Raw genomic sequence first — 112,522 nt, 5'->3', positions numbered from 1 at the left:
TAGGAATATGACATGTATTTAACAAAAATTAAAACTCCGAAATTGAGTGAGTAGGATAGGGTTAATTATAGGAGTAGCATGTCAATGAGCACTTATCATATTTGGTTCATATACCCTGTGGGTATTTTATATTTTAAACAATCAAAGTAAAGCGCACCTTAAAACCCTGCTTGAACGTGCGGTTCTGGTGCTGGAAAAATTTAATATAGCTTTTAGATCTATTTCCAACCGTAGTTATGAAATTTGAAGCTTAAAAAAATGTGATACATTGAGTATTTTACAAACTCTAGAAAATCTTTATAGTCGCTAGTACGAAATATGGATATACTCCTTTTTCTTTGCATCTATACATTTCAAGGTTGATATGGATACACTCTTTTTTCTTTGCATCTTTGGATTTTTCGGGTGCATTATACTTCTAAGTAGTGATTTAAAAAACAAATAGGTGACCCGAATCGGGCATCTATAAAACCTATCTGGATCGGTGAATCGGTGATCCGAATCCGAAATCGACTGAATCGGTCAAATTAAGCTTTAAAAAAAAATCGAAAAAATTATTAAAATTCATTATAAATGTTGTTTTTTAGAAATACAATAAGAAATGAGTGTATGCCATTAAGAATTTTCATTTTTTTGTATGAATATGCGAATATTGATATGTTCTTTCCTTGTATGAACTATTGTTTACCATTTAATTTATATCATGCAAAAGGATAAGCAAAGAATTATCATGGATTAAGTATATCATCATACATGGATTACAATACAATAACTTTATATTTTTTTACAATAAAATTTTATTTTTTGACAAGAAAAAGAAATTTTGTTGTAATACCTTTCTTCTTTTCTTTTTTGTAAAACAAAAATATTTATTTGTTTGTAAAAGAACTATAGCAACCTAGGCAAGATTTGACCTTGCAACATCAATCAAACTAAAACAACATGCTAACCATTACGTCAAACATTGTGATACAAAGAAGCCATTTAATAATTATATCATATTTTTTTATTATCTATTATCTTAGCACAATTGTCTCACGTCAAACCCACAGAACAAATTTGGTAAGGATAAATAGTCTTCTGCACCAATACGAGTTGCACGTGAAACGTATATAGCAGTGTTGGTTTGTGATGGAGGAGCAAGAGTCATTGGCTAGTGGCAAATCATTACATCTTTTGGCCATAGAACTGGCGGCAATATATATCATTTGGCCACAAAACCGGCGGCACGCCATTACTGTACAGAATTACGTCATTAATTACTGTTTAGACTCCCTTCAAGTCTTAAAAAAAAAAAAGGACATTGTCTAGAATGCAACATTTATCATTTTTCTCTTTTCTAATAACCCTATCATATAGAGTCTTAAAAAAAAAAAAAAAAAAGGACATTGTCTAGAATGCAACATTTATCATTTTTCTCTTTTCTAATAACCCTATCATATAAATAGAATTTGATTGGTCTATTTTAACTTGTGAGGTTCACGTGAGGAGGGAGAGACATGAGGGTTCAAGGGACGCTGTTAGAGAGAGGAAAACGTTCATGTTTGAATAAATGAAATAAAGAGGAAAATGTTCATGTTTGAATAAATGAAATAAAGAAAGAGGGAGCTTTTTTAAATGAAAGGGCCATGGATTATAGACTTAAGGTATCGAAAAAAATCTGTTTTAGGTACTTCTTGGTTGTCAACTTCAATTATTTTTTGTTTCTACTCTTGTTATTACTAAATTTGCATATCATATATTGTCTTAATTTGGCTAAATTTAAAATCTTTATTATCTAGAGTACCCCTTCAAAGTTCTACTTTGTGTTGGATGCCATCTTTCATAAATTAAAGCTGTCATTCTCAAATAGTATACACCACATTATCTCATCTTGTAGATGCCTAGTTAACTCGTCCATAGCTAAAATAAAGAGATTCGGGCTGAATGCTGATGATGCAGACTTACTACGATTGAGAATTCACTTGTTTCTCCATTAGTTGTCCTCACATTAGTTAGTGCTCCCTTATATACGTCTCTCACTATGTCAATATATCATTTAAAGGTTCATTCTTTTCCAATACCCACCAAATTAATTCTCTAGGGAACTTATCATATGCTCTTTGTAAAACAATAAAGACTATATGAAGGTCCTTTCTCTTCTCTCTAGACTTCTCAATCAATTGCTTAAGTAGAAAAATAGCCTCATGTGATTGAAAAAAAATCATCATCATCACGTGACCTTATACCAACTATATGTGGTAAGGCTATATGAATCCTATTCTTCTAATACAGTTTACCAATGGCGATACATTCGATAAGACCATAAGTTATATATATTTTTTTACTACTTTCATTTATGTCCTTTTGGACTTTCTCATTGTCCTTTTAACATCTTCTACTTGAACCAAATCACATCTCGTAATTAGTACTGTATTAGGTGATTAAACAAATAAAAAATAAAAATTGTAATTTGAATAATGGAAAAGGCGCAAAAGGGGTTAACCGTTGTTTTCTTCTAACTTGGAAGGATTCCATGGAAGGGGTTTATTTGGAATGATTATTTCTGAGAAGGGAATATGTATCTTTTTCCCTTTTTCTATTTATTTTTTTTAACACCTGTATAACATTCTTAGGTCATATCCATTAACATACAAGGAACCCAAATTTCGTCTTTCATTCCATCGTGAAATTCAAAATTTATGGCATCAGTGAGGTTATGGATCTTAACAGAGCAGAATAACGAACCAAAATTCATGTAGCCGACCCCAATTAATTGAAAAAAAACTATGATGATGATGATATTTATTACTTACCAATAGTCCTTGCAAGAGCAAGAACCATCTTCAAAATGGTGGAATCGACTTCGATCCCTTACAATAATTTTCCTGCCAAATAACTTTGACATCATTTTTGTTGCTGAATGGCAATCCCCACACACTCTAAGGTTCTTAACAACACGTATAGGCACACCAGGCTCAAGACTGATCATCCCAAAAGCCATTGCTAACTTCTCACTGTGATATAGCAATGAATTCTCTCTCTCCTCCTCCTCTAAGTCAAACAACACCCTTGAGGCATCAGGTGCATAACCAGCAAGAGCAAGCCTCTTACCCACCTCCTCCAATATTGCATGGATCTGTCTCATTTGTGGGTGCTCCTTCTCTCCAGTCACAAACGCATGAACATGGCCCTTCACCTCTATCACACTGCACCCTGGGGCCTTCTGAAGCCCTTTCTCTCTCATCATCTCTCTCACCCTCTTTGCATCGTCCCACTGATTTGCATTTGCATATATGTTCGATAAGAGTACATATCGACCGCTATGATGGGGCTCGAGCTTGATCAATGTCTTGCCTACCTGTTCCCCTAGCTCAAGGTTCCCATGTATACAACACCCATTTAATAAAGCGCCCCATATTGCAGGAGTGGGCTCAATAGGCATGCTTTCTATAAGCTTGTAGGCCTCTTTGAGCCGACCGGCTCGCCCCAATAGATCAACCATGCAACCATAGTGTTCTACTCCACGCTTGATCGAGTACACGGAAGACATGCGATCGAACTGCTTGAAGCCCTCATCTAATAGCCCCGCATGGCTACATGCACATAGTACACCGACAAACGTGACCTCGTCGGGTCTCTTTCTTTCTCTCTCCATCTCTAAAAACACCCCAATTGATGTTTCTCCATGGCCATTCACTGCAAGACCCATGATCATTGCATTCCAGGCCAATGTATCTTTGCTCGGAATCGTGCAAAACAGCCGAAAAGCTATTTCAACCCCCCCACACTTGGAGTACATGTCCACTAATGATGTTCCGAGAATGGTGTCAAGGTGTATATGGTGTTTATACACATAAGCATGGAATTGCTTGCCTTGAGCTAAAGCACCGAGTTCTGAGCATGAAGAGAGCAAGCTTGCAAGGGTGACTTCATCAGCCCTAAAACCATCATCTCTCATGGCTCGGAAGGCTTCGAGGGCCTCCTTTGATTCACCACAATGAACATGGCCCGAAATCAATGTACCCCATGATACCAAATCCCTCTCATGCATTTCATCAAACACTCGTCGAGCCTTCGCTAACTCCCCCGATTTCACATAGGCAGCCATTATAGCATTGCTAGAGACCAAGTTTGGCTTGAGCATTTCATCGAAAAATTTTCGGGCACGGTCAAGACTGCCACAATTCGCATACATTGTGATCATGGAGCTGGTTATGAACGAATCAATCTCAAGACCAAATTTCACAACACTTCCATGAATGGCTTCACCCGTTTTAAGAGAACAAATGCGACCACAAGATTTCACGACGAAAGGGAAAGTGAGATGGTCTGGTGAAACTCCTGCTTTCAGCATGTGGGTGTAGAGAGAGAAAGCTTGTTGGGGAAATGGCCCTTTAGAGGAGGCTCTTATGAGGGTATTGTATATGAATTGCTTTTGTGTTGGGCCGAATGGGTGGAGGAGGGAGAGAGCGTAGTCGATATCGAGGGGATTCGACAATGAGAAGGAGGCGAGCGGAGTGGGGAGAAGAGGAAGTGTGTCCGGAGAGAGACCGGCTGTGAGGATTTGAGCGTGGATTTGCTTGAGGTGTTTGATGGTGGTGCATGATTTTAAGAGAGAAAAAGTGTTGATTGTTGTGAGCTTCTTGCTTAATGGATGGCTGCCCACCATTTGAAAACACCATGTTCTTTCAACGGCTTCGAGAACTATTCACAGTTGCGACCACGCTCTCTCTTTCGATTCCCGCTTTCTCTAAATTTGGCCGGCTAACATATTTAGACATGGTTTCAACCTTATAAGTCATTGGAATAATACGATTAGAATAAGATGATTTTATTGTAATTAGTTTTATTTATTTATTTATTTTTATAAAAATCTTTCAAATATCTCTCTATATATGAATATCTTTTTATATATAATTTTAAATAAGCAATAAATTTATAATATCAAAATCAAAATCTTTATAGTATAAGTTAAAAAATGGGGAGAAGTTTGATTAGTAAACTAGAAATTTTAGTAATTGCAGTAGAAAATTTTGAATTATTGGAGGAGACTAAAGAGATATCTTATTTCAATTGAGCTTTTACTAATATCTTATGAGGATTATGTTGTGTGAAATTTTTAATTATGATTGTGTTGTATAATTTCTCATCGGTTGCCAATTATTATTTTTATTATTTTTGTTTTTATACGAGATGGTGTGTTACAACCCAAATTGGGGATAGAGGGATGTAGAAATTTCTTTATTATGTCATCAAGTTCTATAACTATTCAAATCAATTTAGATTTTCCTTTACTTTCATTTACCAATTATTAAATTTTTTTGTTTTTATATGAGAGTCAGATGAAGTCTACAACTCAAATTGGGGATAGAGGGATGTAGAAATTTTTTTTATTATGATTATAGTAGAAAATTTTCCTCCTACACCTATTCAAATCAATTTAAATTCTCCTTTTGATATCCCTTACTTTCACTTTTTACTTTAATAATTATACAATACAACATATAATTGAGAGAGGGAAATGTTTGTTTTAAGCTAAGATAGGGCAGAGAGATGTACGCCAAAGATTTTTAAAGATTCCCCGTCAAGCTAGTAATAGATTTTTCACCCCGACCGCGCATAATGGATTTCGTGATTTTTTTGAAAATCTCAGGTAATTTCTTTCTATTTCCTTATTATTAATGTATAACCAAACAATGTAAATGTCTTTCGTAATGGATTTCATGATTTTTTTGAAAATCTCAGATAATTTCTTTCCATTTCCTTATTATTAAAGTATAACCAAACAGTGTAAATGTCATATTTCTTTGTAATCTATTGTCACGTAATAAATTTACATGTACCCAAACTACCCCTAAATATCATGAACTTGGATATTCAGGACCTAATCTAACTCCGACATAGCACCATAGTAAACTAGCCAAACTATTAGTGCCAAACGTGGCAAAGAAAGAAGATTTCTTTTTTTTTTGAGGGAGTGGGGTAAGGGGGGACGGGTCGACCTTTGGTACAAGGAGGTCACAATTACTTATAACCATCTAATGTGAAATAGAAATTGGATAGCTTGGGTATGTCCAAAAGTTCGAAAAAATTCGTTTTGAACTTTGAGCTTGGTAAATGGAATAAATGCAACAACCAATGTCACATCCTATCGGTCAAAAGATTAATTGTGACCATTTTGTATCAAAGGTAAATAGTTTCATTGCATTTTTTTTTTTTTCATATATTAATTGTGAAAATAAAGGATGGAGGTTGTTATTGTTGGGTTTATGTGGCCTTTAAAGGCTTTATGAGTGTGTAATGAAAAACATTTATTATAATGGAACATAAACTCAGTGGGAGTGTGCTCCCTCGAGGATCATACTAAGCAAATGATGTTTGCTGATACCAGACTGTGTTTGACGATCTAGGCCAGTCGGTTGGAACACCCAAGGTACCTGGGCATAGAGAACAAACCGAAAAGGGTTTTGGGTTAGCCCTTCATGAGGTCGGAGCTTATGTCTGGATGAGTAAGCAGAGGGACTGTATGACCCTTGTATATGATAGTACGCCTACAGAGACGGGGGCCAAAACTTCATCGATGTTCTATCATACGGTATGCATATCGATAGATCATTTGGGAAAGCCAGATATCCACCCTTTTAGGGTGAAACGTATGTATGTACGAGAGATATCCCTATGCACTATAGAGTTGTGGTCGCATCAGGTCGTGGCGACCATGACTCGTCTCTAGAGGAGGACCTGTAATCTACAGACTGGGATTGCAACCCTTTGACTCATCGGCTAGACTTTGGTGACCTGTTAATGAGCCCTTGCTTGGACTATAGGTCATGAGAAACATTGGGTCGGTTCGATAAAGCAAGTGTGGTTTGCAGTCCACAGTTGAAGGTGGAGTGCCCCATGATCGCTGATGGAATTCCTGAACCATATGGATCCATTTCCCATCATATTAATTTAATTATGTTCATTTTATTATTGAAATTATTTTAGATTTATTATTTGAATTTTTATGAATCTTTTAATATTTTATTTATGATTTTTGGACTTATAAAAATACAATTATTGATTTTATAAAGTTATAAAAATTCAAATAGATGTTGTAAATTGTTTTATTTAATTTTAAAATGCTTATAAAAATACAAGAGGGCCCATAGTGCACATGTGCTCACCATGTGGGCATTGGGTCGGGCCCCATGTGCCACATATGGGTGGCACGCCCGACCCTGGGATGCCGGCTCTTGTTGCTTTGTGTTGACGTTATTTGACTTTGGTAACTTTGTTTTATAGCATGTAGTCAAATCTTGGAAGGGAAATATTGACTATATCTTATTTTGTTTATTGAAAGTATATCTTGACTTATCATATTTTTATGGAATATATGAGATGGAATATGCTACTCTATGAAATGAATAAAATTTTAATAGATTTAATTTATTTAATCTATATTAGTGGGAAAATAGTTTAAGAAAAGGGGGATAATGGTCCATGCACATTCCATAATGTTGATGACCCATTTATAGATTGGATGGCTCAGATCTCTTACCCTACAAGTCATCTTGATCAACGATCCATATTCAATCTTAAGAAAGAGGCAAACTATGAGAAACCCTAAAGAAACCTTAGACCTAAATTTTACTATAATAGGGGTGTTGTCCCATTATCTCAACACACATCTCTCTCCCATAAACTCTTTTGCTCTCCTCCTTAGGGGCCATGCCCCTCTCACTCCTCTCTTACTTTCTCTCTCTACCCTCTTATCTTTCTAACCCTCTCTCCTAAAGACCCTAAGGGGTACTCCCCAACCCTAGAGATTCTCCTTCTCTTTCATGACCTAATATAACCTAAGGGTTGAAAAAATGACGGTTTTGGCCTAATTATTCTAGAGTTATGGTTTTGTAAAGAAATAAGGGTGGATTACCTAGTTTGGTCGAAATTGGCTTTCTCGGTTTGATGTTGAACCTAGACTACTGATCCCGTGCTATCGGCATCGGATGTTGGTGACTCGGTATAGGGTGTAATAAGTCTGGTTGAGGTAATCTCCGGCATCTTCTTTTATTTCATACAAATTTATCTTTATTATCAAGCATAGTGTTTAGTTTATAATTGACATCAACTGATCGAGTTTTATTTTATTGTTAAGTTGCCTTTATTTTGAAATATTTATTGATTGTAATAAGACCATCTGTAAGTGATTTTGTTTGCCAAAGCAAAATGGGTAATTATTAAAAATAATAATAATAATAATTTATATTCACCGCCAAAAGGTCACATAGGTCTTTCTTTCAGTTATGAAGAAGCACAACCCCTCGAACCACCCGTGCCCCACCCTCAATTCCCTTTACCATGTATTTCATGAAAGTTTTTTTTTGCGCCATCAAAATATTATAATTTTTTATTTTTAGTTCAAAACTTTATCAAGCAGCCCCCATATCTCTACAATTCAAATTTCAATCTAATGAAATCCTTGAAGGGTTCAACATTTTAGGCTTTGTGGTAATTCATACTACTTACTAAGTATTGTAACACACTTTGATCTATTGGATTTCACATTTAATGGCTAAAAGCGATTGTGACATCTTTGAACCAAATATAAATGGTCCGATTAATATAAAAAAATTACTAAAAGTGATAATCTATTTTTATATCTAATTATAATTCGAATAAAATAGATATATAAATGCATGAAAATCTTGAAAATAGGCGGTTCATAAAATGTGTTGGCAGATTTACCATTTTTTAACATAAAATCTCTATTTTCTCCATATCCATACATATCGACATCGAAATGATCAAATAGATATTTATTCAACATTAAAACAACCTTTTAGAGGGATTTTTTAGCTGTACCTCATACAAAAATCTCTCTATCCCTGTCTCTTTGTAAGAAAACTCAGCGAAGTTCACTAAGACAAAGCACATAGGAACAAGTGGAGTTTTGTTGGTTCCTATCATTTAATATATTTTTTTGAAGACTTAGACGAGAGTAGTGTTCTAAAACCTAACTTAGTGAGGCAAGGAGATGGTCGGATCTGTGTCAGATCACTAGATTGGCAATCTAGATCCGGTAAGAACGATGATATAAATGTATTAAAAAAAGTTAATAAAATAAAATAAATAGTTTTACATAGTGGGATTTAAGGGGAACTAAGGCTATATACCATTTCAGACCGGACCGGTTCCCATCCAAATTAATGATTTGAATAAAACATCGCCTGATTTTTGAATACTACATAAGACTATAAAGAAACCTAAACCATCAATCATAACAGGACTCGACACCATGCCAAATCCCTATTTCCTAATTTTTTTCCCTGTCTCTGAAAAACCCAAAAAAAAGGTACCCCTGAAAACAAAGAGGGTACCCCTCCTCCAAACCATTTTCATGGTCTCCTCAAGAGTGGTGCCCTATAGATCACGTGCATCCCTACAAAAACATGATTATAAATCTCTCTCTCTCTCTCTCTCTAAACCATTAAGGCAAGGACAACCTTCTGTCAGGTCCAAAAGAAGAGTCCAAAAAGAGATGCCCCTACATACAAGGGAAGATTCCCGTTAGTCCTTTTGTAAAGTGATTGCCCGTGCCCCACATGAAAATAAAACGTAAGGGACACTGTCCCTTTCTCTCTCTCTCTCTCTTGAAAACATAAGAAGGTGCAGACACTGTCCCTTTCTCTCTCTCTCTCTCTTGAAAACATAAGAAGGTGCAGAGAGTACAGTACCCTGATGGAACAGAAAAACGCAGTACGCACATGGCATATCCTAATTTCCGTCGTGCCCCTACAAGTATTCATCATGACCGTCCTTTCTCTGAATGGACAGTGCATGAGCTGCTTGTCTGCCTCCCATTCTACACACTTTACGTACGCAATATTTCCCGAAATAGAAAAAGACTGTGCATCCTACTCACGTCGTCTTAACGCAATAACACAACCGATGCGGTTTGTATAGAGCCAAGCGTCTAAACAATCAAATTAAGCACTTCACATTAGAAATGTTGTTTCATTGCTGGAAATCTTTGTGATACAGCCTTCAAGTATGGTTTATCTCTGACTACAAAATTTTAAGCAACAAAAATAGTGTAGATGGAGCATGAAAACTTAAAAATTTTGAAAATTGACTGTACAAGATGCACCATTTTCAAAAAACGTTATAAGATGCACCATTTTCAAAATTTAAAATTCATTTTTGTCTCATTTCCATTAGTCTTGATATGATCAATTTGAGGATATTTTAGCATTGAAACAACATCTTGTAGTGAACTTTTTGAAATGGGCTATAATTTGATTGTTTAGAGCCTTGACTGAATATAATTTTTTTCCATTACATATGGGTGCGGTTTCTGTAAAGAGTGCAAAAATGTGATTTGAAAATCTTTGTGAAAGCCTTGAAATATCTGTGAACATGAAGAGGCAAGCCGGAATTCTATTAATATGGTGGAACCCGTTTCTTCCCATTTTTAGGACAATAAAAGAAAATTTCGTGATAAAATTTTTCTTGAAAAGGATCATTAATTTTCAGTATTTAAATGAGTCCCATATGTATTTGCCTTTTTAATATTTTAAGCTTACTAATGCCTAACTTTTTATATCTTTTATTTTTTCAAAATATGGGAACTTCAAACCCGTTCATTTACCAACAAAAAAAAAAGAAAAAAGAAAAACAGTCCATTTGAAACTTTTAAGTTGTGATCCTTTTTCTCACTAAAACTAGTGGTATTCTAGTAAAATAAAAACTCACGAAAAAAATAATATCAGCATAAAATATAAACATAGGGGAGTTTCAAATTCTGCAAAGTATTTTGGAAATTAATAAAATTTTCCCAAAATAAATATACATGTTTATCTGAAAATCAAAATAATCAGTATTAACCAACCATGGAAATTGAAAATTTTTTGGGTAATTAATAATGGAAATTGAATTAGTAACAGAAAAATCTATTCAGAGAAAATTAATTAATTCATTGAAGTTGTGATTTGATCCAATCTTTTAAATAAATGTGTGTTCTTTTAAGAAAACTTAAATTAAACCTTAAAAATTGAATTAGTCATCGAGAAAAACCCATCACCTTGAGTTTCTTTCCTGCCATTTGTAAGGACACTTTAGTACTAACTATCCGGAAAAACAGAAAAAATAAACTCCAAAATTTGCAAAATTATTGTGAAAAAGTTTTTGGACAAAATTTCCAAATAATTTCTTTTTGATTATACAGATTCCAGGCAAGAGATGAAATTAAGAAAAGAAGAAACTACGAAAAGAAAAATCCAAGAGAAATATAAAAAAAAATAAAATAAAATGTTAATACACTTCAAGGCTTGAAATTAATAATATACTACAAAGAGGCATCCAAAGAACAATTTCAAGAATCAATAAATGGGAAAAATACACTATACAATGTTGTATAGTGTATAGTATATGTAGGTCCTTACGTAATCAAATATGGAAAAAATACACACAAAATGGAAAAATGTTTATATTTCTTATATGAAAAAAGAGGATGGCGATTGCCGCGTATTGAGAGAGAGAAATGCGACGGATACCGCGTATTTTAGAGAGAGAAAGTGGTGTTTCACTGTTCTCTCTCTGAGATACTCCTCCAAAAACCAGTGTGCATCTTCTCCCACATGGCGTCCATCTCCTCCACCTGCTTTTCCGGTGACTTTTCCGGCCAATTTCCTGCGATTTCCGGCGAATTTTCCGGCCTAGTTGGGGCTGGTCTCACAGGGTGAACCTGCAACTCCGATCGATTAGGTATAAGCACGTCCTTCCTGCGCTTTTTCTCTCGCTTCTTTCTCCTCAAAGCTCTCTTGCAAAGACCGGCCGGTAACTTGACCATGGCTAAAACCAAGAGATTGACGAGGCCGCAAGGACAACAACAGCAAACAGCAGCGCACGAGGCCATGGTGCCGCCCGCTGTCTCTGCAAATCTCGAAGCCGAAGAGGTCTCTTTCCCCAACAACGGCTGACGCCGGCCTGAATCTGGCCGTGAAACCAGAGGTGGAGCCATTGATGGACGGAAATCAGGGTGTTAGGTTTCCCTGTCGCCGGAGAATGAGTCTCCAGCTAGGAATCCATGGCCGAAACCCCTGATTAGGGTTAGGGCAGGATCGACCGGGAAAGGAACATTTCCGATGAAGGAGATGGTCGGAGTTTTGGCGACAACGGCGAGGGCTGAGAGGGTTTTGGAGAGAGAGAAATAGAGGAATGCGGACGTGTTTGGCGAGAGTTTTGGCGGCCAATCTAAGATGTACGTTGACCGTTTCTCTTTCTCTCTCTAAAGAAGTCTTTCTCTCTCTAGGTCATGTGCGGCTTGAATTTATGTGAACAGGTGGAATTTGAAGGGCAGAGGGCAGTAACGGTGACCCGTAATTTGTTGGTTTCTCTCTCTATTTGGATGAGAGCTTTCTGTCTCTCTCTAGATGCACGCCGTGTTCGGTACTTTGCTCACGTTTTCAAATTTTATATTCGAGTTTTGTTAGGCTGCTCTTGGGCGTATGGAGTACATATATACATATATTGAATGTACTCAATGTATTTTTTTTTTTATTGAGATACTTTTTGATTTGTAATTCAAATTGTTTCAAATAAAAGTATTTTTGATAGAATAAATATTTTTAGGATAAATTATGTACTAACACTATCGGGTCTTATGAATTCCTTGAAATTACGAGAACTATTTCCTCTCAAGGCAAGTTTTTTTCTAAGTTGTCCCTTGTCCAAAATACAAAATATTGTTTAAACTTAAGTGAATTTGTTGTGTGATGTTTGAAATACCAAATAACTATTTGATTTTTTAAAAACCTACTAGCCTTATTTATTGCTCTCATTCTCTTTTTTTCTTTGGCTGTCAAGTTTATTTTTTCTCACATCCTCTCTCTCTCTCTCTCTCTCTCTAATTCTCCGATTTCCAAAAACCTCTAAGAAACCAAATTTGGGAGAGTAATGAACAGGGCTTTCATTAGAAAAGGCTTTTATTGGATAAGTGAGAAGGGCAAGCTTTCTATGTTTCCCCTTAAGCATAGAAGTTCTATCCTCCCCCTTATCCAACCGTTCATTCTGAATGGAGGGTCCCAATCACATTGTTACATCTCTATACTAATTTATTTTTAATTTTTTTTCGATACACTATTTTGACACCAAATTTTGGACGTCCATTCATCTATTAAACTCGAACTAGCGAAGAATATAAACAAATATTTTAATAAAATATAATCACCAAATTACCCTGAAAGTTTCAAGGGATATTTTGGTCATTATATTTTATCCAAAAATTATTTTTAATATTTTTTATAGGTGCGCCCCAATGAAAAGATGATACGTACCAGATTTCATATTCATAGAATTTGTATGAAAAAAACTAAAAATAAAATACTTTGAGACATTGGATTTAAGATCAAATGGTGAGTGGCTCTCTTGATCAAAATTGGATAGCTGGATGGTAGGGGGAGGATAGAACTTCTATGCTGTAGGGGAAGCATATAAACCTTTTCCTAGAGGGAAACTGATGCCCCATTTCATTAATTGGGTTGGTGGTGTTTAAATTGGAATTATTTTAAGAGAAAATATCTCCATACTTCTTATTTTTAAGTTTCTTTTCACAATAGACTCAAGGTTTTAAAAGATATCTTAAGCCATAAAATATGTAGATTTTATTTATTCTAACCCCCTAAGCTAATTTAAACATGTTTTTTTAGACCAAACAAATCTAAAAAGACATGTCTTTTCTAAAAGCCATCCTCCCAAACTTCTGAAGAAAGATAAGAGATTCATGGAGGTGATAGGTTATTGGGAGGAGAGAGAGGTATTTGGAGAAACAGGAAAAAGAGAGAGAAAGATATAGAAAGAGAGAAGTTTGGGGTATATAAGTAAAGAGAGTGAGAGAAACGTAAGAAGAGAGAGAAAGAGAAAAGTTTAGGGTATATAAGTGAAGAGAGAGAAAGATTGAGTTTAAAAATAGCATGCATTTCTTACATTTATTTAGGCTAAAAGATAGGTTTAAAATGACTTTAGGTTAGAAGATATTTTTTAAAATATTGAGTTTATCAAGAAATAAAACTTAAAAATAGAAGATATAGTGATATTTTTTTTTATTTTAATGGTTGAATGCAATCTTTCAAAGACCTCTCAGATCTCCACATTCATACCTCTCATGGTCTTTGCTCGTGCTGTTGGCTATGGCTTGATCTAATTGATACCCCTCAATACGGGTTTCTCAACCTCAATGAATCCTATGTGGTGACGTTTTTGTTCTGCAAAATATGAACTCTCTATTTTCTTATATTTTAAGAGTTTTTCTTCTTCTCTATGTGAAAACTGAGCTTGAATCATGGCTACCACTTTAATGGAGGCAACTCAGAATTTGCATAAGGTATTTGAAACTTTAGAGAATGAGAAAAGCCTCATCGCGAGTTGCACTGATTTATGGAGGAAGGTGGCCAATCATTTCTCCTCTCTGAAACATGACCTGAACCTGAAATCCCAAACCTTAGACTCGAAGCTTCAAACCCTAGACACCACAACCAAAGAAACTTTAGGTTCATTGGATAGAAGAGAAAGCTCCATTCCGACATTGAATCAACTTCCCTTAATTGAATCGAGAAGCTTAAAGAACATGCTTTCTCTAAGAATCTGGCGGTGTTAGAGAGAGACAATGAAGGGGGAGGAGAAAGAGAGAGTTGTGCGGTATTTCAAACACTGGATAGCAAACTCACCCTACGAAAATAAAAACCTCATGTTCGGTGTTTGCATTGTCGGACAGGAGGCAACGGAGGGAAAAAAATTGTCGTGGAAGAGGGGGTGGTGGGTGCATTTGGTAATCGATCACCTCAATAATATCCGTACGTAGTTTGCTCATATTTTTATAAGAAACCAGTGGCTTTCTATTAGTGGTTAGAAAATAATTAATACCCCACATAGATGATGTCACGTATCGATGATGTCAGTTTTTAGTATAGCTTTATGAAAAATTGTTTTATACGGGTTGGATTGCATGACTACATATGCAGTCCAAAAAGTGTAAAGCATCCATGTTAAAGATAGATGTAAGTAGGTGTTCCATTTAAAAACAATGGAAACTAACGGTCCAAATGTTTTCTTACTAAAATTATTATTTCTAGTTTTTAAAATTTACTTATTTTTCATATTCATGATTTCCATGTTAGAGATTAAAAGTCCTTAAAAATTAATTGCAAAATTCCATCTCAAAAGTAGATTTATTAATAGGTTTGCATTTCTATATATGTGGGCTTGGCCACATAGAAACTGGATTCTAGTTTTATTTCTATTAAAAAACTTTACTTTATCTTTCATTAATTACTTAAAATACCCCTAGACAAAAGTTACTCCATTATATGATAAGGGTAGCAAGTGTCTCTGTAGTATATTGAGTATATACTTCGTAAGAGTAGTGTAATAATCCGTAAAAAAAAAATAAAAAAAGAAAAATAATAGTAATATCAATCAATAATAATAATAATATCAATAATAATAATAATATCAATAATAATAATAATAATAATAATAATAATAATAATAATATATTAAATATATATATCCAGAAATAATTTTGAGTAAAAGTTCTTTGTGATAATAATACACTATAGAGACCATTCTTTTAGCCTTTCTTAAAAAACTTCAAAAGCCAAAATATTATTAAATATGCGAACAAACAATTTCTACTTGGGTGGACCTTAGATCCACCATCTTTTCCTTTCTTAACTTTTCAAAAGGATAAGTTTAACCTTTTAGGTGCCTTAATATGTGCCCCGTGCCATTTCTCTATTGACACCTCTTTTGATGCGGCGTTATAAAAAAAAAAGTTCTCCCTTATATCCCTTATATACGTATGAGTTCTGAGGGTAACAAGAAAGCACGCTTTGATGTTTCTCTTAGAGTAGTCTTTCTCCGACCATCCTTTTTTAACAGCCTAGTAGTGAGGTCTTCCTTCGCTTATATAATTTTTACTTCTGCCATGTAGTCGGCAATTTCAAGGGGCTTGACCATCCGAGAAGGGTTAGTTCTGCCAAAGAAAATAAAAAGGCGAGAGCAATAATCGTACAAAGTAAAGCTTAAGGACTCTAAACCTTGAATCTCTTAGTCCATTTTGAAGGTCCAGACCTATATATGGTTCCGATGAATCAAATCTGATGAGCAACTGTAAGTCACATCATCTTCTTGAAAAATAGTCTGTTTTAATAAATAGTGATATTTCCGTCCAGGATCTTTATTTTATAAGTTTTATGTGCAAATGACTGCCTTATTATTTGAAAACTGATATTTTTGCATTTGATTATAGTATAGTCTGTGAAACGTTTATTTGCGAATTGACATCCCATAAATTGTGATAATTCCGTATTCTTGGATTTCTATAAGAGTTTTTCTATGCATACTAGATTGGAAATTATGCTAGAATGTCTTTATGAACTGCTACCTTTCTGAATTTGAGCCCAAAATATTTGACTGATTATTTTTGAAATGTTATTGAAAGTCACTGTTATTAATGGTTTTAGTGAAATTCATATTAATAATTTCAGTGATATGTTGAGTACATGATATTGCTGCTTTTGAATGTTTAAATAGATTTAGAAACACTTTAAGTATGCAAGTGGACTCATCCGGTTCGCCGGTGAGGTATAAGTGGACCTATCTCTGGTACGCCGGTAGGGATTAAGTGGACTCATCCAGTACGCCGGTGAGGTATAAGTGGACCTGTAGGGATTAAATGGACCTATCTGGGATGCCGATAGGGATTAAGTAGACCCATCAGGACGTTGATGGGGTATATAGGTGACCTACTTGGGACGTCAGTAGGGTACTTCGTGAAATCCTTTGAATTATGCACTGCCGTTAAAATGTTGTATGCAGTTCAATTATTCGGATTATACTTAATTATGCATTTTTTAAAGTGAAACTGTTGATGCATTTATGTAAATAGATCTCCTTTTTGAAAATATTGATATCTTTCAACCATGATTATTTTTAGGATTATGATGATCACTTACTGAGTAGCCAAACTCATCAAACCCTTACCAAAAATGTTAGGTACCTTAGGACAAAAATGCCCTCAACAGTTATGTAAAGTATAAATAAATTTTATTTTTTTTAACGTTAAGTATGTTTCTGAACTTCATGCGGTGAATCGACTTTGCTTCATTGTTTTTTTAGAACAACTTGAGGCCGGTTTGTCACTCTAAGTGCCATATAGACCTTGATTTACTATCCTTTGTTCCATGCGAAGTCACTTTGGTACTTAGAGTGCGACTTTGATTCATTTGTTTTAGGGTGCGGTTTTATAGAGCCAAAGCTCTAAACATTCAAAGTAAAGCGCACCTTCAAATAGTGTTAAGGTTTCAATACTGAAAATCTTTGTGACAATCTCAAAATATATTTTCATTTCTAATTATAAAATTTAAAGCTTCAAAAATAGTGTAGATCAAGCAGATCTATAAAAACTCGAAAATTTTGAAAATTGACGGTCCAAAAATACATTATAGGATGCACTATTTTTAAAACTTGAAATCCATTTTTTTTCTTATGTTCATGAATCTTTAGGTCGAGATGATCAATTTGAGGATATTTAAGCATCAAAACAACCTCTTTTAATGAATTTTTTGAGGTGCCCCCTAATTTGATTGTTTAGAGCCTCACACTTATATAAATTTTTTCCTTTCTTTTAACCTTACATTAGTTTGGTACTCGAGTAAGGATTAATGGGTGAGGTTTGTATAAGGTGCCCTCTATTTACTGTAGAAGTATGACGCATCTTTAGAACTCGTTTGCAAATGTAATTCTAATGTCGAAAACTCTATGATGGCTTTAAATTTTTTTTTTTATCCGTAGTTATGAAATTTAAAATTTCAAATAGTACAGATCAAGTTGATCTATAAAACATTTGAAAATATTAAAAATTGACGGTCCTAATAACTTGTTATGAGATGCACTATTTGTAGGATTTGAACCGCTTGCTTTTCTTTATATCCAAACATCTCGAGATTAAGATGACAACTTTGAAGGTTCTCCAATTTTAGAACACTCTCTTCTAGAGGATATTTTAGGATATATTAACTTTTTCGAAAAGAAATTGAACCAAAGTTGATTTATTACTACATTCATTTTTTTAACTTTCTATCGTGTTCACGATCACTCGCATTTTTGTCCGAAAGTCCTCTAAAGTTTCACTTAGGGCAAATTTGAACATTTTTTCTACCGATTGGTAGTTAATTAGTGGAAAAAAAACTCCCACACCTAATCACATAAAAAAAAAATTTATTTAAAAATAATTTCATAAAAATATTCTCACGTGTCCTTAGGTATAGATGCAAAAAAAAACATTGGGGTTTTTATGCATGACACTCAACCTAAGTGGCACGAGCCCAATGATGAAATTGTCCCCACTTGTTCTGAGATTAATATCCAAGACACATGAATTTTCATTAAAATATTTTGCCTTGCCCTGGTTATAGAATCCAGAATAAGTAGGGGATTTTTGTAGTTTGGCACACTATTGCTCTAGGCCAGATCGCTAAATACAAATGCTAGTTTAGGATTCAAACCCATGTTAAAAGCATTTTAGGTTTTCACTTATAAAATGCTTGAGAAGTTACTCAAATAAAATAATTTTTTTCAAAGCAACCATTTTGTTGACAAATTCGTTTATTCGATCATCTCAATTATTTGTTGAAGTGGTTTGGCCGTATTAATGCTTCGGAAAACCCTTAAAAATGCCATGAGGCGAAAGTGTGTGATTTTTGCATGAAAAATTGACCATACCTGACATAGTATGTCCGGTGGGGTCGATTTATCCATACCATCCGAAAAAATCGGATGGGGCCGAGCTTATGAGCGAAACATTGTACATTTTTCCCATAAGCAGTGTATAGTGGCTTCTTAATGCTTATCTTTGTTTAAATAACAAGAAATTCTTTGCTAATATAGTTGGGATAAAACTTGGATGGTGGTAATGATTCTTATATGCTAATGTCTACCCCATAAACAATGCTAAAACCCAATTTCCTAAGTGGTGCTAGCCACTAGGAACTGTTTGAATGTGAGTTTGCAGCATAGTGTACAACCCCATAATAATTTTTTTATTTTTTTGGATAATTTAGTGCGGAAGAACTGTTTGAATGTGAATTTGCAGCATAGCATACAACCCCATAATATGTTTTTTTTTTTTTTGGATAATTCAACGGGGAAGATAGGCACCTACCCATTTTTTCGGCTAACTTAGAGAATTTGCTTTTTTTTTTTTTTTTTTTAAGGTGTTAATAGATGGCGTCAACAGAATTGAAAATCACAACGTGTTAACTCGATATGCAGGGGTGCTACCACCGCGACGACCCAGTCCCTTAACAAGTAGTTGTTGTGAAGAAAGACAAGAAATCTGTGGGCTTTGCATAAAGAAATGTAAAAATTTCCCTAAATATTGACTTTGCATAAAGAAATACAACTGGTATCAAGAAAATAAAAACAAATATAACGATGTACCTATCGTGCACGCAAGTACTATCTTTATTTTTGGTTCATGGGGGCTTCTGTTTGGATTTTAAACCCACAAAATTAGCGATGTTTTATTACATCTTATATTAATAAATGTCTTTATAAAAACAGAATCTCTAAAAGTTGGTGATAAAGCATCATGTTTTCATGAAAATATGATCCTCAAATAGATAATGATATAGGTGTTGGAGTGTAATGTATGTCTAGTACTTTAGCCTAAAAAACCAATATAACAAGATAAATTCATATAATTATTATTGCCAATATAATAGCTAAGTTTATATATATATATAATTCATATTTTTTTATATATATATATATGTGGTTAGCAATGATAGGGCCCATGAACTAGTATCCCCGCTTCTCATCCATCATGTATCTCTATAATATCCTCGTCTCAAAGTGTCTAAGCAAAGGATACATCTTTGTAAGTGTCTGGTCAATATGATTCTAATAGAATTTTCTATTGTCTATATTTTTAAAAAAATTTATTATCATCATAATCATCAAGTTTTTTTTTAATTATTTTAGATCGACTACATGAATCTTGATCTATCATTCTACTATTTAAAAATTCAATAAACTTATTTATCATAAAAAAAGATTGGATTAGGAGGTAGATTAACCTGAAGGGTCAGTACCTGAAAGTCTGTATATATGGTCACACTCCTTGATTGACACAGGTCCCTAAAGCTTAAACTATGTTGAATAAAATATAAAATAGATACAATTACATATTGTGTTACTTTCATTCATGTATAAATATGCTCACTTCCAGTAAATCTTAAACGTTATAGTTCTCTTACTTTGGTCATTTTTACTTGGCAATTTCTGCTGGCTGCCGAAGATATTGACCCTATCTTATTTATAAGATGAACAGGAGTGTCTGTAGTTCTTGTGCAAAACAACACAACAAGGACACATCATTGTGTCTGATACTCCAGAGTTTAGAAACCTCAATGCTTTTTTCTGCACAGTTCTTCTGGACATTTCACTTTTAATGGTGTTTAATGTCATAAAAGTCCCCAATCCCCCTCCTTTAGTGACACACAATTATATTATATCTGAAAAAGCCAATTTTGAAGTTGGTCTTTTTAACACTCATATTTGTGTCAGACACTGGTATCTGTGCCAGTTAATAGAGCCTATGAAAGATAACACTGCAAAAATAATAAATGTTATGACCTTATAACTAAGCTTGAGTCAGAGGCTAACTGCAAACTATACCAAACCTCCTCTCCCATAATCTTTCTATATTTCACCTTAACACAAAGTAATAAAATCATTTGCAATAGAGGTATGAGAGTTTAACATCAAAGAAATGAAAAGACCAAAACAAAAACCCTTATATCCCTTATTACTTTGGTAAATATAATCAGAATAGTTTACATGATGACGGAAAAATTTTTCTCACAAAACTTGGTGAATCACCAATAATCACCAATAATCCATACAAGAACACACTCCATCTTTAAAATGGTGGAACCTATTCCTGTCTCTCACTACAATTTCTCTCTTATAAACCCTAGAGATCATTTTAGTAACACTATGACAATCCCCACAAACCCTAAGGTTCTTCACAATTCTAATAACTTCATCAGAACCCAAGTGCAAGAACCCAAAAGCAATGGCCAACTTCTCACTGTGCACTGATAATGCATGCTCCTTCTCCTCTTCACCTATATCAAACAATACTTGCTTAGTATCAGGCTCATAACCACCTTCAGTCCTTAGTCTTTTAGTAATCTCATTTAACATGGCATAGATAGCTTCACTCTCATGGTGCATTCTATCTGAGGCTAAGAATTGGTGAACAATCCCCTTAATCTCTATCATGCTCCAACCTGGTGATTTTGCGACTCCTCTCGCCTTCATCATATTTCTCACTCTTTTCGCATCCTCCCAGCGATTCGCAGCTGCATAAATATTCGATAAAAGTACATATCGACCGCTGTGGTGAGGTTCGAGCTCGATTAGTCGGCGACCAACCCATTCACCAAGCTCTACATCGCCATGAATTCGGCATCCTCCTAAAAGTGCACCCCATGCACTCGCATTAGGCTCCATGGGCATGCTGCTTATGAGCTCGATTGCCTCATCGAGCAAGCCGGCTCGACCCAAGAGGTCAATGACACACCCATAGTGCTCGACCTTGGGCTCGATGCCGTAGTCATCGCACATGGATTTGAGGATACGGCATCCATCATCCACCCACCCAGCATGGCTACATGCACTTAACATGCCCACAAATGTGAGATCATCAGGCTTAAATCCCATGTCGTGCATCTGTACAAAGAGGTGCATGGCCTTCTCAGCATAGCCATTCATGGCGAAACCAGCTATCATGGTGTTCCATGCCAAGACATCCTTCTCTTTGAGAATTTCGAAAACCTTAACCGCGCTGCCAAGGTTTCCACATTTCACATACATGTCTAACAGAGCAGTTCCCAATATGGCATTGAGCCGTACTTTTTCGCGATCAATATAATTGTGAACCCACTTGCCCTGATCGAGTGCACCCAAATGAGCACAAGCAGATAATACACTCACTACTGTCGCTTCAGTCGGCCGAATGTCATGTGAAAGCATTTGTTTGAAGAGATTCAGCGCTTCGTTGGATCGGCTGCTTTGTGCATAACACGCGAGCATAGAGTTCCATGAAATCACATCTCTCTTTGGCATTTGATCAAAGAACTTTCGAGCATTTTCAACATCACCGCACTTTGTGTAACCAGCTATCATGGCATTCCAAGAGACTGTATTCTTTTTTGGATTTTTATCGAACAGAATTAGTGCCTCTTCAATTAGGCCAAAATTCGCATAACCATTCATCATGGTGTTCCATGAAACCACATCTTTCTGTTGCATTCTATCGAATATGGAACGAGCACTCTGTAAATCTCTTGATTTCACGTACCCATCGATCATTGCGTTCCATGAGACCACCTTGAAAGCTAAGATTTTTCAAGTGAGTTATTTGTGATGAGAGAGAGAGAGAGAGAGAGAGAGAGAGAGAAAGAGAGAGATACAGTCTGTAAATGCAATCACTTAGGCACAGAAAGGCAATCTGTAAATGAAGTCAAAAGACTGTAAAATCCTAAAAAATTTCCCATACCTCTTCTTCAGAAGCCTCGGCAAAGAGCTTGATCGCTGCGTCGATTTTGCCTCCACTTGCATACATATGAATAAGAGAGCTGAGAACATAGGCATCCAACTCAAGCCCAAGTTTGATTACATGGTTATGGAGTAGAAGCCCTGTTTCCACGGCTGCAGCTTCAGTGCAAGCTTTGATCACAAACGGGAAGGTGAAATTGTTCGGTTGGGTGTTTTTGCAGAGTAATTGGGAGTAAAATACAATGGCTTCTTTTGGGTTTGAGCTCATTGATAAGCCCCTGATCATGGAGTTCCATGTAAATATACTGGGTTCTTGAATTTGAGCAAAGATTAGCTTTGCATGATCAATTGAAGCATAGGGTGATACAGCACAGAAGGCAATGAGGCGACTTCCTGTGAAGTTAGAGCGAGAAAGTCCTTGTATTATGATGTGGGCGTGGATTTGCTTGAGTTGGTTCATGTGGGTGCATGAGTCTAGTAGTGAGAGAATTGGAGGGAGCTTTCTTGCTATGAGAGGACCAGTAGTCATGGAGAGTTGAATTGAGTTTGGTGTAGAGAGAGAGGGGAAGTTCAAATGGAAATGGGCTTGGGTGTAGAGAGAGAGAGAGAGAGAGAGAGAGGGAAGGTTCGAATGGCAATGGCTTTGGAGTAGATCGAGAGAGGAGAGGTTCAAATGGAAATGGAGGGAAGAGGTTCAAATGGAAACGTTTTTGAAGTGAAGGTCTTGTCATGAAGACGGGGCCACATTCAAAAAAAAAGAAAGAGGGAATCTCTCTCTCTCTTTCTAAAATGGGGATATCACTCTCTCTCTCTCTCTAAAATGGGGATATCACTCTCTCTCTCTCTCTCTCTCTGTTAGAATTGATGAAATGACTTCGTTTGAGGCTTTGAGCTCTCTCTTAGACGAAGGTGGTTGCTTGATTGAGAGGATATTTACTCTCACACACAGTGGATCAGATTTGAGCTCTCTCTCTCTCTCTCCACGCACGCCATCCCGCAAAATGGCTTCTTCTCTCTCTACCATGCTTGCTCATCTCCATCACCCAAGCCTTGTCCAAGCCTTAGGCTCCTTCACCACCATGCTCGAGCTCCGGCAACTCCATGCCCATATCACCACAGCGGGCTTATCCTTCGACCCCTTCACGATTAGTAGGCTATTGGCCCTCTTTGCGATCTCCAATCATGGCGACATCGATCATGCCCAAGCCATTTTCGCCCATTTCAAAAACCCTACTCCATTTATGTATAACACCATCATTAGAGGCTTTTCTCAGAGCTCTGAACCAGTAAAAGCTATTCAAACCTTCAACCAAATGCTCAGTAGTGGCATTTATCCTGATAATTTCACCTACCCATTTGTGATCAGGTCTTGTGCAAACCTATCTCACCTTCAATTGGGGTTTGAGCTTCATGCCCATATTGTAAAAACAGGGCTTGATTCTGATATATTTGTGCAAAATAATCTTATAAATATGTATTGCTGTTGTGACAGAACTGATGTAGCACGCCGAGTGTTTGATGAGATCACTACCTTAGATGTTGTGTCGTGGACGACCATGATTACTGGTTATGGAAATTCCGGCGAAATTGACGCTGCGAAATTCCTTTTGGATCAAATGCCATTGAGAAACACAGTCACATACAATGCCATGATCACTGGATATTCGAGATCAGGTCATTTCGACGAAGCTAGAAAAGTGTTTGATGAGATGCCTAATAGGAATGTAGAATCATGGAGCACCATGATCTCTGGTTATGTTCATGGTGGTCTCTTCCGAGAAGCTCTCGAGCTGTTCAGAAAGATGTTGGATCATGGATTTGCTCCGTCTGAGAGTGCTACTGTTAGTGCACTATCGGCTTGTGTTCAGATGAGAGCATTGGACAGTGGCAAATGGGTGCATGCATGCATAAAAGAGCATAAGCTAAAGCTCAATGTCATCATTGGAACTGCACTAGTAGACATGTATGGCAAATGTGGTAGCATTGAAAATGCACTTTCAGTCTTTGAAGTAATGCCCATGAGAAATGTGATATCATGGAATTCTATGATCACTAGTCTAGCCCTGCATGGCCATGGCATGCACGCGTTGAGCCTCTTTGAGAGGATGGGGGCCATGGGTGTGAAGCCTAATGCCATAACCTTTGTTGGGGTTTTGAGTGCTTGTAGCCATTCGGGCTTAGTCAAAAAGGGTTGGTTTCACTTCAATTCGATTTCGAAGGTCTATGGTATCATGCCCACTGTGGAGCACTATGGGTGCATGGTCGACCTGCTTGGTCGGGCCGGTTTATTGAAAGAAGCCCTTAGATTCATAGATTGCATGCCTATCAAACCACACCCAGGTCTGTGGGGCGCCTTAGTTGGTGCCTGTAAAATTCATGGTGATTTCAAGTTAGGAGAAGAGGTGGGTAAGCGCTTAATCGAGCTAGAACCTCACCATAGTGGGAGATACGTGATCTTATCGAACATATATGCATCAGCTCGGAAATGGGATGATGTTACGAGCTTGAGGAACTTGATGAGAGAGAGAGGAGTGCTCAAAACACCAGGGTGGAGCTCGGTTGAAGCCAATGGTGAGGTGCACCATTTTCTTGTTGGTGATCGAAATCACCCTCAAGCCAAAGAGATACACATGGCTTTGGAAGAGATTGTGCGGAAGATAAGGGTGGCAGGATATCAGCCAGAGACCAAAGAAGTTCTTTTTGATCTCGAAGGGGAGGAAAGCGAAAATGTTTTGAATTATCATAGTGAGAAGATTGCTATTGCTTTTGGGTTCATTAGCCTGCCTCCTCATGATCCTATACATGTGGTAAAGAACCTTAGAATTTGTGGGGACTGCCACTCTGCTACAAAGTTCATATCAAAGGTTTTCGATCGTGAAATTATAGTGAGAGATCGGTGCCGTTTTCACCATTTCACGAATGGTACATGCTCTTGCTCCGATTATTGGTAACCGCTCATCATCATCATCCAAGCTTTATCTCAATTATTTAGGGTCTGCCGTATGAATTATGTTCCTCCATTCTTCTCAAGATGTGACAAAATTTTACGTTGGTTGTCTATTTAACGCAATCTATATCCTTTTCCTAGGCTTGAGACAGGTTAGGGAAAAGGTTAAGATCCTCACCCTTATTAGACCAATTATTGGTAACCATTGATTAAAAAGTCAATGCCTCGTGTTCGGACTCATGTGAGCTACTTGGAAGTGTGAGGCCCAGATGAAAAAAGTTTATTCTCATGTGTATCTCATTGACTCAGCCAAGTCGGTTGCTGACTCGGGTTCAAGAACCCAATGAATCTAAGCCCAAGTGTGGGCTAATCATTGCTGGCAATCGCTTAGTGGTGCATTGAATCTTTTAATTGGGGCAAAATGGCAGCTTAGTTGGGCCATATGTTGATCAAGAGGCAAGACCCTATCTATCTAAATCAAAGCATGAGAAAAGGATCATTCCTTTGAGAAAGCAGTAGGGCTGGTTTAATCAGTATAAACTCTACAGAGGGTATATTAGGTTGTGATACTATTACACTAAATCCTGTTACATCAATGTAAAAATAAAAAAGAAAAGAAAAGGTGAATAGCAAAAGGCAAGAATTGTTTGACAGTTTAGAGAAACCTTATGAGCGCTTAACTCTACAAATGAAACTCTTTGGCACTGGAAATGGAAGAAATTAGTACTTCATTCTTGAGAATGTTTGGCATATTCTTACAGAAGACTTTACACAATCACTTGGGAAAAAAATTTACTCGGAAGGTTTTTCCATATGAAATTTTTAGATTCACTTTAAAGTGATGATATGTGCATTTTTAGAAAGTGAAAACCAGATTATAAGTTCCTCTACACTTAAATCTGACTGTCCATAAATTGGAAATTTGATGGTCGATGTTCAATCTTGAGACATTATTTTCAGGCACATGTCTATGGATCCCAAAATTGGGGTCCTCGGAAAATATTCGTAGATAGGATTTTGCCCAACTGAGTGAACGAACGATATGCTCCTGCGAGCATACAACATTTTGGCTTGATTTCCTTTGATTGGGTGTATTAGTTTCATGAAAGAGTTGGGTGGAGATCAGCCCTGTCCAATGGCTGGTAAGACCATTCATACCATATTACATCACATCATTTGAGAACTAGGATGGTTGGGAACAAAAGTACCCTTTATAACTTCTCAGGGAAAAGTTTATGTAGAGCTGAGGCTTTAAACAATCAAATACGAGCCTACCTCAAAATGTTCACTAGAAGAGGTTGTTTTGATGCCCAAATATCCTCAAATTGATCATCTCGACATCAAGATGCATGGACACAAGAGAAAAATGGATCTCAACTTTTGGAAATAGTGTATTTTGTAACACATTTTTGGACCATCAATTTTCAAGATTTTCAAGATTTTCAAGTTCTCATAGATCTATCGATCTACACTATTTTTGAAGTTTTAAATTGTATAACTAACGATGAAAATATATTTTAAGGCTATCACAGAGATTTCTAATATTCAAACCACATTTCTCGAAATTATTTGAGCGTAGGCTCTAATTTAATGGTTCAGATCCTAGGCTCTATATAAACCGCAACTTTTATCTTATATTTCCAAAATTCATGCATTTAATTTGATTTTAAATTTAAATATCCTGAAAATTTTTATGAATTAAAATAATGAGAATTTGAGATTTTAGGGATCCCCCATCCAAATAGAAAATCCCAACTCTAATAAGGTGTTGATCTATGAAAATAAAATTGTAGCATGATCTATGTGATCACAGTGAAATTGACCAATGGGCTCAATAGTTGGATGGTGATATACAGAAAGTAACCATGTACCTTTGGCACAAGGAGGTCGCATTCACTTTTGTTTGTCATATTTCAAATTAAATAACTTTGTGACACAGCAAAGCTATCAGATTTCACATCAGATGGTTGTAAGTAATTATGATCACCGTGTATCAAAGGTAAATGCTCTCATTGTCTACAATCTCAATGGTAAAACTAATACTCCTTAAACTGAAAGTTCAAAAAGTATCTCTCAAACTCTATGATACAATTGAAGCCAGCTAATTTGACATCTAATGGCTAGGCATAATTGTGACGTGATTTTAGCAAAAATAATTGTTCACGCATTATACGATCCTTATTATGACCGTATAAATCATGTTATTAGAGTTGTTATATTGGTTAGGTCTACTCGGAGCGGTCCAGCCTTGAACCCATCAAATTTGACAAGGAACAAGCCGTCGGGGCACATGCCCAAATCGGCTCAACCCCTGCTAGTTCGGGTGCGGGTCGTTCCCGACCCGGCCCATTTGCCACCCTAATTATTATACAAATGGTGCCTTGCCTACGTCCATTGGCATTTTCAATGTCCTGAGGTCACTTCTTTCTGTTTTTTATAGATGTGTTGATGCTATGGGTATATCCAATTAGCATCACCAAGTGAGATCACGTGTTGTTCTATATCCCTTCATACTCGTGACCAAACAAGTGTTCGTAAAATCGAATCGGAACAGTTAAACGTACATAAGCTCGAAAGCGGTTTAACTAGTCTAATCGGTAAATCAACAAATTCAACCGTTCTAATGGGACAAGTCCCGCATAGTAAAAAAAAGTGTTTAAAAAAAAAAAAGAAGTAAAAAACAAAACTACTAAAATATAAAAAAATATATAAAAAATGATTTAAAACAAAACACATTCAAATGAAGTTCAAAATCAATAAAAAAAAATAGATTTTAACGAATCGATTTGTACCTAGGGGTATTTTTAAAATTTTATGGAAAGATAGAAAAATATGAAAGTAAGTATTAATAATCAAAACAATGTATTACAAACCAATTCCTTATTTTTGAGAATTTATATACATTTTTATGATTTTTTTAAAATACCGATCGATCACCAAAACCGCCCTAAACCGAAACTGGCTAGTGGCCGATTCCAATCTAACCGAGCGGTTAGCAGTTAGATTGCCCAATTTTTCCAACATTGATCCAAACTGTGTATGGATTATATATATATATATATATATATATATATATATATATATATATATATATATATATATAGTGTAAATAAACTATATGGGAGAGAATAAATAAATTATATTATGGTACCGTACCATTTATATTTGGTATAAGGAAATCACAATTACTTATAACCATTCGATATGAAATCTCATAGTTTGAGTGTCTCATAAAGTTTGAAATTTTTTTTTTTAATCTTTGTGTTTGTTCAATGGAATAAATTGAGCCACTGAGTTTCACATCCAATAGTCAAATTAATTATGACCACTTTGTATCAACGGTAAGTGATCTAATTGTACACGTTTTCCACTATTTTATAAGAAAGAGATTCTAAATAAATTATTTGAGAGAGGGAGTTAATAAACTATACTATGCTAAACATCATAGGAGAGAGAGACTAAATAAGTTATATGAGAGAGAGTCTAAATAAATTATGCGTGAGAGAGAGAGAGAGTAAATAAATTGTAACATGCTCCTGTGGTTGGAAACATCGAGACATGTAAATATTGAATAATTTAAGTTCAATTATTTTCTATTTTAATTCCCATTTGTTATCTTTATTCCTATGTTGTTATGATCCCTTGCTATTTTATATGTCACAACTATATCGTTCAAGATTATGTAATAGAATAAAAATGTGGGTTGGATACAATGTACATAGTATGAACTCTAGGAGCTATAAGGCCCCAAGGCATAATCAAATATCAATAGATGTCACATGAATAATAGTTTGTGTGTTTGTGTCCGAGAGAGAGAGAGTTATTGGGCTGCTAAGTCTCACCAATTTTAAGTTCAATCTAAATAAGTCGATATTTGGGGTTAATGGTTGTTAATAATTGTACCAACTTTGTATCAAGGATAAATAGTCTCAGTATATACAATATATTTTTCATTTCCTTGTATGAGCACATAATCTTTTCACTATTTAAAAATCGAAAAAAAAAAACAAAAATACCAAAGTATTTTTGACAAATAACTTTATGGAGTAAAGTGACCCGGTATCGAAAAGACTGTTGGAGATATAGTGAAGAGGCATCTCAACCTGATAGGGGTGGTAATGGGCCGGGGTAGCCCGGCCCGGCATGGTTAGCCTGGCCCTAAAACATGGGGGCCTGAGGCTACAAAATGTGGCACAAGTGCCGGGCCTATACATATAAGAGAAACATTTATATGTATATGCACAAATGTAATTTATAATTGTGTAAAAACCTATAGTTTAATCAAGATCAAATGACTAAGAGTAAATCCAAAATAATGTCACATATTGATATCAAATGTCATTTTAACATCAAACAAAATATATAAACTAACTCACATATTTATAAGAGGAAAGGGGCATGAACTTATGGAAAAATTGTCTCGTGCCTGCTGGACCGCATGACTACATATGCGGTCCAAAAAGTGTAAAGCATCCATCTTAAATATGGATGCAAGTTGGTGTTCTATCTAAAAACAATATAAACTAGCGGTCCAAATGTTTTCTTACTAAAATTATTATTTCTAGTTTTTAAAATTTACTTCCTTTTCGTATTCATGATCTCCATGTTAGATATTACATGTCCTTAAAAATCAAATCCAAAAATCCATCTCAAAAATAGATTTATTAATAGGCCCGTATTTCTACATATGCGGGCTTCGCTGCAAAGAAACTGGGTCCTAAACCATGTTAGGTATTGACTTGGACACCTTGGCCAGGTTTTTTCATGTGCCCATGCTCCAAAGGATGGTAGCCCGATGGTGGAGCATGGTACCCCAATAGTCCCGTATCTCTCTCTCATCTTCTTCTAAGATAGAAAAACAAAAAGAGAAAAACCAAAAAAAATATCACTCGAGCAAATAGGGATAAGAACCTATAAGCCATTCCATTTATGCTACAGTATGCATTAGTTGGCTAAACGCATGTTGAATTTCACTTAATGCATATGATTTAAAATAAATAATTTTCATAACTCAATTGACTTTGTTACTGTCTAAATCCACTGTTCATCAAATGGACAGCCTTCTTTTCTTGAAAATGGTGGGCTCACTATTTTATTATTGTGCAATTCTTTTTATCTTCTTATGAGAGGAGCATGTGTGTAAAATTTGGGGTGAAACAATTGATCTGGCTCCACAACTAATAGTGCATTACACACCCAAGAGCTCATGTAGTCTTTTTCTAAACAATTGTCTATAACTCAATGTCTTTGCTCGATATAGTGATTCCAAGGATTGGTCAGATCCAGCAAAACCTTTCTGGATGGGCGAATTACCGATTCGGATCAGCAATATGGCCAAGTGAATCGGCCAATAAAAAATAAAAAGTTGAAAATAAAAAATAAAACTAATAAAAAAGTGGAACGGGTCACCTAGGTCCCTTACGGCCAGTTCTTTTTGGAACCATATGTTTCCTGATATATTTAAAAAATTGAGCCAATCCCACGATTTCCAATCCAGATAGATCAATTCTGATCCGGATCAATGTTTTTAAAAACATTGTTTTAAACTTTCTATTTTTCGACTCTTTTAAAATATGATACTTTTAAGTTTCAAACTTTATTTTATTTATATTCTTGAGCTTGGTGATCGAGATTATCACAATGAAAAATTTGTTCTAAATTCCATCTGGATATTCAGAAGGGGACACGTATAGATTCGTCAAGAGTTCAAAAGTATTTCCTTTAAGCAACAAAATATATCAAGTTAAGTTTTGAAAACTTGGATCGGTGAGGCGGATCATTCACCCAAATATTTGTGTCAGATCATTGGATTAGTGATTCGAATTGAGTTTGGGTCGGTCCACATGAGTGATCCAAAAAATATTAAAAATTTAATAAAATAAAATAAAAATTAAAATAGGTGTTTGTAGGATGGGGATTTAAAGAAGATTAAAAAAAAAATGTTAGGAAAGCTTAATAAATAAATAAATAACGGTTTTAGGGGGGAATCGGCCCATGACACATAATCATCCTGGATCTTGTTTGGCCCAGATTAATATCCATATTGGATATCGCCGAGTTTTAAAATACTGTATCAAGTGAAAGAATGCATTGATGAAATAAAAAATGCATTTTCCACCATGTTTATAACCTTGCCATTTGCTTTGTTTCATTGACATTTTTTTCCCTAATATATGCATGGAATTTTATACGCCATATATTGTGATTACGATGGATGGTGACTCCTGTTTACAGTCCACAATGCTATGAAAAAGCAAATAATAATCAAAATTAAAGCGTTGATTTTCTTATCATCTTAGATTTTTTATTATTAAAATATTTTTTTATTTGACCTAAGATCGGCTGGCCGAAAAGGACATTTTCCATAAAAATAAAAGCATCTTTCCTTTAAATTTTCAACATTTTATGAAAATAAAAGCCTCTTTCCATTAAATTTGCTTTTTCGCCGGAATTTATGTATTTGGTCCTCCATTAGCTGGCGACAGCAAAACGTCAGAGATTTCGCCACATAATCCAACTTTGTCACGAGAGTTCGGGCTCCAAACCAAATTTCGTCTAAATCCCCGCTACAAATTTTGACAAGTATTTAAAAATGCCCAAATCACCTTTGGAAAATGAAGGAATAGTATACAATGAGAACATGTGTTTTGGTAGAAAGGGCTTATAATTACTTACAATCCCAGGATAGCTGGGTGTGTCACAAAGTTCGAAAGAAATTTTTTTGAATTTTGAGTTAGATTAATGAAATTAATGCAACCTCATAATTTCCAATGATGAAAGTTATTTGTGATCACCTCGTACTAAATATAAAAATCTCATTGTATACTTTTCAAAAAAATGAATAAGCAGTCAGGACACAGTACCTTATGCTATGACCGCCAACAATGCTTTAGTCAGTCTTGTCTAGAGGAAATATATGTATTCTATCAAAAATAATTACGATATAAGCTTTTTTATTGTGATTGGTCTTTTACCTGCATTTATTGAGAAGCTAACATGGTGGCTGATTACTTGTCAAAAAAGCTACAACTTTTTTAGATGCTTTTGTTTGGCAATCTAGAACGCCTAATTTTTTTTCTCTTGCATTACTTCATAATGTGACACAACTTCCCTATTCTAGGGTTATACAATCATGAGCTATATTTTCCTGTTATTATTAATCAAAATCGATTAGGGGCCTTCTCCCCAACTAACTTACCAAAATAATAATAATTAAAATAAATTTTTTACCAATCTAGGTTGTTCAAATCTGCTAATTTTGATCAATCGGTCTAATTAAAAAAAATTGGGCCTTTTTTTGGTCATATTTATATATTTTTAACTCATTCTTATTTTTCTCTATTTTTTGAAAATTTGGTCCAATGATGTTGAGAAGTTGACAGTAATTTTTAACTCAACCAATCCCCTCATCAATCTAGTGTCAGTCCAAAGAATAGTTCATTCAATTTGTTGAAAAAATAATTATTGCCGATCTTTATATGGAAACTTTAGTAAGCTATTAGGAGGAGTTAATATTTTCGCACAACTTAAATGGCGTATACCAATTTATGTGAATGCTCCACGTTTTTTTGGGGATTGTCTACAATTTGACATCTAATGAGTGGGAATAGTTGTGACCTCCATGTACAAAAGATAAATAGTTTCTTACAATTTATTATTTATTACCATATTTTGTTTCGGGCATGATTTTCATGGAGATATGCATCTACTCTTCATGATTCATTTTTAAATGAATTTTAGACCTAATTTTTAAGGTATGTATAATCTCTAATATAGAGAACATGAATGTGTGGTGCAAAAATAAATTTTAAAACAAAAAATGATAAAAATAAAAATTATACCATTGATTTTGGCTTTATTGGAGAGGCTACAACCGACGTCTATCTTCAAGATGGAAATGTAAAGCCGGGGATGCTCGTGCAGTTAGGTATCCCTTGATGCATAAACCACTTTTTCATTTTTCCTTTTATTTCGGGTTTGGAATTCAAAACAATTATGAATGTTTGCATCATTCTACCGGACCCCAGTGGCTCGTCCTAAATGGCGATGAGAGGTCTTTGGTCTGCTTAAGTCGCCTTTTTTCAGTGCTTAAATAGTCAAAGAACCACGTGTATATAAGTGCTTTATTGGTAAATTGGTTGAATCAGAATCGGGCTTTGATCTCTCGAGTCTGTTGTGACTTAATTAGGGTGATTCTCGAGTCGTATTGAGTTATGTTTAACGAAGAAATAAAGAGCTGAAATTGCCTTTTTCTCGTTGGTTAGAATATCAAAATACCACACTTGTGTAAGTACTTAATTGTTAAATTTGTTGATTTGATTTAGTGCTTAAAAAATCAGGATCGGGCTTTAATCTGTCAACTAGATTGTGACTCGCTTTGGGCGATTCCAAGTCGTATTGAGCTATGTTTAACAAAGAAGTACAAAGAAAAGCTAAATTTTGGAGAATCAAGATGCTTTTTAAACTTGAATCTCTTACGCAATTCCAAATTAGATTGGTGATTCCTAAACAATTGCTTTAGTTTAGGAAAAAGTTTATATAAAGTTGCAACCTTAAAATGTAGAATTAAGATGCCTTTAATTGATCATCTCAACATTGATGTTTTGAAGTTGGAAAACCTTTAATTGATCATCTCAACATTGATGTATTTCGATATCGAGATGTATGATTATGAAAGAAAAGAAAGATTTTGAGTCTAAAAAATAGTGCATCTTCCAACACATTATATAGACCGTCCATTTTCAATATTTTAATGTGTTTATAGATCTACTTGATTTGAACCATTTTTCGAGTCTAAAATTTTATAACTAGAGGTAAAAATGGATTCTCCAACTATCATAATAATTTTTTGCATCAAAATTACATCTTACAATAAAAATTAGTGGTGTACTTTACTTTGATTATTTAATGTTGCAACCTTACGCAAACCACACCTTTTTATTTTATTAATGCACTATATTTTACATTTACATTTGGATGCAGTTTTTATAAGGCCCATGCTTTAGAAAAAACAAAGTAAAGCCTCAATTCAACTCCTCATCTGGAAAGCATTTTGGGCATAAAAAATTTCCATGATCGCTCTTAAATCAATTCCCAACACCCTTCAAATCCTCATCTGGAAAGTATTTTGGGCATCGAAAGTTCCCATGGTCGCTCTAAAATCAATTCTCAATACCAACTATGAAATTTGAAGCTCAAAAAATAGTGCTGAACTTGCAGATATGTGAAACTCATTTTTACTGTGAATGGACAGTCTAGATACGATGTCATAATGTATACTATTTTTATGTCTATAAATCCTAATTTTTTCACAACCCTAATAATCAAGGTCGAGATGATTGATTTTTGGGAAATTATTAGAAATACATATTAATTTTCGCCTAATTGAAAAAAAAAAAACCCATCACCTTTTATAAACCTCTTCTACATCTTTTTTCTCAATTTTGACATTTTTTTTACCAAAATAGCCTTTATGGTAATTGTATTACCATAATGACTACCGCATTACAGTACTTTAAGTACTGTAATGATCAGGCTTAGCGTTACGGTACTTTAAGTACCGTAATAACCAGGCTAAGAATTACAGTACTTTAAGTACCATAATGACCAAGTTAAGTATTGCGATACTTTAAAGACCGTAATGCTCAGATGTACCAAATGAAGGAGAAAGAGACTCAGTGAGCATTACAGCCTTTAAAATACCGTAATGTTTAACCAAATGAAAGAGAAAGAGATTCAGTGAGCATTACAGTCTTTAAAGTACCGTAATGTTTAGCCTAATCATTATGGTGTGTAAAGCACTGTAATGCGGTAGTCATTATGGTGTGTAAAGTACTGTAATACGGTAGTCATTACGGTACGTAAAGTACAGTAATGCAGCAGGCATTACGATCATACGACTACCGTAAAAGCTATGTTGGTAAAAAAATGTCAAAATTGAAAAAAAATGGTATGGACGAAGTTTTTTAAAGTTGAGATTTTTTTTTTCAATTAGACGAAAATTAAGATATATTTTTGATAATTTTCCTTGATTTTTTTATGTCTATAATGAATTTTGAGATAAAGCTTTACTTATTTTAACTAGCTACAGCCATTTTCCTTTAAATTTTATAGAAAAGTATTTCATGCGGTTAGGCCGCAGTTCTACAATTTGCAATCTCAAAGTATAAAACATTCATTGTAAAAGACAGATGCAAATAGGTTGCCTATCTAAAAACAATTGAAAGTACCGGTTCAAATGTTTTGTTCATAAAATATATATTTTTTATTTCTTAAAATTTATTTATTTTTAATACTCATGACCTGGATGTTAGATAGTACATGTCTTTAAATATTGGGTCAAAACTCCATCCCAAAAATAGTATTTTTAAGAGTCGAGTACATGTACTTATTTAATGGACTATAGATTTCGTTTTCGAACGGTGGTATTTTCGTACGGCAGTTTTCCATTTCAAGAAGGAAGAAATCTAAGCCGTGTCTCACGCTGTGAGTATCGTGATGTCACTTTACATTTGGCAAATGTGCATTGGCCAACGTGTACTGCTTGGTGGCACAATTTGACTGGCCCTACGTGAGCGCGGGAGATTTAAAGATTGGTTTGACAAAAATATGTCTATTAATCGCCGATATTTACCACCCAACTCCATTACTAAAGCAGTTAAAAAATAATTCAATATATCGGATTTTTCGGCCGAAACTTTATTGCAATTTAAAGGCAAAATGAGGCACCCAAATTCTTTTTTAAAAAAAAAAAAAAAAAATTAAATGGAGACACCCAACCTTTTTTTTTCTTTTTTTTTTTGGGTAAGTGGAACTCGACTGAGCCCACTCGAACTCATGTCAGCTTGAAAAGAGCTCAGTAATGGCGCATCTTGCGGATGCAAATTTTATTGATAAACTTAAAGTTTATCAATGAAATTGTAATGGAATCCCTTATTAATAATTTACAAATATTGTTACTAAATTAATAACAAATGCTGTCGGAATATACTTCCCTATTTTTATATTTTAATGATGATTTATTATTTTACTAATTATATGCTATATTTCTCTAATTTTTTATTTTTATATTATTTGAAATGCTTCAATCTATTTCCATCCATAACTATATTTTTCTTTTAATTGTATAGACTTTAATTTTTCTATAGTTTTTTTTAGTTTATCTATTTGAATTATTTATGACACAAATCTGAGGCCTTTTTGAGCTTGTACATGACTGGACTGAGTGCGGTCGAGTTATTCATCCTAAGCAACATATTGAGGACATGTTTGGCTCGAATGAAAAATATTTTCACATGAAAATTTTTTTTATGAATTTTTTTTTTTATATGTAAAAATACTTTCACATCAATTAAGTATCAATTGGTCCCAAAAAAAATACTTGGTCAAATTAGTGTAAAAATATTTTCACACTTAAACATATAACAGAATTATTTCCCAAAAAATATTTACGATTTCATTAATTTTCATAGTTGAAATTTCTTATTTTTTGTGATATTTTTAGATGAAAGGATGGCTTTCTCGTGATATGAGAATTGAAGGTTTTTTCTTCTATTACAGGTTCCGACTTTTTTCGGTTTTTTTTCTTCCGGGTTTTAAACCTTGTCAATGGTTGCAGGTTGATGAACGACGCGTGGCAGTTTACATTTATGTCATCTAAAAATCCAGCATCAAATGCCGGTGTATCTCTCTCTCTCTCTCTCTCTAAATCAATCTATATTTCTTTTTCTCTCTAAGTCACTTACTTCGCGCTCTCTAAATCAACATCTTTATCCCTCTAAGCTTGCCTAATGCAAGCTCTCTCTCTTAATCAAAACCTCTAATTCCACTTTCTTTCACTTACACACTCTTTTTTGAGTTTTCTCTTAATCAAACTTTCTCTCTGTAGCTCCACTTCAAGTTTCTCCCCTTCTTTCATGAATTTTTTCTGTCTCTAATCAATACCTGTCTCTCATCAAGCCCCATTTCTTGTTTCTCACTCCTCTTAAGTGTATTCTCTCTCTAAACCCCAGCTCTACTCTCTCTCTCTCCAGTTGTTACCCAAAATCAACTTCTCTCTAAAAAAGTATGGCCAAAATCTCTCACTCTCTCTCTCTAGAATAGGACACGTGCCGGTGTAAGAAATGTAACCTTTAGGGGTAGCATCAAAGGCCGGTGGTCTCTTTCTCTCTCATCTCTCTAAGCTTTGACTTGCAACGGGAGCTTATCATATGATGCTTATAAATGAGGTAGCCCCCACGGAAACAGACCCTGTTCTCTTTCTACCTCTGCTCATTTCCCTCTTCCGTTTCGAATTAAGGAAGTGGTCGATTTTAGAGAGAGAATAGAGAGGATTTTAGAGAGAGAAAGAAAGCATGGGTCGTGCTCCTTGCTGTGAAAAAGACGGTCTAAAGAAAGGGCCATGGACACCAGAAGAGGACCAGAAGCTCATACAGTACATAGAGAAGCATGGCCATGGGAGCTGGAGAACTCTTCCAAAAAATGCAGGTGAATTGAAACTTAAATGCTTTTTAAATTTCCAAAAGGGAAAATAATAGAAAAAGAAGGGAAACCCATTTGTTTATTTGAGGTTTTGGGTTCTAAGGAGTGAGAAACAACAGATTTTAGAGTGGAAAACAAACGATTTTAGAGTGAGAAACAAATGATTATAGAGTAATGTCCTTGTTAACTAACCCTTTGTTGAGTTGTTATAATCGTTTTTGTTTGTTCTTCTTTTGATAATAATATCAACAATAGAAGACATGAATTATCCTAATATCAAAATAGAATAAATGGTTATAGTACATCTTACAAGGTTTATTAAGCCAAGAAAAAGATATGAATTGAAGTGAAACTATTTCTCTCTCTCTAGATATGAATTGAAGTAAAATTATCTCTCTCTCTCTCTCTGCCTCATTTTTTTATTTTTTTTATTTTTATATTTTTTTTGCAATCGTTACTACGAAAGTTCACATATAACCAGTCCTTGAGAATAACTTACCAGAACAAACTCAAAGAAAAAAAAAGAAGTTTATATACACAACCCGGGTTCAATACAAGGCAGCATATGCTTTTTCTATACACAGGTGCAGTGAGTATGCTTCAAGAAATTACATCGTCACAAAATGAATATTTATCAAAGGGTGTGGTTCCAATAATGGAGGGGGATGTCAACGATGCGTATTGTATATCTTACAATTGTGTGTAATTGTGATTTATTTATTTTTATAATTGTAATACTCGTGATTGAAACTGTCACTAGGACGTGACTTTTGAAATTTAAAGTTATTAGCATTTTTCACTTTGTTATGCAGTATAGGTAGATTGGTGTGAAAATAAAAGTGTACGAACTTTTTGGTGCATGTGGCTGAGTGATTTGTTGCTTTGTTTTGGTTTTTCCTCTTTAAGTGTTATTTAAGAAGATTTATGAAACCATTAAGAGAAGAACTATTTAATATTGGGTGGGGTTTCTATAAGGTGTTTACCTCTATACAAGTAAGCTCTAATTAAAAAATTCAAATTTAAAAAAACGGATCAGATCAAGAATATTTATAAACACTAAAAAAAAGTTAAAAATAAAAAGTCCAAGTAACTTAATATAAGATGTATTATTTTTAGAATTTGAAATTCTTTTTTTTTCTTCACATACATACATCTCGAGGTCGAAACAATCAATTGAAAGGTTTCGCAACTTTAGAACCCTCTTTTTTAATTGAATTTTTGAAGTGCATCTTAATTCTACAACACAAGGATGGAACCTTATATAATTTTTTTCCTTTAACATTCTACTCATGTTAATTGTCCTATAGAAAGCTCTCATAATCGTTTTTGCAATAGCAATAGAAGAAAATGCAGAAAGCTCACAAAGGACACATATCATATACATAATAGGTTAATAATGCGATAGAAATTAGTGTTTAAGAATACTATCACGGGATGTTTAGAGCGAGGTGTTTAGAGTGAGATACTGAAATTCAAATAGATAGTTTTCGTAAAAATGCTTTGGTCATGAAGGAGTGAAATTGGGAATTGCCCCTCCATCAATATGAGATCTCTTGTGATGTGTGCTTATATGTAACTTCAGAGACTGTTTGAAAGCATGACAAAAAGAGTTAAACAGGGAATTTGTATAGTTTGCTTGATGAAAGATGGATGGTCTCTTTGTGGACAATCCCAATTTAAAATATTTTACATTCATTTTTGCCAAAGATTCATAAACCTGGAGCACTTGAGAATTCTATTCCCACCTCACATTCATGATTTTGGAGCTCCCAAAATAGAGCTGCTCTGACGATCTTTAAGTAAACAAAATGCTTGCTCTAGAAACAATATAAAAGAGACCATTTTCATGACAAAATTCATTTTTTTCAAGAACGATAATTGTAGTGGTTTAGATGATAGACCTACAAAATTTTGGATCCAAAATCCATCTCCGGGATGGACCAAGAAGTTAGGGTGCCTAAAAACGAAGGTATAGATTATTCAAGGTACTTGGAAAATTTACTAGTCAAAAAAGAAAGAAAGAAAGGGGAGAGAAAATGATCTATAAATGGGATTCTTTTCTAATTAATGAGTTGACAAAAGTTTCTTTGCTAATGCTTTAAACAGGACTGGCCAGGTGCGGGAAGAGTTGCAGGCTGCGATGGACAAATTATCTCCGACCAGATATCAAAAGGGGGAAATTCACTCCTCAAGAAGACCACACCATTATTCACTTCCATAGCATCCTTGGGAACAAGTACCCCCTCTCTCTCTCTCTCTCTATAAGGCAACAAATAAGCCACTCTTTTTGAAATATCCCCCCCCTCTCTCTTTCTCTCCAACAAACAAACTCGAGATCCATTTCCGTAACCAAAAACCTGATGGATTTTCCCATGCAACTTAATGGTATTTTTAAGTAGCTGAAAGGGATGATCAAGAAGCCCATGTCTTTTCTTTTCCTTCCCTCTATTTATGAATGGTATACTAGATACCACTGTATTCCCTTTTCCATACAAAACAATTTCTTTTTTTCTCGAGGGAGAGAGATCGTTATAATTCCAACTCAGGCTTTTTTAAACCCTGTTTTCTTGTTATGTCAAAACTGGTTTACACATCAGAGGGAGAGAGTTGTCTTTCAAGCTGAGGTTTTACTTTTACCTGTCTCTATAACGCAGATGGTCAGCTATTGCTACACATCTGCCCGGAAGAACCGACAACGAGATCAAGAACTACTGGAACACCCACCTCCGAAAGCGCCTCCTCCGTGATGGCATCGACCCTATAACCCATCTTCCAAGATTCGACATCGGCACCCTCCTCTCTCTCCTCCACTCCAACTCTTTCTCTCTCTGTAACCCAAAACCAAATCTCCATTTCACGTCTCTCAACCCACAATTCCCTACTGCAACCAACAATGACATTCATATCAACAACCATTCTCTCACACCTCCACCCAGCTCCGACTTCAATTCTCAAACTACCCCTGATCCACAATACACTCTAGACTGCTCCCAAACAATGCTACACCCTTCTTCAATGCTTTTGCCAGATACCCATTTTTCGGCGACTATAAACGTGCCAGAAAATCCTTTTCCGGAAATGAATAATGGAAATGGGCGTGCTATCGCAGAAGAAGACAGCCATTATTGGAGCAATCTACTGAAGTTTGCAACTGAAATTTCATCCAATTTGAATTCACAGCCATAATAAACTGAGGAAGATAATGTGGGATTTGTCGTACTAGAGAAGGGTCAAACTATGGAACTATATATGTGAAAAGTTTGGTACTTGTTTTTTAAAGAAAAAGGGCAAAAGAGAAGTTCTTAACCACAGCTTGTGAAAATGATTGAAGCTTTCCCATATTTTCTCAAAAGTGAGAATACACCCCACCTAAAAGGTCTCACTGGTTTGACTACTCAAATGAGTTGGGGCAATGATTCTTAAATCTAACATGATAGCAATTTAGTTCCAAGCAGTGTCTTAAAAGTCAGACCGTCGGGGGTATTCCGGCTTCTAGTTGAAGGACTCCAGATCTGCCAAATCAGGTGATCTGGATTGGCTAAACTGATCCAGCAGAAAATTAATATAAAAAAAAATAAAATTGTATAGAGCTATATTCCCTGTTTCAGGTTGATAATTTTAATTTTAAACCATCAAACAACCATTAAAAAAATGGGAATAATGTAAAATTAGAGCGAACCGGACAGACTGGAAGGGAATCAATCCGAGTACCCTTGAATACCACATTGAATCTGAAACAGTAATTTTAAAAATCCTGGTGCAAGTTGTAAAGAGAGAGACACGGCCTCCCAAGTCTATTGCAAGTGTAGAGAGAGAGACAGAGAGAGAGAGATGACTCAATAATACACGGGCTTTTACACGTTTTGTGCACGAAACTAGATGCAACACAAGCGCACAACCACATAATTTGAAAAATGAATAAGGTGGAAGATAGATTTTGTATACAAATAGATCATCACCTCTGTGCACAAAGGTCACAAAGACCCCAAGCCATTGGATGTGAAATCAGATGGTTGGGGAGTGTCATTTGCCTGCACAATGTCTCGTGAAAATCATTGCGGACTTTAAGCACGTTCAATACTATACTTTGAGACATCCAATTTCATATCTAATACAATGATTGTGATCTTTTTGTACCAATGACAAATGGTCTTCATTATACTTTCCCAAAGGAAAAAGGATTTGGAAAAGATTAAGCAAAATAAATAAATGCTTGCTGATTGATGTGGCCTCAAATGAACCACCACAAGTGCTAAGTTTCATAACGTTCAGTCAATTTTAATATCAAGACAAAAGCATAGAAAAATGCACATTTTTCTGCAAATTTAAGTAGTGGGTTCAAAGAGACTCAAACCTGATGATTCGCACATGCATACACATCAACATACGCTATTTAGAAATCTTTCTTGGTATGCTAATGCTTGTTTAGGACGCACCAGCTTCTTCCTTCATCTGCTCATATAATAACCACATTTTGCTGCAAGAAATAAGAAGAAAATAAAAGGTGAAAAGCGATCCAAATCCATTATTACATGCGGAAAAAAAAAACAACCACAACAATAAGAAAGACACAAAATCATATACTCAAGAAGAAAACCAGAGACCAGCATAAAGCAAAAGACAAACCCAGGTATAATTATGAAATCTGGTGTTTCTTTTGAGTAGACCCTGGTTATCTATAGTTCCATTATTCACTCATAAAAAGAACAAGGTAATCATATACATGAAGAAATGCTAAGAACAGTAAACTAATCAAAGCAAACCCCAATCCTACAGTCCTGCATCACAATAAGAAACCCAAAAATCTAGAGAATTCTAACAACTTAGAGATTCACTATTTTCAAACAAAAGCAACTTAAGCCTGAGACCAATAACAACTTTGAAAATATTTAAAAGTCCATGTTAGGATCGTGGAGTTAGGAAAAAATGAAGCCACAGTAAGCCTCCTCTCCATTCATCTGTCGGAGATTCAGATTTCAGAGTAAAACACATTCAGCAACTTCTTTTATAATTTGACATTATTATTGTTATAATCATTCCAAATTCTCTTGCTTATTTTTGTTGTTTATGATTACAATGTAATGGTCTAGGAAGGGTAATGACCTTAAAACTTTTCCTTAACATGTCCTGCGTCCGGGAAAAGGGGCTGGGTTGTGTTCGGCAGGCAACCAACATAAAATTTTGCCAAAACTTATCATGAATCTTTAACCTACAACATCTGCTCATGCTAGGGCATTCACCGCAATCCCCAGAAGTGACGCACTATACCAGAACCCTGGTACATTGAGAAATGAGCAAGGGTTAGCTAGAGCGTTAGGCCCTTAGAGCAGAATAGCAAACTAAGATTTGTGTAGCCGACCCCAATTAATTGGAAAAAAGCTAAGATGATGATGATGATGATTACAATGTAAATGGTTGATTCCTTAATGGCATTCTTATATTTGAAGCCCCTCATATTTTTTGCTGATTAGGCACCATTTAGAGTCGATTTTGTCATTGAATCTCCTTATCAAGTCTTATTCATGGAACAATTCAACCAACAAATAAATTATTTTGACTGAATAAATTATTTTGACTGCCGTTATATAATGCAATCATAAATGAACTTTTCTTTTTGTTTTTTCCTTTTTACATATTCTCGGCATTATATACACTATATTTCATTCCTAGCTCACGAGATCATAAATGTTTGGTTGCTGCTAAATTCCTACTTGTTTTTTTGCAGAATAATTTGAAAATTTTGTGGGATCTTTTTGTCCAATCATCCAAATATTGTGGAAATTTACTAACAGTAATACATGTACAATAAGTTGAGTTTTTTTTTTTTTTATTTTTAAATTTTGTTACCTAAACAATTAATTGATCATTTGAAAGTCGCATATTTGTTGAGGACCTTATGGGTACATGACCCGGATCTCCTTTTCATCATTCGATCGATCGTTGAAAGACTGATGAATACTAACATCAACCTGTGCATTGTCACAGAAGTTATGTTATGATTCAGAATCACTCATTAACAGCCCTCAAGAATCTGCAGAACAACAAACATTTGCAGAAAACATAGATTTCCAAGCACTCCCTCTACAATTTTTTTGAACGCCTCCATATTTAAGTGTATGAAATAACAGACCCATGGATACTGAGAAAAGAAATCAAATCCACCATCCATGGTGAATTTGTGAAAGCAAGAAGAATACCATGCAAAAAAAAAAAAACGCATCTATTTGCAAATCATTAATTATCTTCAAACATTTCCAGTCCGTGTGCCTTATCAAAACCATAAATACTTCTATTCTAAACCCACAAATAATTTAGATGAAAGTCTCAGAGTACATGACATTTAGAATATCCCTATCCCTATTTACAATTTTGTCTTTATGTGTGTGTACGTGCACGTGAACACATGTCAATTAGTTAACAATTGAAAAAAATCTGCACTACAATTATTTAAGGCCCAAAATTATGCAACTATACATTCTATATCACAGTTAACCTGGCAACTGACCTCACATCATTCCAGACAGTCAATGGCCGTTACATCAAACACCACCTTGCAGTTCTGAAGCCAGGCTTCTCGAGAAAAGCACGATACATGACCACCGGCTCCCAGTTTAAACCCAGTGTATTGTCGAGAACATTACGAACTATCTCAGGGTCAGCTTTGGTCCAGTGCATTTGAAAGTGCTCAAGTTCTCCATCATGAACATCTCTAGCAGTTGGACAATATACATAATTGTCATCAAATTCTTCTCTATCAGCTGCTTTTCGAAGCATTTTCTAACTAACAGCCAATTGGCCACTTTCAATGAAACAAGAGCACCGAACAGTAGTATCTGACACATAAGGATCTATAATTGTTAGCCAAAATGGCAGTAGCCACATCCTCAAATGTACACCTTAAATCCAAAGGCAAGAACCACATCCCTGCATCTTTTTGCGAGGGCAAGAGACCCTGCCTCTACTATCAGATTCACATTCGAGTGCAAGATTTTCTTCATTCAAAGAATAAGATTTCAGGTCAGTAGATTTTGTTTTCATCCTTCTGGCATTCTGAGGCTCCTCACCATGCAAATAAGACCTCTCTTTCGACACATATTCAAAACTGTCCTCTTCACCACCTTGAAGCCTGAGGCCTTCACAAAGATCTCAGCAGCATTTTAGAGGGATGTCATATGAACGGTTTCAGCAGCTGCAATGGAGGTCCACACTCCACAATAGATGTGTTACAGTTATCACTGGACCAAAACCCAGAGATATCGATCGCAGTCAACAATACTTTAAAGGAAAGAGATCAAAAAATTGCATAACATTCCAATAATTACTGAGGCATGAAAAGCCTCCCAGTATAAGTGCTCATCATTGTGACATACTGCCTGTTGTATTTGTACTTCAGATGGAGGAACACCTCCACACAGAGAAACTATTAGGGCGTGAAACAGCAATAATCATAATTTCAGATTGAAAGATTACAAAGAATTCAGTAAATGTCTGACGCCAAATACTTTAAGGAACAATCTGGTTTGGACTTTGCATGCCAATCTGTAGATTTTTTACTAATTTTTAAGACCAATTGAATGGGATCTGTTAGACCGTCAGTCAGGTCAGTTTGAACAGGCACCCTAGCCAGTTTGTGAACTCTCAATCTTTATAATCAGGTCCATACCTTGGATGGCAGCCTCTGTTTCCTTCTCCAATTCCTGTTCTTGGTGAATTAGCTTCAGCAAAGGAAGGATCTTGCGTACCAAATATTGAAGTTGCCGAATCTTCTCCTCTTTGGTTATCTCCTTCAGATAGCTCCGAATGGAAACACGAGGGTGGGAATGATTATAAAAAATCTACCCTCACCAGTAAACATTCCTAAGTAACCCATGAGGTAAATAAACTATGAAACAATGGCAAATTAAGCAACAAATGATTGGACATCAAAAAGTGCAAACGTAATTGCATATCATTAAACCAGCAACTCTAGAAAGATCTCAAAAAAATTTATTTAAGCAGCAAATGGTTATGTGACACTAAGACCTGTTGGCTCTTAATCAAATGCAGGCAAGCCTTGCAATTGCAATACCCACAACAGACAGGACAAGCCTCTTCTATGCTCTCCCCTGACAACTGCAGATGCCTATGTCCGGCGAATCGAGAACAATAAAAACAACGGATAACCATCAAATAAACCCCTCAAATACCAACACTAGTTCAACCCTACAATAATAGCTTAATGCACGCAAAAAAGTAACAGCTCTAGAGTTTCATGAGAATAACGTTTGCATTTTAAAACTTCTTGGAAAATATCCAGAGTTCAAAATAAGAATGAAGAAAGAAGCAAAATACCAGAACCTAAATCTTGTAATTTTCCACATAGTAGCTTACTCCATGATTGAATCTGCATAACCCAAGAAAAGCCATTTCTGAAATTTCTTGATCATTCATGCTCTGATGTTTCCTGTTTTCTCTTTTATAACATCATCATCACCAATTGTAATAAAACCACACAGCAAGTTTAACATGGAAAAACACAGCAAGTTTTTCAACTTTTTGCATGAAGAAATTTACCCCAAGAAAATAAAAATACAAACAAAACAAAACATTTTTTAGCGGGAATTGAACCCAGCTTTTCACCTATGGCATAATGCAACCACTATCTAAGAAACCATGTGTTACTAAAGTCAATATGAATCTTAAATATCCATTTGGCAAGTCAAGTCGACTCATGCAAGGTTTTCCAACTCAAAACAAGTCTTTTGTTAACTGCGACAAATAACAACACAGTTGATTCTTAAAAATGTATCCTTCAAATATTTATTTAGTACAATCTGACAATATGAATTGATTTCGAATGCATTTATAATTATGATTCAGTGCCCATTTGGCATATATAAGAGAAAAGCTTGGTTTGTATAAGTTTCAAACTTTGGACTACTTAATGATACCAGTAGGCTTTGCAGTATCACATCATAACATTGACATCCAATGTTACAATAAAATCAACTCAACTCAAAATGAGCACCGAGCTTTCCAGTAGAATTGGCCAAGAAGGTTAACAATGGCATAAAGTACAAAATACATGTATAGAGAGACAAAAGAGTAAAATAAAAAACCAATGGCCTTTAATAGAGCAGAATGACGGACCAGAATTCATGTAGCCGACCCCAATCAATTAGGAAAATACTATGATGATGATGATGATGAGTGAGACAGAAGAGTAAAAACCAATCAAATATTTAGTTCAATAATCAGTGTAAATTTTGCATATTAAACAAAGAACGGACAAATTTAGAATAAAAAAAGATAAGACAGAACATAGATAGAAGATACCAACATACCATCTTGTTAAGCAAGAATGCAGTAGCGTTTTCTGCCGCATTCCATGCACCTGACCATGTGCCGTTATCATTCCTTTGACATAGGTGGCACATGTTGCTTTGGGCATTTGGTTTCCTCTAAAATAAATAAACAAAGCATTACAAACACTGGGAGATGATGGGAATAATGAAGAGAGATTTCCAACTTTGAGAAAACTATAATTTTCCAAATTTAACTCTGGGAAACAGTATAATGACTTTGAGAAATCTTCTACTTGTCAAAAAAAAATAAAGAGGAATCCGGCCAACCCAAAAGAAACTTTGAGAAATTTATAATTCACCAAAATTAGCAATTTACCTGTGAGATTTTTACAGTGCAGTGTTCGTTGTTCTGTGACTATGTCTTGTGCCTAGAGTAAGAGAGAACAGTGAATTCCATCTTTGGTTCTATGTACAGGACCCAGCCTCATTTTGGGCCCTCAATGGTTTGATCTTTTACTTGTTGATTCAGTTGCACTTTCTTCCTATATTTTCCCTCATTTATCAATTGAATTCCCCCCACCCTTCCTTCCCCTGCTCTCACCCTTTTCTTCTATTAAACCCACATTCTCTCCCTTTTTTTCTCTATCATTTGTTTTGTTAACTCCCGACCTCCGCTGTTGTGCTCAAGTCCTTCGACTGTGAATCCATCATACAACTACCACGACGCCCCAATAACACGAGATCAAGCATCTTTCTCCTTGCAATACAAACTGGGTTTGGCTCAATTAAACAACCTCTCTCATAAGCTTCTCTCAAGAAAACTGTATGCACCTTTCCCTTTGTCGAAATATAAAATAAACCAGGGTGATCAAGAAACAAATCCCTTATATTCAAATCGATCCGAAACCATTTCCTGAAATGACTTATCTTCTCCACCTCCACCATTTTCTCCACAGTCAAGCTCAGGAACTCGTGAATAATTGCAACTGCTCGTTTCTCCAGTCCTGCGATTGCAGCCTTTGGTTTCCCCTTATTCCATCTCTTGTTAACTCTGATTTCACTGATGTCTTCATATGGTCCCCAATAAGGAAGCTTTTGCCATTCTCTAACCCTAGCCCTAAATTCTTTGCTCAGTTTCATACCAGGTGGGAACCCATGCTTGAAACCAAACCTAATCTCTGATTCATCCATGGATTTCTCTCTATAGTTAGCGACCCTCCATTTATCTACAGCTGGTTCAGGAGTATAATTCAGGTCCAGATCGATGAGTTTCAGAATATGAGTGTTAGGTTCATGGGCATCAATCAGAGAGAAAATTATAGGGTTCTTCGCTATAATCGAATGCTCAAAATTATCAGGCAGACCCAATTCTCTCCAGACCTTGAAAATGGCTCGCAGAGGCAATGATTTGGTGTCTGACATCAACAGAAGGCGCCTTAATCGGTTGATCACGAGAGTTTCAGAGGCTTCAATGGCTTCACTCTCTTGTCGAATTATGGCCATGGCAGTGTCTGTTAATTTGCAGAAAGGTTCCTTTAAGGTTTGGTTATAGAAGATGGTGAATATATGGGGAAATTTCCTTAGAAATGAAGGAGCTCCTCTATTTAGATGAAGCTTTTGGCTCAATTTTGAGAGGAACGATAGAGATAGGTGGAGATCGGGATTTGCAAGGATCAGGTCCTGAATCTTTATGACCTTGAGGTAGTGTTTGTAATCATGCATGAATTTTTCAAAGGAGTGGTCTCTGTGTCTAGTTTCTACATATTGGACTGAAGTGATTTTGGTTCTGGTTTGTGTGAGGTTCAACAGAGCTTTAGAGGCAGAGAATGGTGGGTTTCTAAGTTGAGTTCTAGAGAGAGACGATACTGGGCTTCCTAGATGATTTCCGGAGAAAGATAATGGCAGGGTCCAGAGCAGATTTCTAGAGAGAGAAAGTGGCGGGTTTCTGAGCAGGGTCTTACAGAGAGAAAAATGAAGGTATCCCTGTAGAGTTGCAGTGAGAGACATTAAAGGATTTGGAAGCTGAATTCCAGAGAGAGATAGTGGACCGTTTGATAGCATACTTTTAGAGAGAGAAAATGGCGGGTTTCGCAGTGTGTGATTGTGAAACGCCATTTTCGGGCTGTGATGTTTTAGTGAGAGAAAGGGATTAGGGTTTTGAAGAGGACGGCGGGGCGGGAACACGGAGGCGGGTATGATGGTTCCCACGTTTCCTTCCCTATTTCATTAGATTCTCTTGCTCTTGTCAGTGCCGTTTTTCTCTCTCAATGCCAAAAGATTTTTATACTCCTGCGGGAGTATACTGTCCATTCATTTCTTTCAGGTAAAAGCCCCTATTGCAGTAATTTAAGGAGGAGTTGGGAAGATTAAAGATAGGACCCAGTTTTTATGTACATATGTACATATGCGGGCCTCTTAATAAATCTATTTTAGAAATGGATTTTAAGATTTAATTTTTAAAGATAATGTAATTTTTAATATAGTCATAATGAATATGAATAAATAAATAAATTTTTAAAATTAGAAATAATAATTCTAATAAGAAAACATTTGAACCGTTCGTTTCTATTGTTTTTAGATGGAACATCTACTTGCATCCATTTTTAAGATGGATGCTTTACTCTTTTTGGACCGCATATATAGAGATGCAATACAGCTCGCTTGAAACAATTTTTCTTAAAAATAAGACACTAGGCATCATATAATAGGGTGGGTTCCCAACCGGATGTATTAATTCAATTACTCTTACCTACATGGCTACATAAGCAATCCAACATCACATATAGATAGGGGTGGTAACGGGTTGGGCCCAATTAGACACAAGAACCAGAATAATATATGGATCCAGGTTTTGAGCCTAGACTTGACTTTTCAAGTTAAAAAATTGACCTACACCCAAACCCAAGGTCAGGTCTTCTCATCAGGTCTTGGCTACCCCTAATCCTATGTGGGCACAAACTCTTTTTTTCCCTGTGGGGGAAGAACGCATAAGGTGTCAGCCTCATACTCTTTAAATAAGATGTAGTTAAATATACAAAAGGTTAAAATAAGCCATGAGCTTTGTAAAAATAAGGGAATCTTCAACTCAAAACTTGTTGTATCTTTAAATTGATCATCTCGACTTTTATCATTGTAAAGAAAAATTAGGATTTCAAGCCTTAAAAATAATATATTTTACAGCATATTATCATGACAATTTATTTTTAAGTTATCGTGGATCAGCAAGATCTAACTATTTTTTGAGCTACGAGTTTTATAATTATTGGTAGAAATAGATTTTAGAGTCATCATTGGAATTTTTTATTTTCAAAGTATTTTGTGGACAAGATTTAAAGAATAAGTTTTATCTTTTTTTTTTTAAAAGGCTTAGGCCTTATAAAAAAAATGCATCTTTTAAGTATACTATTAACATAAGACGTACTCATAAATCCATTGAAAAAAGTTGCATTGATACTGGAGAACTATCAAATTTTTCGTCTCAATCTCGAGATGTATGGAAGTTATGGAAAATGGTTTAAAAAATAAAAAATGGTAGATATTTGTAACACATTATATATACCGTCTATTTTCGAACTTTTTAGGTATTTTATACATGTGTTTTTTTAGGTCTTTTTAAATCCCCACTATGAACTTTTGTTTTTATCTATTTTTAAATATTTTTCTATATTTTGCCAGTTTGAATCGATTTATAATAATTAGAATCGTCGATTTAACTAATCGATATGAATTTGTGGAGTAAATGATCCAACTCACCGATCCGAATTTAAAAACATTGGTAAATAATTAAAAAACTAGCAATTTAGAGTAAACATTAGGAGTTTTCATTATTTGAAAAAGGAAGGCTTAACGAAGTGTTTCTAAAATTAGAGGGAAAAGCATTTCAAACCTAGGACTTATCAATTGGCTAATGGAATTTAAAAACCTAGGTTATATCCCATCCAAACAGTATACTCGTCCTAAAAGCTGGTTTAAAATATCCGACATTAAAAGTTTTGATTTTATTTGGTTGAAGTCCCTAGCGAAGACTTAGTTTTCTAAAAACAAGGGTAATTTAAACAATCAAATTAGAGAATACCTTCAAATAATATCGAAAAATTGGTTTTAGTATTGGAAATCTCGGTAGTAACTTCAAAAAATAATGTAGATCGATATATTTATGAAAACTTGAAAAATGAGGGTCAAAAAATAAATTATAAAATATATTATTTTTAAAATTTGAAATCTATCTACTTCTCATGTCCATGCATCTTAATAGCGTGATGATCAATTTGAGAATATTTGAGCATCAAAATTACCTCTTATGGTGAGATTTTTGAAATAGGTTATAATTTCATTGTTTAGAGCCTTCGCTCTATATAAACTTTTCCCAAATTTTTGTAGGGGTATTGCCGTGTATTCCCAAAAAAATGTTGGCATGTCGCTAAAATTTTTGAGGGGAGGCCTAGTTTGGATATTTTAGAAAATATAAGAGAACTGTATAAACTGCTCTCATGGTCTATTTATCGAGTATTGGGGAAAGCCTCTTGGGTTTGAGTAATGGCGGGAAGGAGTGTAGAGAGAGAGAGAGCGTGGTACTATTTCTATCAGGTGTAGAGAGAGAAACTGATTTGTGAGATTTTTCTCTTGCATATTTTCATTCCACTGCAGAAGGCTCAATGGTCTGGGAGCTTTCGTCTATGGGTTCCTCTCAAGGTACAATCTCTCTCTCTCTTCTCCCCTCGTCCGCCTCTTGGTTTAATATTTGGATTTTTTCTTTCTTTCATGTTAAATCTCTCTCTCTGTCTGTCTCTTTCTCTCTGGGATTCATTTGTTGCTCTCAGCGTGTCATATGTAATCTCTCTCTATCTCTCTCCCTAATCCAGGTTCATTTGTTGTTTTTTTTGTGCCATTTGTAAATTCTTCCTCTCTCTATATTTGGGGTTCATGGTTTTTATGCTATTTTTTTTACCGTGTGACTCTCTCTGTTAGAACCTGGTATTGATGTAGTGAAAAACAGGTATTCATTCATGAAATGGAAAGGGGAACAGCTATATTTTTTATCTTTTAGAGTTAATTAGTGGATATGTAGAATTTATAACACCGAGTTTAATCTGGGACTGGCCATTTTGTACCAGAAACAGTATTTTTTTCTCCGACTGTATTTTGGTTTTTTGGGAATATTAATGTATATGTTGGGATTCAATATTGTGGTGGCCCCTCTTGCCCTAATCCCTAAACCAAGAGGTTGAAGCTCAATTTTTCTATTCATAAGAAAAAACCCAATTTCTCTATTTTTTTTTCCTTTCTTTGTTGTTTGAAATAAGAAGAAGAGTGATAATTCTGCTATTTTTAAGTTCCTACTTGCAATTTAACTTTTGATAGAGCCATCATCATCATCATTTGAGCCTTTCCCAAACTATTTCGGATTGGCTACACGAATTGTAGTCCGCCATTCTGTCACTATCAAGGGCTGTGAGGCCATAAGTCTTCATATTTTTTCTCACTACTTCCAACCATGTCCTTTGGACCGACCCCTTGCCCTTTTTTAGCCTTGTACTTGAACTAACTCGCACCTCCTAATAATTGTCATATTGGGTCTGCATTGCCCATGTGAAGGCTACTCTCTTTCATCTTATCGCTTATTGGTGCCACGTCTAAGTTCTTTCGAATGTATTCATTTCGAATTCTATCATTTATTATCTTGCCAATCATCCATCTCAACATTGGAAAAAAAAAGAAAGAACAAAAAGCTTATCGGTGGGATGTGGATTTCATTACTGAGAATTGGTTAGTTTCCAACCTTTTGTAGTGGTAGATAATTGCGTGATACAAGTTATTTGGCTTTCCTGATTTTGCTTTTCTCAGATTGCTTTGAGTAAAACTTGTGTGTGTGCCTATGTTCGGAAGGTTCACTATCCGGTGATTTTGATTGGTTTCCACTCTCAAATGAGTAGGTGTTGGAAGAACAATTTGTAGAGTGTAAAAGAGATGAGTGATTGATTTACTTGTTCACATTTGGTCTTCAAATCATTGTGTAACTTAAGGGTTCATTTTTTTTTTGAGCAAAGAGCTTTTTAGCCATTATTTTATAATCACTGGTCCAACTCAGAACTAATCTGAGTGATACGAATAGGGAGGCTGTTGATTCTGGGCCGAGAAACCCAGAACAGCTTGATTCCTCCCTGTTTTTCTTAATGAATTTATTTTTCTCATGTTGAACTTCCTGGTCTGTTTCGTACTCGTCCAAGTCGAACTGGGGGAACTCGGGATTAGGAGCTGAGGGAGTCCCTACCCGAGTCTGGCTTTTGATCCCTGGTTTTAGCAATTATTTGTGTGGGAGGGGATTGTGTGATTTCTGTTGAAGTATTATGATGCATCGCATGTGACTTGCAACCAGGTGCTTGATTAGTCCATAAACAAAACTTGCAAACTAAGAAGCTTGCACCATTCTATTCCTCATAGTTCGAACTAGACAACTTATAGCTTGTGGTTAGCTTTGATGGATTGCATATTAGTTAGTAAATAAAAAGCTGAAACCAATTGCATTTTTTGTTATAGTTCGTGACTGATAACTTTAACTTCTTCATTAAGTTAGGTCTTGTGCTATGTATGGATGTGATATTACGTTTTTGAAAGCAGTCCTGAGAAACAGGTGTATCATTTGCATACCATCTTTAGGTGTAGGAATCTAGGAGAATATACTATATGTGGTTTGCTCTTTATGGATGAAGTTGAGTCTGTTTTCCGTCCTCTCTCATAGAAGGTTGTCTTTATTTTGACTAACATGCTTGTTCATAAGCCGTAACTTATGTCATAATTATGTATTTTTTGTATGTGATTCATGTCACTCTTGTACTAAAATTGCTTTAGGTGTTTGTTTTGGGCTGGTTAACCATTTTTTTGTGATATTCTGTTGGAACTGCTGTGTTAAAAGCAGAAAGTGAAACACTGTCACGGTGTACAGTGTCTTGTATGACTCCCATTGAAAATTCTATATGCAGATACTTTCTTATTGTCTAATATCTTCAGGAAACTTTTGCAGGAATGCCAAAACACTATATATGCTCCAAAGGGATATACAAAGTGGGTCGAAAAGGTAAATTTGTTTGTGATAGTGTTCGGCCTTTGTGAGTATTTCTGTTCAGGTTGAGGAAAATATCTTAGTCTTTTGGGTGTGATTTATTTACCCCTTAGAGTTATATATCATATCAATTATAGTTTGCACATTTCAATAAATCTCGGTAAGTATGTGGTGTTCATCTACTATTGTACAATGGGGTTCCAAACAGAACCTACCATCTTCTGAACCATCCAATGTCAATAACAGACAGTTGAAAGGATGGTAGGATACTGTTTGGAACTCAACTGCTAGGATGGTATGCTTTTCTTTATATGCATGTAACGATGTATATATAATCCTGTGTTCCTGGTCGTTCTCAACCACTAAAGTTATTTACTTCACTGAATTTTATTTGTTCTGTACTTTGTAGGCTGTGATATAATTATTCAAACAGACAGAACCATTTCACGTGTTCATGCTGAAATTATAGTTGATTTAATGAGTTCATGGGATCCTTCACAGAGCAAGTCCAGTAATCTTCCTTCCAATGTTAGTCTTCTAGACCTCTCAAAGTTCGGCACCTTTATAAACAAGAATACCGAGTCAAAGCCAGTTTTCTCATTTCCAAATAAGGTGACAACTTTGAGAAATGGGGACCTCATTACATTTGGGACTGGTGATGCATCATTCAGGTTAATTCTGTTTCCATTTTAGTTAAATCTAATGTTATATTCTGGAAATAATTTCTCAGAGGTTAAGAATGCTCCTTTTTTTTTTTTCCTTCTGAGTGGAGGTGCACTTTTAACTGGAGTTAATTGTATAAGAATATCAGGTCTTTATCTGAGTTCCATTCTTATTTTCCTTGTTTTATTTTTTGGCAGGTTTTCTTACATACCACTCTTAATTTATATTCACTTTGAGGAGTCATTTAAAGACAATAACGCCATTGAAGACATGATCTCTATGATTGGTTTGTCTTCCCAATGACATTCTTATTTGCTCCGTTTAGCCCAGAATCATTTAGTTCACTCTCTTGTCTATATATCAGATATTTGCAGTTATATTCTGTAAGTTTCTGTACATATGTAGGGATATGTAAATAATTCTTCTATATGATCTATTTAATTTTCTCATTTGTCAACCTATAGCATGTTTGACCTTTCTGGCAATTATGCCTTTTGGTTTTACAATTATAATTTGCTCTACTGAAATGTTTATTAGGTTTCTTTTTCTCTTTCCAGATTAATAATATTTTTATGTGAGTTTATTACTCTGCTACTCTTCTTTGTTTCAGAGGTGTTAATTTTCATCTAACAATAGTTGTGATTTGTTTTGACCAAGCTTTATATCTCACAAATTGTTGTGTGGAAAATTTATCAGGTGCATCAGCTACTCGGACATGGACAGGGGGATGCACACATGCACTTGTTAATGAACATTCCTTGGTGACTGTCAACCTTCTTGATGCTGTTGTGGCAAAGCAACCTGTCATTCTCAGCAGTTGGGTTCAGGTATAATTTTAAGATCTTTATTCTTAATTACTTGTATTTGTCAATTTTGCACCTCTAACAGGATAATATTTCCTAAGACACCCAGCCCAAATAAGTATGTTTGGAAAATCTCAACATTTTTCCTCATATACCCTTTTTAGGTTGGCTTTAATGCTGAGTCCATGTATCATTCATGGGGGTAACAATGCATATAGTAACTGGTGCAATTGTAAGATTTATTTGAGACTGTTAATACATAAGTTGTGAATCATTGTTAGGATAGTTAAAAGGATATTTTCAATTAGCAGCATTGATTTTTCAATTACAGAAGCAAATAACACATGGGTACTAGATGACACATGTTCATTAAAGGTGATCTTCATCAAGGTTCAACAGATGTTGAGATCAATCAATGCTCTAGAGCTCCTTGCTGGAATCTTTACTACTCGTCCTTCTTGTTTTTCTATTACTATGATAAACTCCTTGAGAATTACCTCTTGGAGATTCTTGTGGGTTGCTCAAACATTTATATTGTTCTTAATTTTCTCCTAATATCATGCTTCTAGTAATAAGTAGAAATGTTAAAAAGGCATTTTTTGAGAATTGGACTTGATGGCTCTTGCATCTGAGGCAGGAGGCTGCAAGATCAGTATCACAGGTGCTACTCTGGGAACTATTTTTCTTATTCCAACATTCTGTCATAATGTGGTATCATCTTCCTGGGCAACGTGATTCATAGTACTTACGCATTTCCAAAATTTTCAAAAACGTATCTACCACCTTTCTAGTCTAATAAGGGTTAGGACCTTATACTTCCCTTAACATGTCCTAGGGCCGGGTAAAGGAAGTGAATTGCATTAAGTAGACGGTCAATGTAAAACTTTGCCACATCTGATCATGAATCTTGAACTTGATGGCCCTTGATAAAGAAGAATGGAGGAATCGGATTCATATAGCCAAGCCCAAATCATTGGGATATGGCGTAGATGACGATGATGATGATGATGATCTCCCACCTTTCAGGTTTCCCTTTAGTTCTAGTGTTTTATTCATGGTAAGTATATTATAATAACCCAACGTAGTACTACACTATGGTGATCATCATCCAACGAACAACATGGATGGTGATGGATAGGGTGTGAGGCCCACCATTGGGATCATTTCCTTATATGGTGGATGCCTCATCACCATTGTCATATATGCGGTGTATTTTGTAATGTCTTTTAGAAGATTACATGTGTTGTATGTTTATTCTGATCAGTGTGTGGCAAGCACCAAATGATGCTCATAAGTAGTTGTCTGTGGGGACTCGAAATCATTCCTCTTATATTTCCCTTGAATTAAGTACATGGTTCTTTTGAATTGTGGTAATTTGGCCACGAGCTGCTTTATTGTTCAGATAGTTAATTGCTCTTTCATTTTTGGATTGTTAACTTCTTTTGATTTTCAAGGACTTATATCTGTTCATCAACTTTTTGATTCAGGCTGTTGCAGAGAAAAAGGTTTCAAATGAAATTCCTAGCTGCTCTACGTAAGTTTATTCATATTTTCTTTCACAAATACCGTTAATTTTGTTGTTTTATGTAGACTCTGTATCACTGTACTTCAGTACTTTCGTCCAAATCCACATGAAGCTGACATATTGGTTTTACTTATTTTCATAGTTGCATTCCAACTTTGACGTTAGGAGAAGGAGAACATTCGTCATCAGTTAAAGTTGTGGAACCAACAGTTCGGGAAAGCTGTTTAGCGGGATATACTTTTGTATTACGGTCTTCACATATGGTGATTTGCTTCTTGATGCCAATGGTTTTTTTGTTGAAGTCAAGCTCTCACTCTAACTTAAATCATTTCGGTGCAGTATACATATGGGGAAAGATTGAGGCTGTTGCTAGAAGTGGTTGGTGCAAAGGTTCTCTCCCTTGATTCATTTCATTTTAGTAATCAGGTAACTCTTCCATCGAGATTTTTCATTTGCTAATTTTGCTTACAGGTCAATATAATTAATTCATTTCATTTTAGTTATCAGTAACTCCTCCAACGAGGTTTTTCATTTGCTAATTTTGTTTACAGGTTAACTATATTGACACTCACTAGCAACTCATATCCAACATCTTTTGTTTTGTAATTGTTGGACAATATAATAAGAAGAAATGTTCCCAAGACATGGGAAATGGGTTGGGGCATCGGTGGTTAGGGGGACAGGTGCCGCAACATAATGTCCTAGGCATCATTCCCACCATTAACATTTTTTTAAAAATATATACAAAAAAAAGACATCAGTGACCTGGGTTCTTAAAGTTTGTTTCTCAATCATTGCGATTCTTGACATTTCGACATCTGGTGCATAGAATTCTGTTGGTTCATAGAACTGATGTAACGAAGAAGGAGAAAGAAAATAAAACAAACCAGAAAGATAACAAATAAAAACAGGATGAGAGTATATACTCTCTCTAGGTCTATGAGGGAGTCCACCCCAAAAGTTGAGAGTTTTGAGCCTCTCTGGTTTTCCACAATACCTAAAAATAAATTATTCTCTCTTCTATATTATTGTCGAACACCTGTATATTTGTATGAAAAAAATATATTTCAAAAGCCTAACTTGCTCCATAAGAAACCCTAATCACAATTAAAGTCCATCCCTTCATCTTTTAAATTTTAATATCCAAATATCCCATAAATTCTCTACAATAAAAAAGACATAAACACCCCTAAGAAAGGAAAATTAAAAGGAAAACCCTAATTCCTTGACTATGTTTCTCCCAAGTTTGGGAGAAGCTGGACCTCGAGCTTATTGAATATACCGCATGCTTGATAGACCTCACAAATAGTTGGTGGTGTAATCCAACCATTTGCCCGGTACTTTTTTAACTTTGTTCTAACTGTAAATTTTTACCCTTTTCCTGTGGCACTTTATGTTCTTGAACTTAATCCATAAAATTGTTATATACCAACGAAGCCATGTAATCTTGGGAGGTTGATTGCAACACTAAAATCTCTTGTGCTCTCCACCACTTGTATTAGTGCCATATATCTAGTTCAAATTCCAGAGTGTACTGTTGTGTTTGATTAAATTGTTGGATTCAAGGTTGATTTTTATCTTCCTCTTCATATTTTTGTTCTATTTGTTGCATGAATATGCTGGTTGTTCTTGCACCAATTAATATTCGATCCATGCGCTCCAAATATGGACCAGCAGATGATTTTAGTGGTGTGTCATATGGATCTCAAGACTTTAATACCTCTTCATATAGGCAGGAGTGAGAAACAAAATAAGATAAAGGCTCTGATGATAGCCAACCCCAAATAGTTGGGAAAAGGCTATGATGATGATGATGATGGAGAAAGAAAATAAAATAAATTAAAAAAATAAAAGATGGCGAGAGATATCTAGATCTACAAGGGAGTCCACCCGAATGGCTGAGAGATTTGACCCTTTCTCTAAGTTTGCAAAGAATTCCACCCAAAAAGATCTTTTCACATGATCTAAAAAATAAATTCTTCTCTCTATCTTTTCATTTTTCAATACTTAACATATTTGTAGAAAAAGGATAAACCCCTAACTTACTCTCTAAGGAAGCTTGATCACCATTAAATCTTAGCCCTTCATCTTCTCAAAATTAAATACCAACTCTACCCCTCAATTCTCGACAACATAATAAAATCCTAAAATATCAATCTTTACAAAACTTAAATACTAGATTAACCCTATTGTTCCCTAAGAAAAATACCCCAACCAATAAAAGTAGACCTTAACTACATAATTACCCAAAAAAAAAAAAAACTTAACCACATCATTTTCTCGAGGTTGGGAGAAGCTTGTCCTTCAGATTAAAGAATTCGAAAGTTTTCTTTCATTATCTTCTCTTCTTTGTTACAACTGGAAATCTTCATCCTTTCCATGCAAACTTTCGATTGAACTTAGTCCAACAAAGTTGTGATATGCCAATGAAGCCATGTACTTTTGGGAGGTATTGCGATACCAAAATATCACGCATCTACCACTTGTATTTCATGCCTTACAACCAGTTCAACTTTTGGGGTTTGTGGTGATGTTCGACCAACACTTGAATTAAGGGTCAAATTTTTATCTTCCTTCTCTTCATATTTTGTTTCCATATGTTGTATTGATATGCTGAGTAGTTTTTATACCACTTGTTGTATTAGTTTGCCAAGTATTTCTTCTAGGTCCTTTTGGACTCTCCCAAATATTTGATCCATGCTCCAAAAATGGATATGTAGATGTTTTTTATGGCGCCGTGTTGCACGGATATCAAGGGTCTAATACTGCTAGCTTTAAGAAAGAGAAAGAACAATGAAATAAATTAAAAAAATAGAGATTAAAAAGGTGACATGATATACCATCTTTTTGGATCTGCAGGGGAGTCCACCCTAAAAAGTTAAGAAAATTTGACCCTTGCTTTGGGTGTATAAAGGATCCACCTTAAAAGGTCCTTTCATAAGGACCTTAAGAGACCAAATAACAAGTTCTTCTTCTCTTCTATATCCTTGTCCAACACTTCATATTTGTAGAAAAATGCCCTAAATGCTAACTTGCTCCATAAGAAACCCTAACCCATATAAATTCCTAGTCCTTCACCATTTTAGTACTAAATTTTCATTTCTACCCCTTAAATTCTCTATAACAAAAAAGGTGTAAATACCCCTAAGAAAGAAAAGGAAAACCCTAATTCCTTGACTGCATGAAGCCCCAGCCATTTTGATTAAAAAACATGTGCAGCTCAAGTAAATTCTTAATGCTCAAAGTTTCAACAACTCTTAAGAGGAAATGGTTTGAATAAAATGAATCAGATATTATAACCACTTGCAATGAGTAGCATGTGTACTAATGGTCCTTATGACCCTTTGGCTTTCATACATTACTTTCAGTAATAACTAGAAGCATTCATTTTAACAAGTGACTAAACTCATTATTCTTTTCTACATTTCCAGATATTGGAGGACGGTGCAAGCAAGCTCATAGCACATGTGATCCCTTCAGGATCAGAAAATGATATTCACACTCTGCGCTCTCTCAATTCAATATCCAGAGTCAATGAGGTTAAGCTGGTTGCTTGTGTTTTATCTGGACATCTGGACCCATCTATTCTGGAGTTGCCTTCTTGTGAGTTTTCCTTATGGAATGCTGGCAATACACTGTAAACTCATGTAACTCTATATTAGCTCATCGGTGCCTGCTATGAACTGGTTACTCCAGAACCTTGCAGCCCCCATTAGCACTAGGCTTGTTTATATACATTTCCCCTTTTTCAAGCTAAGATACACCTGGTATTCTGTGCATCATTGACATCTTTTGCAGGATTTGGGTTTTTATAGTGTGCATCTCTACCATAAGCCATAATATACTTGTTCTCTGGCTTCTGTTCTCTTTTTTTTCTTTTTCTTAGAAATGACCAGCAGTATCATTGAAGAAAATTCTTGTTCTCTGGTTTCATTTCTTTCCTGCAAATTCTTGCATGAAACAAGGACTTCAATTAGATTACTTTCCATTCCTGTAAATATGCAGTACGTGTTTCATCTTCTCACTCTACTGATGAGACCATTGTGGCCGACTCTGATGTGGACACTGACACTGCCACTTCTGATCGTGTTGCTGCTTTGGTCCAGTCTAAAAAATCCACGAGCGACGAGGAGAGAGGGAGCTCTAATGATGGCCTTGCCAAAGTCACAGCAGAGGAGAGGACACTGCCTAGTGAAATAGGGGAAGATGGGGGTATTATTGTGAAGAGTGTGAAGGATGAATCCGATGCCCCTTCCCTTCATAATTCAGACATAATATACACTCAGGATTTGATTGTGAGAAATGGCCTTGTGACTTCAAACAGGAATAAATCTAGCTCGGAGGCCATCAATTTTAAACGATTTAGGAAGGTAATTTTTCACTGCTGACTCCTCCAAGTGGATTGATTTGATGAGCTAACGTAATTGAGATTCCTCTTGAACAATTTCTGCTAAAATTTTGGGAAAGATGTTGACAATTATTTTTATTTATTATTATTATTGTTTTAGAGAAAGAGAGAAAAAACTGACCATTAGTTGTCACCATGTGTATTTGACTATCTATTCTGTTTCCAGATAAAAATAATGCTTAACTGACTCCATTTTTTTACATCATTTATATTAAACCTGGACTTGGTATATAATAAATCTTGATTTCTCTTGGGGCAAGGTTACCTTAGATATTAATTCAGCCACTCTGATATACTTAATCTACATCATCCATCATCAGGAATGTATACATTGGATGCTCCCATGTCTTATCATATACCATATATTGATTTCTGATTTTTTTGGCTCATTGACTAATTTATGTTTGTGATTTTGGTCCCATTGATTGTATCTTTAGAGAGAGGTTCCATCTGGGAATAGCTTCCGAGATTTAATCCCATTTTCGAAGTATCCATATAAGTAAGAATTCGGGCCTTCGTTTCTAACATTCATTTAATTGTTGAACTTGAAGATCCTGAAAGTTAAATAGTACTGAACTCCACTTTGTGCTCAGAGAATCAGATTATGGGAGTGAGGTGGCAGACTTCCGTAGAGAAGAAAAGAAAAGGAAAGAAATGGAAGCTGTTGCAGATGATCTGTTCAATTCTGAGAAGGTCTCTTTCTCTCTCTCTCTCTCTCTCTCTCTCTGACACACACACATATGCACATGCACATGCGCACATTCACAGAAGCCATAGCATCTGAAGATTTTTGGTGGATGGAAAAGCGGTCTCTTTCTCACTCTCTCTCTTTCTCTGTCTCTCCTGTTATTTCTACCTTACTACCACAATGATCATTCACTTTTGGAATTTGCGCACCTCATAGCAATCTCTAATTTCTTCAATTGTATGAAATGTTGCTTGTTGGTTGTCCACGAAAAACTGATGAATATTTAAGTGAATTTGGAAAATAGTTTTCATGTGTTTTTGTGAAAAATGATGTTTTTCATCTTAATTTGGTGCAATTATAATTTTATAAAACAAAAGTGAGACATTTGAATCATTTAGAGGAGAAAACTATATTGGAATACGGAGCATTACTCCAGTTTGTGAAATCAATTGCTGTGGTGTATTATTCTGTACTTTGTTATTCCAAGTGCAAATAATTTGTGATTTCCAGGTCAAGAGGCAACGGGGAACCACGGCTTCATCATTATTTGGTTCGAGATCTCAATATTCATCTCTTGGGAAGTATCTGTAGCACTTTTTTACTCAAACATCGATGCCCTCCATCTCTCACATAATATGATTGGCATCTCTCTTTGCCGATGTTTTGCTTTTTGTATATTGACTGTGCTTTCTCCCTTCTATATATGGCTTAATGCTTTAGTGGGGCTGACTTGGGTTAATTTATTGCCTATGGTTGGTGATTTTTTAACTGCATTGTGATGTAAATATAGTGTTTTAGTTTGATTGGTGTGGATGTATCAGTGTCTTATCATAAAAGAGAATCAGAAGATACCATGGTTGGTGAGGTAACTTATACTTCGATCAATTCCATCAGAATTTTCTGACTTTTTATCTTTCCAAATTTTTTTTTTTCTGAATTTTATTGAGGAAAACTGAAAGTTTGGAAATCTTTAGGGATTTTTCCTTAAAACCTTCTCTCTTGGTTACCAGAGGTTTTTTCTTTGGTTAGATCTGTAAACAACATATTCATAAATGTCAACTGAAATCTGCCGGCCATGGATATTCTATGTGGTTCTAAACCCCTTTCTCCAATGCCACCACAAAGCGTTGCATTTATTAATGAGATTGTCTACAAAGGTATCATTTATTGTTGTATATGGAGGTAACTATTATTCCCACATCAAATTGGATGACTTTGGTGAGTCAGTAAGTTTGAGAAATTTTTTTTGTGGAACTGTCTATTCAATAACACTTTTGCAAACACTTATTTTGAAATTTGAAGGACAAGAATGATTGTGACCTGCAGAAGATAAATGCACTCTTTGTAGATAATTTCTTTATTAATATTTAGCACAACATACAATCCATGCTTTTTTCAAGAAGAATCGTATTCAACTGTGTTCAAACCACAAACCAGAGACCCTATTTTGCAAAAATAAATAAAATGAAAGTCTGATAAAAAGAGACAAGAAATTAAAAAAGAGAGGCAGTCGATTGAATTTCTCAAAGGAATTGAAGGTACCTACTAGCCACTATCCTACCACTTTTTTGGTGAGAACTCAACAATTTTTCGGAGTCCGGTTCCTTCTTGCAAGATTCAATGGCACTTACATCGCCAAACAGCTTCTTGGGTTGCATGTACCTTGCCTCAACCTCTCTCCTAAGTGGTCTATTTCCACTTACAGTGAAAACCAGTCTGCGATCTCTTGAAGGTGCTTTGATTTCAGCTCTTTCACTTTCTAATTCCCAATCCAAGTTCGTCTTTTTCTTCTTTTCAATGTTCTCTCTTTCATCGTCTATTTGCGTAGCTTCTTCCTTATTAGAGAGAGAGGGTTTCCTCTCTCTCAACACTGTAACTTGATGGAGCCTGATCTCTGCCAATTTGCATCTTAGGCGTTGGATCCCCCCTCGATTTCTGCTATTTCTTCAACAATATCCTGTGTGCTCCCTACTGATTCAATGTCAGATTCGTCATCTCTTTTGTGGTTTTTTGTTTCGAAAGATGAGAAAAGGTATTGCAGTGGTTTATGAGAGCTTGGAGATGCTTTAATGGTGGGTTGTAGAGAAGAGGGAGTGACATTGAGAAATGCTGAATTGTTCCATTTCTGATACCTAGAAGAAGCCATATGAGAGAGAGACTCCTACCTCTCTCTATTCTCTCTCTACTAGTATTGAGAGAGAGAGAGAGAGAGAGAGTCCCCCCTCCCCCAACTAGTATTCTGGAGCGGCCAAACTTTGAAATATTGATCGTTGTAAAAGTAAAAGATACGCTGGAAGCATAAGGGTGACTTTTTTGTTTCTTTTCACCATGAAAAGATAAGGGCTTCTGGAGTGTACTCCTGCGGGAGCACATATACACTAATCCCATGCGCAAAATACCTAACCAAGGAGATCTCCTATCTGAAATTTGGAAATCAACTGAGCAATCCATGGGATTTTTTTTGAAACAATGAGGATAAGATCTCGAGTTCTAAAGATACATAGATCTGACCATCCAAAATTTTGGATGACCCTTTTTTTGATAAAATGCTATGTTCATGTGTTCATAGATAGTGTTTTTTTTTTTTTTTGAGGCTTGGTCTTTAGATTAGGTGTTAAATTATTTTGGATGACCTTTTTCGATAAAATGTTATGTTCATGTGTTCATATATGGTGGTTTTTTTTATTTTTTATTTTTTGAGCCTTGGCCTTTAGGTTAGGTGTTAAATTTGAATCATAAAATCCCGGGAAAACTAGCACATAGGGTTTCAAAAGGGTTTGATTGTACGGCATGCTTCCTCAGAGCATATACTCTCTTGATAATAAAAGATCCATACCATAAAAATAGGGATGGTAGATTATGAGACTATTTATTTTTGATACAACAAGGTCACAATCATTTTTAACTCTCGGATGTGATATTTAATGGATTGAAATGGGTAATGACATTCGAGAAGTTTTGTTTTGGACAATACACTTAGTCAATGTCACATTCCCAACCACCTGATTTTACATCTATCGATCCATAGTGACTTTTTTTATACAAAAAGTAAATGGACTCATTGGATACATTTCCTAATATGGACTTGCTTCTTACTATGACCTCATGAATCACTAAACGAATTCGTAGCCATTGGAGTTTACCAAGAAGCGTTTGATGGAAATGTTTTTTAGATAATTAGAATATTTATAGTTAAAATTTTATATCTAATAGTAATTAATGGTTGTGATTTTTTATACTAAAAATAAATGGCCTTATATCATATACTTTTAAAAAAATTTATATAAAAAAGCCCAAACATGAATTCTCATTGATTATGTATGCTCTCTTGGCTGCTGCCGATGCCGCCGCCACCACCACCACCACTACCACCATCACCATCACCATCACCACCATCATCATTAGCCTTATCGGACCGACACAAATCCTGTTATGTCATTACACACTATCAAAGGCCATACCTCAATCACTTCACGCTTGTTGAAAATCTCAAACTGGGCATTACAATAGTACTGCACTCAAGTTTGTACTTAAGTACTTAAGTAGTAGATAAATATGCTCTTGTGCTTGAGGTTTCCAAAGCAAATAAGGTAACAATTGGCATTTTTCTTTTTTAGCCTACCCCTACAAAGAGAGAAATATATATATATATATATTTATATTTTGTCTCCGCACACAATTTATGGATCCAGGGATCTATAGCAGAATTGTTTTTGTCATAATGGAGGTGTCCATTGCCATGAATGCTAAAGAGTGAGCCTGCAATACTGGGCCATTGACTTTTAATCTGGACCTACCCAAAAAAGAGCAAAAATCTTTGTGTTGCCGCGCTTATATAATTTAAGTATTAGGATACCTATTACATTCAATTGGATTTTTATTAAATGGTTGGAGCAGCCTGGGCAGTTCCAGATCCAGATCGTCGAATTGGATAGATAATTCTTTGGAACCGAACTAGTTTCGGTATGGTATGGGTCTCGGTCTAGTTCTCCCTACAACCCCCAAGCTTATATTGTTTTTTTTTTTATTATTATTATTATTATTTTTAAAGCTCTGATGTTATTTTGGGTCCTCCTCAAGTCCTCACCCCATAAACTCCAAGTTTATTTATTTATTAATATTTTTTGAAATACCGATTCAGACCGATCTAGATCGATTTGGATTATCGATCGATCTACTTCACTGATCGGGTTTTGAAATACTAGGTACTCCTGCAACAATGTCACATTGGTATTTATTATTTTCGTCAGGCGTAGCCTAATTCCTTTGGGAGCACATTATAAATATATTCATTCCCTTGAGTAAAATACCATCAAAAACTATTTTTAGAATTCCAAAATTTTGAAGATGTGACCTCCACAACCAAGCGACTAAACTGAACATACAAAAATAAATGAGCTGAACGTCGTAACCTCGCAATCAAGAATTGAAGTTTTATTATGATAGCGTGGATCATACATGACAGAGAGAGAGAGAGAAAAGAGAGAGAGAGAGAGAGATGTCGTTTCTAGGAGTACTTTGTGGATGAGATTGAGGGGACGCTATTCTACGTAAGTATGAAAACATGGTAGTCCCTTGACATCTCACATCTAGTAGTCCCACATTGAAATAAAACTGGTAGTTAATTTTTTTTTCCTTTAAAAAATATCATTTTTAAGTTTTATTTAGTTTTTCATAATAATGCTCCCCATATTAGAGATCAAACATTCCTAAAAAAGAGCTCAAAATCGATATGAAAAATAGATTATTAAGTTATATAATTTTATTTTCCATTGCATTAAGCTAAAAAAGAGCTCAAAATCGATATGAAAAATAGATTATTAAGTTATATAATTTTATTTTCCATTGCATTAAGCAACTAAGGTGATGTGGTAGCCTGTGATGGTGCGGAATAGTTATAAAAAAGCAATTATTGTTCTTCTATTTAAAATCAGATAACAGGGGCCTCAGGTTATGGATCTAAGACCCAGCTAAGATATAGGAGCATAGGACCCACATGGAAAATTTCCTTTGAAAAAAAAACCCTACTAGCTTGGGACTTAAGCAGATCATGAAACCTCCATTTTTTATTTTGTTTATTTGCAAAAGCAAAGAAATGGGATATTACTAAAAATCCCATCAAATGATTTTGGGAACTAATTGAACAAAGAACAAGACAAAAAGAAACTACAAAAGCAATTTATCTTCTGTCCCTCTTATTATCTACACAAGAAGCCCGATCCTCCATCCAACCCCACAAAAACCTAGGGGCCCAAGTACCACCCCCCCTCTCTCTCTATACATATATATCTCTCTCTCCTTACACTTCCTCATCTCTTGGATGGTGCTTCAGCATTCCAAAGCTTCTCCCGTTGACAGGCATGTGCCCGGCTCACAGACTTTGGGCCCATGGGTTCCACCCATACTGCAAAGCCCATCTCCATCTGGGCTATTCTCACAGCTCCTATTTACTTTTCTGGCAGCTCTTCCTCGCTTCGGGCCTCCACCACAAACCCCATATCATTAGTAACTTAGGTCACATACCTTAAAGCCAAATGCAGAATAGCATTAGCCAAAGCTGAGAACCCAATATCTACATCGATTTCAAAGTAGTTATCGCCCTGTAAATATCGACAACACAAGGCCTTTGGTTCCCAACCGCCGCTTTTATGATCCAAGGGACCTTGACAATGCGGTTTACGATTTTAAACCGAGAGTTCTAGACTGCCTCGTCACCATGCATGAATTTATAGAGCAATGAGTCAGGATGTAAGGGATCATCTAATGCAAAGTAGAATACTGCAATGTGGTGCTTACGCCCTGGGATCCGCAGATTCATGAATATTTAGATATTAAAAACCATGGTCTCGAGGAATATAATGCGTTTGAAACACTGACCCCTCATTAAGCATAAAATGCAAATAGGAGGACTATCATTTGGATTCCACAACACACACAGATCAGCTCATCTGAAGGCCGAAGGGCAAAGAGTGTGGGTCATTGGGCTTTTAGCATCCCATATGACTATGGTGGTGCATGGAGTGGTTTGAGCTTTAAAAATATTATATATTTAATGCACGTAATAAATGGATATAATATAATTATCATTTTTGTAGTACGTATGAGATGCTTGAGGCTAAGATGATTCACACTCTATAATAAGCCTATTTTCAAGGCACATCAATTACCCATCGAATAAAGTTATTATAATGTTGGGACACCCTCCGATTTTCATGACCTCGAGATATGTGGATATGAACAAAAGGGATTTCATGTTACAATTTTTTTTGTATCTTGTAATACATGGAAAAGGAGATGAAATATTTGGAGAACACTTGATAAAATTTCTCGTGCCTCTATTTCTAGTTTCTGATCGGTGAAGACCTTAATCAGATTGTGCCTCTCTATTCATTTGGCATCGAAACTAAGGTAAAATATTGCAGCCGTGCTCCCCTCTGATGTCGAATCCTTGGTGAGCTGGATCTGAAACCCGCCTCTGAAAATGGCATATGAAAACAGCCGATCTGCACCATCTGCAACACTGAAACCCACCTCTAAAAATGACCGTTCTGCATCATTTGTAACACAACCACCGAGTCATGTTTCGACTCTCTGAGATGTCTCTCTGTTGAGTCGTGTTTCGACTCTCTGATTTGTTTTGGATCTTACTGTTCTCAACTCTGAATCTAAGATCCAACTGTGCTTATTGATCTGCTGATGATTTCTATTGGCTCTTCCAAGTGCCTCCTATTTGATGCTCGAATTTCTCAATCCTGGTTGATGATCAAGTTTTCCATTACTTGATCACATTTAATGGTTGAGTTTTTTGTTACTCAATCCTATTGGATGATGGAGTTTTTTGTTACTCCATCCTATGCGATGATCGAGTTTTTTCGTTAATCGATGCTGTTTGTTCCCGAGGCCTGATGATTTGATGTTATGCGTGGCTGCTTTGTTCGAGGAGTCGGTTTCTGAGGATCGCTAATTTGCAGTTGCTCAAACTTCTTTTGCTCCTGCTTTAGTACTAAAGCTTGCCTTTAGTTGTCCAAACTTAAGATGCGTTAAGAGAAAGCAACTTGCGTTTCAGGTCAATAGACGGCCTCAAGAACAAAAAATTTCCAGATCTTCATCAGAGAAGAAAAAACAGTCAAGACAACTGAGAAAAATAGAATGATACTTGTTTTGCCTCCCTGTCTAAATAAAAGCAAACGGCCATAATTGAAAACCACCCCTCTTTGTTTTGCCTTTGGATCTTGATTTTCAGATCCGTCTGAAATCTCACACAGCCGCTCTGATCTGATATGCTCATTGACCCTCTGAACCTCGACCTAAAAATAAGAAAAAAAAAAACCCCTCTAAAATGATCTTTCCTGATGATCGAATTTTTCATTAGTGGATCTTGTCTGATGATTGAGTTCTCTGTTACTCGACCCAGAATGTTTTAAATGCCTATTTGTCTGTTGTTGATCGAGTTTTTTGTTACTCGATCCCGGATGTTTCTGAGGCCATCTATTTTTGAGGAGGCCGTCTGTTCTTGAGGCTTGCCGCTTTTTGTGTTTGTTGTTCAAGAAATCTAAGAATGTTGATCCCCCACTGCTTTTTGTACTTGTTGTTCAAGCAATTTGAGCATAGAAACTACTACTTCTATCGGTCACGCCATGCACTTGAAGATCCAACTTGTTCGTTTTTATAACTTAGTATTGTTCAAACTCCAGCTGCGATGTGTTAAAGCATCTTGAGTTTGAGGGGAAGTGCTAATGTATGGTCAAAACATCTTGAATTTGAGGGAGAGTGTTAGCGTATGGGTATCTATTGTGTTAGTATGGATATATATCAATATAGATGCATATCATATGTCGACCGTGTTTTGTTATTAGCCGTATATTTATATGGGGTCTTGTATATTTTTTATTATAATCAATATATAGACAGTTCTTTGCATTAGTTTGAGATTCTAACAAGTGTAAGCGTAGTATAAGTGTTTATAATTTTTTTTTTCCTTCATCATCATCATCATTATCATAGCGTTTTTTTAATTAATTGGGGTTGGCTATACGAATCCTAGTCCACCATACCTTCAGTGAGGCCATAAGTTCCCATATCTTTTCGGATTACTTCCAACTGCGTCATTTTGACTTACCTCTTGCCCTTTTTAGTCCTTCCAATTTCTTTTTATTCTTTTTTGTTTTTGACAATATCCAATTGATTTTTATTCTTATCATCTATTATTTGTCTATATAAAACAAGTTTTTTTATTTGTACATTAATGGACACAGAGAATCTCTTCAGAGAAACCTAGGACTCCAACATGGAATAAAAGCTAGAGAACACCTTCCCCCTATTTCGTTTTGTTCAAGTATGATCGAGTTTACTGTTTTGCTATTGCTTGATCTTGTTTGTTCTTATATAAGAGTGGCCCATTTTATCCTTTTAGTCGTCTCGACTGTTTTTTTGTCTCTGGTGAAGATCTGAAGTTTTTTTGTTTATTTACTGAAGTTTATTGATCTTCTGTTACTTGAGCATGCCTTTGTTCATGCCTTCTGTTATGATGACTGGGTGATCTGTTGCTGCTCGAGCCTACCCTGCTCTTACCTTATGCTTCTGAGGCTTGCTTATCTGCCGTTGCTTGAGCCTACATATTCTTGCCTTCTGTTCCAGAGGCTTACTGACCAGTCTTGGATCTCACCGTTCCAAGCTCTGATTCTATTGAGCATTTCAAAATCAAAGCCACATAGATTTGTTGGTTTTCATTTCCAAGTCTCGACCAGAACTTTCGTCACGCGATTTTTGATCAAACAATCTAAACATGGCAACCACTTCACCCATTGATCCGTGTTGTGCACCTGAAGATCCAAGTACTCATTTGCATAACTTATTGTACAAACTCCACCTGCTCTCTCTTAAAGCATATTAAGTTTGAGGGCAGTGTTAAGGAAAGTATATAAGCTCTATAGGGTTAGTATAGAAGGTGTAAATTATACTCAATATGTATGGGAAGGGTAGAAGCGGTATCTTGTAATTTATAATAAATGTTGGTATAATATAGACGTCTATAATTTTATGATAAATGTTGATATAGTATAGACGTCCATAATTTCTTTTGATTCTTATCATCTCATATTTAAAGTTTGCATATTCACATTTTAACTGACACATAGAGTCTCTTTAGATTAACCTGAGACTGTAAAGAGAGAGAGAAACATAGATCAAAGAAAGTAGTGACATGAACTACTCAACAAACCTCCTCTAGACAAGGACATTGGTCTCCTAGTCCTTGTAAGACTTATTCAGACCTCCTCTAGACAAGGACATATCAATCCTAATCCTTGTAAGGCTTATTCCAATATATATAACCGTTTAGGCATTTCGATGTGCTAAAGAGAAACCATGGAGTAGCTTGTTAGTCAACTATCCAGGTACTAGAAGAAGAACCGTATTGAGACAAAACAATGGAGTCGTCTAACATTTACCCTTTGCTTTAAGGTGTTTTTGTGCTCCCATGGGATCATACTATCTATTTACTCCCTTAAATACTCCAGTTAAGTGCATTTTTAGGGACTCATATTTTGAGGATGTATTCCCTTCAAAAGACAAACCTCATAAAGAAAAAAGATTCAAGTCACATTGTACCTGACTAAAGATTTTAAGCGTGTGAGATCTAATTGTTAAGAATACAAAATCTAATTTTTATTATTTTTTTAGAAGTAATTAATCTGTAGATTATCGAGTGAATTTTAAAATTTATGATAGAAAAATATTCCTAAGTATCTCGTGTACCTGAGATATCAAACCCCTTGGGAGCATAATATACACTCTTTGAGGGCCTTGAGAGTTTAGCTTTTGTAGCTCTACCCCATCATTGTATTGTCATTTTTTTTCACGTTAGGACTAACTTTTATATATATATATATATATATAATTAGTTTAATAAGTGAGAATTCTTTATCCATGATAGAAATGAAACTTAAAATGTTATATTCTGCTGCAGTGCCATCCTATCAGCTAAACATGCATAACCCATTACTTAGCACACATAACCAAGTTGTACGTAGCATATCAATAAATAACCAATATTTGACTATTTCGATTAAAAATAGGATCTTTGCCCAGTGGTCCAACCTAATATTGTCCTATTGCTTAATCCAAAATCCCATAAACGCCCACATTCTATATTCCCAAAAAATACACAGTTATAGAGAGAGTGACAACTCCCAATAAAAGATCTAAACGACTCTAAGCTCCCGCGACTGCAAATTGTGCGTTCGCTCTCTTGTCCAAAAACAGTGTCTAGGAGTGTATTAGTACCTTAAATTTAGGAAATGCAGCCTCCTCAACCTACTAACCTACCTAAAAAAGGAAAAAAAAAAAAGCACATGCATTTGATATGTTCTAGTGTCCTAATATGTCCTAATATTGAATAAAGATGTAAAACATTTGGCCTAGCTAATCTAAATATCAAAGAACTGAAAATGCTAATATCTTCTGAAAATACCAGTATTCGCAAAATTAAACCAGAACGGTTAACCATATATGGGCCTGGAAGCGGTTTAACAGGCCTAACGGTAAACCGGTCGATTCAACCGCACTAACCGGGCAAGTCTCGAGCGGTCAAAAAAGTGTTGAAAATAAATAAATATAAAAAATCTACTAAACTATGAAAAACATATAAAGAATGATTAAAATAAAGCACATTCAAATGAAGTTGAAAATTAATGAAAAAAATGGATTTAACCCATTGTATATTTCCAAGGGCTATTTTTAAAATTTTCTAAAAAAAATGATAAAAATATAAAAACGAGTATTAATGACCAAAATAATTGTTAATTTTTACCATAACGTAAGGAATATTTAAAAATACATTACAAATCAATTTCCTTATTTTTGAGAATTTGTATACATTTCTTTGAATTTTTTTTAAAATATACCGGTTGATCACCCTAAACCCCCAAAATCGGAACCGACCGCTGGCTCGTTCCGATCTAACCGGGCAGTTAGCAGTTAGATCTGGCAATTTTATGAACAATAGAAAATACTCATATTGGAAATTCTAAAATGGATAAAAAATTTCATACAAAAAAAAAAAATCTTTCATGGTGGGTTTTTTGCTCTAGCGAACATGTGTACAGTATGCTCCAGCATGAACAAAATACACGCTGTTAAAAGAAGACAAGACAACCCATATCCACGTCCCTGTTAAATCCCCAAAACCCTAATCCCATCATGGCCATGCAAGATAATAACCTTGCCCACAAACAAACCGGCCTAAATAACTAAATTAAGCACCCTAAGAACTCAAATCTTGCCTGTCAAACCCGCCCTTTGAATGGTTGCATAGATCCACATAATTTATGGTTCCCCCATAATTTTAGAGCCCACTGAAAAAGCTTCCTCTCATCTATCCATCCAAGTTAAGAGAAAATGGTAAGACAGGTAATGAATTTGTTAGAGACAAGGACTATAAAAGAGAATATAAGTTGAAGCAATTTTGAGGATTCAAGGCTTACCTCATTTTTGGATTGAGGCTTTTGGGATCGGAGGCCGAAGACATTGGCAAGATGGCAGAAGGAGGATTTGTGTCGCAGGGTGGGGCGAAGAGTTATGGAGGGAACATGACCGTGTTCGTGCTCATCACCTGCGTGGTGGCCGCCACTGGCGGTCTCATCTTTGGCTATGATATCGGTATTTCTGGTGAGTTCATCTCCATGATCGATGTCTGTGAGCAAAGGACTCGTTAGGTTCTCCAACAATGTACATTCTTTAGAGTTTCTATGTCTGCTTCTCCTTCGCGTTCGGCATTCTTTGAGCTCTGAGAAAATGTCCACCTTTAAGCTTTGGGAATGTATGCGAACCCAAATAGTTTGGATATTTACTTTTCTACAGAAAAATACAATCGCTTCTAGCTATCAAATATGTAATCAAAAGTTAGAAATGTGTCATTTCTTTATACGAAATCTAAAAAATAATTTATTAGGCTTCGAGCACAATGATGCCACATCCCGAGCCACCCAGTTTTACATACGCCATCTAAGAGTGAATATAACCAAAGTTCCATTAACTCTATTAACCTTGTGTACTTTAAAATGATAGATTTTGTTTAAATTCTTACATCATCTTTAATCAGCGTATTAAACATAACTCTATCATTCTTCACCTCATCACCTTGTAAACATAATCATTTATTATGGCGTTCATAATGGCTGTTTGGTTCGCGTGAAAATGTTTTCTAGAAAACATTTTTATGTGACAAAATTCTCCCGTGCGATCAAGTGTGATAATATTTTCGTACCAATAATACATATTTTTACACCAATTGGCAACTAATTGATGTAAATGTTTTCATGTGAAAATATTTTCACGCAAACCAAATGTTCTATGAATGAATCCAATTTTTCAAGGATGGACCTCAGTACCTCAATATTTCAAAGAATCATGCTTTTTTCACTAAATGATGATGATAATTCCAATGAAAGATAAATATTTTTTTTCAAAAAATAAAAAATATTTTGTTTGATAGAAACATAAAATATCTCTTTCACAAAGCAGGAACACATATTTTTCCAAAAAGATAAATATATTTCTTTTGCAATCCTCTACAATGAATTGCAGGTCCTAAGCTAGGATGGTATTCGCAGGTGGGGTCACATCCATGGATGTGTTCTTGAAGGATTTCTTCCCTTCTGTTTACACAAACATGAAGGAAACCCATGAGAACCAGTACTGCAAATTCGATAGCCAGCTGCTTACCACCTTCACCTCCTCCCTCTATATTGCGGGGCTTATCGCCTCCTTCTTTGCCTCTACAATGACAAGGCTCTTCGGTCGAAGGCCGTCCATGTTGTTTGGTGGTGCCGTCTTCTTGGCTGGCTCTGCCATCAACGGAGCAGCCACGAATGTCGCTATGCTCATCATCGGTCGTATTCTTCTTGGTATTGGAATTGGATTTGCCAACCAGGTAAAATAAACAAATCGAATTTCTCTCATTATTATTATTATTGTTAATTTTACTAGATGGGAGATTAGAGGACATGAAATGAGCCTGGAACCTTTAGTAGTTCAGTTGGTCCAAGAAAATGGCTAAATGAGCCAAAGCAAGTATGTTATGTATATGACAAACGAGAATTTTAGTGTTATCTAGCACAAAAAAAAAAAAAAATTTTAAAATCCATACTCTAAACTTTATATTCTTCTTCTTTTCTTCTTCTTTCTTTGTTTTTTTAAATTTTGTTTTCTTGTCCATTTTTATCCGTGATGAGCTTCTAAACAAAAACTTAGCTGTTTTTTACTTCCCCATCCCAAAATGAAGTCCCATTTGTGATGAGATTTTGAAGTCCTTTTCCTTAGGTTTTTATTTCTTAAGTTTGAATTCCAACATCAGAATAATTGTGATAATTAATGGTTTCTGTAGTATCTTCAAATTAACCTTTTAATTATGCAATATTTTCCTCCTCCATTGCAGTCTGTCCCTCTGTACCTCTCTGAGATGGCTCCAGCCAAGCTCCGAGGAGGCCTCAATATGGGATTCCAGCTTGCCATCACCATCGGTATCCTTGCTGCCAATCTCGTCAACTACGGCACTGCCCAGATCAAGGGCAGCTATGGATGGCGTATCTCCCTTGCCCTTGCTGCCGTCCCTGCAATCATCATGACTGTCGGTGCCATTTTCCTTCCAGACACCCCCAACTCCCTGATCGAGCGTAACCAGCCCGAGAAGGCCAAGAACATGCTCAGGAAAATCAGAGGCACTGATAGCATTGAGGAGGAGTACAAGAACTTGGTTGAGGCTAGTGAGGCTTCGAAGAAAGTTACTCACCCATGGAAGAACATATTGCAGAAGAAATACAGGCCCCAATTGGTGATGTCCATTGCCATCCCCTTCTTCCAGCAATTGACTGGCATCAATGTCATCATGTTTTATGCGCCTGTGCTCTTCAAGACCATAGGATTTGCAGATGATGCGTCGCTCATGTCTGCTGTCATAAGTGGTTTCGTCAATACGATTGCCACCGTTGTGTCTATTGTGACAGTCGATAGGTATGGCAGGAGGATCCTGTTTCTAGAGGGCGGTGTCCAGATGTTCATCAGTCAGGTCAGTATCCCCAAAACCCAAGCGGTTTAAGGAGGATGTTAAGTATTTCGAATTGTTGTGAAAATCAAATTAATGGAGATATCAATTAGTAAAAATATGTTGGTTTTTGCATGGCAGATGATCATTGGTGTGATGATCGGCAAGGTCTTCGGGGTCTCCGGCACCGGGAGCCTCACCAAGGGCCAGGCCGACGTTGTGGTCTTCCTCATCTGCACCTACGTTGCCGCCTTCGCCTGGTCATGGGGACCACTCGGGTGGCTCGTGCCCTCTGAGATCTTCCCCCTCGAGATCCGCTCTGCCGGCCAGAGTATCAACGTCTCCGTTAACCTTCTCTTCACCTTCGTGATTGCCCAGGTCTTCCTCACGCTCCTCTGCCACCTCAAATTCGGCCTCTTCTTCTTCTTCGCAGGCTGGGTTCTCATCATGACCATCTTCATCTACATCTTCCTTCCTGAAACCAAGAATGTGCCCATTGAAGAGATGCACTTAGTATGGAAGAAGCACTGGTTCTGGGGCAAGAACCTCCCTAATGAGGCTGACCCATCTCTCCAGCTCTCTGAGCCCAAGATTACAGCCTAAAACAAGAACAAGATAGCAAGAAAAACTACCATGGACTTCCTTTTTCTCCACCCATGCCATCATCCTTTTCCTTTTCTGGTTTATGTGTTGGACTTTCGAGTTCCAACCCATTTATTCACATTTGGGATTTGAGGGTCTTAATCCTCCGTCTCTCTCTCTTTGTGGCTATATCTGTAATTTCTTCTTTCTTTTTTTTTTTGGTTGTTCAAAAAAAATGAACTGATTTAGGTTTATTTGATGAGAACAAAAAGGTTATGGCTCCTCTCAATAAGTTGGTTTTTGTGAAAGACAACGGGAGGCAAGGCCAATGAATTCGTGATACCATTATATGCCTGAGTTTGGTGTGGTGCCTCGCTTAATTATCTACCAACTCCATGTGTTTATGGGTTTTTCTTTGTGTTTTGTTTGTTAAGGTTTTCGTTTGGGGACCACTTATCTTTTTGTGCAGGGTGTTTATAATTATTCACACTCATTAAATGTCAAAGTAGATGGCTTGGGGTAACTCACGAAGTCCAAGAGTATTTTTTATTTAGAATTATGTATTTATTCAATGATACTTTTACAACCACCCATTTTAAAATTTAAAGGAAAAAAATGATTGTAACCTCCAAGTACAAAAACAAATGATCTATATGTAGACAATGCCTTCTATTTTTGGTGGCTCAAGGTTTCGAAAGGAATATTCAAGAACCCTTGCCCAAAATAGAGTTGAGTAGAAATCTCTCTCCCTCTCTCGCTCTCTCTCAGATACATGTTGTTCACCCTAGAAACCTGTATCGAGCAAAGGCCTTAGCAAGGCCTAGCCTGAGGTATTAGCTAGATGACCTCAATTAGACTTGGCTCGGTTAAGGCCAAGCTTGCTATAATCCTAGTGTGGCCTAGGGTCTTGGCTAGATGGCTCTACCCAACCCTTGCCAGTTCAAGCCAGCTTTGCTATAAACCATGGCCTAAGCTCAACCTAGGGCTGAGGTGACCTTGCCCTTGGCCCACATTTTGGCGTACCTCAGCTCTTAGTCTAGGATACATATATGGTTCAATACAATATAAACTATAGTAATTGGGCTTGGGTTTGAGTGACGAGCAACTAACGTTTAGCAGCATTATATCTCTAGTTCGATTCTTACTGTTGAACTACCCAAAATAATAAAAACACATTCTAAATTTTATATATGGATTTTTTAGGGAATAATTGTCAACATTCTAAATTTTATATATGGATTTTTTAGGGAATAATTGTCAACTTATTTATTGATGGTTATTGCCAATTTATGTTTGCGATTAATTAAAAATTAATTAAAGAATTAATTAGGTGGATCTTAAGGTAGCAAAGAAAAATGACGGGTGGTATAAATTTTAGGGAAAATCACGCATATCGTCGTTATAGTTTCCATTATTACCAAAATACCAAATAGTTTATGTTATTACTAGAATATCTGTTTTTTTCATTTCATAACAAATTTTTTTTTAAAAGAACTTTTTTTACCCTTTTTTGGTTTTTGAACAACCGAAATGGCTAGATTTTAAGTTGTTCAAAAACAAAAAATAAGCTAATTTCAGTTCTTGAACAACAAAAAATAGAGGGGCTCGTTTAAGCTTATGGAATATGCAGTCCTACTTTCGGTTATTGAACAACCGAAAATATGGCATTTTTCGAAAATAAGAATGCAAATTCCATGCTTCTGTCCTATTCTCGGTTGTTGAACAACGGAAAATAGGATATTTTTGGATGTTAAACAACAAAAAATATAACATTTTCGGATGTTGAGCATGCTTATGGAATACCAGTTATGTTTTCGGTTTTTGGTTTTCGGTTGTTGAACAACCAAAAGCAATACATTTTCGGATGTTCAAGAATCGAATATAGGACTGCATATTCCAGCAAGCTTCTGAAATACGCAGTCCTATTTTCAATTGTTCAACAACCGAACACTAGGCATTTTCGGTCGTTCGACAACCGAAAATAAGAATGCAAATTTCAAGCTTCTGCCTATTTTTGGTTTTTCAAAAACCGAAAAAGGGGAAAAAAGTATTTTGTTTTTAAAATTTTTTTGTTATGAAGTGAAAAAAAACACACATTCCAGTAATAAAGGAAAATATTTGGTATTTTGATAATAACAAAAATTATAACGAATATATACATAATTTTACCTAAATTTTATAGAGGAACTACTCCATAAGGAATTACCTATTATACACATGGAATAACTATGTACCAGTATAGTTTATTTTATTTTTCCATGCATAATATGAACCTCAATTTTGTTATGTACTTATGTCCATTCTTCTTACAGGATTGATCTACCTACCAAACTGGTGAGGGGTTTAGTCCAGTCAAACTCGATCCAACCACTATTATACTCAAGTCAAACTCGATCCAACCACTATTATACTCAATTTGACTGGACTTTAGAAGAAATAAAATAAAAAAATAAATTACTACAAAAAAACGTTTTCTATACTTCCCCTACTATATATAAGAAACTCGGTCCAACCACTAATAAAATAAGTTGGACTCGATTTTAGAAGAAATAAAAGAAAAAATAAATAAATTAATATAAAGGAAAGTTTTCTATACTTTCCCTACCATATAAAAGTGTTTAGATGGCTATACCATTCGTGGATGGTCGAGCTGATTCCATCTCCTACTAGCTAGCCCCCTTGCAATCGATATATAATTTCCCTCATCCAGTTGTCCGATCTGAATGGACGTCTAAGATGGACTCAATTACAATGTCATGCCTTTACACTGCTTTTATTTTTAATTTGTTTTCTACAAAATAATTGGACACCAAAATTTAGGCGTTCACTCCTCTCTTAAACTCGCATCTATAAAAAAGTTATATATATATATATATATATATATATATATATATATATATATATATATATATATATATATATATATATATATATATATATATATATATATATATATATAATAAAATAACCAAAATTCCCAAAATGTTTTATGGATATTTTGATATTTTATTTTTTGAAGATGTGTTTTAATATTTTTTTTAGGTGTGCCCTGATGGCACTTACCAAATTTCATATTCATATGATTTGTATAAATTTTTTGAATAAATACTATGTGAAATCAGTTCTTAGACTAAACAGACAGTGGCTTACTTGATCTAAATTGGGCAGTTAGATAGGGGAATGAATCAGAAATACGATAGTATACATATCTCTGTAGTATATTCAATACTTGGTACTATAATGTATGTATCACGAGAAGGATTCAGATCTAAACAACCTCTTCTAGCGAAATTTTTGAGGTAGGCTCGAATTTGATTGTTTTGAGCCTCGACTCTATATAAACTTTTCCCTTTATTTTTTGTATAGAAATGACGTAATTATTTACGGCCATCTAAACCTACTGATGTAAAATTTGATAGCTTGGGTGTGTCACAAAGTTCGAGAAAAATTTGTTTTGAAATTTAAGCTTGGTAAATGAAATAAATACAACCACCCAATTTCACATCCAATGGTCGGGATTAATTGGGACCACCATGTATCGAAGGTAAAAGCTCTCATTATATACGATCCCCTTTATGTATTTTTGTTGGGGAAAAGTTTATATAAGGTTGCAACCTTAAAATGCATAATCATAGATGCACATCAAAAATCTATCGGAAATGTTGTTTTAATGTTGAACGAGCCCTCTAATCAATCATCTCTATATCGAGATCTATGAATATGAAAAAAAAAAAGTTTTTGAATATTGGAAATAGTGCATCTTGGAGCATATTATCTAGACCGTCCATTTTCAAGATTTTCATATATTTATAGATCTACTTGATTTAACCATTTTTGGAATTTAAATTATTTTAATTAGGTATGAAAATAGATTTTACGATAATACTAATAACTTTTTACAAGAAAATTACATGTTATGATAAAATTTTTGGGTGTGCCTTAAATGGATTGTTTAAGGCTGCAACTCGTATGAGCTGCTCCTCAAACCTGTAGGCAGGAAAAAAAAATGATATGGAAATGGCGGAGTTGTAAGTAATTAGCTATCCAAACAATATGCTGTTATTTATTTGAGGCTGGCAGTTAAACAATACATGAAGGGTGTTGTTTGGCTGAGGCCCTAAATACGTTTGTAAAAGGCTGAGGCCCTAAATACTCAAAGTAAGGCCCACTTTCAAACAGTGTGGAAAGATGTTTAGGCCGTGGAAATATTTGTGACGGCCTGAAATTTTAATTTCTTCCATAATTATAAAATTTAAAGATTCTTCTCCAATCATAAAATTCAAAGCTTAAAAAATAGTGTAGATCGAGCATATCTATGAATACTTAAAATTTTTGAAAATTGACAGCCTAGAAAATGAATTACAAGATGCAGTATTTTCAATATTTCAAATCTATTTTTTCTTATTTTCATACATCTTGTGGTCGGATGATCGATTTTGAGGATTTGATGCACTATTTCCAATATTTAAAATCCATTTTTTCTTATTTTCATACATCTTAAGGTCGAGATGATTGATTTGAGGATTTTTTGAGCATCAAAAGAACCTCTTCTAGTGAATTTTGGAGGTGCCCCATAATTTGAATGTTTAGGGCCTCGCCCTTATATAAACTTTTTCTTTTTCCGTATATAAGTTCTAAGAAGTGCAATCAAAACAAGCTTTGGTCCATATAAATTGCTATAAAGTGCAAGCAAAACATTAATCCATTCAAGTTGTGCAACCAAACCAACTTAATATTTTTAATTGAAGAACGTAATCCTAAGTGCAGCCAAAACAAACTTTATAATTGAAGCATGCAATTGGATAAAATAATGAAAGCTCCATGTCTAAATGCAAGTAAAAATGGATCAGTTACAGTGTTCAAACCTTAAAAACAAAAATAAAGATAAAAACCATCGGTCCTAAACCTGGAGGACAACAAAGAAAAATAGAACAGGGGGATCTAGAGAGAGAGTGCGTTCATGTCCTCCCTCAGCTCAACTCATCTCAATGTCCTTCTCATCCTCATCCCTGATCACCTTCCCCCAAAACTTGTGATCCTTCCAAACTTGTTCCATCTCCTCAATTGGAATATTCTTGGTCTCAGGTAAAAAGTAGTAAATGAATGCAGTCATGAGACCCACGAAGGCGGCGAAGAAGAAGAAGAGACCAAACTTCATGTGACAGAGCATGGACAAGAAAACTTGAGCAATGATGAAGGTGAAGAGCAGGTTCACAGAGACATTGATGCTCTGACCAGCAGACCTGATCTCAAGCGGGAAGATTTCAGAGGGGACCAGCCAGCCCAATGGTCCCCAGGACCACGCAAAGGCGGAGACGTAGATGCAAATGAAGAAGACCACCAAATCCGCATAGGTTTTAGAGAAGGTTCCCTGGCCTGTGAGCCCGAAATTAACTGCAATGAGAGCAGCAACGACAATCTGAAAATGCAAAGTAGAGTTTAGTTAGTGGGAGTTGTATGAAAAAAGAAACAGAGCAGGGGCGTTGAAAGGAGTAGAAGAAAAGGAGAAAAGAGAATAGATATAGATAGATAAGAGATACTTGAAAAAGGATAATAGATAGAGAAGAGAAGAAAGAAGAGAATGAAGCATTCTATATAAGGGAATGAAAAAAAAAAACATATATTTACATCGAGAGAAAGGGAGATATTATTGTATTTTTTAAAATTTTTGAAAATTTTACTCTATAATCATGGGAGTTGGTTCGGGCCCAAGCCCCAGTCTATTGGCCGAGCCAGGGGCCTGCCCAATTTTTGAGCATCTTTGGTTTAGTCAAGATGACATGAACATGAAAAGGAGCATCAGGAATACGAGCATTAGGAAAGGGTCTGGGGTCGTGGTGGTAGGCAACCCTAGCGATCTTCCCACTGACACCACTCATATAACACCTTAAAAAAAAAACTTGACTCTGAAAAACGAGTAACGTCCCGTCATTCCTATTGAGATACTGAAAAAAAGAAAGAAAAAAATTTTAAAAAAAATAAAAGAAAAAAAAAGCATAAATAGGATCGGGGGAATTTTTTTAAAATTTTTTTCAAAAATTGTTGAACATTAAAAGAGAGTATAGATCGGTCACTGTATTTTTCTCTCACCTGCGAACCGAACATCTGCACCCCTCCCTCAAGGAACAAGAATCGACGGCCAACCTTGTCGACAGTCCACACTGAGACGAGGGTGGCGACCATGTTTACCAGACCTGAGATCACGGACGACATCAACGAAGCATCGCTGCCAAATCCGATGGTCCTGAAGAGTACTGGTGCATAGAACATGATCACATTGATCCCAGTCAACTGTTGAAAGGCTGGTATCATAATGGCCATGATCAACTGCGGCCTGTACCTCCTCTTCAAGATGTTCTTCCAGGGATGTTTCACCTTCTGTGAAGCTTCGCTGGCCTCGATGAGGTCGTTAAACTCTTCCCCCACATCAGCAGTACCTCTGATCTTCTGTAACATGGCCCTGGCTATGTCGTTTTTCCCACGCTCGATGAGGGAGTTTGGCGTGTCGGGGAGGAAAATGGATCCGACGGTCATGATGATGGCGGGGACCGCAGCGAGGCCAAGGGACACTCTCCATCCTATGTCGCCCTTCATCTTGTTTGTGCCGTAATTTATGAGGTTGGCCATGAGGATGCCCACGGTAATAGCGAGCTGGAACATAATGTTCAGGGCGCCACGGAGCCTGGGCGGCGCCATCTCTGACAAGTAGAGAGGGACCGACTGCAATGGAAGAGAAGAGAAGAGTGAGCGCTCTGTCTCTCATGTTAATGGGATTCCTTAGCAGAGTTTATGGAATAACTTAGTCAGTCCAACAAAGTGAGATGTAAAATCAGATGTTGTTTATGAAACTAATGAATGACTAAAAGAATATCTCTCATATGAATTAAGGAAAAGTCTACAATTACATGGTACAAGGCGGTTACAATTAATTTTTATCCGGGTGTGAAATTAGGTGGTTGTATTTATTCTATTGACCAAGCTCAAACTTCAAAAGAAATTTTTTCGAATTTTGTAACACACCAAACTATCATATTTCAAATCGGATTAGTGTAAGTAATTATGACCTTATTGTATCAAAAGTAAATAGTCTCATAGTATACAATCCTCGCTATCATATTTCACATCGGATGATTGTAAGTAATTGTAACCTTATTATATCAAAAGTAAATGGTCTCATTGTATACAATCCCATATCTAATACTTTGAGAACATTAAATCTCTCTCTAGTTAATCTCATGAGGAAGGAATGAGTACAAGTATTATACCTGATTAGCAAAACCTACTCCGATACCAAGAAGAATCCTGCCTATTATAAGCATGGCCACATTTTGGGCAAAACCGTTGAGAATGGCACCCAGCAGAAATGTAAGTCCACCCGCTACCATAGTTGGCTTACGCCCAAACTTGCGAGTGAGATAAGAGGCGACAAAAGAGGCCAAAAGACCAGCAATGTAGAGCGACGAGGTGAATGTCACAAGGAGCTGGCTATCAAAGGTGCAATACTGATTTCCATTGTTTTTATTCTCTTTCATCTTCGTCAAAACTGAGGGAAAGAATTTTTTCAGAAAGGTATCCATTGAAGTGACTCCCCCTACAAAACACAGGCAACACAAAGAGATGAGTTTGATTGAAGCAAATAGTTAAAAACAAAAAAATAATAAAAATAAAAGTAAACTACAAACAACATAAAGATTGATATCTAGAAAAGTCAAGTCCCACACACATATAATATTTTTCAAGATATCTGTGTCAAATTTAATGATGATCAACTTTTATAGAGGTCTGTGCCAAATTTAATGATGATCCTTTGAAGTAGTGGAAAATTAAAAATAACTCTGATTATTACTCTTATTTTTGAGGTTATCCATAATTTTCCCTTATTAAAGAAAAGATAACTCTCCCGTATCTCTCATTAAAACAATAACTCTCACACATACTCAATAAAACAATAACACAATAACTCTCACACATACTCAATAAAACAATAACACAATAACTCTCACACATACTCAATAAAACAATAACTCTCACGTATCTCTCAATAAGACAATAACTCTCACACATAAGTATACTGTATTCCCCTCTCTCTCCACATTCTCATTCATGAATGAATAACGGATCCCTTTTTTTTTTCGGGCATAATATCTCTCTCTACAAACGCACGCGTGAAACAAGAATATTAACATTCTAATTTCAGATCAACCCAAAAACCACAAAATCCATGGCATTAAATAGTGAATTCATGTATAGACAGAAACAAAAAAGAGAAGAGAAATAGGCAAAGAGATAGAACAATGGAAAAAAAAGAAGAAAGAGATATAGGATAAAACCATGAAAGAGGAAAAGAAAAAGAAACGAAGAAAGAAGAATACATAGAGAGAGAAAAATCAAAGAAAAAATAAGCCCCTAGAGAGAGAGAAACAAAGAAAGAGAAATAGGTAGAGAGATAAAACCATGAAAAACACATATAGAGAAAAAAAAGGAAGATGAAGGCGTGGAGAGATAGAACTATGAAACAAAAAAATAAACTCATAGAGAGAGAAACAAAGAAACAGAAATAGGCAGAGAGATAAAACGATGAAAAAATAAAAAAGAAACTTGTAGAAAGTGAAACAAAGAAAGAGGGATATGTAGAGAGAGAAGAGAAACAAAGAAAGAGGGATATGTAGAGACAGAAAACCATGAAAGAACAAAAGGAATTTTTAGAGAGAGAAAGGTAGAACAGTAGAGAGAGAAACTATCAAAGAAATAAGAAACTGACCTGAAATTCCAATATCATAACCAAATATGAGCCCTCCTGAGGCCGCAACTATACAGGTCATAAGCACAAAAGCTGTTGTTTTCCCCGGATAGTTTTTGATCTGCCCATTATTTGCAACAATACCTCCAGCCATGGCTCTCTTCTTTCTCTCTCTCTCTCTCTCTCTTTAGCTCTTCCTCAATCTTTCTTCTTTCTCTCTCTCTCTCTAACCAGAAACTCTCCTCTCTCTCTCTCTAGCTCTTCCTCAATCTTTCTCTCGGCATTCAGCAAAAACAAACATCGATCTACTCTTTGAAGAAGACACCTCTTTATATAGTTACTTCTCATGTTTCCCAACCCAATAAACTTCTTGCTCAAATCACAAGATAAAGATTTCCCAACACGATAAAACTCTTCGTGCTCAAATCACAAGATAAAGATATAGGTTACAGCGCGTTCAATACGATTAACACCAAGGAAATAGCTAAAATAAGGACTAGATAAATGGATAACAAAACGTATCTATACGGTTTAAAAGGATAATTCAAGTTTAGATTTAAATATGGGAAAGTATATAATGCGAACATTTATCTTAGGCGTTGGATGTCATAATTAATCTTGACTATTAGACACGAAATAGAGAAATAGAATAATATATGAATATTAAGGAAGTTAAAAATAAAAAATAAAAATTTGAAAATAGAGATTTAGATAAAAAGTTATAAATTATCCCAAGCTAACTTTAAAATTTTAGCAAAAGGGGATCTGATTTGTCTATAAGGAAAAATGATAATTTAAAGATAAGAGAATAGATATTTTTGGATAAAAGAACATAAATTCACCCCAAGTCAACATGAAAAGAAAATCTAATTTCCTTATCAGGAAAAAACGCTAATTTGAATTTCTATTCTTGTAGTATGAATGAGTTCAAACTTAAATAGAAATTATGGATAAATTCAAACTAATTTGAATTTCTATTCTAATAGAAATTTAACTAAAAGGAAAAAGCCTAATTTAAATTTTTTAATATACATCATGACTGTCGGTGCCATTTTCCTTCCAGACACCCCCAACTCCCTGATCGAGAGCGTAACCAGCCCGAGAAGGCCAAGAACATGCTCAGGAAAATCAGAGGCCCTGATAGCATTGAGGAGGAGTACAAGAACTTGGTTGAGGCTAGTGAGGCTTCGAAGAAAGTTACGCACCCATGGAAGAACATATTGCAGAAGAAATACAGGCCCCAATTGGTGATGTCCATTGCCATCCCCTTCTTCCAGCAATTGACTGGCATCAATGTCATCATGTTTTATGCGCCTGTGCTCCTCAAGACCATAGGATTTGCCAGATGATGTGTCGCTCATGTCTGCTGTCATCAGTGGTTTCGTCAATACGATCGCCACTGTTGTGTCTATTGTGACAGTCGATAGGTATGGCAGGAGGATCCTGTTTCTCGAGGGCGGTGTCCAGATGTTCATCAGTCAGGTCAGTATCCCCCAAACCCAAGCGGTTTGAGGAGGATGTTAAGTATTTCGAATTGTTGTGAAAATCAAATTAATGGAGACATCAATCAGTAAAAATGTGTTGGTTTTTGCATGGCCGATCGTCATCGGTGTCATGATCGGCGAGGTCTTTGGGGTCTCCGGCCCCGGGAGCCTCACCAAGGGCCAGGCCGACGTCGTGGTCTTCCTCATCTGCACCTACGTTGCCGCCTTCGCCTGGTCATGGGGACCACTCGGGTGGCTCGTGCCCTCTGAGATCTTCCCCCTCGAGATCCGCTCTGCCGGCCAGAGTATCAAAGTCTCCGTTAACCTTCTCTTCACCTTCGTGATTGCCCAGGTCTTCCTCACGCTCCTCTGCCACCTCAAAGACGGCCTCTTCTTCTTCTTCGAAGGCTGGGTTCTCATCATGACCATCTTCATCTACATCTTCCTTCCTAAAACCAAGAATGTGCCCATTGAAGAGATGCACTTAGTATGGAAGAAGCTCCCTAATGAGGCTGACCCATCTCTCCAGCTCTCTGAGCCCAAGATTACAGCATAAAACAAGAACAAGATTACAAGAAAACCCACCATGGACTTCCTTTTTCTCCACCCATGCCATCATCCTTTTCCTTTTGTGGTTTATGTGTTAGACTTTCGAGTTCCAATCCATTTATTCACATTTGGGATTTGAGGGTCTTAATCCTCCGTCTCTCTCTCTCTGGCTATATCTGTAATTTCTTCTTCTTCTTTTTTTTTTTTTTGGTTTTTCAAAAATAATTAATTGATTTAGGTTTATTTGATAAGAACAAAAAGGTTATGGCTCTTCTCAATAATTTGGTTTTTGTGAAAGACAATGGGAGGCAAGGCCAATGAATTCGTGATACCATTATATGCCTGAGTTTGGTGTGGTGCCTCGCTTAATTATCTACCAACTCCATGTGCTCATGGGTTTTTCTTTATGTTTTGTTTGTTAAATGTTTTCGTTTGGGGACCATTTATTTTTTGTGCATGGAGTTCATAATCATTCACACTCATTAGATGGCTTGGGGTGGCTCTTGAAGTCCAAGAGTATTTTTTATTTAGAATTATGTATTTATTCAATGATACTTTTACGACTACCGATTTTGAAATTTAAAAGACAAAAATGATTGCAACCTCCATGTACCAAAGCAAGTGATCTCTTTGTAGACAATGCCTTCTATTTTTGGTGGCTCAAGGTTTCGAAAGGAAGATTCATGAACCGTTGCCCAAAATAGAGTTGAGTAGAAATCTCTCTCCCTCTCTCTCAGACACATGTTGTTCACCCTAGAAACCTGTCTCGAGAAAAAGCCCTACCAAGGCCTAGCCTGAGGTATTAGCTAGATGACCTGAATGAGCCTTGGCTCGGTTAAGGCCAAGCTAGCTATAGTCCTAGTGTGGCCTAGGGTCTTGGCTAGATGGCTCTACCCAACCCTTGCCAGTTCAAGCCAGCTTTGCTATAACCCATGGCCTAAGCTCAACCTAGGGCTGAGGTGACCTTGCCCTTGGGCCAAATTTTGGCTTGCCTCAGCTCTTAGTCTAGGATACATATATGGTTCAATACAATATAAACTATAGTAATTGGGCTTGGGTTTGAGTGGTGAGCAGCTGAAGTTTAGCAGCATTATATCTCAAGTTCGATTCTTACTTTTGAACTACCCAAAATAATAAAAACACATTCTAAATTTTATATATGGATTTCCTAGAAACACATTCTAAATTTTATATATGGATTTCCTAGAGAATAATTGTCAATGTATTTATTCATGGTTATTGCCGATTTATGTTTGTGACTTACTAAAAGTTAATTAAACGATTAATTAGTTGGTGCTTAAGGTAGAAAAGAAAAATGACGGGTGGTATAAATTTTAGGGAAAATTACGTATATCGTCATTATAGTTTCCATTATTATCAAAATACCAAATAGTTTATGTTATTACTAGAATATCTGTTTTTTTCATTTCATAATAAATTTTTTTTTAAAAAAAAAAGTTTTTACCCTTTTTCTGTTTTTGAACAACCGAAATGGCTGGATTATAGGTTGTTCAAAAACAAAAAATAAGATAATTTCAGTTCTTGAACAACAAAAAATAACGGGGCTCATTTAAGCTTCTGGAATATGCAGTCCTATTTTCGGTTATTGAACAACCGAAAATATGGCATTTTTCGAAAATAAGAATGCAAATTCCATGCTTCTGCCCTATTTTCGGTTGTTGAACAATGGAAAATAGGATATTTTCGGATGTTGAGCAACAAAGAATATAACATTTTCAGATGTTGAGCATGCTTATAGAATACCCAGTTATGTTTTCGGTTTTCGGTTTGCGGTTGTTGAACAACCGAAAACAATACATTTTCGGATGTTAAACAACCGAAAATAGGACTGCATATTTCAGCAAGCTTCTAAAATACGCAGTCCTATTTTCAATTGTTCAATAACTGAAAACAAGACATTTTCGGTTGTTCAACAACCGAAAATAAGAATGCAAATTTCAAGCTTCTGCCTATTTTTGGTTGTTTAAAAACCGAAAAAGGGAAAAAAAGTCTTTTTTTTAAAAAAAAAATGGTTATGAAGTGAAAAAAAACATACATTCCAGTAATAACGAAAAATATTTGGTATTTTGATAATAACGAAAACTACAACGAATATATATATAATTTTCCCTAAATTTTATAGAGGAACTTCTCCATATGGAATTACCTATTATACGCGCGGAATAACTATGTACCAGTATAGTTCATTTTATTTTTCCAAGCATAAGATGAACCTCAATTTTGTTATGTACTTATGTCCATTCATCTCACGGGATTGATCTACCTACCAAACTGGTCAGGGATTTAGTCCAGTCAAACTCGATCCAACCACTAGTAGAATCAATTGGACTAGATTTTAGAAGAAATAAAAGAAAAAAATAAATTACTGCAAAAAAAGTTTTCTATACATACCCTACTATATATAAGAAACTCGGTCCAACCACTAAGAAAATAAGTTGGACTCGATTTTAAAAGAAATAAAAGAAAGAAAAAATAAATTAATATAAGGGAAAGTTTTCTATACTTTCCCTACTATATAAAAGTGTTTAGATGGCTGTACCATTCGTGGATGGTCCAGCTGATTCCATCTCCTTCTAGCTAGCCCCCTTGCAATCGATATATAATTTCCCTTATCCGGTTGTCCGATCTGAATGGACATCTAAGGTGGACCCAATTACAATGTCATGCCTCTACACTGTTTTTATTTTTAATTTGTTTTCTACAAAATAATTGGACACCAAATTTAAGGCGTTCACTCCACTCTTAAACTTGCACTTATAAAAAAATTAAAAATATATATACAGGTAAAATAAAATAACCAAAATTCCCTAAATGTTTTATGGACATTTTGATATTTTATTTTATGAAGATATGTTTCAATATTTTTTTTAGGTGTGCCTTGATGGCACTTACCAAATTTCATATTCATATGATTTGTATAATATTTTTTTAAAAATACTATGAGGGATAAGATTTTAGACTAAACAGTCGGTGGCTTACTTGATCTAAATTGGACAGTTGGATAGGGGAGTGAATCAGAAATACTATAGTATACATATCTCTATACTATATGCATTACCTGGTACTATAGTATATGTATCAAGGGAATGAATCAGATCTAAACTAAATGGTTAGTGGCTATAGACAATGGAGATGAGCCGTTCTTTTGGTTGTGAACCAGATGGAAAGAAGGGCTCAGATCCACCGTCCGTTGACGAGAATGAGCGATGGACATTTTACATACAGTGCAAGGCTTAAGTGGCACTCATAATGGAACGTGTTTCAATTTTTGAGCGAAGGGTACAAAATCGGAAAAAATAAATATAAAAATGGAAAAAATAAAACTAACACAAAATAGAAAATAATGAAAAAAAAAAAAAAAAAGGCACGAAAATAAAGGGGCAATATTTGAAATGCATATTATCTAAATTTTATAATGAAAAGTTTATATATGGTGTCAATTTTTGCTATGAAAGAAACCATTTACATTTGGTACATGGAGGTCACAATTACTTATAACCATTCAATGTGAAATCTGATAGTTTGGGTGTGTTACAAAGTCGAGAAAATTTCTTTGAAATTTGAGCTTGATCAATGACATTAACGCAGCTACCCAATTTCACAACCAATAGTCAAGATTAACCGTAACCACCTTATACCAAAGATAAATGGTTTCATTGTATACTTTTCTACTCTTTCAAGTACACGAGTTATTTATTTCGGAGAATTTTTTTTCTCTTTTTCCCTATGAAAGTTTGGGAACCACGTAATAATCACTAAATGGTTATTTTCAAGAGAGAATATTTTAATTTCAAGTTTTTTAACAATTAACTTTCACCATTAGAAAAATTGAACGTCCATGATCAATCTAAAAAGCATTATTTTTTTCAAAGTGCATAGAAAGTGAGATTTAGAAATTTTTTTATTGAGAATTAATCAAGGTGTTGGAGAAGTTATAACCCGAAGTTTGGACTCCTATATTACTTCTAGAATGGGTTTTGTATGAAGTAAATGGATACTATGCTCCTATTGGCGCATAAAATCCTTTAGCATTAGAACTTCACTTACATAGAGTTTGTTGGGCAAGTTGGTGTTGGATTAGGTAACTCAGGAGGGTGGCTAAGGCTGTTTAAGCCCGTAATTATGGCATCTATGGCTCCCTAAATCCATGTTTGCATAAAATGTGTACGCCGTGCTCTCGTTGGAGCATACTGTACAATTCCTGCGGGTGGAGAACTTTGGAAGATTATTTTGATCTCAAATTTTGGTAATTACCTTAACGTCACTAGACGAGTTTTCTCAAATCAAAATTTGGATATATTGAGTTTTCTAACAGATCTTACCCTTCAAAAATGGGACGGTCTGCGTTCGAACTTGAAACATTGTTTTCAAGCCTATAGAGAATGTGATTTAGAAATATTTTTTTCCCTTTTTTATTGAAGTTAGCCTATAGTTTGAAAGTGTTACAATTTCATGCTTTTCACTCTGAATCTGCATCCTCGGGCAGGGATAGGAGTTTGTCCTCACTTTGATTATTTAAGATTGATGCCTTGTATAAACCACACCCATTATATATAAGATGGTATACAATGAGACCATTACTTTTCGGTGCGGTTTGTATAGAGCCTAGGCTCTAAACAATCAAATTAGAGCCTACCTTCAAATAGTATTAAAAAATGTGGTTTCAATATTGAAAATCTTTGTGATAGCCTTAAAATATCTTTTTATAGTTATTTATAAAGTTGAAAGCTTCAAAAATATTGTAGATCGACAGATCTATAAAAACTTGAAAATCTTGAAAATTGACGGTCCAAAAATGCGTTACAAAATACGTTATTTTCAAAACTTGAAATCCATTTTTTTCTCATGTCAATGCTTCTTGATCTCAAGATGATCAATTGGAAGATGTTTGAGCATCAAAACAACCTCTTCTAGTGAAATTTTTGAGGTAGGCTTGAATTTGATTGTTTTGAGCCTCGACTCTATATAAACTTTTCCCTTTATTTTTTGTATAGAAATGACGTAATTACTTACGGCCATCTAAACCATCTGATGTAAAATTTGATAGCTTGGGTGTGTCACAAATTTTTTTTGAAATTTAAGCTTGGTAAATGAAATAAATACAACCACCCAATTTCACATCCAATGGTCAGTATTAATTGGGACCACCATGTACCGAAGGTAAAAGCTCTCATTATATACGATCCCTTTTATGTATTTTTTTTGGGGAAAAGTTTATATAAGGTTGCAACCTTAAAATGCAGAATCATAGATGCACATCAAAAATCTATCGGAAATGTGGTTTTAATGTTGAACGAGCCCTCTAATCAATCATCTCGATATCGAGATCTATAAATATGAAAAAAAAAAAGTTTTTGAATATTGGAAATAGTGCATCTTGGAGCATATTATCTAGACCGTCCATTTTCAAGATTTTCATATATTTCTAGATCTACTTGATTTAACCATTTTTGGAATTTAAATTTTTTTAATTAGGTATGAAAATAGATTTTAAGATAATACTAATAATGTTTTACAAGAAAATTACATGTTATGATAAAATTTTTGGGTGTGCCTTAATTGGATTGTTTAAGGCTGCAACTCCTATGAGCTGCTCCTCAAACCTGTAGGCAGGAAAAAAAAATGATATGGAAATGGCGGATTTGTAAGTAATTAGCTATCCAAACAATATGCTGCTATTTATTTGAGGCTGGCAGTTAAACAATACATGAAGGGTATTGTTTGGCTGAGGCCCTAAATACGTTTGTAAAAGGCTGAGGCCCTAAATACTCAAAGTAAGGCCCACTTTCAAACAGTGTGGAAAGATGTTTAGGCCGTGGAAATATTTGTGACGGCCTGAAATTTTAATTTCTTCCATAATTATAAAATTTAAAGATTCTTCTCCAATCAAAAAATTCAAAGCTTAAAAAATAGTGTAGATCGAGCATATCTATGAATACTTAAAATTTTTGAAAATTGACACCCTAGAAAATGAATTACAAGATGCATTATTTCCAAAATTTAAAATCTATTTTTTCTTATTTTCATACATCTTGTGGTCGGATGATCGATTTTGAGGATTTGATGCACTATTTCCAATATTTAAAATCCATTTTTTCTTATTTTCATAAATCTTAAGGCCAAGATGATTGATTTGAGGATTTTTTGAGCATCAAAAGAACCTCTTCCAGTGAATTTTGGAGGTGCCCCTTAATTTGAATGTTTAGGGCCTCGCCCTTATATAAACTTTTTCTTTTTCCGTATATAAGTTCTAAGAAGTGCAATCAAAACAAGCTTTGGTCCATGTAAATTGCTATAAAGTGCAAGCAAAACATTAATCCATTCAAGTTGTGCAACCAAACCAAACTTAATATTTTTAATTGAAGAATGTAATCCTAAGTGCAGCCAAAACAAACTTTATAATTGAAGCATGCAATTGGATAAAATAATGAAAGCTCCATGTCTAAATGCAAGTAAAAATGGATCAGTTACCGTGTTTAAACCTCAAAAACAAAAATAAAGATAAAAACCATCGGTCCTAAACCTGGAGGACAACAAAGAAAAATAGAACAGGGGGATCTAGAGAGAGAGTGCGTTCATGTCCTCCCTCAGCTCAACTCATCTCAATGTCCTTCTCATCCTCATCCCTGATCACCTTCCCCCAAAACTTGTGATCCTTCCAAACTTGTTCCATCTCCTCAATTGGAATATTCTTGGTCTCAGGCAAAAAGTAGTAAATGAATGCAGTCATGAGACCCACGAAGGCGGCGAAGAAGAAGAAGAGACCAAACTTCATGTGACAGAGCATGGACAAGAAAACTTGAGCAATGATGAAGGTGAAGAGCAGGTTCACAGAGACATTGATGCTCTGACCAGCAGACCTAATCTCAAGCGGGAAGATTTCAGAGGGGACCAGCCAGCCCAATGGTCCCCAGGACCACGCAAAGGCGGAGACGTAGATGCAAATGAAGAAGACCACCAAATCCGCATAGGTTTTAGAGAAGGTTCCCTGGCCTGTGAGCCCGAAATTAACTGCAATGAGAGCAGCAACGACAATCTGAAAATGCAAAGTAGAGTTTAGTTAGTGGGAGTTGTATGAAAAAAGAAACAGAGCAGGGGCGTGGAAAGGAGTAGAAGAAAAGGAGAAAAGAGAATAGATATAGATAGATAAGAGATACTTGAAAAAAGATAGTAGATAGAGAAGAGAAGAAAGAAGAGAATGAAGCATTCTATATAAGGGAATGAAAAAAAAAAACATATATTTACATCAAGAGAAAGGGAGATATTATTGTATTTTTTAAAATATTTACAAATTTTACTGTATAATCATGGGAGTTGGTTCGGGCCCAAGCCCGAGTCTATTGGCCGAGCCGGGGGCCTGCCCAATTTTTGAGCATCTTTGGTTTAGTCAAGATGACATGAACATGAAAAGGAGCATCAGGAATACGAGAATCAGGAAAGGGTCTGGGGTCGTGGTGGTAGGCAACCCTAGCGATCTTCCCACTTACACCACTCGTATAACACCTTAAAAAAAAACCTAACTCTGAAAAACGAATAAGGTCTTGTCTTTCCTATTGAATTACTGAAAAAAAGAAAGAAAAAAATTTTAAAAAAAATAAAAGAAAAAAAAAGCATAAATAGGATCGGGGGAATTTTTTTAAAATTTTTTTCAAAAATTGTTGAACATTAAAAGAGAGTATAGATCGGTCACTGAATTTTTCTCTCACCTGCGAACCGAACATCTGCACCCCTCCCTCAAGGAACAAGAATCGACGGCCAACCTTGTCGACAGTCCACACTGAGACGAGGGTGGCGACCATGTTTACCAGACCTGAGATCACGGACGACATCAACGAAGCATCACTGCCAAATCCGATGGTCCTGAAGAGTACTGGTGCATAGAACATGATCACATTGATCCCAGTCAACTGTTGAAAGGCTGGTATCATAATGGCCATGATCAACTGCGGCCTGTACCTCCTCTTCAAGATGTTCTTCCAGGGATGTTTCACCTTCTGTGAAGCTTCGCTGGCCTCGATGAGGTCGTTAAACTCTTCCCCCACATCAGCAGTACCTCTGATCTTCTGTAACATGGCCCTGGCTATATCGTTTTTCCCACGCTCGATGAGGGAGTTTGGCGTGTCGGGGAGGAAAATGGATCCGACGGTCATGATGATGGCGGGGACCGCAGCGAGGCCAAGGGACACTCTCCATCCTATGTCGCCCTTCATCTTGTTTGTGCCGTAATTTATGAGGTTGGCCATGAGGATGCCCACGGTAATAGCGAGCTGGAACATAATGTTCAGGGCGCCACGGAGCCTGGGCGGCGCCATCTCTGACAAGTAGAGAGGGACCGACTGCAATGGAAGAGAAGAGAAGAGTGAGCGCTCTGTCTCTCATGTTAATGGGATTCCTTAGCAGAGTTTATGGAATAACTTAGTCAGTCCAACAAAGTGAGATGTAAAATCAGATGTTGTTTATGAAACTAATGAATGACTAAAAGAATATCTCTCATATGAATTAAGGAAAAGTCTACAATTACATGGTACAAGGCTGTTACAATTAATTTTTATCCGGGTGTGAAATTAGGTGGTTTTATTTATTCTATTGACCAAGCTCAAACTTCAAAAGAAATTTTTTCGAATTTTGTAACACACCAAACTATCATATTTCAAATCGGATTATTGTAAGTAATTATGACCTTATTGTATCAAAAGTAAATAGTCTCATTGTATACAATCCCAGCTATCATATTTCACATCGGATGATTGTAAGTAATTGTAACCTTATTATATCAAAAGTAAATGGTCTCATTGTATACAATCCCATATCTAATACTTTGAGAACATTAAATCTCTCTCTAGTTAATCTCATGAGGAAGGAATGAGTACAAGTATTATACCTGATTAGCAAAACCTACTCCGATACCAAGAAGAATCCTGCCTATTATAAGCATGGCCACATTTTGGGCAAAACCATTGAGAATGGCACCCAATAGAAATGTAAGTCCTCCCGCTACCATAGTTGGCTTACGCCCAAACTTGCGAGTGAGATAAGAGGCGACAAAAGAGGCCAAAAGACCAGCGATGTAGAGCGACGAGGTGAATGTCACAAGGAGCTGGCTATCAAAGGTGCAATACTGGTTTCCATTGTTTTTATTCTCTTTCATCTTCGTCAGAACTGAGGGGAAGAATTTTTTTAGAAAGGTATCCATTGAAGTGACTCCCCCTACAAAACACAGGCAACACAAAGAGATGAGTTTGATTGAAGCAAATAGTTAAAAACAAAAAAATAATAAAAATAAAAGTAAACTACAAACAACATTAAAAGTGAAAATCTATCAGAGATGACATTGAAAAAATTGATTTATGGCTAGCACAAGTGCAACTGATGTATATCGTTGTTCAAAATTTGTTATCGAATTTGGTAGCACTTTTGAGGTGTTGTCAACTTTTACCACCTCATCGTATCCGAGATATTCAAGTCTCTTTATTAAATCTTAAAGATTGAGACTTGGTCAAAGATCTATTGGATTATAAGCACCTTCTTCTCGATTAATTAATTCAAAAGAATCCAAAAAGGTTATAATATATAAACAAGGCATATGCAATAAAAAACTTAAAAAGTATCATGAAAATAACAAATTTAAGTATATTCGTACATTAATTTTTTTTTAAAAAAAAGAGTCTATGCTTTTTAATAATTTTTTTATTCTACCCAAGTTAGCTTGGTCCCAAACAGAATTTTTAATGGTGATTGAAATGTTGTGTTTAACATTGTCATTGTGGTTTAGTCTGTCTAATCCGGTTAAGAAGAAACAAATATAACAATGTTGAGATTATGATTGTGAAACTCTATCTCTCTCTATTTTTTTTATATATATATATATATATGCAAATTTGAACAATCTTTAAAATTGATTGTCCAAAATTAAGTTACAAGATTCATAATTTTCAGAACTTGAAATCTATTTTTTTCTATGTCCAAAGATCTTGAAATCTATTTTTTTCTATGTCCATAGATCTATTTTTTTCAAAGTTATCCATAATTTTCCCTTATTAAAGAAAAAATAACTCTCAAGTATCTCTCAATAAAACAATAACTCTCACACATAATAAAACAATAACACAATAACTCTCACACATACTCAATAAAACAATAACTCTCACGTATCTCTCAATAAAACAATAACTCTCACGTATCTCTCAATAAAACAATAACTCTCATACATAAGTATATTGTATTCTCCTCTCTCTCCACATTCTCATTCATGAATGAATAACGGATCTCTTTTTTTGGGCATAATATTAACGCTTGAAACAAGAATATTAACATTCTAAGTTGAGATCAATCCAAAAACCACAAACACACATACTCAATAAAACAAAAACAAATAACTACCCTAAACCCTAAACCCTAAGTCAGAACACTGTATTCTCCCCTATCTCCACATTCTCGTTCATGAATGAAAAATGGATCTCTTTTTTTGGGCATAATATCTCTAACGCTTGAAACAAGAATATTAACATTCTAAGTTAAGATCAATCCAAAAATTACAAACACACATATTCAATAAAACAACAACAATAACTCTCAGTACACTGTATTCTCCTCTCTCTCCACATTATCATTCATGCATGAATAACGGATCTCTTTTTTCTTTTTTGGCATAATATCTCTCTCTAGAAACGCACGCGTGAAACAAGAATATTAACATTCTAAGTTAAGATCAACCCAAAAACCACAAAATCCATGGCATTAAATACTGAATTCATGTATAGACAGAAACAAAAAAGAGAAGAGAAATAGGCAAAGAGATAAAACAATGAAAAAAAAAAAAAAAAGAGATATAGGATAAAACCATGAAAAAGGAAAAGTAAAAGAAACGAAGAAAGAGGAATAAACAGAGAGAGAAAAATCAAAGAAAAAATAAGCCCCTAGAAAGAGAAACAAAGAAAGAGAAATAAGTAGAGAGATAAAACCATGAAAAACAAAGAGAAACACATATAGAGAAACAAAGGAAGATGAAGGCGTACAGAGATAGAACTGTGAAACAAAAAAATAAACTCAGAGAGAGAAACAAAGAAACAGAAATAAGCAGAGAGATAAAACGATGAAAAAAAAAAGAAACTTGTAGAAAGAGAAACAAAGAAAGAGGAATATGTAGAGAGAGAAGAGAAACAAAGAAAGAGGGATATGTAGAGAGAGAAGAGAAACAAAGAAAGAGGGATATGTAGAGAGAGAAAACCATGAAAGAACAAAAGGAATTCTTAGAGAGAGAAAGGTAGAACAGTAGAGAAAGAAACTATCAAAGAAATAAGAAACTGACCTGAAATTCCAATATCATAACCAAATATGAGCCCTCCTGAGGCCGCAACTATACAGGTCATAAGCACAAAAGCTGTTGTTTTTCCCGGGTAGTTTTTGATCTGCCCATTATTTGCAACAATACCTCCAGCCATGGCTCTCTTCTTTCTCTTCTTTCTCTCTCTCTAGCTCTTCCTCAATCTTTCTTCTTTCTCTCTCAAGAGAGGGATCTCTCTCTCTCTCTAACCAGAAACTCTCTTCTCTCTCTCTAGCTCTTCCTCAATCTTTCTCTCGGCATTCAGCAAAATAAACTACGATCTACTCTTTGAAGAAGACACCTCTTTATATAGTTACTTATCATGTTTCCCAACCCGATAAACTTCGTGCTCAAATCACAAGATAAAGATGTAGGTTCCAGCGTGTTCCCAACACAATAAAACTCTTCGTGCTCAAATCACAAGATAAAGATATAGGTTACAGCGTGTTCAATACGATTAACACCAAGGAAATAGCTAAAATAAGGACTAGATAAATGGATAAAAAAACGTATCTATAAGGTTCAAAAGGATAATTCAAGTTTAGAGTTAAATATGGGAAAGTATATAATGCGAACATTTATCTTAGGTGCTGGATGTCATAATTAATCTTGACTATTACACATGAAATAGAGAAATAGAATAATATATGAACATTGAGGAAGTTAAAAATAAAAAATAAAAAATTAAAAATAGAGATTTAGATAAAAAGTTATAATTATCCCAAGCTAACTTTAAAATTTTAGCAAAAGGGGATCTGATTTGTCTGTAAGGAAAAAGGATAATTTAAAGATAAGAGAATAGATATTTTTGGATAAAAGAATATAAATTCACCCCAAGTCAACATTAAAAGAAAATCTAATTGCCTTGTAAGGAAAAACGCTAATTTGAATTTCTATTATTGCAGTATGAATAAGTTCAAACTTAAATACAAATTATGGATAAATTCAAACTAATTTTAATTTCTATTCTAATAGAAATTTAACTAAAAGGAAAAAGCCTAATTTAAATTTTTTAATATACATTATTTTTTTGGAAAAAGGTTATCTTGTGTTTAAAAGATATGATGGAATCAAGATTTGACCTAGCCTCCTATGAGCCCTCCCTAAGTTATCTCTCTAAGCCACACGTATAGATCAATAATGGTATAAATCTTTTAAATTTTTATAATTATATTTGAGCCGTATTTTTACTTTTACTATCCCTATATTACTTGCAGACCAAATGATATAGAAATGCATTTTTGATTTTTTACTTGAAATTTAAAGCTCCTCACTCACACGCTTTCCAATCCTTCTCTCTACTTGCTGCCCCATCCTCTCTCTCTCTTTATCTCTCTCATTTCCCTCCCCATCTTGGCTCTCTTTTGGTAGAAAATCTCTCATATAAGATCAAGAGAGAGAATGAGAGAAATAATAGGAAAACAGAGAAATAATAGGAAGGGAGACAACAGGGAGAGATAAAAAATAGGAAGGGAGAAACAAGAAGAGAGAAATAATAAGAAAGATGACAGCCAGGAGAGAGAAAGAATAAGGAGGAGGACAACAACGAGAGAGAAAGAATAGGAAGGACGATATCAAGGAGAGAGAAGATAGGGGACAATAAAGAAAGAAAAAGAATCGAAAGGATGACAGCAAGGAGAGAGAGAAGATGGGGAACAATAATAAAAGAAAAAGAATAGAAAGGAGGACAACAAGGAGAGAGAGAGGATGGGGGACATCAATGAGAGATAAAGAATAGGAATTTCAAAATTCAAATTTTTTCAAGTTTGAAAGTAAAAAATCCAAAATGCCCTTCAATATCCTTTGGTCACCAAATAATATAGGGGCAATAAAAGTAAAAATACACTTCACAAGGTCTTTAACTTAACCTATGTAATTTGGGGGGTTGTTAACCCTAAAAAATCCCTATATATATAAAAGGGTGAGGCTTGTATAAGGTGTCAACCTAAAACAATTAGGTACATCTAAAAATCTCATTAAAATATGTATTTTCGGTTCCAAAACTCGTATCATGACCTAAAAGTCTATTTTGCACCCCTATAATGAAATTCAAAAGCTACAAAAATGGTACAAATCTAGTAGATTTATGACCACTCAAAAAATCTTGAAAATTGATGATCTAGATAATGTGTAATAATATGCACTATTTTTAGAGCTTGAAATTCTTTTTTTCTTTCATATCCATATATATCAAGGTCAAGATGATTAATTGGATAATTTTCTAATAACAAAATGACTTATTTTGATAGATTTTTTAGGTGCACCGTACTTCTACAGTATAAAGTTTACAACTTATATAAACATTTTCCATTTTAAAAAGTTTTGTATACTATGAGACTATGTGCCATTGTCACAAGAAGGTCACGATCACTATTAGCTATTCGATATCAAATCAGATGGCTTGGGGCGTATCACAAAGTTTGAGAATTTTTTTTGAACTTTGAGCTTAATCAATGATACAACCACAAGATTTAAAATCTGTTGGACAGGATTGATTGTACTAATAATATTTAATTATTAAAAATTATAAATGTGTAAGTTAAAATCTTTAAATTCATACATCTTTTTCAATAATACAAATTTTGTTTTTAGAATATCTTTAAAATTAAGTAAATATCGTTTATCCTTCTATTAGAAACATAAAAATCAAGAAGTGTTATAGTCATCACAAAAACAAAATCCCAAAAACCGGATCAATATTAAAATAAACCAATTAGTAGGACGATATCGTCAAAGTATCATTAGACAACAAATTTTTTTCTTTTTAGTTAAAATTAGAACACATTGACGTAAGGGTGCAGTTTGTATAGAGCTGAGGCTCTAAACAATCAAATTAGAGCCCAACTTCAAATAGTGTCAGGAAATATGGTTTCACTATTGGAAAGTTTTGTGATATCCTTAAATTATATTTGCATATTTATTTATAAAATTTAAAATTTCAAAAATAGTGTAGATCTAGCGGATCAATGAAAACTTGAAAATCTTGAACAAACGGTTCAAAAATGTATTACAAGATGTGCTATTTCCAAAACTTGAAATCCATTTTTTTCTCATGTCAATGCATCTTGATGTCGAGATAATTTGACCATCAAAACTACCTCTTTTAGTGAAAGTTTTGAGATAGGCTCTAATTTGATCGTTCAGAGCCTAGGCTCTATATAAACTTTTCCCTTGCTGGGTTATAATATCATAAGTATCACTTATATAAGCTAAAAAATATTTAGAAGTCCAAAAAAACAGGAGATTATATTTATCACATGGTTCAGGACTTTATCGTATTGGGATAATTCCTTGTTTATGAGGAACGTGAGAAAACTTAAAGGCCATTTTGAGAAAAGTTAAAGGTTATTTAAATCAAATAAGGGAACAATAATTATTCTAAGGATAGATATTTAGTATGGAAAAGTTTAGATAAGCAAATACCATAGAAAACAATGCATGTCTTAAAAATCCACCAAAATGGTTGTTCGGATGTTAAAATCTCTAATTGATTATCTCGACCATATATTGATGTAAAATAATAATAATAATAAAGTTCCAAAAATGACATGTCATCATTAAATTGTCGAAAACAAAATTACATCTTTGGACGAGCATTAGAGGTGCGCCTTACATGATTAAGTATATGTATTATAGAATATTTCATAAATAGAAGAGAGGCTTGTTTGGCACGGTTCAACTCATGTTATCCTCCATAACTAAAAAAATTAACTAGTTAAAAAAAAATTTCTCTATATTATCTATCTATCTAAAAGAGATTTTTTTTTAAAACATGGTATTTATAGAGAGACTTAGTTAATGGAGAACCTCTATCCATCACTGTTACTAGGATTGGTTGGCAAGGGGTCAGGTCCGCCTATCAAGTTACATTAATTAGATTTAAAAAAAAAATTAAAAAACTAAAGATTTAAAGTAAGAATATGAAATGGTATTAAAAATATAAAATAATAATAACAATAATTAAATAAAATAAAACTAACTTTGTTTGACTTGTCTAAGTATCTAAATTAATTGTTAAGTCAAAACATTAGTTTTGACGCGTTTTTACTGAACCCGATTTTTGCGTCGTGTCAAGCCACGTGTTGTTTATTAAACAGTTGTGGAGTAAATCTTGAGTAGATATTTTGGGCTTCATGGCGACTGTATCTTATCTAAACGGTAATCAAGCATGGCTGTTATCCTCAGAATGAGAGGTAAGGCGCTAATTATGCTCCGAAGTGAGTATACTGTCGAATTAATCCCTCAAGTAAATCCTTATCTAGGACTAATTTTAGGATCTCAAAATTTTGGGATGAGACTACTACAATCCATAGATTAACTTCAAGAAATAATTTCTTTTTCCTAATTTCATCCTCTATTCATTTGAAAAATATATATATATATATATATATATAGCTTAAAATTGAATATAGACCGTCTAATTTTTAACAGGTGAGATCTATTGGAGACTCAAAAGTCACCTTTTTTTTTTTTCTCTTGATAATAATCATCTAGCGATTATTGTGTATTTTCCAAACTTTCATATTGCAAAAACTCCTAGTTGGTCATTTTACTAAGGAACAGATGGTGCGAATTTTCCTGTGGAGCGGCACTCATCAAAAAAAAAAAGTTGCATCTCATCAAATGGAATTAAGTTTATCTTCCACACAAAGAGGGCGGTTTGTTTTCCTCACAAAGAGGGCGGTTTGGAAACTCGTAGAATAAAGATAGTTAATGAAGCTCTGTTAACTAAATAGTGGTGGCTGCTTGCTACCCAACAATATCTACTTTGGGCATTGAGCTTCATTACTAGAGCAGCTCGAGAATCTCTACTCTAGAAGACCTAGATTATGGCAGGCCAAACTATCCCCTTAAACTTCTTTATCCTGATGTTTATTCAATATCTATTTAAAAACGGGAGGTAGTGGCCAATTTTATCTCTTTGGATAGAGAGAATCTTCTATAGAATGTCATGTTGAATATGCAAAGAATTGACCAAGGGGTGGCGGATAACTATAGCTCTTTATTGGCTTCCTTGTACAATTTTCTCTTTTTGCCGAGAAAACCTGATAGAGTTATATGGTCTTTAGAATCAGGTGGCTCCTTTTCTATCTCGTCTATGTACGATGTGCTCTTCAGAGATCGTTTCACATGATGAAATTCTGGAGGTGTAAAGCACCAAGCAGGGTGAAATACATCTTGTGGTTGTTTGGTTACAAGCGGTTACTCACTGGAGATACGTTAAGGTGATTTGGGTTATGCCAAGTATTTGTTTATTTTGCAAAAATCTATCAATTATCTTTTCTTGTGCCCTTTTGCAGAAAGCTTTTGAGAGTGGCCTAGTACAATCTCATGCTAGCAGACTCCTCGCCCAGAAAGTATATCCGACACAATTCAACAGAGTTGGACCCCACCTTTCTCCTCTCTAGGTATCGCTTTGTGGAGAATGGTTGTTGTTGCTGCTCTTTGGAGTCTTTGGAAATAAATGAATTTGTGGATTTTTGAGGCACGCTCCAAACACTTGCTTTCCTTTATCGATTCCATCAAGCGATCGTCTATCATGTGGGTTTTCGCGATGTTCCAGTGCTTTCCTTTCCCAAGGTCCTTTTTCGTGATAGTTCGGGATTGACTATTTGGACCTACCATGGCAATTAATGAGATGGCGCTTTAGACTCTTAAAATGGGAGTGGAGCATCTGGCCCAGGATCATTCTAAAGAAATTATTGAAGGAGATTCTGCGAATGTCATCAACTAGTGAATCAGCAGACCTTATGCCATGGAACCTTAGTGGAGTTATGGATGCTATCATTCAAACATCGAGGTCACGTAGGATTTCCTTTGTTCACTTTAAGAGAGGCTTCAACATTGCAGCAGATTGTCTTGTTAAAGCCACTATTTGGGTCCGGATCCCAATATTCGGGTCTGGGTCCTTGTGGACCCAACCCTGACCCGACCCAAATAGTGTTATTTTTTAATTAAATAAATATAGCTACATATTTTAGTTATAATGTATCACAGCTCATACAATGGTTTTGAAGGAGATGTCGGGAGAAGGCCTCTCTCGCTTTCTAAATAATTCATTTTTTTGGATTAGTCAGTGGAGAGAGGGCCTCTCTAGGTTTCTAAATAATTTGTTTTTTTGGTTTAGTCAATGGGGAGAGGGACCTTACCTTTGATAAGAATTGAGCCTAAGACACAGCGTTGCAAATCGTCAAGCGCTAACTAATTAAGCCCAGGTAGTAATAAGCTATTTTCACATAATCTCTCTCTCACCCCTCCCCGAGTTTCAGCTGTATATAGGCTGATTCTCTGCTTTTCTTTCCATTAAATAGGGTCTCCCTCAGTTAGAAGGATCAATTGTCTAAAAAATGTGGCACCATTTAATTTTTTTTTTTTCCAAAGATTTTGTACTCATGGGGGAGCATTTCCTCTTTTCGCTCCCTAAAACCGAGCTAAAGAGGATTTTTAAGCTCCTGAACTTCATAAAGAGGGCAAAATAGAAACTCACTTTGAATGTGCATAAATAAAAACATAAAGTTAATATAAGGTTGCAATCTCTATAGAAGAAAAGAGCACTTCAAAATCTTGAAAAACAGAGTGTTCTAATGGCCGGTTCCGGTTTTGGTGATCGACTGATATTTTTAAAAAAAAATCAAAAAATTGTATGTAAATTCTCAAAAATAAAGAATTTGGTTTGTATTGTATTTTTTTAATATTATTTATATTATGATAAAGAATAAAAATTATTTTTTGTCATTAATACTCACTGTAATTCAAAAATTGATTCGTTAAAATCTATTTTTTTCCATTAATTTCAAACTTCATTTGAATGTATTTTGTTTTAATCATTCTTTATATGTTTTTCATATTTTAGTATATTTTTTTGTATCTTTTTTATTTTTTCAATACTTTTTTTATCGCTCGAAGCTTATCCAGTTAGAACGGTTGAATCGGCCGATTTACCAGTTTTACCAGTTAAACTGCTTCCGGGCCCATATACGGTTAATTGTTCCGGTTCGATTTTACGAACACTGTTTCAAGCTCTTTTACTCAAGGGAGTAAATGTACAACATTTTCTCTCTTAATGCTATAAAATATATCTTTTGCTTCTTTTTTTTCCTTATCTTTCTTCAGAGACATTTGCTTCTTTTTTTTTCCTTATCTTTCTTCAGAGACATTTGCTTCTTCTTTTTTTCATTTTAGTAATATCTAGGGGTACTCCAAATCATGAGCTCTTTCATTTATGCCAATGTTCAAGGATTTGGCCGAGTTACTCGACATGGCCCCGCCTAGCGTAGTTCCCAGTTAAAACTAGGCTAATTAAAAATAAATAAAATATGAAAATTATTAAAGAAAATTGAAGCGGTATATAATATTTATATATAATTTGGATGTTTTTTGCAATGATTTGTAAGTTTTTTTTCTCATGTCTTAGTTTTATATTTCCTCATTTTTTGGGATTTTTCTAAATTGTCTCCAACCATAAATCAATTTTTTTGCCATCTGTTTTTGTTTTTTATCTTTTCGCTTTTATAGTTTTTAATTTTTAATAATTTATTTAACTTTTTTGTTTTTTAGGGATTTTTGGCCTTATACACTACTCATCAACTCGTCCAAGTTACTGGTCTCAAGCCATGGGGGAGTCCGAGACCCGATCCGAGTTTAAAAACATTGCTTTTACATTGATTCACATATTGCTTTCGATTTCTTTTAATTGTTAAACCCGATTCTCTGTTTCGAGAAAGCTTGAGGCACTCTCTCTCATTTGTTTCTTAGCTTTTTGTATATTTTTGTCAATATAAAGTACATATAACTTATGCCTCGATTTTATTATCCTAATATCTTTATTTATATGATGAACAACTTGATCAACTAGTTTAGTGACGCTTTTATTGTTTACCTGATACTAAGTATGAACTTGATTAATTGGTTTAGTGACGCGTTTATGGCTTATCTGTTACTAAGTATGAACTTGATTAATTGGCTTAGTGACATATATATATATATATATATATATATATATATATATATATATATATATATATATATATATATATATATATATATATATATATATATATATATATATATATATATATATATATATATATATATATATATATATATATATTTCTTTTTATCGGTCAATTGTTTGGCTTGCTTTTAATCTTTCAATTGGTGTTTTGTTCATTAAAGTGATTAAAGAAATGGATCGTGACCTTGGTCACCCAGCCAGAAAAATGGTATGGATCGCCAGATTAGCAATTCGCTCGATTGAATGAAGCCTATAAAAGTAAAAAGTAAAAATTGAAAAATAATAAAAAATAAAAAATGGCGTCATATCTAAGTCCCAATGACAACAAAACCGGTCCCAACGATTCTCGATCTAAATTGCAAAAGCAAGTTTTAAATCAGATGGGGATCCAAATCAAAATCACCATATTCTGGGACAAGTTAGACCACATGTATGAGGTGTTTAAGATAAATTTTGATGGGAGCTTGATGGATTGTGAAGGCTCTGCCAAAGTAAGAGGTTTGACCAAGGTTAAAAACACGGATCAGTGACTAGGATTGCCTAGCAAGAAAAAACAATCCGGATCGGTGATCCGGGCGAGTGAATCAGTCAAGTTTTTTAAAACAAAAACATTAGGAAACAAAAAATTGAAAAAAAATATATTAATGTGCGATCAGTTTGTTGATAGAACCGGCCATTTCTATCAGATAACTGTGAAAGGAAACTATATATTCTATATTGGGTTAATATAGAAATTATATATTGCAATCAATGTATATGAGAAGGGTTGGTAGAGTATCAGTACTTTATGGTAAGTTTGGGTATGAGTTAGTTTCTATTATTGTCATTTGTAATTTATCTATAAAAGACAAGTTTGTACATTCATACGATTAATAGACACCGAGTCTCTTCAGAGAAACCTGAGGCTCTTCACATAGTATCATAGCCAGATTCATCTTAGTTGTGTCAATTCCTCGTCTCTGAATCATTGTCACCAATTTTCAAGACAAGTCTGTTGCTTACTCAGTCGGTGCAACTTCTGTCAAGTCGTGTTTCGACTCTCGAATCTGTCTCTGTGCCAAGTTATTCTCAACACTCTTATCTGTTTTTCTCTCTGGAATTTTTGTCTAATTGATCGAGCCTACTCTGATATGGCTCTCAGTTCCTAAGGCCATCTGTTCCTGAGGCTTGTTGATCTACCGTTGCTGTCTGTGCTTGTTGATCAAGCAATTTGAGCATAGCAACCACTACATTTACTGGTCATGCTGAAGTTTGAACTGCTTGTTTTTTCAATTAGTTTTCAAACTCCAGATGCTCTCTCTGATAGCATTTTGCAATTTCATATTCATACAATTTGTATAAAAAAAAAACTAAAAATAAAATGCTTTGAGACGTCGGATCTAAGATCAAACAATGAGTCGCTCTCTTAATCAAAATTGGACGGCTAGATGGTAGGGGAAACATAGATCTTCTATGCTATAGGGGAAGTAGAGAAACCTTTCCCTTAATTGATATGAACAGACTTGTCTTTTATAGACAAATTACAGGTGTCAGTAATAGAAACTAAATCAGAGACATTTAAACTATACAAAAACTTACTATAAAATATAAGACACAATATCCTACCCTTCCCATATTTACTGATTACAATATACACTTTCTATATTAACTGGATATACAATATATAATTTCCTTTAACAACAACCAGCCAAAAATGGATGGTTTCCAATATTTTTGTTAGAACCGAACAGGCCCCGACACTCATGATCCGAACCGGCTAGTTTCGTTTCGATTCACTAATATTTAAAACCTTGGGTTTGACTAGAAATGGTAAGGGGGCAATAATCATTTCATATTCCAGGCTGTGTAGCAATGTTATAGCGAACCATGCTGAACTGTATGCTGTTTTACCGGGTTTATTGAGAGAATCAAATTGCGAAGCCGACCGGTTAGATAAATAGTGGGTTATTCTCTTGGATCTCTATTGGTCTAGGTTCCTTGTAATTTATTATCCATTAGATATTAAGATTACACAAGAGAAATAGAGGGAGACCATTTGTTATGAATTGAAAGATTATTGGCATTTCATATAAGAAATTTGCTCCATTAGAAAATCAATATAGATACATGATCCCAAACTAAGTTAATAGTGAAGAAGTTATTTACAAACAAAAAAAGATACATAATCCCATATATAAAAAAATAGAACTTATATGATCTATCATAATATCATCAACCAACTAACAAACTAGCATCTTCTGTTACAATAATTAGCCCACATATCATGCAATGTTGTTTCGCATTCGACTACCCACGAATTAATCCTATTAGTTTATTAAATACAACTCTATTGTTTTTATCCTTCAAAATTTCTACAAGTTTCACCATTTCGACTGCAAAAAATTCTTGTAACTCCTACAATTCCTCTAAGCAAGTGTCGTAAAAAGAACCTTCTTTAGTAGCTTGTATCATCTTCTCCTTATCACAATTAGTGCTTCGCTCTATTATCTTATCAAAGGCATTTGCAATATGATGGCCAGCATCGAAGTGGCTCTTCCTTTTACGGTGAGGGATGGTTCCTAAGCTCTATGCACGCAAGCTCGAAACCCTAACTCTAGATACTAATCTTAATGTTTTAGATATAGAAGGAGAAAAAAAAGAGTATAGAGAGAGATTAGCCTACTGGTTTTGCTCCCCTAGTCTTAATATTTTTCAGAGAGAAAAACCAGTAGAGAGAGAGATTAGCCCACTGGTTTTGCTCACTAGAATTGCAGAGAAGGGTGTGTTGTTGAGAGACTCAAAAATGTTCCAAGTGTGTAACTCATATGGGTAGGAGGGCCCTTATCATAGGGCACTTAGATGCTGCCCATATAGTGTAGTGGTGGTTACATACACTTCCAACAACTACAAGTTACATACGCTATTGTCGTATGCAACTCTTATGGGTAGGATGGTCCTTACTATAGAGCACTAAGAGGTTGCCTATTGTAGTATGGAACTCGTAAGTTACATACTCTATTGTCGTATGCAACTCTTATGGGTAGGAAGGTCCTTACTATAGAGCACTAAGAGGTTGCCTATTATAGTATGCAACTCGTATGGGTAGAATGGTCCTTACTATAGAGCACTAAGATGTTGCCTATTGTAGTATGCAACTGGTATGGGTAGTATGGCCTTTACTATAGAGCACTAAGAGGTTACCCATTTAGTGTAGTAGTGGTTACATTCACCATCAATAATTACAAGTTACATGCACTTGCTCATTTAGTGTAGTGGCACCACCAAATAGCTTCAAGTTACTGCACTTGATGGCTTTTGCTAAGCTAGATGATCGTTGGATCCTCGATGCCGGGCTCACAAAAAGATATCAAGCTACGAGCTTGACCCGCACACATGCTTGGGCGTCTCATACACCGATGCGAGCATGTGCCCTTGCACCCACGCCTCTGCACATGCACCATCTCTCTCACCTTTGCTAGGAGTATAAAGCATGAAAATGCTTACCCTTAAACATTGTTCAATTAACTCTCTCTTCTTCAATGTGGGAGCAGTTTTTTCTCTACAAAAAACAGCTTAAGAAAATCATAATGTTGTTTTGAAATGCACACACATTTTTAATACCAAAATACCAATATTTTCTGGATCCTCAATTTTCAAATGTTTATAGATCTGCTCGATCTACACATTTATAAGCTTTAGATTTTATAATTTTCAGGTCGTCACAAAGATTTTTAGTGTCGAAACAACATCTTTCAACATTGTTTGAAGGTGCGCCTTATTGTTTGAAGCATAAGCCTTGTACAAACCACTCCCAAAAGAGAGAGAGAGAGTTGTAGGGGTTGGTGGGGCTTAAATGTGTGCATGAATGTATAGTTAGTGGGGTAGGTGGGCTTAAATATGCGCGTAAATGCATATTTCGGTAGTGGTGGTGGTGGGAGAGAGGAAGGCTTAAATGTGCTTATTTACATGAATGTGTGAAGTGAGAAGGAAATTGTAGGGGGGTTACCGTTAACCTTGTTTTTCAAAAAAATAAATAAAGATGCATATTTGCACGAATTCATGTTCGAGAGAGAAAGAGAGAGTTATTGGCTTAGGACGGGCAAGAGGCTTTATATTTAATTTTTGAAAAACAGATAAAAGGTGTTTATCTGCATGGATTCATGTTAGAGAGAGAGAGAGAGAGCTGTTGGTTAAGGAGGGGAAACAAAGAAAAGGGTTCTCTTTAGATGAAATATGTTAGAGAGAGAAAGGGAGAGTTTTGGTTGTTTAGGAGGGCCTTAAAGGCCTGGGTTCCCACCAATGCATCCTTGAAAACGAGGGAGGAACGGCGCTTACGAGTTTATCTTGGGCGAGAAGAATTGTATGTGAGGGTGAGGTCCTAAACAATCATATTAAGATACATATTAAAATCTGCTGGAAGGAGTTGTTTTAATGCTAAAAAATCTTCCAATCGTTCATCTCGACCAATGTATGGATGTGAGAAAAAATTAAAATTTGTTGGAAGAAGTTGTTTTAATGCTAAAAAATCTTCCAATCACTCATCTTGACCGATGTATAGATGTGAGAAAAAATCGATTTCAAGTCTTGGAAATAGTGCATCTTGCAATGTATTATCTAGATTGTCCATTTTCGAGAGTTTCAAGTGTTCATAGATCTATTCGATCTATATTATTTTTTAACCTTTAAATTTTATAACTAGAGATAGAAATAAATTTTGAGACTATCACAGAGATTTGTAGTATTAAAACAATATCTTTCGACACTATTTGAAGGTGCACTTCATTTTGATTGTTTAGGGCCTCAGCCTTATACAAATTAAACCCTTGTTTGAGTGTAATGGCTATCATTGATACTTTATTATTTAATAAAACTAGCCGCAGTAATGAATTACTTGGTTGTTTGGCAACATCAATATAGTTATTTTTGATAATCTTCATATGCAATTTTATATATAAATCTATTTTTTGAAGAAATGTTTATATTGTATTCGAAGTAATTTGCTAAAAATTGTATTTTTTAGCTATAAATACCTAAAAATAACTAAAATTAGTAAGATGCACCCCATAAATTCATTGGAAAAGTCTTTTTTGATGATGGAAAACCTTCTGATTGATCATCTCAAACTCAAGATTTATGGATATGGAAAAAGAAACATACTTCAAGCCTAAAAAATAGTACATCTTATAATGAATTATGTAGATTGCTCTTTTTCAAGATTTTTACCTATTTATAGATCTAATTTATCTTAATTATTTTTAGAATTTTAAATTTTGTAATTAGAGATAAAAATACATTTTAAAGCTATTCTAGGATTTTTGGACACCAAACATACATCTTTAGA

General features: G+C 35.3%; 9 protein-coding genes and 2 pseudogenes across 27 annotated transcripts; 5 read left to right on the top strand and 6 right to left on the bottom strand.

The window, feature by feature from the left end:
- Positions 1-2,791: 2,791 nt before the first annotated feature.
- On the bottom strand, positions 2,792-4,336 carry LOC105420919 (pentatricopeptide repeat-containing protein At3g62890 pseudogene; annotated as a pseudogene).
- A 7,212-nt stretch (positions 4,337-11,548) lies between these two features.
- Positions 11,549-11,986, bottom strand: LOC18437561 (uncharacterized). Its single transcript, XM_006847768.4, has one exon. It carries the CDS (start codon positions 11,984-11,986, stop codon positions 11,549-11,551), a length of 438 nt encoding a protein of 145 aa, XP_006847831.1.
- An 8,818-nt stretch (positions 11,987-20,804) lies between these two features.
- Positions 20,805-23,382, bottom strand: LOC105420934 (pentatricopeptide repeat-containing protein At5g66520). 2 transcript variants are annotated; one of them, XM_011626483.3, is made up of 2 exons: positions 22,592-23,382; positions 20,805-22,422 (listed from the first exon to the last, which is right to left on the bottom strand). In XM_011626483.3, exons 1-2 carry the CDS (start codon positions 23,117-23,119, stop codon positions 20,914-20,916), a joined length of 2,037 nt encoding a protein of 678 aa, XP_011624785.2. In that variant the 5' UTR covers positions 23,120-23,382; the 3' UTR covers positions 20,805-20,913. The 2 variants fall into 2 exon arrangements, with proteins under 2 accessions (XP_011624785.2, XP_088703020.1); XM_088846894.1 differs by having other exon boundaries at positions 20,805-22,430; positions 22,592-23,381.
- On the top strand, positions 23,365-26,201 carry LOC105420933 (pentatricopeptide repeat-containing protein At5g66520-like). The gene is made up of 2 exons (XM_088846895.1): positions 23,365-23,956; positions 24,083-26,201. Exons 1-2 carry the CDS (start codon positions 23,460-23,462, stop codon positions 25,539-25,541), a joined length of 1,956 nt encoding a protein of 651 aa, XP_088703021.1. The 5' UTR covers positions 23,365-23,459; the 3' UTR covers positions 25,542-26,201.
- An 11,586-nt stretch (positions 26,202-37,787) lies between these two features.
- On the top strand, positions 37,788-41,606 carry LOC18437558 (transcription factor MYB74). The gene is made up of 3 exons (XM_011626324.3): positions 37,788-38,023; positions 40,124-40,253; positions 40,672-41,606. Exons 1-3 carry the CDS (start codon positions 37,891-37,893, stop codon positions 41,201-41,203), a joined length of 795 nt encoding a protein of 264 aa, XP_011624626.2. The 5' UTR covers positions 37,788-37,890; the 3' UTR covers positions 41,204-41,606.
- Positions 41,607-42,145: 539 nt separating this feature from the next.
- Positions 42,146-49,517, bottom strand: LOC18437556 (Ubiquitin carboxyl-terminal hydrolase family protein). 13 transcript variants are annotated; one of them, XM_088846887.1, is made up of 7 exons: positions 47,678-49,516; positions 47,341-47,457; positions 46,349-46,400; positions 45,681-46,139; positions 44,523-45,252; positions 43,121-43,292; positions 42,146-42,494 (listed from the first exon to the last, which is right to left on the bottom strand). In XM_088846887.1, exon 1 carries the CDS (start codon positions 49,414-49,416, stop codon positions 47,959-47,961), a length of 1,458 nt encoding a protein of 485 aa, XP_088703013.1. In that variant the 5' UTR covers positions 49,417-49,516; the 3' UTR covers positions 42,146-42,494; positions 43,121-43,292; positions 44,523-45,252; positions 45,681-46,139; positions 46,349-46,400; positions 47,341-47,457; positions 47,678-47,958. The 13 variants fall into 13 exon arrangements, 12 of the variants coding, with proteins under 12 accessions (XP_088703013.1, XP_088703015.1, XP_088703014.1 ...); XM_088846889.1 differs by lacking the exon at positions 46,349-46,400 and adding an exon at positions 43,865-43,986 and having other exon boundaries at positions 45,681-45,874; XM_088846888.1 differs by lacking the exon at positions 46,349-46,400 and adding an exon at positions 43,865-43,986 and having other exon boundaries at positions 45,681-45,852.
- A 2,287-nt stretch (positions 49,518-51,804) lies between these two features.
- Positions 51,805-63,317, top strand: NBS1 (nijmegen breakage syndrome 1). 4 transcript variants are annotated; one of them, XR_016040922.1, is made up of 13 exons: positions 51,805-51,993; positions 54,323-54,376; positions 54,771-55,032; positions 55,222-55,310; positions 55,721-55,851; positions 57,315-57,361; positions 57,495-57,615; positions 57,692-57,778; positions 60,784-60,955; positions 61,459-61,722; positions 62,198-62,259; positions 62,354-62,453; positions 62,959-63,317. XR_016040922.1 is itself a non-coding variant. In XM_011626323.3 (13 exons), the coding sequence occupies exons 1-13, from the start codon at positions 51,957-51,959 to the stop codon at positions 63,037-63,039; spliced, it is 1,608 nt and encodes a 535-aa protein (XP_011624625.1). In that variant the 5' UTR covers positions 51,805-51,956; the 3' UTR covers positions 63,040-63,317. The 4 variants fall into 4 exon arrangements, 2 of the variants coding, with proteins under 2 accessions (XP_011624625.1, XP_088703008.1); XR_016040923.1 differs by having other exon boundaries at positions 54,310-54,376; XM_011626323.3 differs by having other exon boundaries at positions 61,358-61,722.
- Positions 63,318-73,914: 10,597 nt separating this feature from the next.
- LOC18437554 (sugar transport protein MST6) lies at positions 73,915-77,425 on the top strand. Of its 2 annotated transcripts, XM_011626322.3 has the most exons (4): positions 73,915-74,115; positions 75,060-75,379; positions 75,884-76,513; positions 76,631-77,425. In XM_011626322.3, the coding sequence occupies exons 1-4, from the start codon at positions 73,983-73,985 to the stop codon at positions 77,090-77,092; spliced, it is 1,545 nt and encodes a 514-aa protein (XP_011624624.1). In that variant the 5' UTR covers positions 73,915-73,982; the 3' UTR covers positions 77,093-77,425. The 2 variants fall into 2 exon arrangements, with proteins under 2 accessions (XP_011624624.1, XP_088703005.1); XM_088846879.1 differs by lacking the exon at positions 75,060-75,379.
- Positions 77,426-81,833: 4,408 nt separating this feature from the next.
- On the bottom strand, positions 81,834-87,440 carry LOC18435244 (sugar transport protein MST6). The gene is made up of 4 exons (XM_088846881.1): positions 85,833-87,440; positions 84,337-84,662; positions 83,162-83,791; positions 81,834-82,490 (listed from the first exon to the last, which is right to left on the bottom strand). The coding sequence occupies exons 1-4, from the start codon at positions 85,963-85,965 to the stop codon at positions 82,047-82,049; spliced, it is 1,533 nt and encodes a 510-aa protein (XP_088703007.1). The 5' UTR covers positions 85,966-87,440; the 3' UTR covers positions 81,834-82,046.
- On the top strand, positions 86,847-88,178 carry LOC18437553 (sugar transport protein MST3 pseudogene; annotated as a pseudogene). Its single transcript, XR_016040921.1, has 2 exons — positions 86,847-87,317; positions 87,438-88,178. The product of XR_016040921.1 is annotated as a sugar transport protein MST3 pseudogene (transcript).
- Positions 88,179-94,260: 6,082 nt separating this feature from the next.
- STP11 (sugar transporter 11) lies at positions 94,261-99,806 on the bottom strand. The gene is made up of 4 exons (XM_088846880.1): positions 99,174-99,806; positions 96,747-97,072; positions 95,572-96,201; positions 94,261-94,901 (listed from the first exon to the last, which is right to left on the bottom strand). The coding sequence occupies exons 1-4, from the start codon at positions 99,304-99,306 to the stop codon at positions 94,458-94,460; spliced, it is 1,533 nt and encodes a 510-aa protein (XP_088703006.1). The 5' UTR covers positions 99,307-99,806; the 3' UTR covers positions 94,261-94,457.
- Between the last annotated feature and the right edge of the window lie 12,716 nt (positions 99,807-112,522).

This window comes from Amborella trichopoda, chromosome 9, assembly GCF_054954075.1.
Source record: "Amborella trichopoda isolate Santa Cruz 75 chromosome 9, AtrichopodaSantaCruz75HAP2 v2.0, whole genome shotgun sequence".
NCBI lineage: Eukaryota > Viridiplantae > Streptophyta > Magnoliopsida > Amborellales > Amborellaceae > Amborella > Amborella trichopoda.
This window is presented reverse-complemented; position numbering and strand designations above follow the sequence as displayed.

Coding starts and splice junctions, on each gene's coding strand:
- LOC18437561 (XM_006847768.4), bottom strand. CDS start 11,986: ATGGCTCCACCTCTGGTTTCACGGCCAGATTCAGGCCGGCGTCAGCCG.
- LOC105420934 (XM_011626483.3), bottom strand. CDS start 23,119: ATGACTACTGGTCCTCTCATAGCAAGAAAGCTCCCTCCAATTCTCTCA. Junction 22,423..22,591: donor CCGAGGCTTCTGAAGAAGAG/GTATGGGAAATT, acceptor TTAGCTTTCAAG/GTGGTCTCATGGAACGCAAT.
- LOC105420933 (XM_088846895.1), top strand. CDS start 23,460: ATGACTTCGTTTGAGGCTTTGAGCTCTCTCTTAGACGAAGGTGGTTGC. Junction 23,957..24,082: donor ACCTACCCATTTGTGATCAG/GTCTTGTGCAAA, acceptor CTGTTGTGACAG/AACTGATGTAGCACGCCGAG.
- LOC18437558 (XM_011626324.3), top strand. CDS start 37,891: ATGGGTCGTGCTCCTTGCTGTGAAAAAGACGGTCTAAAGAAAGGGCCA. Junction 38,024..40,123: donor AACTCTTCCAAAAAATGCAG/GTGAATTGAAAC, acceptor TGCTTTAAACAG/GACTGGCCAGGTGCGGGAAG. Junction 40,254..40,671: donor CATAGCATCCTTGGGAACAA/GTACCCCCTCTC, acceptor TCTATAACGCAG/ATGGTCAGCTATTGCTACAC.
- LOC18437556 (XM_006847763.4), bottom strand. CDS start 49,416: ATGGCGTTTCACAATCACACACTGCGAAACCCGCCATTTTCTCTCTCT.
- NBS1 (XM_011626323.3), top strand. CDS start 51,957: ATGGTCTGGGAGCTTTCGTCTATGGGTTCCTCTCAAG. Junction 55,033..55,221: donor ACTGGTGATGCATCATTCAG/GTTAATTCTGTT, acceptor ATTTTTTGGCAG/GTTTTCTTACATACCACTCT. Junction 55,852..57,314: donor TTCTCAGCAGTTGGGTTCAG/GTATAATTTTAA, acceptor TTTTTGATTCAG/GCTGTTGCAGAGAAAAAGGT.
- LOC18437554 (XM_011626322.3), top strand. CDS start 73,983: ATGGCAGAAGGAGGATTTGTGTCGCAGGGTGGGGCGAAGAGTTATGGA. Junction 74,116..75,059: donor CTATGATATCGGTATTTCTG/GTGAGTTCATCT, acceptor TGGTATTCGCAG/GTGGGGTCACATCCATGGAT. Junction 76,514..76,630: donor TCCAGATGTTCATCAGTCAG/GTCAGTATCCCC, acceptor TTTGCATGGCAG/ATGATCATTGGTGTGATGAT.
- LOC18435244 (XM_088846881.1), bottom strand. CDS start 85,965: ATGGCTGGAGGTATTGTTGCAAATAATGGGCAGATCAAAAACTATCCG. Junction 83,792..84,336: donor GAGTAGGTTTTGCTAATCAG/GTATAATACTTG, acceptor CTTCCATTGCAG/TCGGTCCCTCTCTACTTGTC. Junction 82,491..83,161: donor TGCAGATGTTCGGTTCGCAG/GTGAGAGAAAAA, acceptor TTGCATTTTCAG/ATTGTCGTTGCTGCTCTCAT.
- STP11 (XM_088846880.1), bottom strand. CDS start 99,306: ATGGCTGGAGGTATTGTTGCAAATAATGGGCAGATCAAAAACTACCCG. Junction 97,073..99,173: donor TTATGATATTGGAATTTCAG/GTCAGTTTCTTA, acceptor TGTGTTTTGTAG/GGGGAGTCACTTCAATGGAT. Junction 96,202..96,746: donor GAGTAGGTTTTGCTAATCAG/GTATAATACTTG, acceptor CTTCCATTGCAG/TCGGTCCCTCTCTACTTGTC.